The sequence below is a fragment of the Furipterus horrens genome, unplaced genomic scaffold (genome assembly GCF_987537825.1).
Source record: "Furipterus horrens unplaced genomic scaffold, mFurHor1.1.pri manual_scaffold_4, whole genome shotgun sequence".
Lineage (NCBI taxonomy): Eukaryota > Metazoa > Chordata > Mammalia > Chiroptera > Furipteridae > Furipterus > Furipterus horrens.
Genome location: NW_028327174.1, coordinates 185,376,421 through 185,510,302, shown reverse-complemented (window position 1 = coordinate 185,510,302; position 133,882 = coordinate 185,376,421). Strand labels below are relative to the sequence as shown.

Below are 133,882 nucleotides of genomic sequence, written 5' to 3'. Positions count from 1 at the left end.
CCTTAAGTAACCTACTTGTTTACTGCATTAATTTGTACAAATATATTGGAGGAGAAATGGCTTAATAGACTTCAAGTATCATCTATATATTAGTGACACATTGACCCCACCCAGGCCGTTTAGTAAGAAGTTTCAGGACTCACCATGATAGGAAGGCAAACCTAACTAAAGCTCAATGTCACTTTTCCACCAGAGATATTTTCTCTCCTTAAGGACCAGAGCACAGGTCTCTAGAAAAAACAGAATGGTGTAATTCAGTGGCTTTCAACTCTATCAAAACCAGTGCCTACCTTTATTAACAATTTTTTGTTTAAAAATTATTCTGAAATGAGATTCTTAGATAATGCAACCTACCTAATTCATAATTTAAAAACATATAATTCTCTGACTGTAATACAATGGAAAACATGAAAAGAAACTAATTTAGAATAAAATCACATTTCCATATGTAAATGCTCAGGAAAAAGAACACTACAATAGAGGATATAATGAGTTAGTCAGATGTTTGTACTACGTATGTTGAATAAGATTAGATTTCAGAGAGACATTATTCAACTACATACAGTAAATCCCACCAGTAACAGTCAGTAAAGTCCAACAAATTTAATTACATTAAATACAGGGTCACATTATTTAAAGGTCAATGAAATGGCTAATCCAAATGGCAAGCAGGGAGCCTACTGAGATTTCCTGGGGTTGGCTGTGTGGGCCTGAGCTATCTCCTCCCTACTGTAGTTTGGAGCCTCCTGGTGGGCTGTTGCCCTGCGTAAGCTTAATATTGATGAAAAGAAACTTTATACTCTGGGTTTTTCATTCTCATTGAACTGGACTGTAATATCGTAATGGTTCCCTCATTAATTAATGAGCTAACTAAAATCTTTGCCATGCATCCATATAATTTTTGTACAAGAGTCATGATTTTGTCTTTAAAAATAGCCACTTAGCACTATCATCACCTCCTCCCAAAAACCAAACAAACAAACAAACTTGTTTTATTGCACAAATGCTGAGACCTTGTGGGTGGCAAGAGACTGAGGATCTGGAATGGGGAAGGTTAGAACGTTCATGAATTCATAGCCCAGGGAATGTCAGGGACCACAGAGCTTAACAGTGAACACCGCAAACACACCAAAGCAAGGCGGGACCTGCCAGAGCTGGGCAGAAGCCAGTGTCCAATCCACAGACACCAGCTGGGACAAACCTGGAATTCTTGTGAGTCTCAGAGATAGGCCACACTTCCTCTTGCCAACGCCTTGATATCCAGGAGCTTCCTCCCAGATCTAGACGCCTTACGCAAGAAAAAGAAAATGGAGGGAGGAGACAAGTTTCCCAGAGGAAACAATTAAGCGTCCATAACTTAAGTTTTAAAATAACTTTCGAAGTTACTCTGCGTGAGTGAGAGTGGTTTTTCTATTGAAATAGGAATTCGGAAGAGTGAATTTAGTTATAAAAATATAAAGTAACTTTTTCACCTCCAAGATGGAACTATAAATTTTAACTGCATCATGCATAATTTGGATCATGGCATTTATATTGCATTGTAATCTCCCCTCTGCCCCCTTTGGACAACTTTTATACTCTTGCATGCACATGTACCTTAACTTTTAAATTTCTGCATGATATTCCATTGTGAGCATGTATTGTAATTAAAATAATGCTTGGTGAACATTTACGTTTTTATAATTTTTTCCTCATAAAAACGCTGGGATAAGACTCTTTTTACCTTTGTGCATTTGTCTGATTACTTCCCTAAGATAAATTTCCAGATGTGAAATTGCTGATACAACAATTAAATATGTCTGTTCAATATTTACTGCTACTTACTGGATGTCCTTGAAGGTTCCCAATCATTAGAAAGCCCATTTCTGCATGTCTTCATCAGTACTGGTCTTGAGTAATTTTTTGATTCTTGGTCAAATTGGTATGAGTTTATCTATTTCTTGCTTTTATTTTAATTTTTGGTTTTTGTTAATTGGTGAGGTTGAGGGTTTTTTTTCCATAAATATATTATTTTTTTGCATATTCTTTTTCTATTTTTATGAGTTATTGCTCATTTTACTTAGGAATTTATTTGTTTTGTTAATCCCTTGTCTTTCTTACATAAGATAAATGCTTTTCCTAGCTCTGACATAATGTCTGTGGCTACATAAAAGTGTTTTCTTTTCCCTTGATCAATTCTATATTATTTTCACTTATGTGTTCTGAATTTTGTGATAAGATTAGAAATACATTGTCCTCCCTATTTTATAAATGTATTTGACTCTCTTTTATTTTATTTATTTTGTGCTTCTATTAGTTTTTAGTGGTTAGTGCTTTTTATTTAAGTGTATGGTAAGAAGTGGAGATATACCTTTATATTTCCCAAGAGGGACGTCAATTCTTCTAATGCTAATTATAGAACTATTCATGAATGTACATATATGTGTTATAAATGTATGTACCTATGGGGAAAGAGAAAGGATAAGAAAAAGAAAAGGCAGTCTGTTGATTTCAACTCTTTTGGTTTATCCATTTATATAAGTTAATATTTATTTCAACATTTTAATATTTATTTTAATTATTATAGTGTTGAATGTTTTATTATATGACATGGAAACTTACCCATAATATTCCTTTGTGTCAGTATTTTTGTAGGTATTCTTACACATATGCTCTGTTTATGATTTAGAATTAATGTGTGTGTCAAATCTTGCCTCCCCCAAACTTGAGAGGTATGAGGGTTCTTTGCCAGATATATTAATCTGTTTTCTTTCTAATAAAGTTTGTGATTGGCATATTTAATTGGATAGAGAGTAAGTTATTTTCTTCTGCTTTAACTATCAAATTAAGATAGTTTTGCCATCGTCTCCTACTGTGGATTTGGCCAAATTCGATGCTTATGGCTTAGATGGACATGGCTGAGCATAGTGTTTTATTCACTTGATAAAACAGAATTTTTTGTTTAAATTTAGACTTCTACAAATGCTAGTATTTCCAAGCCTACTGTTTTCTTTTCAAATTCATTTTCCAACTCTACATTATTTTGTTTGGGGCAGGTAGCTTATAAACAGTAAAAAGCTTGATTTTTGCTTTACTGCTCATTTCATGAGGCTTTGTATGAAAGGATTACTTGGTTGTGTCTCTTTAATTCTCCTTATTATGCTTTTATATATGCTTCTCTTTTTTCTAAGTTGCCATCTTGAAATTGTTTTCCTAGTTTCTCTGAAGTTATACATTTATAAGTGTTTTCCAAAAAACATGTTAACCTCCATCAATAAAAAGAATCTCTATCTCTTGTTCTAGTTTTACTTCCTTCTTTTTCTCCAAAATTCCTCATATATTAAAAAAATATTTGCACATTTATTTTTAGATCCTTTTTATCATAACGCCATTTCACTTGGAAGGCTCTTTGCTAACTTACGCCAACAAGCCCTTGGACAACTCTACTCTGCTGGTTATCTAGCTTGTTAGGTTTCTTCACACCACGCCTTCCTCTTTCTTGACCTCTATATGCTGAATCATCTTTCTTTTGGCTTTCATGAATCCTTTTTTCTTCCAGAAAGGGTACTTTGTGATTGCTTGTATGTGTAAAAACATATTTCATTTTCCTCTCATGTTAACATTTTTTGGCTGAGTTTATAGTTCTTGCATAATAATCTTTTTCTTAAGAAATTTTTGAACATTGCTCAATTGTCACTAGCATTGAGTGTTGCAGGAATGATAAATGATATCAGTGTGATGCATTTCATAGTGCAGGATTTAATCTTTGTTTTGGAATATAGCAATCTATCTTAGCATCTATCTTTCTTCTAAATGTCTCTTGTAGATTTGAGAAGAACTAATACTCTTTAATGGTTAGATGTAAAATTCTGTATGATTTTACAGATAGAGCATATTCATTATGCTATAAAAATCTTTGCTATATTGCTCTTTTCTGCTTTTCCTGTCAACAATTGAGAAAGACAAATTGGGATCTACTTTAATGGCACATTTTCCCTAGGGGGTGGGGGGGTCTATGAATTCTACTTTATGTATTCTGAGGCTATTTTATTAGGAATATTCATATTTAAAATGATATTCCTGGTGAATTAAATCTTCTATCAGTGGCCCTGTTATATCAATAATGCTTTTTAACTTAAATGTTTTAAAATTTGGTATTAGTACAAAACAATTGAATGTTTCTTTACCATTCCTCCTCAGGGCTCACTTGAGTCTTTTTGATGTAAACCTCAATCAGCTCAGAGAAATTTTATTTTGTTATTTTTTTCACGTGCTCTCTAGTCCTTCTGGAAGACCTAATTACATAAATGTTGGATCACCCTGATCTATCATTCATATCACTGACCATTTCTCTTATTTACATTAGTGTCTGTTTTTCCTCTAGATTCTGTCATAAGTTTCACTAGAACAAAAGCAGGGATGTATTTACTTCATGTGTCCTCAGTGTCTGGATGTGAGCCAAAAGGGACAACAGAGGAGCCACTTAAATAATATTTATTTAAGAGATGAGTGAATTATTAGGGTGCTTGCTCTAATTGATTTTCAGCAGTCCAGTGTTCATTTTATTATTTCTGGCCTCTGTTATTTATTTTTAATTATATAAATCATCCCCCCCATAGGAACTCACTTTTATTCTCTGATAATTTCTTTCCCCATAGCACCCTACATTAGTTTTATGTGTCCCTGTCGTCTACTAAGTTACACAGGAAATGCACAATGTGCCTTTTAAAAAGTTTCTTCCAGTTTCTGTTGTTGACTCTATTTCTCTGAGAGAGGGAGCTTTAGCAATAAGCTAGAATATATATATTAATTAACGAAGGATAAACTCGGTCAGTGTTGGAGCTGATCTGAGCCCTTTCAGCACTTAAATATGTCACCTTTTGGTGTCCCCAGAATGGCTGAACCTGACCAGCTACTGAGAACGAGCTTTTCTCTGGGTACCGTTAACAGCTGGAGACGACAGAATTCTTAACAGTATTAAATTTCACTGCTACTGTAAAGGCCCTTGAAGGCTTGCTATGGGGTGAAGAACAGAGTTAAGGACAAAAAGATGTCAACCTTTAAAGCGCTGGGTCACAAGATTTTTTAAATGAAATTGAGAACCTAATGCCAGGATAAGGTGTGCAGACACACTTGCACTCTTCAAAGACAGAGCACGTGAAAGAGAGATACTTGTGGGTGTCTCCCAGGCATCCAAGCTCTGACTCTGATTTGCCCCCAAGGTGGGGTGGAGACTCATTCTTTTGCTTAGGTTGAGGGGAAGAGGGACATCTAGTGGTAGCCTGCAACCAGGAGGATTGTTACAAGACAAAACTCCAGTGCCAAACACCTGGTACAGAGTTTTTGTCGTGCTATCTGATTAAATACTGAGTTGAGTTGTGTTTGTTTCTCAAGAATTTGCCCATTCCAGGCATCAAGGACTGAGGGGACTGACTGTCCACCCGGAAGACCTCCAGAAGCACATTACAAGGATGGTTTCAGATGTCCCCAGTGGAAGAGAGGGGAAGGCTAGACTGGAGATAAAAAGAGCTTTTGAGATCCCAACTTAATATAAGAATTTTCTTGTGTGTGTTTGTGGTGGGGCACTTTTGCCCAGAGGGGCAAGGAGACACAGTTCGCTTGTGTCCAAGATTCTTAATGGTGACAGTTTCCATTCTTGCTACCATATCCCCCCACTGCTGCTTACTCTTAACCAGTGTTCAGAATTCTGGCTCTTTCCTAAAGTGGCTCTTAAAGCCTCAAGTCATGAACATCTGACTGACCTCTCTGCTTCCATCATAGGAAGAACCTGACCCTTGACTCCCCATTTTATCTGCTTGGCTCATCTCCCAACTCTTCCTGACAAATCCAGTCCCTGATCCTCTCTTCCAACAGACATTCCACTCCCAGTGCTGCAGGGCAAGAGATACGGTTCCTGTTCTGTTGTTTTGTAAAGCTCTCTATTCCCTTTCATTTTTAGTTCTCAACCAGAATCTTTTCTAAATAGCGCTCCTGCCATTTGATTCCTCCTATCGGAATCCCATACTAATTCCTTTGGTGTTATAAACCGGTGGTTTGGCTCAGTGGATTGAGCGTCGGCCTGCGAGCTAAGTGTCGCTGGTTCGATCTTCCAGTCAGGGCACATCAGAGAAGGAAAACTCTGACTCCAAAAAACCTCCGCTGCCTTGCGGCATACCTCTTCAGGGGAAAGGCTAAGGGAGTAAACCCCGACAGAAAATCCGGAGCCGGAGTCCCTAAGGCGGTTTGACGTTGTAGTCAACACCGGCAACTCCTGCGGCGCACCTGAAGCCAAGCTGTACTGACTCCGTCTTTCCCTTGGACCCTTCAGCTGCGAAGAGAGGGGGGGTCTGCTGCATGGGCAACAGCAGACCCTCCATATCACCCTGCCCAGGCTCTGTAGCTTCAGCTTCACTGGAGAGGACACTCCAGCGTCATCGCAAGATGTCGATTCAACACGGGAGGAGACAGATACCGTGTCACTCCCGAGTCGGAATGCACAGCCATTCTCGGCGGTGCAGATAGACTCTTAAGAAGCTACACCATCGTCTCTCGAGACGGACGGCTGCCGACGACGACGATATAAACTGGTGGTTCCATAAACAGATCATTTCTAGTCTGTTCTTTAGAACAGATTTCTATTAGCATGCAGACTGTATTTATAGCATACCATCACGCATAGTTGTGATATCCTGTGAAAGAAAGTGATTTAGGCTTTTTCGCTTTTCTTGCTTCCTCTCCTCACCCTACCCTACAGTTCAGGAAATGCTGGGGATATTTGCTTTAATATAGAGTTTTCCTTTTAGATAGCTTCAATTTAATATCAATGGGAGATATGCACAGGTATGCAGGAAAAAAAATGCACTTTGTCCTGAAAAGCAGAGCCTCAGATGTAAAGCCAAACAGAGCAGATGAGTTCATTTGACTTACTAAAGCCCATGGGCAGTTTTAACATCAAGCATGTGAAGAGTTGCTCTGAACAGGATTGGGACCAGCTGCTTTTATTCACATTTGTTAAAAGCCGAACAGGCTGTAGGTAGAGCATGGGGCTACCAAGTCAAGGAAGCCTTGGCTTTGCAGATGAGGCCTGCGGAAGCATCCTCTGAAAATGAAATGAAAACGAGCCTTCTAAGCATATAAACACCTAACAGAAAAGCAGACCGCCTCGCCGATGAAATATTTCAAGGCCTCCTGTAAAAGACCAAGGTATGTTCATGCTTACTCAAGAAAACCTGTCATGAATATATGTGAATATATAATTGAAGTCAACGGTAATCATCTCAATTGCAATGTGTTGGAAGGGCGGTAGCCTGTGTGGAGGCCAGAACTGTAGAGCCAAAGAGCGAGTTGTTGGTCTCTAGCCCGGTTTGGTGAAGGGGTCGCGCAGCCTGGAATCAGCAGTGGAGCCCTTGATAAAAGTATCTCTATGAGGAGACGCCAGGGACGTCTTCACACTGCTTTGTTCCGGTTCAACGCTCACTGAGAAACCTGTGTTTTGTTTTGTTTTCCTTTTCTCCGGTTTTTATTTGTAGATGCTGTTTTATGGAAGGCATTTATTATCTTCATCATAAAGTTATATTTTTACATTGCATATTTTGAAAAACAGAAGCATGTAAAAATTCACTCTTAATTTCACTTAACTACAAATCTTTTATGGCTTGTATTTTCTGCCAGTCTCTTTTCTAGAAATACATCTTATAATAATAGTGTGTAAGCAATTTTGTTTTCTGATTTTCATTGAATATTCTGTCAGAAGCATGTCTCATACAGCTAACTCATATGCATAATTATCATTTTTAATAGAGCTGCACAAGGATCACAAGGCTTGTCTGTATATATAACACGAAAGAATGAAATATAAAATTTCTGTGCCACCACGTAAGAAGTGTTACAGTAGAGCGTGTGCATGCCAGCATGGCTGTCTTCTGAGCCTGAGACTGCACCGTTCCCTAAATACGTGTAGTGCTACCATTTCATGATCTGGGTAGCCAAGTTGCATGTCTCCAGATTCAAGTTGGGATTCTCTGCCTGCCTATTGTCTGGGTTTTGTGATAACTTTGAATGGTGGGCCAGTCTTCTTGATTTAGCATCTTCCCAAGACAGTGCCTTTCAGAACTCTGCTCTCTTTGACAAAACCCTTTGACCTACTGCCACCCTTGCAGAACAGGCCTTGGGGCTATGTCCTGAGCCCTCCGTGAGCCCATTCATTGCTCAACACCTTACCTGGTGGCAAGAAAATTTCAAACAAAAGTACTGAGAAAATTTAAGTATTTTTATTTGCAAAGTCTTTCAAGTTACTCCAGACTTTAAGAGAGCTGGGCTCCCCATATAACCGATGTTAAAGTTAGCTCTTTTGTGGCAGAAAAACACGTTTATCGAAATGACTGTCATCTCTAAATAAAGGTCCACACATATGGGGAGGTGTTGGTGTTGTGAAAGTCAAGGGTAAAATTGTTTTGATTAGAGAAGTAAGAACTTAAGGGAAAGGACTCAAAGCTTCATTTATTCGGGGGGAAATAGTTCTAGGCAGGGTGTTCTTGCCTTTCTTTTTTTTTTTAAAAAACCTTATCAGAACACAAACAGGTTTCTTCCAATCTGGCTGAAGTTTGTCATGTGCTTGGTAGTAACAGCAGCTGGGCAACGGGCCAGTGTGCTTTCTCAGCTGTCCTGGAGATAAACCAGCCATGCAAGGACGCTATGGAAGACAGAGGAGGGACAAATAAACCCCCTTGGCTGTATCAGTTGATTTGTTGCTACAACATACCACCTATCAAGCAATTGCAAAATGTCAGTTGCATACAATAAGCATTTATCTCACATGTCTGTGGGTCCTCTTAGGGTCAGCTGATCGAAACTGAACTTGGTGGGGTCAGCTCACAGACAAATTCTGCTCCATGAGTTTCTCATGCTTCTACTGGGACAGGTCCAGACACATTCTTCTCATAGCGATGTCAGAAGTTTGTTTAAAGGGACTCTGAGCTGCCACTGTCATGTCTGCTTCTGTGCTATTAGCCAAAACCGACCTCGAAGTTGAAGTGTGGGGAAGTATCCTTGGCTTGTGTTAAGGCCATGGCAAAAATGTAAATGCAGAGAATGACAAAGAATTGTGGCCACTAATGCAAACTGTCACACTGGAGATGAGGGAAGAGTTCTTGTAACAGGGAGAAATGAACTGATCCTAGCAAGATGGAAAAAGAGTAAGCTTAGGGGTCTGGAATGACATCTCAATAGAAGGAAGGGAGCACAGGAAGGCAAGTGTGCATGGAACCCTGTGATGTGCTTGGAAGGCTAGAAGCCATTGATTGAGGTGCAAGGAATGTGGGAAGGTGATTGAAGATGAAGGTCTGGAGAAAGGACGAGGCCATACCCTGAGGGGCCTTATGTACAAAATAATTTCAGAGCCATTGAAAGCCACTTAAGAGTCTCAGGCTTGCTTTTGATAAAGGTCATTAAGGAAGAAATATGTAGGAGAAATCGGCATCATCCAGAAAGGTGGCAGGGAGGTCACAAGAGCTAGTAGGGTCAGAAGAGCTAGTAGAGAGGCTACTGAAGGAGATGTCATGAGATCTTGAATTATGGCAGTGCAGGTGGGCATGATGATGAGGGAAAGGATATAAACAATGTAGAATCCACAAATCTTGACCGTCTAGTTGTTGGGGTTATGAAAAGGAGCCTTGCTTCTCAAAGGGGTACCCACAGACTAGTAGCGTCAACATCGCACGAAGAGGTCATTTTCTGGTTTGAACAGTGTGGGAGGCTTAGGGGTAGATGTTTGTTAGTTCAGTTTGGGGCCACCTGTGTTTAAGTCTCCATGGGTTGTTCCAGGGAAAACATCCAGCTTATCGTTCTGGGTCTCAGGATAAAGGTTTGAACCTTGAATCTGTGGATTTGAATGTGGCTACCCATGGAAAGAGACCTAAACTCATCCAAAGTGCCAAATAACTTCAGTACGGAAGTCCAGTCCTAGACGTAAGGAGTGAGCTAAAGAATAAGAAGAATCATCTGAGAAAAACCAGAAAGGTGATGTTATAAAAGACCAGGGAGGAAGGGTAATCAGCAGGGTCCAAAGGCATAGAGAAGTTAAATGAGATTTTAATAAAAGGATCTACTGGACTTGGAGGCCAGCAGGTTAAAGGTGACTTTGAAGAGGCTAATTTTAGGCAAACAATGGGTAAGTGGCTCAGCCAAGATCACACATGATATTCAAATGGCTAATTTGGGATTCAGACCAGAGTTCTGACTCCCAGTCAGTTTTCATTTGGTACATCTCAGCTACTAATCTATTTATAAAGATAAATTAATATATTGACTTCTCAGCTACCAGAGGCTTTGTGGGAGGGAGGAGAGTAAAGATGCATAAATGAGTGGTTTATCGAGAAGTATCTAATAAGTTCGTTAGGTTACATTCTGGATCTACTAGTAGCCCCTAGTTGAGCACATACATTTGGGCCCCTGGATGTGCAAAGCTGAGGCTTCCCGCCAGCCTGGATCCCTGGTGACTCCAGTGGTCTCCAACGTGCTCCACGACATGGTCACTCTAATTTCCTCACAGCCACGTGGGCATAAAAGGACTCAGAGGTCCTTTCTTTTTATTCCATCCAACCGGACATTTTGACTAGTATGTCTGGGAAGAAGGGAATAAAAATATAGGTGCTTAGCTTTTCCACTCTCCTTTTGCAGAAGTTCTTTCTTTTTCCATATGGGCAATAAATCCTGTAAATAATAAAATGTCAAATCACGGAAACCTAAAGATCCAGGAAAAATGATGTCCTCTTCCAGTTACAATACTGACACAGAAAAATAAAGTATCCATCCAACACTGTGGTTTCCAGTATTCTTCCAGGAAAAATAGGCAGGGGAAAAGAATGTAAAGAATCTTCACTGGTATGCATTCTTGGGAGGTGAAGCAGGACTTAATGATTTCCAGTTCATGAGGACGGTGCCGTCTGAAAGACAGATTTGAACTCTAATCCCTGCTCCCTCAGCCATTCCCACGCACATTTATCTTGTTGTGTAATTTTTCACAGTCTTCCATTCAGTTTCTTAGATTACTGGAAGGTCATACTGCTGACAATGATTTTGAAGCTGATTTTCTAGTATTTTTCTATTCATATAATCTATTATATGGAAATAATTATTTTGCATTTTTTCAAGAGATCACGTATTTTTCCTTTTACTGACTTATTGCATTGGTTGAAAGTTCTAGAATAAATTGAAGTCGGGGTAATGACAATGAACATGTTTTATTCTTTATTACTTATGTATGGCTTTGTTTTGTCATTATTAGGCATTACAACTACATGAGATAGGTGTGTAAGCCTACTTCAACTCTTGTTAACATTTTTTTACAGCTGTTTTTTGTTTTACTTTCTTTTCCTAGAAACAGACATTAAATGTTAACAAATGCTTTTTGGCATATACTTTTTTATTGCATTTATTGATATGATACATCTAATTACTAGCTTTATTCAAATCAAACCATTCTCATATTCCTGAAATAATTTCTACTTGTTCATAAGTTTCAATTTTTGTAATACAATGTTGTGATATAATATTATATTTTGTAATATAATGTAATATAATAGTAGTTAGAAGAAGTGTTCTGAAGGCAGACTGCATAAATTTAAGTCACAAATCCACTGCTGGCTAGTGGTATAAACTTGGGCAATTTTCTTAACTTTCTGTGCCTCAATTTCCGTATCTGAATGGTAGGGGTGGGTGTTAGTTCCAACCATGTAGGGCTGTTGAAAGCATACAATAGATTATACTAGTCAAGCATTGGTATGACATCTAGGGTGATAGCTAAAGGGTGTGGGTTTTCTTTTGGGGGTAATAAAAATGTTCCAAAATTAATTGTAAAGGATGCACACTTCTGTGAATATACTAACAATCATTGAATTGTACACTTTAAATGGCTGACTTGTATTGTATGTTGATGCCCAGGAAATGTCAGCTAACAATATTAATAGTGATAACACTATTTAGTGTTGCAATTCAGAGCTTGGGTTCTATAATAGGATTGCCTAGCTCAGCTCAACCATTTCCTGGTTCTGTCATCTCAGACAAGTCACTTAACTTTTTATGTGTGTTAGGTTCCCTCAGTGTAAAGTGAAAATAATTATAGAATCCACCTCTTGGGTTGTTATAAACCATAAGTATGTTAATACATTTAAAGCACTAAGAATAGTTTTTGTCAAATAGTAAGTACCCAGTAAATGTTAACTATTTTGAAAAGTATAATTGTTAGCTAATATTTTAGTTAGGATTTAAAGACCTTTATTCTAAATTGTATTGGTTCATTATTCTTCTTTCTTTGTTTTTTTTTAAAAAGAACAACCTTCTCTTGTAGTAAAAGATATATATCCTTTTAAGAAATTATAAGCAAGAGAAAAAGAAATAAAATCAACCTACATACCTATTGTTCTGAGATAGTCATTGTTATCATTTTGATAACATGTAGCCTTCTCACACTCATTCACTCTCTCTGCAGATAAATATGTGTACATATGTGTTTTGTTATATATTATAAATTAAATATGTCTATTACTTGTAATATACCTAATATATATAATGCAAATAACACAATTTATAGGGATAACTCACAAAATGGACTTATACTCTATATGTTGTTTTATTACCTAATTATAAAATTCAATGATTCATTATAAACATCTTTTCATATTATTAAGTATCCTCTAATGCTATTAATGGATGCACGACAGGCCATGTAGTGTACCACAATTAACTTAAGCAATTTCATACTGATAATTTTAGGATGTTTCCAATTTCTATAATTGTATAACACACTGTTCAGAGAAGGAAAACTCTGACTCCAAAAAACCTCCGTTGCCTTGCGGCATACCTCTTCAGGGGAAAGGCTAAGGGAGTAAACCCCGACAGAAAATCCGGAGCCGGAGTCCCTAAGGCGGTTTGACGTTGTAGTCAACACCGGCAACTCCTGTGGCGCACCTGAAGCCAAGCTGTATTGACTCCGTCTTTCCCTTGGATCCTTCAGCTGCGAAGAGAGGGGGTGTCTGCTGCATGGGCAACAGCAGACCCTCCATATCACCCTGCCCAGGCTCTGTAGCTTCAGCTTCACTGGAGAGGACACTCCAGCGTCATCGCAAGATGTCGATTCAACACGGGAGGAGACAGATACCGTGTCACTCCTGAGTCGGACTGCACAGCCATTCTCGGCGGTGCAGATAGACTCTTAAGAAGCTACACCATCATCTCTCGAGACGGACGGCTGCCGACGACGACGATAACACACTGTAACATATAGCATATTACTACTTAGACTATTAAAAACTAGTTTAAATATTTAAACTAATATCTCTTTTTGTTCTACTCTAATTCGGTTCTTCATATGCAAATCATGTAAGGGTTATTTTGGTGTGTGAATTGGTCTAAAGCACCTCCTTGTGTTGCACACACTGGAAAGCTGAAGCCTGCAATTCTCACGCACCTGTGCAAGTAGTGTTTCTGAAGTGATTTAGGTTTTGTGAATCGAACATACTTATGTGAGACTTGACTTTTCAAGTGAGTTGAATGGGGAAAAGAGGGTGTATAGGACACCGATTTCAATGATACAGAAACTAGCATGGTTTCAGATCCCTCAGCTGTAGAAACAACTTCACAATCTGGCACGCAAGCTCTTAGCCCAGACCCGCCATGTGGCTTTGGGAGTCGTTACTGGTAGTATAATCTATAGTCTGTTTAGCCCCGCCCCCTTCTTTTTTTTTTTTTTTGCGTTCTTCTTCATGATTCTGTAAGCCATTTAGTACCATGTAATAAATCCCTTTCTGCTCAAACTAGTTAGAGAAGATACTGGGTTTTTGCAACTGAATGTGATAGATGTGTAATAATGGTTCTAACTCTATTTTTCTCAAAATAATTTATTAACTAATCCATTTTTTTTCTCCTGATTTGAAATGTAATCTTTATCATATGTCAAATACTTACAAGCGTTTTAGTCTGTCCCCCCTCCCAGTCACCCTTCTTTATTAATCTCTGGCCATCACTGGGGTCTGGGAGACCAAGGCCTGGGGCAAGTCATCTGTGTCTTTGCCTTCTGTTGTTCTGTTTATTAGGTGGGCCAAAAAGTTCGTGTGTTCTTTTTTCTGTAAAATAGAAGACACGTTTTTCATTTTTACCAATAGCTTTATTGATTTGGATCTTTTGAGTATGTCAGCTATCTCCTGCATGGTATAACATTGATTGTTCTCATTTAATGTCTTGATTTGATCTCTAGGAACTTCAACTGGTCTACCTGACAGTGGAGCATTGTCCAGCTAGAAATCCCTAGCACAAAACTTTGCAAACCACTTTTAGCTTGTTCGATCAGTCATGGCACCTTCTCCATACACTGCACAAATATATAGATATATATTTGGCATTTCAGAAGCATTTTTACCTTTCTTGAAATAATAAAGCATAATATGCCAGAAATGGTGCATATTTTCTTTCATATTCAACATTAAAATGGCTACACAAAAATTCACCAATTTTGATAAGTTCCTTTAAATACATGCTTATAGGACAGCTGTCACAATACAATCTGCCAAAATTGTTTTGAATGATGTTAAAGACAACTAAGCGTGACTAGAGACAGCTTATGGAAAAGAACCAAATGAACTTTTTGGCCAATCCAATATTTAATATAATTTTTTCTTGTTTATTCTACTGCCAATGCCATATTTTTTTGATTACTGCTTTACGGTAATCTTTAATATGTGTCTGGATAAGTGCCCCCTATTAGTTCAACATTTTATAATCCTCATGGGCTTTTCTTCCAGATGAATATTTTATCAAGTTTTAAATATATCTTCATTGAAATTTGATTCATGAAATGAGGAGAGACCTTACATATGATGATATTAAATAGTTTCATTTCAAAACACATCTCTCAATTTAAGCAGTCTGTAGTTCCACACACAGAACTTAGTTTCTTGTTGCTGCTGTTTAAGACCTTACAGATTCATTTTCATGTCACTTCCACGATATCTTAGGCTTTTTGTGATGGGGAGTGAAATAATCTGGCTTGTACATTTTAACCAGTTGCATTTGGACTATGTTGATTAATACATGTTTATTTTTAATTATTAGCCTCCTTGAACTTTTTTATAAATTCTTATAATTTTCAGTTACTCATAGCCTATCAAGAGTCATCCGTCTTATGGTGTAAAAAGCAGTGTTTTCTCCTTTCTAATGCTTACACATCCTCTTGTTTTATTGTATAAAGTTATGATCAATGGACTATGGTGAATTAGGTATCCTTCTGGTCAACTTTGGAATCAGTGGTATCCTGAGAAGAAGAAATCCTTATGGGTTGGGCAGTTCCCTCGGAGTTCAAGAGGTGTCTACTGTGTCCCATCCCTCCTAGGCTATGATGCGTCACACACTTACCCACCCTGTGTCCATTCATCCCAAGATCCCCTCACTCAGCATGATCTTACTATCCCATATTTAGCCCCAAATGATCTCACCCTTTTTCCAATGGAAGATAACACCAATTTCTATCAATAGGAGTACTTGTTCTCTGCAACCAGAATCTCTTCCTGATATCCATTCCTTCTGTGTTTCTGTGGCAAAGCCATAGTGTGCAAAAGCTATTTCTGATCACGCCAGCTATTAGAATATAAAAGAGAATTTGTAAAGATTTGAAAGAATGGAAATAGCCAGAGTTAATAAGAGTGGAAAAAAACAGAACCCTGTTGTTGGGTAAATGAATCCCTGTGAACTTTTGGGAGAACAACTTGGCGCTACGCTTCAAGATCCTTATAATGTGCACATGCTATGTTAATTGAAATTCTTTGGTTGCAAGTAACAGGAAGCAACTTGAATTGATTTAAAGGAAAGGGGTCAGGAGTTTATTATCAAAATACAGAAATATCACAGGCAATGCAAGGGCAGAGTTGCAATTGGACCTTAAAACAAGTGTTAAGACAAGGCTGTGAGAGGTGTTAACAACTCAGCTCTTGAGTCTCATGTCTCCATGATCTGTGCATCTGTTTCTTTTATCTGTGTGTTATTTATGTTTGTTCTTGCTTTGGCGTTTGGTTCTCAGAGGTACTGTGCATGGTTTCAGACATCCACTCCTCCAAGTTTTGTGCCCTTGACCTTTATGTGCCTTTTTTCCCATGGTATTTAGGCTTCCCATATGGCCATTTGGTGTTCTGAGCTCTTAATTTTTGACTTCAGTCTGTCCTCAGCTTTTTTGCTCAACATTTATATTTTGCCATTCTATCTTCTCCAGTTGTCTGACCTTGATTTCAAGTCTTGTTCCAACCAGCTTTACCATAAGCTATATCTGGCACTTTATCACTAAAGTAGCTAAAACTACTACTTTAACATGGAGACAAGTGATTTTTATAACTTTTTTTTTTTTTTTGTATTATACACTTATTCTCAAAATAAACTCCTGGCCCTCTCTCATTAGAGTAAGTGTCAGAACAGAGATTTTATACCGGTTTTGATGTGGGGTCTACTTGAAAGGGAAACAGGACCTGTTCAGGCATCATTCTGGTTTGGGGCTGCGAGTCTGAGCCCCAGGATAGTAAGGACACAAGCCAGCTAGGTCTCTCATTTCATCTTTCTTGGCTTATAAAAACAAAGTGACTCAGCTTGGGATTTTATAAAACAATGAGTCATCCCAAAATATGTAATAAAGTATAGCATTCTAGTTTAACAACCTTAGTCATTAGAGCCTACTTTCCCTCTATATGCATAGCTATGATGTGTCTCTGCCATTAGCTACTAATTCTAATTATTAGGTTATTGGCTAAACCCTGAGCCCAGAGTGATGCCTATTAGGCTGGTCTTCCCTGCGCACCATGTCACGTGGATATACCATGTTAGTTACTTCTTGATTTTAGAGAAAAAAAGAGATTTCACAGACTAAAGTTTGTAACAGACTAACAGATCAAAATTTAGTCTTTAAGGTAATTTCTGCTGTGACCATGTGATTTCTTCAATTTTTTGTTCAATTACTTTGTTTTGGGCTTCTTTTTACTATCTATAAAATGTAGGGATGCTAAAATTCTGTTAATGGTCTGGAGCAAAAAAAAAAAAAAAAAAAAGAAGCCATTTAAAAATTCCTGAAGCTGTGGTAGGGATGGGTTTAGAGACTTCTCTGGCTTTATTGGAGGCTTGCCCCTGTTAATCAGAAAGTCTTTATTCTATGGTTGATTTCTATTTACAAATATTTAACAGCCTGCTGGCAACAGGAAGAAGGGTTAAGAGCTGTGTACTTGCAGCCTTTCTGGGATAATGCTTCTGTTTTTCTAAAAATGGGTAATTCATTAATTAATGTTCAATCTATTTATGGTTTTACTCATTGTATTGCTGTATGGGTTGAAGTGTTAAATGTTAACATGTACGGCGAAATATATTTCTAAGGAACAAGACAGAATACTTAATACAGTGATAATAATGTATTTCATGCATCAAGGAGCAAGTAATGTAACAATTTGAAGTCATTAAAAATGTTTCTCATTTATTCTTGCTTGGTTTTCCAAAGGCCTGTTAGTAGTTACCCTTGGCTGTTCACTAAAAGGGCTTTTAGAGAAGTAAACCATCCCTTTCTTTAAAAATTGGCTCTAATTACCAGGCTATCTTTTTTTTTTTTTTAACCAAACAATTGAAGTTTTGTAATGTTGATTATTTTGGTTAGTAGTTAACTTGCAATTTGCAGTTACCAGATATTTTGTATCTGGAAAATTAATTGCTCTATTCTTTCAACCAGCTTTATACTTCATAGGCTGAAATTTATTTCTTATTTTTTGGTTTGGGTGAACTATTCAATACACATTCTGTCCCAACCTTCTCACATGTGTGTCAGCCGCTGGCTCCTGTCAAAACGTGGAATTCATTTAAGAAAGCACTGCCAGGGTCTTTTCTGTGGGATTCCCCCCCCCCCACCTCCCATTTCTGGAGACTTCTGTTCCTCCTGAATGCCCCTGTCTGGGAAAGATTATCTTGGCAAAGAAGAGGAACATTGGGGAATAAGAGAGGGCAGCTCTTTGTTGCCAAGCAGAAGTAGTGTTTCACTAACTTCAGAGAAATGTGAGTGGGAGAAGTGGGAAGCTCAGAGAGCCCCACAGTTTTTCAGAAGTGTAAGTGAGCTCATTCTTTTTCTTAAATGACTTCAATCCTATAAAGCAAGAAGGTGCCTGAGCGCTTCACATTCAAGCTCATCAGTCATTTTTTTTACATAGCCATGCAAACACTGATAAGGGATCCAATAGCAATATACAACTTGGAGGGTGCTTGGATGATACCACTGAGAACTTGAAAATGAGTCATTTGATGTCTTTGTCCAGGGTAGGGGGCTTTGTACTATCACACATCACGTAACCAGCAGACTGGTCTTCACCTGGTATGCACCAGCAGCCCGGTAGTTAAAATTTGGAAATACTTCAGTGATCCTCTGAATCTTCCCCAGGTCCTTTAAGAGAAGTCTTATTCATCTGTCAGGAGGGGCCTCCGGGCTTCCTAGGGATGGTGACTTTCTAATCTGTCCATGTCTAGGTCCTATCAGTTGGTGAATAGTTTGACACTCCTAATAACCAGTCTTCTTTTCTGTTATTCCTTCTGCCAACCCATTTGTTCATTTTTTCATTCATTTATTCAACAAATAGTTACTGATGACCTGCTAAATGCAAAGCGGTGGTGTAGATGCTAGAGAAAACCCTAGTGAGATGGGCAAGGTCCCTGATCCTGTGGCACTTTTATTCAAGCAGAGAGAACAAACAATACACATGAATACAAAGATATAAGAAGGTCCTTTCTATAGGGATGGGTGGTAGGAGGTGGTGTAAAGCTAATGAGGTAATTGCCAAGGAGGTGTTTGTTCCATGGAGGGGTCGTGGAGGAGCTCCCTGAGGGGCAGTGTTAGCTGAGACACAAATGGGCAGTACTTCTGATTTCTGCTGGCTCCACAGCTGCCTGCTGGTGTGCTACTCCATGTCTCTCATGCATGTCCAGAAGTCTCGCTTAGGCATTTGTAGGCCAAGGGCAGGAATGGGAGAGAGGAAGCACAGTTTTCCAGGTTGTGCTTTTGTCAACATTTGCTAGCATCATTGGCTAAAAAAAGTCACCTGGATGAACCCAGCAACAAATAGGAAAGATACCACAACATTAAAGGGTGAGGGGTGTGGATAAAGTGAGTGGTGAAGAAATAGATCATTCATGAAATCAAGTTGACTTTGCTCTTATTGTTTTTCTCTTCTCAATAGCAACTGTTCTTATAGCTTTGGATATAGTATCTCGGGATCTATAGTATCAAAGTTCTCAGAATACTAATAGTTTTTCTTAGATTCTTCTCAGTTCCATGAGAAATTGATTTTTCAGCAGGGGTCATTATTACTTTTTATAATTGGTTCATCTTGGTCCCTCCCATTGGTCCTCTGGTTTGGCTCAGATGTCTGTGGATGCTTGGGCCTGTGTTCCCTTTTGTGAAGGACTGGGTTGATTAACATAAGACACAGCAACATAAGTTGTGAGTGTTTCTATAGATCTTCCCTCCAAGTCTTTCCTGAATGGCAGGGCTAACTGTGAGAGTGATATACCTGGAAGGCTTTGATCTAAAGAGTAAAAATGCTGAGCAAGCAGGCAAATAACCACAATAAGGATCATTTTACTCTAAGGTGCCAGTATCTACATGGACAACCTTGATTCCATCTATTTTTAGATATGGATATTTTCGAGAATAACCTCTAGTTTTTTTTTTGGGGGGGGGTAGGTTCAATGCTGGACCTACCCATCACTTCGCAATGCCAGGGGCCTGAGACAAGAGTGAATGGCCGGGAGGAGCAGCTTCCTACTGGCAGACAGGGATTTCTAATTTTCCTTCCCTTTTCACTCTTTGTACCTGACTCTGCGCAGCCACAAGCTTCTCAAAGGGTTAGCAGAAAAGAATGGCTTCTACCTTCACTGAATTGTTCTCTTGTTTTCTGTGCTCTGCTATCCATCAGCATGACTTCATCTGCTTTCCAGCTTCCAGACATTTGTCAAATCTGTAGTCCCCTGAGGCCCCAGATGGTGAGACAAACCCACGTGTTTCCTCTTCCATCTTGAACTGGAAGCTCATCTGAACATTTAAAACCCCACAAAAATGTCTCCCAAGTTAAGAATGCCAAACATTAAATCCTCAAATCAAGGACTAAGTAAATTCATTTCTATTAACAGAGTTCATTTTATATCACTCACAGAACATTTTCATTCAACTTTTCCTTTGTAACAGAAAGGATATCAATTTTAAAGTTTTCCTGTCAAAGGGCACCCACCCATAAAATCCACTCTTGGTTGCCTTGTAGTGTTGCTTATTCCAGGAGCAAACTGCCCACAGCAATTACAGGTCTCACCTGACATGAACCAAACTGTCTTTCCCTTTAAAACTGTTGTAACAGTTCTTAGCAGCTTCTTTAATCTATCTGGAAGGACACATTGATACATGAATGAGGAGTGTTTTGAAATGTCTCTGCTGAAAAAAACCTCAAGTCGACTTCTCTGCCCAACTCCCCCACCCCCGCCCCCCAACCTGACCCCAGCAAAGACATTTCCTGGAGATAAACCAGTCTCACAAGTGCTTCAGGCAAATTGCCTACCCTGTCCTGCTGGTCAGCCGCCAGGGGTTGTCCAACAGCACAAAGCTCTGGCTTAGTTGCCCCCGGTCTTTGAGGTTTAACACTTGGGGAGGGTGAGTAATTCTTTCATCCCTTTGCCTTGAAGTTTTGGTGGGAGGCTTTTCCCTTTGGCCTGGCTTGGAGAAATGAAAAAGAAAATCTTGACTATATACATATACTATGTCATTGTAAGTGGTTCTAAACACATTCAAAATAGCATGGCCTTTTTTTTTTTTTCAGGACACTGGAGAACTTATCTCTGGTTGGAATTTTCTGTGACCACTGAATCATGAAAGGCATATAATTATAATCCCTAGATCTTAAACAGAAAAAATCTTGGTTTGTTTTGGAATAGGGAAGAAAAGAACTTATATTAAACCAATTAGACCTTTGTATGCACATTGTACTTGCGACATTGTTGGGGACTCTTTTGTATCTTAAGTATCTCCGCTGAGATGAGGCCAAATGATTTGGCACCTGCCCCCAGCTCTTGAGAGTGTCTTTTTTATTGGGGGTGGGGGAAGAGATTTCTCCTACTGGGCGGTGAGTTGCTCATAGGTAAAGCGCTTCATTCTCTACTGTTGCTTATTCTTCCACGGGCAGCTGGAAGAGACTATCCCGTTCTCATCTCATTTGCTTGCCTACCTTGGACCTGTCCTTTAATTGTTTCAGAAATCGCCTTCCTCAGGAAACCCTCCCTGACCCCAAGGCTTGGGTCAAGTTCCCCTGCAGAAAACTGCTTTATAGTACCTGCTACACCTTGTTGTTATCATTAAGCAAGTTATTATTGTCAATAAAATCATGATTTTTGAAAAATCCCACACAAGATTCTGATGCATGTCAGATTTATGCAAGCTGGACACTCCCAGAGGGATAAAAAACTGTGTTGGAATGGCGAAATGAGGAGGAGCACAGACTTTTGGAACCAGGCTGTATGGGATCAAATCTTGGGCCCACCACTTACTGTGTGACCTGTTACAGGTTATCGAATCTCCCTCTTCCCGTAAGCATTTATCCCATAGGTTGTTGTGAGCGTTAAGTGAAATATACAAACATATATCTCAAGACAGTGCCTGCCACATAGTACCTGTACTATTGTCTGAACGAAACACTATTATATTGTATACAGTCCCAGAGCCCTCAGCCGGACTGTAGTGGTATGTGAAGAGCTGGGCCCTAGATTTTCCTACTCTTGGGTCTGCCTGATACATGCAATACATGAAGGGCCTTATGCACACATCTGTGCTCATTCTTCTCATAACAACGGCCCTTGGCTACCGCCCGTCATGGAGCTGTGCACACCAGAACTATCCACTCTAGGGTGGAGGGACACAGGAAAGGGCCTGTGTTAACACTGAAATTCTGGGGTCCCTGGTACCGGGAACATGGCTTAAAAGGAGCAGGTACAGGCTCTAGGTAGGTGTGTCTCCTTGGCTCCTTGGACTCCATGAGGAGGGTCATGGCCAGAGAAGGACTGGAGTGAGGCCCCCTAATTGTATGACCCAAGTCAGCCCCCGCCCCCACCGCTCTTAGATCTAAGGCTGGTACTGAACTGTGCTGTGGATTATTCATTCCGAGTGAGACCCACTGGTGCCAGGGGATGGATTATCGTGTTGAGTGCCAAACTTGGAATTTTCCTTGCTGAGCATGTCCTTCTGTGGTAATTTGTGAACTATTGTCAAATCGGCGTTGAGAACTTTTCCAAGGGTGAGCAAGGATGCGAAATCCTTGACAACAACAAGAGTTATAGTTTATCAGACTTTAACTGGGACACTTCCCCTTTTGCATTTCCAGCACGTAGGGGCAGAGGCCTCCAGGAATATTCTTCGTCACAGCAACAGAAAACCCTCAATTTTTTCTCAGATGCTGAGAGACCAGATTGCATCCAGGACAGAAGTCGGGGGTGTGCTATAATTTGTAAATAATTAAGAGAGTAGGAGTTGTTTCTCTGCTGCTTTTCCTTCCTCTTTCTTTGTCTCTTCTTGGCATTTGTGGCACTTTGAGAACTCCAGAAGCCTGGGAGAATGCACATTTCCCATGACCAGACATCAGGAGTAGCCTTCATCTGGAGAAGAGGTCTTAACCAATGGCCTTAATGTGTGCTATTTGTACTGTTCAGAGAAATAGTGGAAGAAGCCATTTCCACCTTAATTCCTTTTGCAGCCAGCTAAGATTGAATTTGGGGAGCTTTTCCCCTGGAAGTTCAGCTGCTGCTTCAATGAGAACAGAAGGCAGGATCCAGGGCCAACCTAAGGAACTGATTCTGTTCCCATGATTTATGCCATATTTGTTAGCAGTATTAAGGGAGACGTTCAACATAAAAGCTTAGTGTGTCATGATTCTTTAACAGGATAATTGTATCCATAAAAATAAAACCAGCAATAAAGAGTAGTTCCAAACTGATAGCTCAGGAAGTCAAGAAAAACAGACAATGAATTTCAGATAGTGACTTCAGCATACCATTAAGCTTTTGAATGCCTTCCTCATTCCAAATTTCAACTGAGTCAAGAAATCCAAGAGACAGACCACAGTGTTAGCAATGGACACCAGGGAAGAGTGTCATCTGTAAGTCAGAAATTGTAAGAATGTTTTCTTTTTTGTAAGTAGGTAAATATGGATTGACAGTCCATGAAGGAAGACTGTCTAGGAAATACATGGAAAAGACTTTATCCAGCAGAATTTTCAGTGGTCTTTTAACCTAGAATGGCAGTGCTGAAAACATGGTGATATAGCAGCTGATTTAATGTCCCATCCATATCCCCTTTCCTAGGCTTGGAGACTCATCCCTGTTTGCTACACCAACATCCTTCTCTAGAGAATTGCCCTCCCATGACGGGAGCTGTTTCATGTGGCAATGCCTGAGTGGTTAGTTACTTGCCACCCCCTCTACATGCACACACATTGCCCAGGGACAGTTCCTAGCACAAGGCTGACCAAAGTACAGGCATAACAGTTCAGCCTCCTTGACTTCTGTGTAGGACAACCTCTGTGGTACAGTCCATGCTCCAGAGCTCCCTGTGAGGTCAAGATGAGCCACACTTCAGCTGAAATCAACCCTTCGCGTATTATTTTTGCTGCCCAATTTGACTTACCTCTCTCCCTCCCTCCCTAAGGATTTCTTCTGAGGACATTCCTTCAATAAGTCACTGGCATAGGAATCGTCACGTCAGGCTTGACTTCTAGCGAACCTGACCTAAAACAGTGACTTAGGTGTGGTCCCAGGAAGCATGCTCTAATCTAAGGACAGGATTCTGGAGTTGCATCACTCACTGAGGACAACAAGGACCCTATCACTTGGGGTGGGTGGAGTATTGACAGCCCTTGACATGCTGTAGCGGTGCAGTTGCTGATAAGTTTATTTGCGGTGAGCACATGGCAGGAAATACACTAGTGCCTGAAATGTCTCTGCCTTCATAGTGCTCACACTATGTAATTATCTTTAATTTTAAACTCTAAACAAATTTTCATTACACAAAGCTTCCATAATTGAATATTTCTTTACTGTACACAAATATTCTTACTCTCCAGAGAAAGACTGCTTAACTTCTCATTGGGTGATGGCAAACACTAAAATCCTGATTTTAAGAGAATAGTAGTGAAAATGCCTCAGTGATTTAAGTTGAAAGCCATACATTGGTACATGGCTCTTGCACTTAGTTGTCAGGAATGTAAAAATGTATTTTTATTCAAAAATACAAAGTAAATTATCTGTAGACATAGACAATGACAGCAGTAAACCATTGTCAACGGAAACCAGTAACTGATAATTATATTGATTTTCTTAAACATCAGCCAGGCTTTTCTTCTGCCATTTTCTTCAACTGACTTCTCTGAAGTTCTAGATGAGGAGAACTGCCTTGTGCTTCTTCTCACAGTTCTCATTAACGATGGTAGAGCGCTGTTCCAGGATGAGGACATGCCACCTCCCATTCCACCCATCCCGCCCACCCCAGGGTCTTTCTCTTCTTTAGGAATTTCTGTGACTACAACTTCTACTGTTGTTAACAGAGAGGCCACTCCGGCAGCGTCTGGTAGAGAAGTTCTTACAACCTTAGTTGGATCAATGATTTCTTTTCCCACCATATTTACAAAATCTCCAAGCATAGCATCATAACCAACTTCTGAGGAAGTCTGCATAATTTTCTCAACTAGCAACAATCGCTCAGCACCTGCATGCTCAGCAACGGTCATTGTAGGAATTCTGAGTACTTTTTAAATAATTTCTATACCAGTATTTTGGTCTTCATTTGCTGAAGTTAATGAGTCCAAGGCTGGAAGGCACCAAAACAGGTCACAACCCCTCCCAGAACAATGCCTTCCTCAACATCAGGTCATGTAGCATTGAGGGCATCTGTAACTCTGTCTTTTCATTCACTTCAGTGTCACTTGTCCCACTGACCTTCTGCACTACTACCCCATCTGAGAGTTTTGCTAGATGTTCATTTAGTTTTTCCTTTTCATATTCACTAGTTGTGTTATCTAACTGCTCCATGATTTCATGAATATGTTTTTCAATTTGAGCCTTGTCACCTTTTCCTTTCAAGAGCATGGCATCATCTTGGGTCACGATGACCTCTCCATCTGTTGCTAACTCAGGGGCTGAACATCTTCAAGATTTAGAGTCAATCCTTCTTCTATAAATACTGCACCCCAGTAGCAATAACCATGTCTTAAAGCTGGTTCTTTCTACTGTTACCCAAATCTGGAGCCTGGACTGCTACAACCTGAAGACCAACTTTTAGCCTATTCAAAACAAGTGTATTTAAAGCTTCTCCATCAACATCTTCAACAATTATGACCAGGGGCTGACGTTGAGAACTGGCAATTTCAAAAGCAAATAAAATGGACCGAACACTAGAATTTTCTTTTTACTCAACAGAACCTAGTCATCTTGGAGTTCACATTTCTGACCTTTTGCTCTAGTAATAAGGTATGGAGAAATATAACCTCGATCAAACTTCCTGCCTTCAGTGATTCCTAATTCATCATTCAGCAATTTTCCATCCCTTCATGTGATGATGCCCTTTCTTCCAACCTTTTTCATTGCATTGGAAATTATGGTGTTAAGTTCTTTGTCTCCAATTGCAGAAATTGCAGCAACCTGAGCTGTTTTGTCAGGGGTTGTCATAGGTTTAGACTGCTTCTTAAAGTCAGAGATGACAGCATCAACAGCTAACATCACACCGCTCCTGAGTTCCACTGGATTAGTGCGTTTGCCAATCTTCTCAGAGCCTTCTTTGGAGATAGTGTGTGCCAATACAGGAGCTGTGGTGGCACCATCACCAACCTCTTCATCTGTATTATTGGCAACATCTTGAACAAGTTTAATGCCATTATTTTCATATTCATCTTTTAAGTCAATGGATTTCACGGCAGCCACACCATCTTTGGTTACTTTGGGACTTCCTCAGCTCTGTTCAATAATCACTGTTCTTCCCTTTGGCCCCATAGTAACGACTACAGCATCCGCTAAAGGTTGTACACCTTGAAGCATGGACTCTTGGGCATCTGCACCAAATCTTACATTTTTGGCATAAGCCCGAGTGAGATGAGGAGCTAGGGCCCTGGATGGTGGCCTAATCTGTTGAAGGACTTTGTGTAAGTGAAGCATTTCTGCGGGGCAGTGGCAGGGCCTGGGAGCAGTGAGGCAGGCTGTTGGTGACAAGTGAGGGGCAGAGTGTAATTATCTTGTTCATATCTTTGTTTTCATGTTTATTGTTTGTTCTCCACTAGAATGGCAACCACCACATCTAAGCCCTTGTCCATCTTGTTCACTTATGTTGCCCCAGCACCTATAACAGGGCCTAGCGTTTAGTAGCTGTCCGATAACTATTGGTCAAATGAATGAATAAAAAATTAATGGATGGGTTGGAGGAAGGAATGACTGAAAAGTTTTGTTGTTAGGTGTGATAATCCAAATATTGACTACTAAGGCCCAGGCAGCAATAACAGAAAGGTTACCGTCCATGGGCCTAAGTTCCGCCTTTTAGCAGGTGATGACACTTTCATTTGTAAAACTCATCTCTTTAGCCTCTCAAGGGTTTAGCCAAGAAGAATGGTTTCTACCTCCACAGAATCATTCTTTTGTTTCCTGTGTTCTGTCTTTTGTCAGCATGACTCCATCTGCTTTATATCTTCCAGAAATGTATCCAAATCTATAGCCCACTGAGACCCCAGGTGACCAAACACATGTGCTTCCTTCCCCATCTGGAACCAGAAATCCATCCAAACATTACAATCTCACAATAGCTAACTAAATGTAATTATTAATTTGCTAGGGCTCAAGTCTGCCATTTTACTTGTTGCTTTCTGTTTGTTCTTTCTGTTTTTGGTTTCCCTATTTTCTGTCTCCTGGCTCTCTTTGAATTTCTTCAAAAATTTTTAGAGTTCCATTTTATCTATAGTGTTTCTAAGTATATCCCTTTGCACAATATAGTTTTGTTACAGTTACTGTAGGTGTTACTTTATGTATATGTAATTCATGGCATATTGGTGTCAACATTCTATGAGTTCAAATGAAGTGCAGAAGTTTTGAATATAATTGCCTTAAATTCTTCCTCTACACACATTTAGAAGCCAGTGACGGTGAAGTCTTAGCTCCTAACTCAACTTGAACTTTCCTGATACCACTCCTGAAGGAGTTTGAATGCCTGTTAGAAAGGGGTGAGGGTAGATATCTAGGCTCCCATTTGGCCTTTGCTGGCCTGGGTGGGGAGAAGGTCAGTCTTTTTTGTTTTTGTTTTTTTTCTGTTGTGTTGGCTGAAAAGAGCAATTATTGTCTAAAAGTTTTCTATCTTGCTAACCTACCCTTTTCCTAGTCCTTTGGCTAAAAGTAGGGCTTTTGGGGGTATATATCCATTGGTGTTTCTGAGTTGCCAACTCCTTCAGTGCCAAGTCTGATACATTTGAGGCAAAAGGAAAATCCAGGGAACTCACCACTATGTCATTCCTTGGATCTGACTTCTTTCTAGCTGAGCTACCTTCTTCTCTCCACCCTTCAGAATCTCCTTATGTTGGGTATATATGTGATGTCTAAGGGTTTTGATTGTATTGGGTTGGCCAAAAAGTTCATTTAGTTTTTTCCATTTGATAGCTCTGGTAGTGCTTAGTTGTCTTTAACTTCATTGGAAACAATTTTGTTAGACTGTATTTTGACAGCTGTCATAGAAGTGTGGGTTTAAAAAAAAAACATCAGAATGTGAGTAGTCATTTTAATAGTGAAGATGGAAGAAAATAAATAACTTTTCTGGTGTATTATGCTTTATTATTTCAAAAAGGGTAAAAACACAACTGAAACACACACATAAAAAAGATTTGTGCAGTGTCTGGAGAAGGTGCTGTGAATGAATATGTCAAAAGTGGTTTGTGAAGTTTCTTGGTACTACTGACATTGTGACCAAATAATTCTTTGCTGTGGGTCTGTCGTATGCATTGGAAGATATTTAGCAGCACCCCTGGCCTCTACCCGCTAGAAGCCAATAAAGGGAGATAGCCGACATACTCAAAATATACAAACCAATAAAATTATTGGTGAAAATGGAAAGTATGTGTTTTATTTTACAGGAAAAAAAAATAACAATGAACTTTCTGGCCAACCCAATATTTAGTGGGAGAAACAGGAAAAAGCACTTCTCTGTCTTTGTGGAAGCAGAAGTCTGCTGTACAGATTTATATATCCTTTGAATGTTAACCCAAGTGAATGTATTACTTATTAAAAATAAGTCAATGAAATAAAACAATGTGATAGAAACAGTAAAAAGCAGATCGGAGCCTTGAGATAAAAGATGTAATGAATTAGAAGTTCAGATTAAGACATTTACCTTGTCTCAGAACAAAATGATACAAGTTAATATAATGAAAGTAAAGATAATGGACATAAAAGGCAATCTAGCTCCAAAAATACTAGAACTGAACAGGTAAAGAACAATTAGTAGGAAAAAAGTAGAACAGACTTGAGAATTCACAAAAAGAACAAAAAGGAACATTGTTAAAAATATTTTTAAAAACCCACAATGTCTCCAGAAATAAAAATAAACCAAATTAAAGCAAGGAGATGAAGTTTCTCCCTTGCGTTCTAAGTTAAGCAGAGTACGAGAAACAGGTTCTTTCATAAATTGCTATTGGGTGTGTACAGCGTCGCAAGATTTCTGGAACGTACCAGTGCTCTAAATGTTTATTGAGTCTGGCCCAATTATTTCAGTTCTATTAGTATATACTTGCACATATCTTTTTACTATTTCCTAAGGATAGAGTAATGGAAGGGGCATCTTTCTAATAGCAAAAATTAGGCGCAATTATATTAGCAAGGCCCTTGGTAGTATTTACAACGTATCAGGCACTTTCCTCAACATTGCCCAGGTATTAACCCATTTAATCCTTCCAACAACCTGTGAATGAGAAAAGTTGAGGCTTAGAGGGATTAAGTAAATTGCTGGGATTTGAGTCAGCGCCTGAGTCTAGGCCTTTCACCACTCTATCCGCTCGTGTCTGGATAACACTTACGCAACCTATCATGGTTTAGTATATAATCATCAAAATATGTTGTAAATGTTCACATTTAAAATATAAAAATATCTTCCAAATTTATTGTTAATGGAACACTGGCAGATTATTTAATAATGGAAGTCAATCTTGGGGGGAAAAAAATCCATGTGTAGATTTTTAAAGTGTAGAATCTAGGTATAAAAGCACTATGGTGTCTTGGAATCATCTTATTGATTGTGCTGTAGATATAACCATTTACAGCCAGTGATAGTACGTCCTGGGTGAGTGCCAGATAAAGTCACATTTACTGCAATAAGGAAATATGTCCTTCATAGAAAAACTGAATGTTCTCCAACTTACCCTAAAATTGGATGAGTAGATGCATATTTCCTCCAAAAATCCTGGAGTGTTTAAAAATTAAAAACTGCTTTCATAAAAGCTTTGCAAAACTGATCTCATAATTGGAAACTGGGTTTGTCTGCCACAGAAACTGAGATAAATATGTTTTCCCGAAAAAAAGAATGAGGCTTGTTATTAAAAATTATGTTAAAAATTGTGACTGAGGCATTTCGGTCTTCTTTGCTGCCTTCTTAGAAATTAAATCAACTATTTCTTTTTTTCCTCTTTCTCTCTCTCAATGACACCACTCTGTAGGTCTTTCTCTCTTCTTTATTGTATCTCTCACTTTTTGCCTGTCATTTCTGAGAGTACTTCGGGGACTGGACTGAAATCAAAGGGTTCTTCATTCAGGTTGCCATAATTAAAGTGACGTGAGACAAAGTGATCTTGAGAGTCTCCTGAGAAGGTGACCTCTGAGTTGGAAGGTGACTTAAATGAACAAAGACACTCCTTGGACTTTCCTTAAATCCTTAAATATAATACATCCCAATAATTAAAAAAACAGACAAACAACAACAACAACAACAAAAAAACCAAGAGAGCAAAAGTGGAGTTGACAGTAAATCATAGGTTTAGCCCATGCTGAGTAAACCATCCATTGAAATAACAAGGACCATTATACTAACCACCATGGCGCTAACATCGCTAAAAAAGCGAGTCAGAAAGCAGTGTCAGGCCGACACGTCTAATTTTAATCACAGCTCTAAATAGTGAAGAGCACACCCAGAAAATGATAGTGTGTATCTAAGTCTGGTGTTTGTTTGTGGTTACCCCCTCTCTGACATAACTTTAGTGCAGGTGGTTTCTCCTTTTATGGACAAAATTCTAAAAATGGTGTATATTTCCCAGAGGCTGTGGTTTGAAAGGAGAGTCATGAAGGCTCCTTACGTAATTACGTGTGATGACAAAGCTTCTAAGAAGAAAAAAAAAATCTCTTTTGAGTGTCTTAAAAGTTGTGAATTAAGAGAGACCCAGTAAAAAAGATGTAAAAATTTACAAGTCGTATAATTATTTTCCTTCACCTTTATTTTGCTTTATACACAGATGACATGATCTTTGAGAATGCAAAGCAAACACCTCTGCACATGCGTAGCTTTGCTTGTAATTACAAAAACTGCACAGGCAAAGACTTTGTTTCTAATCAGACCCCCATGCCTGTGAGTCTTCCCTACTGGTGTGATTTCTGACCCTTCGGTAAACGTAATGACTCACAGCACGAAAGCCACTGAGTGAGAGGTGCCATTGTTTTTATGGCGGTCTGTACGTAAAGACTTCTAAGTGCATGCATCTTGAGAACTGCGCTACTTTAATAGATCTGGAACGAGTAAAAGAGTGGTGACCTGAAATGAGTTTGTTGTAAAGATGTGAATCCACAGGGACAGGGCAACAGCCTCCCCCAAATAAGGAATGAGCACAGCATCAACGTTTCCCCTCCCAGATGCTCACTGAGTGACACACAGACCACGTTACAAGGACACATGCATACCAGTGCTGCGAATCAGGGACGGATAACAGGTACAGGTGAAAAACTGCTGACTATCTGCCAGGTGCAGTGGGAATGGAAGAGGGTATTGAAAGCTGTTAAAATGGACACAATGTGCACACTTAAGAATCCACATCTAAGCCAACAGCACCAGGACACGAAGTGGGCACTCATTCTGGAGAGGCTCTGAGGCTCCTACCTGACGTGAAAGGCAACACCAGGCTGTGAGTCACTTTTCAGCTTTGCTGCGAGATCAAGCATAGAAATAGAGCAGAGAGTCTGGCTCTGCAGAGGAGTATTTGAAGCTCTGTCTCTAATAGGTAGTTAGAAATAAGAGTATGAAACTGGGAAGAGAGGTTTGAGCTAAAGATAAAAGTCCCAGCACATAGGTGGCAGTTATAGCTCTACAACTGGATGAGATGACTAAGGAAGTGTATACATAAAAGGGATGCTGCCCAAGGACTAAGCTGTATGTGGCACTTTCCAATAAGGAGGGGCTGGTGGGGGCGGGGGAAGAGGGAGGAAACAAATAACTAACAAAGAAGATTAAGGATGAATGAGCAGATAATTCCTAAGCTATTTCAACTATTCTTGATCAAAGTCGTGGACCGAACCCTTTCCTTCCCTCTATGATTTCACTAATGCATATGAATAAGAATAAATCTATGCACATGCTGGAACCAATCTAAGTGCCACGACTTGGCAGATATTTGGAAAGCAGAAGTATCTTAATGTTCTTATTTATGAATAATGCACAACACAGGAAATGTAAACTGCAACCTGTAGTAAACATGAGCCAACTGTCAGGGGAGGTGGGAAGTGACTTCACATTAATGAAGACTCCAGGCTCTGAGTCACCAGGAAGCAGGGATGGGCTGTGGGTTGTCCCTCAGGATGGCCAATAAGATGCTTGTATATAGAACACATGGACCAAAAGGCTTCACCACCAGCTGTGGTGCCAAATGCTCTCTGAATAGATTGGAAGATTTGCCTGGGAAGGGCCCTTAGTGTGAGTGGTGAACCTAAGTAGGGAGGCAGAGTAGAATATGGGGAAAATGTCAGACTCTCACAGGGGCTGGAAACAATGAAGGAATAATAGGTCTCTCCAGGAGTGAAATACATGGAAGTATTACATCCTTAAAGTCTTTCATCACTTTGGCAATTTGGGGAATTCTAAGTCAGTCTGCCCAAATCCTTGCCACAACCCACATAGGCAAATCTCCCAGGGAGCCATCCCATTGGCAAGAGAGGCCCAGCTGCATAAACATTGCAACAAAACTGTGTAGGAACCCCACTCCTGCTACTGATATGAATCAAAACAACTCTCATTTGTAATTATATGAGATCTGTCAGGAAAATGTCCAGCCATTGTTAATAAGAAAGGTTTGTGCAACATTGATGTAACCTGGCAGCCAAGGAGAGTGGACTAGAATGAGCATGTGTGAACAATGACGACTTCACTGTACTCGTCATGGGGGCAGTAGATGCCATTGAGTGAGCATGTGTACTGTGTGGCCATCACATTTAAAATGAGTGAGGAAAAAAATAAAATAGAAATAGCAAAAGAAAAAAAAAATGGAGCTATGAATCTGCATCAAATTTTGGGTTAAGCTTGAACATTCCTCCATGGAAACTATCCAGATGACTCAGAAGGTCACAGCTATGGGCGCCCAGTGATTGGCAGTTTCATTACGACAATGCGCCTGCTCATGCATCACATCTCCTGCAGAGTTTTTTGGTGAAACATTAAATCACCCAGGTGACTTAGCCTTCCTACAGCTCAGATTTGGTGTCCTGTGAGTTCTGGCTTCTCCCAAGATTAGAATCACCTTTGAAAGGAAAAAGATTTCAGACCATCAATGAGATTCAGGAAAATACAATGTGTCAGTTGATGGCTATTGGGAGAATTGTGTGAGGTCCCGTGGTGCCTGCTTTGAAGGAGACTGAGGAATCATTGTTCCATGTACAATGTCTCTTGTATCTTCTTTAATAAATGTCTCTATTTTTCATATTACATGGCTGGATACCTTCTGGACAGACCTCATATATGGTTAATTAACAATTGCCGGACATTTAAGGAAAACAAAAGCAAAAAAGAGGAGGCAGATAAATAGAAAGAAAACAAAGTAATGTAAAAGAAAAAAAAAACATAACAATTTTGTGATATTTCACCCATAAAATAGAGGAAATAAAAAAGTTAATGGAGATTCAAATAAATTATCCAATTAAAATGACTGAATATCATTATTTACTTGGTGATATATAACTATTTACATAATCACATGATTGTAGATTTTTGCCTCTTTTTTCAAAATTAGTCTTAATCAAATATTTATAGACATTGACAGCGTAGAAACAAAAGGGGGAAAGTGGTGGAAGGAAGTGTGGAAGCTCTAATTCTATTTTACCTAGTCCAGAATCAATGGGTAACCTTCATTTAAGTTTATTTTTTAAAGTTATAATGATAAACAATATAACTGATAATAAGTTTAATATATCTCAGGAAACAGAGAGTGGGTTTGAGTAAAAGTGTTTTAAATCGCCCATCTTTGGGAAGGAAGATATTACATACCTTTTTAAATTGATTAATTCAGAAAGAGATCAAATCAGATTTGTTAGGATTTCAGTGGTAATCAAATCAGATCTGAAATCAGAAATGGATAAAGTGCTTTGTACTTAGAGAAATTTTATTTTTTTATTTGTACCATTCTTAGTTTTCTTAAAAAAAAAAAAGATTTTATTCATTTATTTTTAGAGAGAGGGGAAGGGAAAGAGAAAGGAAGAGAAACATCAATGCATGGTTGCCTCTCACATGTCCCCATGTGGGGACCTGGCCTGCAACCCAGGCATGTGCACTGACTGAGAATCGAACTGGTGACCCTTTGGTTCACAGGCCAGTGCTCAATCCACTGAGCCACCCCATTTAGGGCAGAAGTCTTCTTTTCTTTTCTTTTTTTTTAAAGGTCTATGTATAGCTTTTATAAATAAATAACAATTTTTTAAGTAAACTAATCAAAATCAGAGAGAAACTCAAGTTTTAGAAGATATCATAAAGCTGACACCACACTCTAACAGAGAAAAAATGATAAACTTTTAATTTTAGAAGTTTATAAATATTGGTGCAAGTATATGTTAATAAATCAGATTTGGTATTAAAATATTGATGTGACACACCCAAAGAGAGATTATTTCCACATTAGGATATTTCAACATTAGGAAATCAATTCATACAATTCTACATATTAACAAATTAATTAAGGAAAAAGCCACAGTCATCTCAACAGACTAAAAATTCAGTATTCTTTCCTGATTAATAAAATCTTATAGTAAAAGACAAATAGAAGTAATACATTTGTAACATGATAAAAGTGGGTGAAATGACAAAATTTCACTCCTTAATATATAAAGTGTTTTTACAAGGCAACAAGAAAAAGAAAGGAGTATCCAATAGAAAAAGAACAGTAGAAGGCAAATCATAAAGTAAATAAATCATGAAGTAAATAAATTGTCCCCAGAACATTAAAAAAATGTTCAACCTTATTTTAAAGAAATGTAAGCATACACCACACAATAAAAATTTTAAACTATTATATTGGCCATGATTAAAATGCCAATGCTCAGTATTGGTGAGGTTGAAAGAATGGGCTCATTTGACTGAAAGATGTTATCATTGATAAAATAATGAAGATAATTTCTCAATATATTAAAAAGCACTAAAAGTGTATATACCTTTTGATCTGGAAATTCCATTTCTAGGAGTTACATCTAAAGAAAGCAACATTTAAGATAGATGCTCAGAAAATTTAGCAACAGGATTAATTATTAAAACATTGTATTTCATAATGAACAATAGAAATAAACCAAATGTCCAATAACAAAATAAGTTATATTAATTGATAAGTCCATATAATAGAATACTATTCATCTTTCAAATACTTGTTGATATGGAAGATATTTATGATATACTCAGTGAAAAAAGCAAAGCTTGAAACACTATAACAATATGGTTTTGTTTTTGTTTAAAATTATCTATCAATCATCTGTCTACTACCTATCTACTTATCTATCTGAAAAAGGCTGAACGAATATTTACCTTAATGTTAGTGACCACTGTTTGGTATTTTTTAATTTGTAATTATACATTGTATATTATTACTTTTAAAAAAATAAACCTGTATTTCTTTTGTAATAAAAATGTACGGTTGAGCCTTGAACAAGATGGGGTCAGGGACACTGACTCCCCCCCACACACACACACACAGTTGTAAATCCATGTATAACTTTTGACTTCCCCAAAACTTAAGAAGTTGTTTCTTGGTACCCATGGTGAGATTGGGTCTAGGACCCCCTGTGCATACCAAACTGAGAAGATGCCCAGACATCCTATAAGAAATGTTGTAGATAAATGCATACAGTTGGCCCTCTGCACCTGCAGACTCCCAACTGCTGATGGAAAATGGTATAGGTATTTATTGAAAAATATCCATGCATAAGTGGATCTATGCAGTTCAATCCTGTGTTGTTCAAGGGTAACATGTAAATGTACTTACAGTACAAATATGTATATATTTTCTCCCTGTGTAAGGTATAACAAGAGTTTATAAAATGAGTCTTATAAATCAATTAGAAAATGAACAACACAATAGAAAAATGGGCTGTAGATGATTCCCAAAATAAAACTCTAAATGACCTGGGGACAGGAAAAGTTTGACTTCACTAGTAAATTAAAAAATAAAATTAAAATGAGGTATTTTTCTATAACCAGAAAATGAGATACTTTTCTATAACCAGAAAGTAGAGAATTAATTTTCCATGATAGCTAATGATTAGGGCTATGAGATCTCTTGTACAATGCAGAGATGAGAACCCTATTTCTAGAGACTATGACAATACATAACAAAAACCTTAATGTTATGCATACCATTTGGCCCAGATATTCTTTTTCTCAAAATTTCCATAAAGAGATAACTATGAGCATGTTCAAATAAAGATGATCATTACAATATTGTTTATAATAGTGGAAATTAGAATAACTCAAATGTTAAAGAATAAAAGATGAATTAAATTATGTTATAGCCATAAAATGGATAATTATTCAGCAATTCAAATTGGGCTTTTCAGAGAATATGTCATGACATGGAATAGTTCATAATATACTCCTAAGTGAAAAGAAGTTTTCTTTTTTGCTCCATCAAAATACCAGAAAATGTTTTTTGATTTTTGTTTTTTATTTTGATGCCATGTGATATACACAGGTACTCTTGCCATGCTTGGTATCTGACCACCTAAGGAGACTTGGTGTCACACTGATACCTGTTCTGACACCTGTTAACAAAGGCCCTGAGTCTCTCTCCCATTTCTCCTTGTGAATTAAAAAAAGTGATTTTGAAATGGGAAAAACAAACAATGCTTATAAATAATGGGCCCATATTTCTCAAATATAGAACCTTGGGATGAGCACTAAAGAAATGAGTGATCTTAACATAACCTGAAACTCCATTTAGAGGTAACAAAAAGAAAAACATGCCATCTATTTGACTTTCTGATTAAATTGACAATGCTATAACTTTCTGCTATTCAATAAAAACAATTGGATACAAAATTAACAATATAAGGGGTATTGTGTGTGCTCTGAAACCTCATGCAAGTTACAAATCACCTCCATTTAGCCCTGGACGTTCGGTTGTTCTCTTTCTAATGAATGGAAGCACTACAGTATGGTGGTTGAGAGCTCAGTCTCTTTTGGTCATAAACTAGGCTCTGTTACTCTGTGTGCTTGGGCCAGTTACACAGCCTCTCTGTGCCTGTTTGCTCACCAATAACACAGGGATGCTGTGCAGTTTAAATTGGTACATGTAGAGTCCTTAGAATATACCTGGTAAACATTCAATAAATGCTATCTTACAGTATTATTTTTTAAATAATTATTACTCTAGTGGGAGTTGCACTTTTTATTTTAATGTCAATTGCTTTAAATATTTAAGGAAGTTGAATGGTTGCATAATATTTACTTGCTTGTTTCGCATTCACTCACTATATTTACCTATATTTCTATGATTTTTTTTTTTTTTGCTTTGGTTTCTTGAACATCAGAACCTAAAAAGAAAAACACACAGAGACCGAGAACCAGAGAGGCTATAAGAGCCATGAGAGGCAGCAAAGTCTGGGCTTTCATTGGGCAGTGGGCTGGGGAGCCTAAACCAGCTCCAAGAGGCAGATGATAGAACCAAGGCTATGGACACCTGGTTCTGAGGGCCACGGTGACAGCCACAGCAGAAACCACATGGTCGGTACTCTGCACAACTGTCCTGACCTGCTCTGCTGTGGGGCAGCTTTTCCGACTGGCCTGATTTCCACGTCTTGCCCTTGTACTAAAGCTCTCTCAGCTGAGAAAACCTGAAGACATCTGTGACACACATATGTGAACCATTTATAATATACCATGGATATCCACAGAAAAGTTCTAAATTTGCGGGTGGTCCTCTCTAATTTATCCATTTTGTTGGCCTCTTGGCTTTCTGTTTTGGATTCATGCTACGGCCTAATTCTTCACCTAGTCCTTTGGATGACTGTCTTGATTTGAACTTACAATCAGGGCTTTTATGGAAAACACCTCTCTAGTTAGGTCTCAATCCTAACTTCCAACTTCCCTATTTATAAATAAGAACTATGACTAAGCATGTCCTTTCATGCATTGTCATAGCCCATGGAATCAGCTCTGGCCTAAAAAGGGAGGGAGATGAAATAAGACAGGTAGGCTGTGATAGAGATTGTGTGCCAAGCAGTCAAATTGAAGGGGAATGTGAGCAGGAGGAGTTTAGAAAGTAATACTGATAGAATATTGGGGTGAAGTAGAGAACAAAGCCTCCGGTAAAATCTATGTTTTTGTCTTGGTTGCCTGGAGTGACTATGAATAGGAAATGGATGTTTTGCAGCAAAGATGACAAGCTATTGCACAAGGTGAATTTGCAGATTTCAGGTGGAACCTACTGGCAGACTGTTGAAAATCTGCTTTCAAGAATTCAGACCATTTTACCATTCCTTAACTACTAATTCGTTTGAATTAAAGTAAGTGAGTATAGTGTAGACTGCTATTTCCTCTTCCCCGCTTATTTGCTTTTCAGGAGAACCTGGGTTCTTACTTCTATCATTCATTTTGGCTTTGGATAAAGATACATCGTGTGGAACTCCACTGAGAAATCTAGTATACCAGGAATCTGAGTTCCGGAGTATTTTTTAAAAGAATCACAAAATGTAAAATGATAAGTTATCATGCAGAAAGTTGGCAAGTAACACTATATTAATTCTACTGCCTATTAAATCAATTTCTGAAAGGAAAAATAATGGCAGAGGGCACAAAAACATCAGGTTTGAAATAACTCAAAGCCATAAGAGCATCTTGTGAAATCCTATATCATAAACTATGGTTTATGAGACTTAATAGGCTGTGGCAATGAAGTTAATGAGTGACAAATTTAAAATATGTGGCTTCAAAAGTAAACACAGGAGAAACAGTAATGCTTTGCAAAAGATGTATAATATCAGTCCACAATGATATTTAGAAAGTTGTTTTGGCCAGAGTGCTTCTTTTTACATACGAAATAAAAGGAAAAAAAAATAGCTTTAAGTAACTGAAAAATGACAGAAAGTCTTGGAAAGAGGGAAACATAAAGATTAAAGCAAAAGAAAAGGTACCGATAAAAATTTCAAAGAAAAGGATGAATTCAAAAGACACAAAAACACTTTTTCAGAAAAACTTTAGGCACAAAATAAGCAGATTGAATTCATGACAAGTGCATACAAAGGACAAACTTGTAAAGGAGAAGAAGCACAAAGACAGAAAAGGGAACAAAAAATTACAATAAGAACAAAGCCTTCCTGACTTGTCATTTTATTCCTTAGTAAACCACAACTCTGCAGATTATAGACAAATTTACAAGTATGCTTTAAATGCAAGGAAGAAGTTCAATTAGAACAAAACAAAACACACCAACATCCATCTTTGGGTGGGGAGACAATGAATGGTTTTTTCCTTCTTTTTAGCTTTCTATGCTTTACTTAAATATTTTACATGAAGCTACAGTGTTTTCATAACGGACAGGAATTAACTCCAGTAAAATGAAGCTCTGGATCACATTTCATATTAAAATTTAATACAGCAGCGTCTGACTCTGCTGCCAGCTAATTCAGGAACCGAACAGATGACATTCTTGCCTGTACAATCTGTAATACAAATTTTCCCAATGAGGAAGAGTCCTTATCTGTGGTTATCTGACATGTTCCTAACCTGTGTTTCTAATCGTTAACTTTCGATAGGTTGGTCTATTATCTGAGTTCTGCACCGTGTTTGTTTTGCCGAAGAAACAAACAATATACTACTCACCTCTGCTATTATTCTTTCCTATCTAGGTCTTGTTAGGTCTCTGGCATTGCAGCCCTCCCCCGCTCAGAGGGTCTGAGAGGAAAGGGCAGCGTTTTCTTTGCACGTCTTTGACCTTAGACACTCACGGTTCCATCTGCCCTCTCACACATGCGTTCCAGGATTCGGTGGATGCTGGCGAAACTGGGTCTGTCCGCAGGCAACCTGCTCCAGCACAGACGCATTAGGTTGTACAGCTCCAGGGGGCAGTTCTCGGGGCAGGAGAGGATGTTGCCATCTCGCACGTAGTAAATGACCTCCTCGTGGGCCATCCCGTAGTAGGGCTGCAGGCCGTAGGAGAAGATCTCCCACAGGACCACGCCGTAGGCCCACACGTCGGACTCGGTGGTGTAGCGGTTGTAGAAAATGGACTCGGGCGGCATCCAGCGGATTGGGATAGCGTCGTTCTCGTTAGCTTTGTAGTAGTCCGCCGAGTAGATGTTCCGAGAGAGGCCGAAGTCGGCGATTTTCACCACCATGTTCTCGCCCACCAGGCAGTTCCTGGTGGCTAAATCCCGGTGGACGAACTTGCGCTCTGAGAGGTAAGCCATGCCCGCGGCTACCTGCCTGGCTATGCCGAGCTGCTCAGCACAGGACAGGGGCGGGGGCCCGGGGCTGGACACCTGAGCCCTCGAGGACAGGTCGCTGTGACTGAGCCTGCACGCGCTGTGAGGCGACATGCTGCGGAGGAACTCATTGAGGTCGCCATAGGCCATGTATTCGAAGAGCAGGCACATGGGCTTCCCCACCGCACACACGCCTGGAACCAAATAACATCCTTTGTCAGGACGGGTTTTTTTAAGTGACACATTGGAAGGACCACTCTAAAAGCAAGTGACCAGATCAGAAAACACGCAGCCCTGGCTTTTTTGTTGACAGCTTCACTGTCAAATACTGACCCTATCTCTCTGTGTAAACATCTATTTACCTTTTAAGATGCAGGGTATCCATCACTCTTCCTAGAGTGCCTTAGCTCCCCCCACCCACCCGCCAGTGTCAGATTTTCCTCCTATCATCCTTTTACACAGTACTTACTATCCTATGTCATAATTATGTATTTATTTGAAGCCCCACCCCTAATATTTTTGCACTTGAAAAGTAGAGACTGTGTGTCCTTTAAATTCTGCAAACTGACTACATGTCCGGTGGAGCAAGTACTCAGTGTTTGGTGAATGAATTTATTAATGGGTATTTGCTTTGAGTATGTAATGTAATTCCTCTGTGTTTCTGCTACTTCTCTGAAGCAGCACAATAAGGAAGATGTCGTATAAAATTTGGGTGAATAACAAAAGCAATCCAATATCTTAGATGAAGTGTTCAGGTTGAGGCAGTAAAACATTCTGAAATTTACATTTTGCAATATCCATTCTAGAAAGGTAAAATGTTAATATAAAGAGTCTTAGATTTAGCATCAGGCACACATTTGTCAATCTAAAAATCTCACTGGATTTGAGAGGGAAACCAGGCAACTTGGAATATTAGATCATTTGGACACAATTTTACCTCACCATAAAAATAGATTATTAGATCTTTTTTCAGGGGTGGGGGCAATAATTAGATGTCTCTGTTCAAAAAGGAAGAGAAATAAAGAATACTTTTATCTTGGCTTATTTATTTTAGGGTTAGTTTTTAAGTGCAGGAACTTTAGCAAACAGTATAATTATAAGTACTAGGACGGAAGTTGAAGAAATTTTAAAAATCCAATTTTTGAACTGAGGGGATTTAAATGAAACATTCCACTCCTTGATACAGAGTATATGAGGGGGGATTGCCACCAAATGGAATTTATTCATAAGAAATTGTCTACTTATTCTTACATGTTTAAACTTTAGTCACCTTCAAAGTACTCTCCATTTGATGCAAGACACCTATCGAGACATTTTTTCCACTGCTCAAGACAGTTTTCGAACTCATCCATTTTGATGCCTTTTAGGGCTTTTGCCGCTTTTGGTTTCACCTCATTCACATCAGCAAAACGTTTCCCTTTGAGGACTTTTTTAAATTGGGGAAACAAAAAGAAGTTGCTTGGGGAGAGATTGGGTGACTAGGGAGGGTGGGGCACAGGGGTCCTGCTGTTTTTTGGTCAAGAACTGCTGAACGCTCAGTGTGATGTGGGCAGGAGTGCTTGTAAATCACCCATCCTGAAATGGGCAAATGCCTTCAAAGAGTCTTCAAAAAAAAAAAAAAAATCCACTGAAGCCCAGTGCAGCCTCTCACAACAACGTCAGCTGGTACACTGATACGGATGGGTTCCTAGAACACTCACCTAACAGGGGAAGCCTGCTGTTAGGGGCTCACCCTCCAGAAGATAATTCTGGATTTTGGAGGGTCTTCCCCTCATATTATATGGAAAGAACAGAGACATTTCCCTGATCAAGTAGTGAAGGAAAAATAAAGCATAAGGGAAATATGAAGAAGGAAAACTTGGAAAGCCTCTGTCCTCTGATACAATAAATTTCTTCCCTTATATTTTCATACCTAAGAGTTTTACAATGTTAGGATTGTCAAACTCCGCCATGAGGGCAGCCTCCCTCTGAAAGTCAGCTTGCATGTCTGCTGAAGCTTCTTCTTTGAGCATCTTCACTGCCACCATAGTGAAAGGTTCATAGGGGAGTAAGCCTGGAGCCCTGAGAGAGACATTTATTTAGACAAAAATCAAAAAACATGAATGTCATACATAGTCACATTGTATCTATCCATATTCATATACACCCCCTAGTTAGGCAGCCTTTTCCAGAGCCACAGAATCAAAGAAATGTACCAAGAGTAGAATGTATGTAAAATTCCTTGACTTCAATTAATAAAAACACTGGGGCTATCTTCAACATAGGTTAAGTTTGAAAAGTGCATTATTTATCATACAGGAATTTGTAAGTGCACAGACCCAATGGGATTATCATTACCTTCCTAATTCCTTTATCTCTGGCCAGAACCTAAAATCCTGGAAAGCAGGGACCATTACTTATTCATCTTTATATCCCCAAAGCACCTAAAATGATACCTGCATGTTTTTGGACTTCAATAAGTGTTTGTGTGAGATTTTCATTAATCATCTAAACTTCATACCAGGGCTACCTTGAGCGGATGTAAAGCTATGTCCTGCCCAAGAACACCAGGACAAAGTGATAATTGGTGTCCACACCTTCTGACCCACGCAGAAAGGGTATTTTACTCTAGGTTCACACAAAGGGCTGGCATTGGGCCTAATACACACTGTTTCTTGAGCTCATTGTTTTCTGACATCCTCGCATTATTTTTCCTTTTCTGTTTTGCCATTTTATGGACATCTATTTATTATCCACACACATCAGGTCCTGCATTCTTAAACCGAAACACTAGTTGAAAGTAAACTTTAACCAAAGTGGAGAATATAACAATAGAAAACAGAAGAGAAGTAAATTTGAGAATAATTTACTAAGAACAATGCAAGAAATTATTATCTAAAATGTATGTCAAAATTCTTTTGTAAAAGGAAAGATGATTAAACTTTGTTGATTGCTTGTAATTTGAACACTATATAAATGAAGATTCTCCCCATATATACACCCCTACTTTCCAGAAGAGAGGGGAATTATTTATATTCAAAGTATAGTACTTACTACAAATAAGGTTAATGACATGAAGAATTAACTAATAAGTAGTATACACATTGTATTGGCATCAAGGTAATGGTTTGGTAACTTTTCAGACACAGTTTTTTTTTTTAGACGAGTAACTTTACCTTGCTTGAAAGACCCTTCCAAATGCTCCTTCTCCAATATCCCTCACATATTCGATATTATTCCTTGGATACTCCAGGCTGAGCAATTTGGGATTCAGAAGGAGTGGCATCCTCTGGTACATGGGGTTGGGATGAAGTCTGTCTAGCAGGAGCTCAGAAGGAAGAGTAGTGAGGGTTACTGCTGCTGATTCTCTGCAGGTTAAGACAGAAAAGAGCAGTAATGTACTCAAGATCAAGTGAGATCTTTGTCCTTAGTCTTGGATTCAAAAGAGATATGACATTTGGTAGGAAACAAAAGAAATTAAACTAAGCCAGCAAAAGGTCATTTAGTTTTAGAGTGATGAAGTATTTTATTTAATCTGGAGTCAAAAGTCACATTTTCTCAGGAATTTTGTCACTATCCGATCTAGCAGTGGCAATGGAGATGAGGGAGAAGACAGGGAGGAGGAATAATGATATTCTTCCAAATTATTGTTTAGCTTCTATCTACTGTGAAAAATAAACCTGAGGATATGTGATTCTATGCAAAAATTATTGATATTTTTAAAGATCATGGGGGGGGTTGCTTAATTTTAAAGCAGTACAACGGGTGTCATAAAGAGATTAGCAGTTACGTGTCTTCTGCCTCCCATCCCCATTCCAATATTAAATATATAGGTATTAAAACATTACTACATGCAGTTAGCTTAAACCAGAATCTCACCTTTTCTTATTTTTCCATTGTTTTCGTCTCCGGCAGCAATAAACAGTAGTGATGGTAAGCAGTGCAAATACTGCAAAGCTGGACATGATGGAGATTATGACAGTCATGGAGTATGTGGGTGAGGCAGAGAAGGAGGAAGAGGAAGGCAGATTTGGAATGTCCACACTTGGTTTTGAGGGCATCATTGGTGGGAATGCTGAAAGTAAACAATAATGCATCAACCTTAAACTGTTAAGGTGAGATGTTTGTATTCAAGCAATCAGTAAACTGAATTTAATTTTAAGAATGTGTTTTTATGTATCAGATTCTCCTTGGTTATATGTCTATAAAATCCAATTGCAGGAATCCAGTGAGGTCTAGTCCTGGCCAATATGGCTCAACTGGTTAGGCATTGTTCTGGAAAGTGAGGGGCCATCGATTCCTGGTTGGGGTGCATGCCTGGTTGCGGTTTCGGTTCCCAAGCAGGGAGCATATGAGAGGCAACCAATTTATATTTCTCTCTCGCATTGATGTTTCTCTCCCTCTATTTTTCTCTCCCTTCCTCTCCCTAAGAACGAATGAGTAAATAAATAGATATATAGATAAATAAATAAATAAAATCTTTAAAAAAATAAAAGAATCCAGCGAGGTCTAGTTGTAAGAAAATTCACCCTATAGAATTATAGAATTTTAAAGATGAGGCTCAGAGAAAAAAAAATTTTTTTTCATGACAAATGCAGGTCCAGGACTAGGGCTCTTTGTACTACATCATACTATTTTATGACCTGACAGCAATCATGGAAATTAAGTTATTAAATAAAATACTTTTAATGAAATTATACTTGAAGTCAGGATTGTCTAAAGCTGAGCTTTTATACTGTTGATTTACAAGCAATAAAATTAATGGAAGAATATGAAAATGAAAATATTGGGACACAAATAAGCACAAGTTAGTTAATCTAAAAATAGACTCCTATCATATTCCTATTTAAAAGGTCTATGCAATATAAAAACAAGGTAAAATCTGCATTGCTGCTGGAAACCAAAAGATGCCATATTTATTTCACTCTGTAGAATGCGAAGTCCCTTGTATAGCTCTAAAACAACCGTATTAATTATGTTTTAAATTCTTTTAACTGAGTGAAGACAAAAACATGGATAGATTATTTTAATAATATAATCATCAAGAATATTTTAATAATTAAGAATTAACTTTGTACCCTAAATGACGAGAATAAACCTTGTTTTAAAATATTTGTGGATTAGTGACCAGACATGATCCTTTGTCAGGCCACTGAGGTAAATCTCAATAAAACTCAAAAAGCAGAAATTATTCATATCTATTATTTGACCAAAATGCAATTAAAATAAAGGAAATAAAATCCAATAGGACACATAAGAAAAAAAAAATTCAGAATCTTTTCAATCAAAGAGTAAAAAGTGGCCATAGTTACAAGATTAGAAAATAACTTCCTAATAGTGTGTATGGAATTTGGCAAAAACTGTGTTGAATAATAAACTCATAGCATTATCTCTTTCCATTAGATTAATAAAATGAAAGAACTAAATATTTAACTCAAGACTTTGGAAAGGAAAAAAATCTACAGAAAACAAAGGAAAATAAATGATAAAATAATAGCCATGTACTGGCAGAAATTAATGTTAGAATACACATACTACAAATGATAGAGTTAAAAATAGGTTAATATTTGGCCTTATAAATATCATTAAGTATCCTAATCGGTGGATTTTTAATGTTAAAAAGTAGAAAAGGTGTAAGCATACAAATTAAGAATGATAAAGTAATTATGACAATAGATTCAAAAGTCAATAAAAATAAAATAATATAATTATGCAATTACATTTTTTAAATCTTAAGAAAAATGATATTAATAATTAAGTTTGAAGAATTATAAAGTCTAACTATAGCTGTAACTGGGAAATTTAAAAGTTGTTATAGAATTATGAATACATTATTTCAGTCTTGGAAGAGATAACATTTTTATATTTTATAATATGTTCCAGGAAAAGAAAAATATTTCTAGTCATTTTAGAAAGTTATTATAATATTAATATCACAACCTAACAATGTTAGCTCAAAAGAAAAGCACATTCATAGATTATTAAATATAGATTTTTAAAAATCCTAAATGAAATATTAACATTTGACTGCAATATGGTAAGAGAATAATGATTTAATAATGTAAAGAACTGTATTAATATAAAACAATACAAAGTCAAAAACAATTTTATTTCAGTAGATACCTAAAGCCATTTAAAATAGGACATATAAAAGCAGAGATTACATGGGGCGCCCACATACAACTTCTTGGCCTAGGAGTGGACACAGTGATTATGTCCTGGGCACCCTGAGTTAAGCAAGTGGGTTTAAAGCTTGTGGAGACCAAGTTTGGTCACTACTGTGACTCCAGAGGGCACTTGGAACTGCAAAACATCAACACAGCAGTAAGACATCCATGCAGGACAAATGGCAGCATTTCTCATCAAGCGTCTCAGCAATGGTGCACTTAACAGACTTCCCAGGGTCCTCAATAATTGCTATGAAAGCTAATCTGATTTTCTTTGGACTGAGTCATTCAAAGGTTTTATTTTTAATCAATCCAAGATGGGTGACATGGGGGGCCTATTGGAGAGTGAAACCTGCTGCTAATAATAAAATAGGAGCAATCACGGAGAGACAGGGAGAAGTAACTCTTTTTGTATCTGGATTTTGCAGAGCAGTTCATACCATATTTAACATGTGAGGAAATGTAAATATAAGGGTAATTTTTACTCAAAGCATCAGAAAATAGAATTCAGTGGCATATTAAAAGAATAATCCATGATGATTTAGTAGGATTTATTTTGAAAATGCAAGAATTTGCATAGTTTGAACAATAATTTTGCTTTATGGATTTAATTACTCCCTCCTTTCAGGATACTTCTGTTGTGATTTTTCCCGTGATTATTGTTTCTGATGTATTTGTTCTGATCTTCTTTAGAGTGACATTAGTTCTATCTATATTCAAATGATCAGTTTGGATTTCCAGTTTCTTTCCTTTTCAGCTTGCTCTTCTCATCATGATTTTATTACCTCGTTATCCTTTGCCTCTGAACGTCGGGACGTTCTGTTCACTCATTCATCCATACATTCATGTATTCACTAAATTAATATTGATTGTTAGGTATCAGCAATACTATGGTGAACATGCCAAGTCTTTGTGTAAGGTATTTAACTGGGAAAAAGTAATAAACAGGTAATTACAATAAAATATAGAAAGTGTTACAAGAATGGTAAGAACAGGATGCTTATGAACACCCAGGGGCAGTCCAGCTCCAGGCCCAGGCCTGTTTTCTAGATAAGTAACTAAGTTGAATATAAAAGATGAGTAGGCAATACTAGTTGAAGGCGCATGTGTATGTATGGAAATGGGGAGACAGTGTTCTATTAAGAAGGAATAACATGTTTCAGGGCTTGAAGTAAGAGGCTGGGCTGCCTTTCTGGAGGTACATCTAAAAGTTGTATTGTTCAGTTGGGGAATCAGGTCTAGGTCATAAAAGGACTCGTGTACCAAGTTAAGTAATTCGAACTTTGCCCTGTAATGGAGAGAATCATCAGGAGGTTTTAAACAGTGAAGCAGCATGATCAGCTCTATGCTTTGAAAGACCTCAGCTGCAGCCTAACTTCATTGGTTTTAATATTCCCCTCATGGCTGATTTCAAACTACCAGTATGAAGTCCTGAATGTGGAATTGGAAAGAGATGTTTAGTAACACACGATTATATGGGGTTTCTACCATACAGATGACAAGGATAAAGAGGAAACTTATGTTTCTATCTAGACAAAAAGAGCAACTTACTTATAGGAAAAGGAAAAAGATGCAGACAACTCATTTCCAAAACTAGAAGCTAGAACAGAGTGAAATCACATTTTTAGACTACTGAGAGAAAAGAAATGTCACTCATTGTTTCTATCTCTAGCTTTCAACAATCCAGGTAAAAGAAAGCTATTCTGAAGATATGCAAGTATTCATAGACTGTCACCCAAACCTATCTGAGGAAATAGATAAAATATGTGCATTTCCAGAGAATTCAAGAATTCAAGAATAGTGAAATGCTTGCTAAGCAGAAAAGTAGTGAAAATAGTATAAAGGCGTTAAATGCTTAAAAAGATATTTCACTTCAGCAGAAGAAGTCATAAAATGAAAACTCCTGAATTCTAGCCTGTGTGTTGAAGCAAGTAGAAAATAATGCAAAAGATAAACTAATAATTTTTACAAAGATCTTCCAACACCCTTCAAAGTGAACTGGTAATATCCTTTAGAGTTTACTCAGGAATCACGAAATTCTTCAAGAAATATTTGAGGGCTTTACATACTCTCATGTAATATAAGACACTGCCTAATACAGATGGCTGCCTTCTTTGCTCAACTGTTGACCTACCTGATGAATATAAGCCAATTTCTTTACTAGTAATTTCATTTAACTGAGGGAGCACACTATAAGACCATTCCCATCACATGCTCAGATGAAATGATCACTTGGAGTTCATTTTCTTACATGCACAACGGATTTCATAAAACTGTGTTTTGGGGGAGACTAATATTAAATTTTACACTTAATATTGTATAGATATATATTTTTAATTTATTAAATTTATTGGGGTGACGTTGGTTAATAAAATTATATAGGTTTCAAGTGTAAAGTTCTATACTATATGACCTGTATATTTCATTGTGTTTTTACTGCCCAAAGTCAAATCTCCTTCCATCCCCATATATTTGACCCTGCTTTCTTCTGATAACCACCATACTGTTGCCTGAATGTATTAGTTTTTGTTTGTCTTGATTGTTCATTTATGAAACTGTGTTTTTTTAAGAATAGAAAATGAGTTGATTGTAACTAATTGCTACTTATATTTTTATAATCGGTGTAAAAGGCAGATGTACAGATGCTTCTTGTGCACGCTGCTCCTGTCTAACCTAGGGTGAAAGGTCAGCACCTTCCACACAGCAAACCCTCAGTGAGCTGCATGATCGGATGAATGAGTCAACAATTGAAGGATAACCAAGACCACAGACAACAACTAAAAGTCCAATCAAAGTAAACTTCAGCTGCTTATATGACAAAGAATAGAAACATTTTCAATCTGGGAATAACGATTTGACAAGCTTTCAGAACAATAGGTTTTTGTTGTTTTCCCTAACTGCTCTTGTTTACGAAGTCTGAGACATTCAGTTGCAATCAGTAGCACTCTTTCCTTTAATATTTAGTTTTAGTCCTTTAAGCCATAAAGTTAAGTCCTGGCACGGGCCAAGGGCAGAGGTGACAAGGTTGGAAGTATGTATCACAAGAGGTGAATATGATGGCTTACCTTAGAACACTCAGATCAGAGAAAGTTAACTGACACACACAAAAATTCTCCAGTATCACTCTGAAGATTTCTGCAGTCTTGTAGGTCAAAGCACTATCTGATACAAGTTAGTTTTTAAAGGATATCCCTGTTCAAGCAAACTTCTTGAATTCTTTCCCAAGAATTTTGAGACAATCATTTTCTTTTTTTTTAATTTTTAAAGTATATTTTATTGATTATGCTATCACAGTTGTCCCATTTTTTACCCTTTGCCCTCCTCTGTCTGGTACCTCTCTTCCCTCCAGCAATCCCCCCACCCTGCCCTGCTTAGTTCATGTCCATGGGTTGTGTATATAAATTCTTTAGCTTCTCTATTTCTGTTACTATTCTTAATTGAGGCAATCATTTTAAAATCATTTGATTTGTCCCTGTAAACTTTTTATTGGAAATTAGCTGTCTTAAAAAAAAAAAAATCTGTCTTCCAAAAGAAGGATCTGTTGTCACAAATAAAGACTGTGAATTGGCTCAATGAAGAAAAAGATATTTGTTTTCACTCTAAATATTTAGCTGATATGAAAATCATGAATGCAAAGTCAAAAGGTGACATTTTCAATTTGGCTTATTTTAGAGCCATACAAGGGATCAAGCAAGGTCATAACCTTGAGGTAGGAGATATTATTTGTATCATTTACTAAATATGGTGCTCTCCACAGCCTAGTTAGAAGCTATAAGCTGAGATCTCCAATGATTTTCCTTCATGTTTTACCCTGGGTGATGGAGTGGCAAGCCTTTAAGACGAGCTGTACATTCTGTCCTGGACACTATGAAGTATGAGTGTAAATACACATGCACGAATCCATTTACATACACGTAAGGTTTCAAGGGCACAAACAGAATTACTTACTTGTTAAGTTTTCTTTTACAAAATCTGAGGGGGAAAGGATAAAAATTTGTTTTAAGTGAGCATCCAGATATCTCATATATTCTGTAAGAGAGTGCTAAGAACAGGGAGTTCTCTTTCAGCTCTGTAATATGCAACTGGAAAACATTCTTTGCATTCAAATGTGAAAGGATGGCGTCTTTGAAATTAAACCAGCTGTTAGAGTTCCACACAAAGTTCATTAAAGCAACATGCAGGGATTTAGCTTTGTTTTGGGAGGTCAGCATTTTCAAACATGTGGCTTATTTTTGCATGCTTAAAAAATCTGCTTCATTGGCTAAGAAAGAGGACTGTGTTCCTTTATTCCATTCCTCTGGCAAAGTGTGAGAAACTGCTTAGCCATTTCTCTGCACATTCCAGAAAATATTACAAGCTCTCATTAAGATCCCCTTACGAAATAGGTAAGATCTCACGCAGCAGTTAAAAGTACTCTTTAATTTCTTTTAGAACAAATGAAGTAGATCCTTATGCCAACCCGTGCAATTAGGATAGCAGTAGGATTCTGTTATTAGGTATCCAAGGGAGGCAGAGCTAAAACAAACACACAAAACAAAAAATTGGAATGCTTAGAAGTATTAGGGGATTTTAGTGCACACCTTAGTTTCTTCAAAACCAGTACATTTCTCTTAACCTCCAAAGTCTTGAGAGGACTCTGTTACCTAAATACGGCAGTCTGGTACAGGCCAGTGGGCCCCAGTGCATGCTGGGGAGCTTGCGGCATTCCAGCACCGAGAGCAGATGCATGGCAGATCTGTAGGGCCCTCTGCGGGGCTTTTCTTCCAGTGCCAGCCACTCTTGTGCACAGAAGAGCTCCTTGACTGCCAGGCAGTATTCTCTAAAACATTTTGGGAAGAACAAAACTCGGTGAATCATGGCATGTTCAAGCCGGATTTGTGGTAGTGCCTGAAATCTTTATTTTCAAAACATCATCATAGTATATTGTTCTTGCAAAATGGTTTTTGAAAGGACAGTTTTATTGTAAGTCATGGGAGACTTCATGGACTATGTTATCCTGTGAGACGAAATGGTATCTTGTTTTGTTTTTAAAACATAATTCCTGCTACTTTTTGAAAATAGGATTACATGTCAAGTACGTTTTTCTTGGGAAAAATAAGAACTTTTAAATTCAAAAGGTATTAGATTAGGAATCTGGAATCTGTATACTCCCAACTTTATATTAATATAACTACATGTACAGAAACAAGGTACTTAGAGTTTTAAAAACACATATATTAAAAGCCATGGACCATTGTTCATCAATTTCTAACCCAGGAGAATTTCCTATAATCTCAGGGTTAACGGGCAGGGCCTGAGAAACACAGCCCTCACCTCTGCATGCTTGTCTTCCAAAACAACAGCACCACCTTCCCGGCAGGCTATAGGGGGGCACGCAGATCCTCACTCAGCCCTGGCTCTGGAGAATCTGAGTCCTATTCCATTGTTGCGTGTGCTTCCCTATTTCTTTCCCCCACCCCCCAATAGGAGACAAGAGTGCCAATACTTTAACTGGAATATTGGGTGGAATGTATTTTGAAATACATACATATAATATAGAATAGTATTCTGAAATGCTTATCATGATCTCAAGTTTATTGACAAATAATCCTGAAACACTTGAAATGTAGTTTTATTTTCCCTTCTTCTCTATCTTGGCTTACTAATGAGGTCCATGTTAGTTTAGGATTTTTTAATTTTATAGAAAGCAAGGTTATTTGTGAAAACGATAATGTGAACAATAGCAAGGGCAATAGAAATACCTTTTAGGATATTTTCCAGAAACTCAGAGCCTTTGTATTATATTATAAGGCATTATCAGTGCTTCACATGGTAGGAATTTTGTCCAGTTAATTGCCTCCTATTTTGGACAAAAGCCAGTTTTTGCCTTTACTAATGCACATGACAACATCATGAGTACATTTTCTCATTTACTTATTTTTAAATCTTACCTGCAAATGGGTATAGGAGTGGGTACCACCCCAGGGCTGCATTCCTGGAAGATGTGGTTGCATAGCAGCGCCTCAGCAGCCGGCCGGCAGAGTGGGCTCACGGCTTTCAGTTCATTCCACGCAGCGTGGACGAGCAGCTCTTGGGCCTCCTCAGGGTCCGCGTAGGAGTTGTTGAAGAAAACAAGAGCATCGTTTGCCAGGACAGCATCGCACACCTCCCCTCTGTACTGGGTGCAGTAGCCCTTGTTATCTTTCTGTGGTTTGCTGAAAGAAGCAATGAACAATGTTCCCAATGTGTGCTATTCCTTAGCATTCAGTCTGCTTTTTCTTTTCTCCTTTTCCACGTCTGCATCACAGAAATAGGAGAAAAATTGCACTAGCAAATTGGTTGAAATGCTCTATCTGCATATTATCTTCATTTCCACCTGCAATTACATCACATCTAGCTACTCCACAGAGCTATCATGAGAATCAAATGTGATAATGAATTTGAAAAGCATTGGAAACTCTGGGTATCTATATTATTTGCATTATGAAAAGAATTTGAATGCTCTTAGTTAAGCAGCCTGACATGCTTCTTACAAATAAGCTGACATAGGCAAACAAATACATTGAAAAGCATATTCATCATGATGATCAACATAAGATTGAGCTTAATAAATACTCTGATCCAAAACTTTACAAACAGTTTATGTGTTAACATAGTTAAATAACTGGATTTTGTAGTATACATACACGACACCTTCCGTTCTCAGGTTCTCTCACTCACACATCTTCCCAGCATTCCATTAAAGAATATAAAAAGACAGCCACGTAAGTGGGGAGAATGCATGGGATATGGTTCTCAGGGGAGTTGAGTAGCGTCTTTAGCTTTGCTACCTTACTTGCTCATCACGTGTCTGGGGGAAAAATCATGTGGTCACTCAAAGGCCCAATATCCTAACCTATAGAGTGATGTAAGTAATTATTCGGCACTCAGATTATTGTGTGTTAATGGGTAACACATGTGAAGAAAAACTGAATTCTATAGTGCTAGCACAGAGAGAACATTAAAAGTTTATTGGCTATTAACAATTGAAGAGAACAACAAGGAGGATAGAAAATGCTTCTGGTACTCATTTCACATATTCACTGCCTCCTAAATGGAGCGCTGGGAGTTATAATAATAATTTCTATGCCCACCTGACAAATATTTATTGACCCCTTAATATGAGTAGGCACTCGGATGATCTCAATATATTCTTATGCCTTTCATCAGATCTCCATCTTTAATAATGACCTAAAACTCTTGAGTTGTATTCTCGTTTAATTTGTATAACTGTCAGAAGTTAGCATTTTATGATCTTTATATAAAGGATTTTAAGATAAGAAAATTAAACAAATTGGAATTTGTGGCAAATTTTTAAGTTGTTAAAAAGACCCATTTGAATCTGAAAAATTGATACTTTAATTATCAACCACTACTGGCTAGTTTTGAAAGCAAATCTATTAAATGAGACACAACTCATTCAGGTAAAACAATGAACTTCCAAGAAACAATGTACTTTAAAATAATGTTTGGTAACATAGAATTTTCCTCAATTCATACTTGCCTTTTCTTAATTAACCATCATGCATTTCACTACATTACTTGGAGTTTTTTGGGGGGTTTTTAAAACAAAGGCCTTGAATAAGAAAACACAAAACTTCCATGAAAACTTGGGCCAGGTAGGTTGGGAAAACACCCAGAGAAATAGCTATGACCCCACTTCTCAGGGAAGAGATTCGATATAAGAAAACAATAAGAAAGTGTGAGAGAGGCACAAATGCTGTGCTTTAAGAAACTGAATAATACCTAGTAACCAGAAATAGCTCAAACTGTTCACAAAATGACCTTACATATTAATATAATATCTTGGTAAAGAAAGGAGGCTGGATAAGCACAGGTGTGACTATTCACTTAACTGAAAAAAAGCCATATCATGTAAAAGTTAAATATTTCCCCCAGTGTCTCTGAGCTGAGAATCGTCCATCCAGGTTTGCTGTCACACGTTAACTATTAAATGACTCTGTTCTTCACTTTTCTGTTTTCTAAAATTAAAAGCACTTGTAGTCTTTAATTACACAAACAAAAAACATTTTTAGAAAACACTGGAAACTAAGAAAGAGAAATAAAAGAGAAATAAATAAAAAATAGCCTCAGACGTAAGGATTATTGACAATCAATTATTAAATAACCTCTCACTCTGGATTTCTGCTGCTTCTATTCAAAAGCTCTAAAAATTTTTTTAAAAACTGCAGTTGACTTAATAGTATTGAGTCCTCATTTATTTTTGAGTATTAGCTACATAATGCAAAAAATAAATAAAAACAAAAGAAAAAAAAAAAGATAGGTTTTGAATAGAAATGAGATCTTGGTTACAGTTTTTTTTTCTATCAGCTGGAGGGTAACAAGCCCGTGAAAAGTCTTTGCATGCTGGGAAAAACCACAAAATACAAAGTATGTTGTTCTTGTCTACATCTCTGTGATATTTCTGGGAGCATTAAAGACTTAGCTTTCATAGTATATATATTCTAGGAGTATCTCCACAAGGTAAGAAATAATATACAGTACCCAATATATACATGTTTTATAAATATAATATATTATAAATGAACAGAGACAGAGAGATTGCCCAGTCATAGTTTCAGAGTTGAAACGACTTCCTTTTCCTTTTTCTCTTCTCTTTTGCAGACGTATAAACCTCAAATTTTATGCAGTTATTAAATTTTTGAGGCAGAACATGAAGGCAAATTGAGCCATTTTGTCCTTCAAACTCCAGCAAAAATTGAGAGGCAAGATGAATGCAAAAAATTCCCACTGGTGTCTCGTGTTGTCTTTTGCACGTGAGGAGACCCCTCCCTGTCCAACTGAACATGTTCCTCTGCAAGCAGTTCTTGGGACTGTGATGGGGCAACACCAGGAGCAGCTGGTCCTGTTGTTCATTTGAACAGTGGGGCAGAGGTCACAGGGATCTGTTCACAGAATGCTAGTTATTTTGAAATGATCTGCCAGACTATCTCCAAAAACACTAGTTAATATTGCACATGGAGCCAGTGCCTCTCTTGCCTCCTGAGAAACTAAACCTGGCTGGTCTTCCTTTCTGTAAAGTTTCTTTTTTTAGAGGCAACAATGGATATTTGATCCCAAGCCCCCCTTTTAACTTCTTTTATTTTTTAAATATATTATATTGATTATGCTATAACAGTTACTCCAATTTTCCCCCCTTTGTCCTCCAGCAATTCCCCCTCTTAGTTCATGTGCATGGGTCGTACATATAAGTTCTTTGGCTTCTCCATTTCCTGTACTATTCTTAACATTGCACTGTCTATTTTGTATCTTCCAATTTATGCTTCTTAATCCCTGCGCCATTCCCCTATTCCCCCATAACCCTCCGAATGATCTCCATTGTTCTGTTCATGTTATCCTGGAGGGCCATTAAAGCCCATTATGGAGGGAGGTGGCACTGGCCAAGGAAGCTCTGGGCCTTTACCCAGGCATCAGACCTTAACTTCTTTTATAATAGACAACTCTCCTTGGTCAAATGGAGTATTTAAAGGATTCTTACTACACATTTTGCTCTTATTTCTGTCTGCTTTAACATGTATGAGCCACATTTTTAAATGTTTCTATGAGGGAAACCTCCACTCCCTTTGAACATATAATGCTTTATCCATGCAGACAACCAGCTATGGTTTGTTTGAGATACGGCAACCCCACTACACCTTCTCCCACCCTCTCTCGGGGTGGCACACCTGTACCTCTCCGCTGATATGGACAAATCTTTCCTTATCTGCCAACCATCTAGTTTCCCATTGTACTTTCCCAACAAGTGTTAAGGCCAGGGTTCTATGCCACTTATAATCTCCAAAGCAAACTAAAATTTTTTTATTCTTTCATGCCTAGTATCTTTGGATATGATTCATTATCTAAGGCAGGGTCGACAAATATAATTCACAGGTCAAATTCAGCCTGCTGCCTGTTTTTACACTGCCTGTAAACTAAGAATAATGTTCACATTTTTCAGTGGTTGAAAAAATAAAAAGAAGTGAAAATTATATGAAATTCCAATGTCAGTGTCTGTAAGTTTTATTGAAGCAGAGCTATGTTCAATTATTTATGAATTATCTATGCCGTTTTTGCCCGTAAACAACAGAGTTGAGCAATGTGGCAACAGAGACTAGTGGTCTACAAAGCCAAATATATTTAATAGCTGGCCCTTTACAGAAAAAGTTTGGCCAGCCCCTGCTCTAAGACATAGAGCAAATATCATTTTTTCTGAAATGCCAAACCCAATGTCCTCAAGTAGAAGGACATGGCGTCCTCTGAAAAACACCTCCTGTGTTTCTTCTGACTAAAATTACTACCTATTTATTGTGTAAATTTTAAATTTAAAAAATTTGAAACATTTATTATATTAGCCAAATATATACCCTTTGTATATTTTACATATTTTTACATATATCACTTATAATCAGTATATATAAAAGTATAACATATACAGTATTATATATGCTATACATTGTATACATACATAGTATATAATTATAGTTAGAATTACTTTATAAATATATTTTTGCATCCTGCATTTTTACTTGGAATGATATAAACATTTGCCTATGCTATTATGTTTTTCAAAAACATGGTCCTAGAATCATATTAATTTATCTTATAGGTAGATATTGAAATTGTTCATATATTTCACTAATACATAAAAGGTTGTTTTGAATTATATTGCTCATACACTTACTATTTTCTTAATATAAATTAGTAAAAGTGGATTTATCCAATTAATAGATACAACCATTTTAAGTTTCTTCATAAAAATTGCCAAATGCTCTCTAGAAAGGTTATTGCAATTTCCTTTCTACAGGCAGAGTCTGAGAGTGCTTGTGTTATCACAAATAGAAAATAGTATAGATTTTTATTTAATTACCATTTATTTGACTACTAATGAGTTTTAAAATTTTCATTTGCATTTACATGCATGTGAATGATCTATTTCTGTATTTGTAATATATGTTTTTATTATTATGTTGGTGGCCTGCATTTTAATTTAACTTCTACCATGTTTATGTTGTATGTCCCTTCAGTAGCTATTCAGCTTCAGTATAGAATCCTTAAGGATCAGGACTTTGTTTCTTAAAACTGTGATAAATGAATACATTAAAGCCATGTGAATTGGGACAAGACAAGGAACTAACCAAATTTTCTTATGCAATGTATTCTTTCATTCTATGGAATTAGAAGCAGTAGTTTGGAGTTTAGGTCTTACTCAGTCACTGCGCTATCTGGGTTAAAATAGGAGTTACCAGCTTAAGTTCTTGTCTGTCTACCTGAGATCAGATTGAGGCTTTGTAGTTTGCTATGTGGTCCTGGCAATTCTTGGTGCATCAGGTTCCACACATAAACAATATATATTCTTATAATAATAGTTCTTGCCCCATAAAGTTCCTGAAATGTTGATATGAGAAAAATAGTGATCAAAATGTACCACAAAACTCAGCTATTATCATTATTACTTATTAATTAATCTTAATCTCAGTTTCATCATTTGTAAAATTAGATGAAAATAGCTATTACACTTCATAGACTCTTTATGAAAGTCAATTTTACTGCAAATAGAACACTGTAAATTGCCAAGTGTTATATTACAAGGTAATACTTTCCTATCTACAGGATAAAGCAATGACTCTTTTGGGAGTCAGTTCTGAGTTCCATTTCCAAGCCTATAATTTACCAGCTGCGTAAGTCACTGGAACTCTCCAGTTCAAAGAAACTCTCTTAGTTTCTTTTCTGTATAATAGGGATAATAATAGTACCTATTTCACAGGGATTAACTGAGGATAACTTTACATAATGCATATAAAGCCCTGAAAACAGTGCTTGATACATCATAAGTATTCAATAGATGTTACCTCTCTCCATTTTCATCATCATCTTGTAAGAGTATTAAAATGATTCAAAATTAGAAAGTGTCTGAAAGATTACAGCTCTCAGCAATAGACAATAGATGGCATGCCAAACAAAAATTAAAACACAGCAAAACAAAGCATTGATATAATAATAATATCTTACCTCCATTCTTTTAACAGGAGAGAATGTTCCCACAGGAAATCAGGTTAAAGGGAAAAAGAAGCAAAAGTTAGTATAGTTTCATCTTGTTGTTTGCAAGAGATAGCTTTGGTACCTCTAATCTCTAAATTTCTGAAAAGTTCTCTGCTTCTGCTAGGAGGCCGGATACCACATTAATAGGCAGAACTGGAGAAGGCGATTAGGAAAATACTGAGTGTCTCGAGGAACTGAATTCTTTTTAAGTTGAAGCAACCGCGGGTGCCATCAGCCTGGGCTGTGGCATAGCTCCGAACATTAATGTGCATCTAGAAAGCAAGGTTTGGAGGTTAAGTAGGAAGAGATGAAAGGGCAGGGGCGGAGGAGAGATGAGAGAGCTGTCACCTCCACAGACACACTAGCTTCATAGCCTTGTGACCTGTGTAGCCACACACGGTCCTGTGCTCAGAAGGAACACTTGCTAGCTTAATGCACTGCTGTCGCTCCATCTTGAAATACTTAATTTGTTAACAAGGAATCCCCACATTTTCATTTTGCACCAGATTCTGTAAATTACATCCACAGAGTGAAAGCTCAGGGCACTGAGCAAACTGCTTCTCTCCTCAGGTGAATCATGGGGCTCCCAGGAGAAATGGTCCCAACTTGGACTCTCCCAAGGCAGGAAGACCCCTGTGAGGGTGTAATTCACCAGCATTTCTGGGTGATTGAAGCTCTTTTTGTATAAGAAATCCAGAACTTCACACTCTTTACCAAGCACTTTGTGATCCACACCCTCCTGTTCCCCAACTCCCATTATAAAAGTAAGAAATAAAACATATGCTGTGGCTAAATGCAATTTGCCTTAATATTTAGAATTTCTCCTAATGTTGAGGTCTAACTCCTTTTTAAGGTTTCAGATCCATTTTGGTGTTCTTCTTTTGCTGTTTTTTTTTTTAAAAAAATGATTCTAAAATGAATTCCTCTGAGAAGTCTATCTTCTTGAAAAACCCTATAGACTCAGAGACACAGAGGTTTGTCTTTCTAATCATTCCTTTGGGCATTTGTGAGGATTGGTTACTATGAGATTTTTGTGAACTTGAGTGTTTGAGTCTTTTTTCTTTATGGGCTTTTTATTACGTGAGGCTGATGATGAGGCTCAGAAACCAATTTACATGAGGCACCACCCTGGCCCAAACCTCATGACAATTCTGCCACTCTACAGATTGAACAGGTGGAAGGAGACATCAGGAAATTCTTCCAGAGAACATGGTATGTAATTTGGAGAGGTAAAGGCAGATTCTAAGAGCAGCTGAGCAGGAAAACCTGTTGAAACATGAGGAGGCCAAGGATATGTATATGAAAGAGCCCTTAGTTTAAGAAGTAAAAGGAGGATTCAATACCATGGATTTGAGCCAATGACAAAGAAGAACCAGGCATAGTATTTGGGAGCGATAATAAACTTAGATATGCTTCTAATTCAAGGACAAGTGAGGAAAGAAAAATGAAATTCACTAAGGGTGCTTGCTTGTCTCAAGACTATTAAGAGAATCAGAGGATGCCCACATATACTGGGCTTCCCTGTGTTTTGTATAGAAATCTCTCCAGTCACATTTTCTTTTGGGGGAGGGTAAGGAGTGGGGAAGGGGTCCAAGAACCTTGCAATCATAAACAAGTGCTTTTACCTCCAAAGAAGATATTTTAAAATTCTAAAAATCTCTAACAGTCATCAATATTTGTAGTACTTTTTAAATTAGCTGGAAGAGTCCATAAAAGTTTGACTCTTCTAAAATATACAGTGACTCTAATATAAGAAAGCTGCCTGATTATAAAAAGAATGCTTAGTTCTTATGCCTAACTGCAGAACAGCTAGTAGCAATTTAGTGTGGCTACTGGCAGTTAATCATTTATTCTTTTCCCTTTTGTTAAAAGATGAAAACACAACAGATAGCCAGGTGAGTACCGGATGTATTGGCGGGAACATTTTGTAAAGGATGTGATTGCCTAACCTCTCTGCTGTATACCTGAAACTAATACATAACAATATTGAATGCAAACTGTAATTGAAAAAAAAAAAAAACACACACACATATGAAGCCACTACAAAATGCCAGGGAATATTGACTTTTTTGTTGATAAGAACACTCTCTACCTGTGGTGGCCAAGCAGTGTGTTCCTGCTAACACATGTCTCATAATTGAGGAGAAGATTAGGGACATGTTGGGAGAGTGATTCTCAGATTCTGGACATGAGAGAGCATGAAACATGGTGGAACATTCAATCAGCTCCATCAATTATGAGATATAATTCGAAGTTCTATTTATTTTCCGTAATAATGTGAAATAGCAACTCCTTTAAAATGTAGAAAATAAGACTCCAGTGGTCCGCCTTTATTCACATTTCACTTTCTGTAGTTTCAGTTACCTGTACTCAACCATGGTCTGATATATTAAATGAAAAATTGCAGAATTAACTAATAAGTTTTTAATTGTGTGTCATTCCAAGTAGTGATAAAATCTCGTGACATTTTGCTCCGGGCCAGGATGTGATTATCCCTTCATTCAGCTCCACGCTGTAGACCGCTAACCACTAACCACCCATTAAGTCATGTAGTAGCCCTCTTGCCTACCAGATTGACTGGCAATGTCACAGTGCTTGCATTCATGTCACCCTTATTTTACTTAACAATGGCCCCAAGGCACAAGAATAGCGATGGTGGCAATTTGGATATGCCAAAGAGAAGTAGTAAAGTGCTTCCTTTGTGTAAAAAAGTGAAAGTTTTTGACTTAAGCATTTTATTTTCTCACATAGCTACAAGAAAGGTGAATGCAGTACAGTTAAATTATTTTGAAATAGAGACCACATCCACATAACTTATCATAGTATATTGTTATAATTGTTCTAGTTTATTAGTAGTTGTTGGTAATCTCTTACTGCACCTAATTTATAAATTAAACTTTATCAAAGTTGTATGTATAAGAAAACACATAGTACATATAGGCTTCAGTACCGTCTGTGGTTTCAGGCATCCACTGGAGGTCTTGGAACATAGGCCCCATGGATAAGGGGGGACTACAGTATGTGGTCCATTTGGGGAACGGAAGACTCCAGTACTACCACATTATATTTCTCCCTACTGCCCATTTTTGGATACGTTACATGTATTCATCTGAGCTTTAAATTTAATGACCAGAAGCTCCAGACTCTGAGGTTGGTACAAAGAAGGGGCCTTGCAGGAGGTGGGAGTGTGGGTAGACTGGGGAATGGCTCATGACAGAGAAGGGATGTGGCCACAGGCTCATTCCTGTACCCTGAGACTGGATAAGCATAGACAGAACTTTGGACATCACTCTCTCACAGAGGACCTATTAATGAAATTGTGAATGGGAAATATTGTAAAAAGATGTATTTTCCTCTCTTGAATCTGGTGTCTCTTTTTATCTCAGCTTTATTGAGATATAGTTGACATAATTTATAAGATTAAGGTGGGCAATGTTTTAATTCGATACCCTTAAGTATTGCAAAATGATTACCACCATAGCATTAATACCTCCATCATATCACATATGATGCGTGTGCGTGAGAACATTTAAGATCTACTCCCTTAGCTACTCTCAAGTATCTAATACAGTACTGTTAACTATAATCACCATGTTGTACATTAGATTCCCAGAACTTATTTATCTTGTAACTGGAATCTTGTACCGTTTGATCAACTGCTCCCTATTTCCTCTACTCCATGGTCCCTGGTAAACCCTGCTGTACTCTATTTCTATGAGTTAGGCTTTTTTCAGATTCCACATATAAATGAGACCATACAGTATTTATCTTTCTTCATCAGATTTATTTCACTTAACATAATGACCTCAAGTTTCATCCATATGTTGTCACAAATGGCAAGATTTCATTATTTTTATGGTTAAATAATATCCCATTGTGCATAATATACCATATCTTCTTGTTCCATTTATTTGTTGACAGATACTTGGGTGGTTTCCATATCTTGGCTATTGTGAATAATGCTGCAATGAACAGGAGAGTCCAAATATCTCTTCAGTATCCTGTTTTCATTTTCTTTGGGTATAAACTCAGAGTGGGATTGCTGGATTCATCAGTAGTTTATTTTTAATTTCTTGAGGAATGTCTATACTATTTTCCGTAGTAGCTGAGCCAATTTGCATTCCCACCGATGGTGCTCAAGAAGTTCGTTTTTTTCCACATCCTCACCAACACTTGTTCATTCCTATCTTTTTGGTGACAGTTGCTTTAATGGGTATGAGGTGGTATCTCATTGTGGTTTTGATTTGCACTTCCCTGATGATTAGTGATGTGGACAACGTTTTTATATACCTTTTACCCATTTGTATGTCTTCTTTGGGGAAAAAAGTGTCTATTCCAATTCTCTGCCCATTTTTTTAAGTGTATTGTTTGTATTTTGCTTTTTTAAGTTTTAAGAGGTTTTTATTTTTTTTAATATATGTATTTTGGATATTACCAGATAAATGATTTGCAAATATTTTTTCCCATTCCATAGGTTGCCTTTTCATTTCGTCAATGGTTTCTTTTACTGTGCAAAAACTTTTTGGTTTGGAACAGTTGAATTTGTTTATTTTGTTCTGTTATAAATTAAGTGACCATGTATGAACATGTTTATTTGTGGGTTCTTGATTCAGTTCCATTTGGTCTACGTGTCCATTTTTATGCCAGTTCTCATATTGTTTTGATTACTATAGCTTTGTCATATAATTTGAAATCATGAAATGTGATGTCTCCAGAGTTATTTTTCTTTCTCAAGGTTGCTTTGGCTATTCAGGGTCTTTTGTGGTTCCACATAAGTTTTAGGATGGTTTGTCCTATTTCTCTAAAAAAATACGATTGAAATTTTGATGGAGACTGTCTTGAATCTGTAGATTGTTTTTAGTAGTATGGACATTTTAACAACCTTAATTCTTCTGACCAACAAATACAGAATATCTTTCCATTTATTTGTGTCTTCTTCAATTTCTTTAATCAAAGTCTTAGAATTTTCTATGAATATTCTCTCACATCCTTCATTAAATTTATGTCTCGATATTTTAATGTGTTTGATATTGTTGTAAATGTGATGCTTTTCTTTATTCTTTTTCAAATATCTTGGTGTTAATGTATAGAAACAACTGATTTCTCTAGGTTGGCATTGTATGCAGCAACTTAACTAAATTTATTTATTAGTTCTAGCAGTTATTTGGTGGAGTCTTTAGGATTGTCTATACATAAAATTACATCATTGGCAAACAAAAAATTTTCACTCTTCCTTTTCTATTTGGATGCCTTTCTTTTTATTGCCTCATCACTCCAACTAGAGCTTCCAGTACTATGCTGAATAGAAGTGCTGAGAGTGGGTACTAATGTTTTGTTGCTGATCTTAGATTAAAAGCTTTCAACCTTTCACTGTCTAGTATGATGTTGATTGTGAGTTTGTCATATATGGCCTATATTGTGCTGAGGTATGTTTCTTCTATATCCAATTTGTTGAGCCTTTTCATCATGAAAGTAGATTGTCTTTTGTTGAATGTGTTTTCTGCATTTATTGAGATGATCATATGATTTTTTATCTTTCATTCTATTAATGTGGTATATCACATTTATTAATTTGCATAATGTCAACCCATTCTTGCACCCTGGGATAAATTTCACTTGATCATAGTGTATGCTCCTTTTAATGTGCTACTGAATTTAATTTACTACTATTTTGTCCAGAATTTTTCCATCTATATTCATCAGGGACAGTGAAGTTTTCTTTTCCTGTAGTTTCCTTATCTGGCTTTGGTATCAGGATAATGCTGACCCAGTAAAATAAATTTTGGAATGTTTCCTCTTGTTCAGTTTTCTGGAAGAATTTGAGAAGGATTGGTGTTAATCCTTTTTTAAATGTTCAGTAGAATACCTGTGTCTATTTTGATGGCCTCTGGCTCTTCCAGGACTATGCTCATTAAAGGGATAATGGGCTGTCTCTGCTGTCTTTCTGGTCTCTGCCACAGGGCTGAGGATTCTGATGACAAAGAGAGGGCATCTTGCCAACTATCCTGTGTCCTGGTGAGTTTAAATTGCAATTTGAACCCTTGAGGGTTGTTACTGGAGGGGAAATACAACTTCCTGGTTTATAGAGAGAGGTTCCAAAAGTTTTTCTGACTCCTTTTGATGACTAACAGCAAATGTAAATGAGTCAGAAAGAAGTATATCACATTTCTCAAACAATGCATAAGGATTTGGGCAAACACATGGAAGAGTTTTGGGGAAACGAAGGCTGATCTTTATTTTTTCTTTCTTTCTTGTCCTTAAACACTAGAAGTATCATTAGACCTAATCCTAAGCACTAGACCAGATTTTTCCATTTCCAGATTTCCCCTGCTGGGATGAGTAAATAAACAGATGGAGTAAAAGCTTCAAAGTGAGACACAAAGAATGTGACAAAGAGGGCTGTTGAGTAGGGAACACTAGGGGAGGATGGGGTTGACTGAAATGAGAGAAAGAAGAATTTGGGATAAAAAAGCATTGCCAAAGTATCAAGGGGAGGCCCCGTGTCTGACTCGAAGCTCTGAATCTCTGGCCAGTCCCATCAGAGGCCAAAGGAGAGAGGGTCTAAAAGCAGAAATAGACAAAACAGATGCTGCACCCAAGCTCTGGAAGATCTGGGGAGCATAAGTCCATGCTTGTTTGAAATGATTTTGAGTAAGAGTGAAACAACAGATTCCTTTTCACCAGAGTGGCTGCACTTCTCTAGAACATTGGTCCAGGGAGCACCCCAGAGCTGGAAGGTCATTTCTTCAGTGATGGCAGAGGGACCTTCATGAGACATTTAACTGAAAAGAACAAGTCAAAGTGATGAAGAGAAAATGGCAGATGTCTCATGGGGTTCAGAGGTCTTATTTCTTGTATCATGGAGACACCCTCATTGGATCTTCCTGGGGAAATTTTAGGAAAATTAGGGGAGCTTCAAATCTCCTCATAGTCAGTGAGACCCAATAGGAAAACGATATTAGAGGCTGAACAAAGGGTCTTGTGTCTTTTTTATGAGTTAGCAACTTGAAGCAGTTCCTCTTTACTCATCTTGGTAATATTTTTTCCATGTGCAGAAGTATTGATTTATTGGTTCAAGTACAGTACTTAACTCCTGCTCAGCATGCATTTTCAGGCTTGTTGACTTAAGTCAAATCATTGATGGCTCCATTGTCCCTACGGAGGTCACCGTTCCTCATCTGCATTTGGCTTGGCTGCTGTAGGAGGTTTCAAACACTCCCTGATGCTCCATGCCTAACCATGCATTGCTCCCATGATCCTTTTCCCTACATGTATTCTATTGCTATTTTTCCCAGACTGCTATTGCTGATTGCCCTCATCCTCACTCTGGTCTGTTCTCAACTTTGACTACTCTGCCCTGCACGCAGGGACATTTCTTTTCTATGTTGTGTGTTCACAGCTTAGGGTCCTTTCTACCAATAGAAAATACCACTATTTGGGAGAAGATCACATCTTCCTCTGTTAATACATTCCATTGGTTAATGGAGTTTGATCAATTTCTCATTTTGGCTAGGACAGGGATGAAGGGGCAATATTACTATAGACAATATGGTGACAATCATGCTCTGTAGTCCTTTCAGCATCAGGAAATGATGTCCATGTGATGAATCTGCCTTTGTGGGGCAAATATACCCATTTTATTAGGTTCTCCTCCCTATTGGTTATACTGCTGCCTTCTCTGTACTTATGATAGGTAGGCTCTGAACGTTGCTGCACTAGAGGGGAGTCTGACAAGTCCCTACAGTTTGATATGTTGTAAAAAGGAGAAAAATAGAGAAACTGAAAATTCAGATACATATTTTATAGAATCTTTTCTCTGGCCCAAAATCCTAGAAGAGACGTATATTGATAAATTAAGGAAAAAGCCAAAAACATAAGGAATTTTTCCTGTTTTTTATTCGGGATACTAGAAGCAAAAAAATGTTATAGGGGTCACCTACCCTGACACAGGATGGCCTCATTCATGTAAAAATGGTAGCATGACATAGTGGGGTAGATAGCAGGACTGGGTTATTAGGTCTGAATCACTCTTGGATTTTGTGTTACTTGAAAGTGATTCAGAAGTTGCTTCAAGCTCCATGAGGGATAAGAAGGACAGAGATGGAATTCTGCAGGCCTTCCGCAGTAGGTGGAGACAGGGCGGCCTAGCTGCAGAGCCTCCATAGAGGGACTTTATGAAGGATTTGACAGAGATGCAGAGGGCTGACAGCCATGGGAGGAACCTCAAAGGGGCTGAGCCAGCCAAGGAGGTCCTTTGGGTTCTAATCAAACCCAGAAAGGAGATCGTAAGTATTCCAGCTATAGACTTCACTACAGACTGGGGTGGGGGTGGGGAGTGTCCCGAGGATACCACTACGTGAATTCAAATTCTCTGCCATTTAGGGAAGGGATGGAAGAAAGAGCCCAGGCAGGGAATTGATCTTTGAATGACTTGCTAATGACCTGAAATGAGACTCTCTTAAGACTAACAATATTATTTCTTCTCTTCTGCCCAGAGGAGGTATAAATTAAACTAAATTAGATCAGTTTATTTTCTCTCGTTCTCTCCACACATACACAAAGATATAAATATATATTTAGTTTTTAATATTGGATTTTGATCAAACATCAAACAAAACATAAAATAATGAGACTAGAATAATATCAAATAGTTAAAAGGCAGCAAAATTTTAATTATTTTATGTCCCAAACCTTCTCATGTTCTTATGTTTTGTTTTTATCTATTATTGTTTTTTCTAGACACCTGCCTCAAAACCTCAAACACATCTTAACTCGTTTGTCTTCCATATTGCCACATTCAAACATTTCCGAACTTATCATTTCTATTCAGATAGGTCTCATGGTTCTTTCCTCTTCTTTCTGTACCATTGCTGCTGCTGTTGTTGTTCAGACCTTAAGACTTTTCTAGACTCCTAGAATAGCCTCCTAACTTCTTGCTATGCCTCCCAAACTTTTGACACCCAACATCTATTAGTTTGATAAAAGATATATCTGACTATAACATTTGTCTCTTCTAAAATAATGAAACAACTTTCCATTGATTGAAGAATACATTCAACCTACTTAGATTCTTCAAAACCTGACTGGAGCTCACATTTCAACCCTTTTCCCCCACGGTTCCCATCATTCCTAGTTCCCATAATGCTCTAGACTTGCTGTTTTCTGAATATACTTCCACATTTTCATCTCATACTCATGTCTCCTGATCCATTCCTTTAAGCACAGCATTTTTTGTTCTGCTATTGTTCTTTGTTTATGCTTCTAACATAGAACATAGTCTGTGCCACAATATATGTGGCTGATTGACTTCCTTTCTGGATTGACAGTCCCTGGAAGGCAGGGACTCTGTGAATTATCCCATTTGTTAATTAAGTCTGCACCCCTTACCTCACACAATGGCCTGAATCCAGTGTATGTAATAGATGTGTGTAAAAGTACTTTATAAACAACAAAGTGCTATGTAACTAGTAATCATTTTATTATATGTTAAATTGAGTTGGATTTGCTTTTAGAATTCCTACCCATTTTCTCTGGGAGAAATGGTTTCCCCTCAGTGGAAATTTTAGAATAACTGAAATGATGTCTCAATACAATCTAGGCAGATAGATCCCTGGAGAAAGCAGAAGAACCCTTAGTTTTGGAATGTTCTCTTTCTTTCATGGGCACGCTCAGAGATCCAGCCTTGCCCAATGCTCCCCTTATATATTTTTTGTGGTCTTTATTCACCTCATATTAAAAATCAAAAACATGACTAGAAATTTCCCCATCATGATAGATCAAAGAAGTGACACTGTAGTAAGAAATGTCAAGCTCTGGAAAGCTGGCACGGGGCACAGGTTCTACCGACGCTTGGCTTACATGTGAGAACAAGCATCTCCCCACTGACCCTTGGGCAGTACACATGCTATGAATATAACATGCTGGGCATTTCCTGATAACAGGGATTAGTTTCATCTCTAGGAATTCCACAAATGTTCTCAGAAGGCTTTGGGATATTTAAATTTTAAAAATAAACCTTTAAAACCCAACACAAATATCCTAGAACTGCATGTGTCAGCGCTTTTCCTTGAAACACCTGTAAATCCTGCTATCACTTGCATGAAACAGGAAAGGGAAAGACCACCAGGCAGATCATGTGCTGTTAAGTAAAAATGCCCTCAAGAAATTGGCATGAATAAATCGGCACAACCATAATAAATACCTGCCAACTTGTTCTCTGAGAGCCTTGGAAAGTTTAATTAACCCAGAGAAAGAAAGAAACAGGAGTGGTGGGGGTAGAAAAGAGAGTAAGGGGAAGAAAGAAAAAGGATGAAAGGAAAAATAAAAAGGAGGGAGAAAGAAAGGAACAAAGGAAGGAAGGAAGGTATAGAAGTGATCTTCTGAAAGCTGTTTTTCATCACTTGGGTAAGTATTTGAGGATTTAGTTTTTGAGGCAATAAATCAACCAATCAACAGTTATCTAGGTCAACCTCTGAAGTGTCCACATGGAAGAAGAAATAGGCCAAAGGGGACTGGAGTAAGATATAAAACAAAATTTTTCCCAATATGAGATATTTGTGGAATAGGCCCAACTCTTCTTTTCTGGAACAATGCAGTTGTGAAAATCCATCCTACCTGCTATACTGACAGTGGCTGCAGCCTTTGCAGTACTGAATTTCTCTCCATGCTTATTAGTAGCAATGCAAGTGTAGAGTCCTGGCTTGGTGATAAACAGCTGCAATCTTGAGTCAATCACTCGGTCTTTCACACTTTCTTGAATGGACCCAGAAGAAACCTGGTGGAGTAGGGAGACATTAAAAAGATAGAACTGGTTCAAGGATTTCCTAATTTTGCTAAATCTGTAGCTTTTAAAGAAAAAGGATTAAGAGGATGATCAAAAGGCATGTGGTACATTGCAAAACTAGTCAAACAAATTTTTGTTTCTATGCCCATGACCTTGCAGTGTGACTTTGTAGCTCTTCCCTCAAAACGTAGCATCTTTCTCCATGCTTTGAACCTAGATTGGCCTTGTGACATGACTTAAAAAGACACAGAGGCTTATAAGGTTCTTATACATTGTGGCTTGCCACCTTGTTGCTCTTGGAAACTGTGCCCTTTTGTGAACAAGCCAGAGCTAGGCTGCTAGAGGCTGAAGCACACAATGCCCAGTTTTTCCCACTGTTCCAGCTTGGCGCAAACAATAATCGCCTGATATATGATAAAGCCATTCTAGACCAACCAGCACCCAGTTGCCCTGCCAATCACAGGAGCGAGATCAACCAAGACCAGACAATCCTAGTTCAAGTCAACAAAACTACCCAGTTGATCCACAGATTCATGAGCATTAAATAAATGGTTATTGTTTTAAGCCACTCAGCTTTGGGATGATGGTGATACAGCAATAGATAACTAATGCTATGTATGAAAGATATACTGTGTGGATCCCCCAAGAGGTGTTCTCTATCTTTTGAAGATAACGACAGCTAAGAATAAGAGTCTGTATACTTTTGGACTTATTTTCACAACTCCAGTCCCCTACAAATGCACATCAGATAGGCGGATGGTTACCAAGAAAAATGGTTGTGAGGCTGATTCTGTTTCTGAGATGTGACATATGTCATGCCCTGCTACTTAAACCAGAAAATCAGATGTCCTGGAAGAGGCAGGATATCACTGCAATATTGGCACATAATTGATGGGTTAATATATGTAAGTGCTTATTTATTAGCCTCATCATGCCAACTCTGTGGTAAAGACAGCTGCCCAGCATATTCTAGTATGTTACAGAATTAGAATTTGTAATCCAGTTTGTTTGACCCCAAATCCTGTGCTTTTAATCACTGTTATAGTGCCTTCCCCAGTCCTACAAGTGAGAAAAAATGAAGCCATTAGAAAACGAGAACAGTAACAACAATAATCTCAACAAATCAACCAACCATGAACAAAACAAATGCTTGACTTAAATGTCATTATTAAGATGGTAGCATTTTTAAAAATCGTGATTTAATTTTTTCTTCAGCACTCTGCCATCTTTTAAATAATTACTCTCTAATTATCACCGCTTGTAAGAGGGGAAAACTGCCAATTTGAGGGAGGGAATCGTGCTTTGGTTTGCTTTGACAATACCTCGGAGGGGGAGAGGTGGGTTCCATGGGCCTCGACAGAGATCTCTCTGTACCCTAGATGGGAATGTGGCTGGGAATGAGAAGCCTGGAGCCATTTATTTTACTGTTTTGCCTGAGGGAGGATTTTCACAGTTAAGACAGATGAGCAAAGGGGAGTGAGGCCCTGGGGTGAGAAGAGCTTTCTTCCTTCTGCAGCCACAGGCTGGCTGGCCCTCGAACCAGGCACTTTCTGTAGCCATCAGACAGTGCGTGTTTGCCCGGTTAGATTCTTTGTCTTCTTATTCTCTATTTGCATTACTATGTCCACTCCTATGAAAAAAACTATTTCTGTGAACATCAATGTACCTTAACTAGGGAAACTTCCCAGGTCAGATCAACTATGTGGCATTTTCCCCTGATAAATAGCTTGGACGCTACGAGAAATTGACGAAGCAGAGAGAAAATTATCTTCAAGGGACGTATACTTAGTTGAATGTTCAACTCAAATTCATCATTGCATTACACCAAAGTGCAACTTCTTATAAATTGGACTGTCCAAGTTTGAGCAAAAAGATTGAACAATTTGAAATACAATTTTGGACTCTCTCTGAATTTTAATACAAAGCAATAATGAGAAAAATACTACAGACCTCAAGGTTCAATCAGCATGCTGTGTGCTATAAGGATGTTTTGTCTGTAAATATAATCCCTTTCTAATTTGTAGGAGTAAAATCAGTGGAACAGTTACCTTCCTCTGCAAAGTTAGTCCCCTCTTTCAAGAAGTATAATGCTTTGGAAACAACACAGAAATGAGTAATCCCCCAGTGCTGACTAAATTCCAACTATTTTCATGTTCACACCTAAGAAAGTAATTCCTAAACACCTCCTCAAGGTCACTGAAAACATTCTTGGTAGGAGAAATAAGTGATTTTTAAACTGCTCAGCCTCCTCTCTCCTGGACTTTGTCCAGGTGTTGAAATGGTTCAGTGAATAAACCAATGAGTTACGAGACTCATTGCTGGATTATGATGTGGCTCCTAAATGCTGTTCCTCCTGTTTCCAGAGGGCTGGCTTCATTCAGCTTGTGACTCATGCACAGCAGGCCTTGTTAGTCATAGTTTGAATCTGTTTTTCTTTCTTCATGGATCTTCCTGATGAACAGTTTAGTATTTTGGATGACCTAAAAGTAAAAACAACCCTTGGCCCTCCGTTTCAATCTTTTGCCCTTCAGGTTTAGAAGATGAAAGGGATGAGTTCAGATTATTACTGTGAGTTTTGACCAAGGTATGCTGGGTAAAACCAAGACCTTAATTGAGGTGGCTATATCTGGTGTTTACAGTAAATAACATTATTTTCTCCAAGTCACCGAGGCATGCTGATCTGGAGGAGCTGGATAAACAGCCCTCTGCCCTGTGTGTGGTGTTCCCTTTCTGAGACAGTGACCTCAAAAGAAGGCAAACTGGAAGCTCTGCTAAATAGGAATAATAGTTCACACCTGTGAAAATGTGTGTGAAACCTCTTTGAAGGTGGCAAAGTGATATAGACTTACGGATATTTTTAATATATCATTATCATATTAATAATGCTGTTTTGAGAGAATCTACCCACAAGGCTGGATATCCTCATACCTTCTTCATGATTTGACCCTAGCACAGGTAGACCTTTGAGAGGTATTCTGGCCTCAATGGCCTTGTTCTGTATATAGTTCCAGCTAGCTGGGCATACCTCATGAAACTGTTAGGGTGTGTATGGCCCCAGTGGGTTCATGTTCCAGGTCTTGTAATAATGATTGTCTATGCATCATAAAAAAAAGGAATAATGGACTGAGAAAATTTTCCATAATGTTTCAATCTGGATGCTAAAATATTACACACAAAAACTGATATATGTAGCCATTTTGATTTATACAGCTAGTAGGATAAGATGACTTCAAAGCTCATGTACTTAAACCTAAAATAATGCCTCTTAAAAATATATGTAAAGCGTAGATAAGCCTTCCTTTAAGAAAATTTCAAAAAACAATTCAATACAGGTGATTGGGCTATTTATTTGATAAAATTCTTATAATAAATTAAAATGATTCAACTTTTAAAATATTTTAGGAACTATATTTATTGAACAAAGCAAAACAACATGCAATTTTACTACATTTTTAAATTACATGCCAAAATAATAGAGATATACAGGTACAACTTTAAATAAATCTTGTTATCACAATGCAAGGATGTTTTATTTTAGAAAAGTAAGCTCTAATCCTCCATATCAAACTACTATTTCTAATGTAAAACAAGAGGACCACTACCACTTACTCTGAAGTTCATATAAGATTACAAATTTTAATGAAAAATAAATGACATATCCACAGGAAAAAAAAAGCAAAATGATTCTCGGCCACTTTGGGGCACATTGCTTGCCTTTCTCTTGTTCTTTGGTTCTAACTGCTCAGGGTGTTAGTATATTGGTGTGTTCACAGAGCGGGATAAAAGAGGCGTCCACATCTGTTAGATTACCCATTGTACTTAGCAGTGTGTCGGTAAAGTTAGTGCACTGACTTGCAGTTAGTAAAGAGTCACCGTTCAAACTCTGTTTTATTTATTCTGTGCCAACTAGCTCCCAGGTCTGCATTCATCTTTGTTCAGTCCACCCGAAATGATATCAAGGCTATGAACTCTTCCCTGTTCTCCTTATTAGACTTTCTGGTTTGCTATTTGTACCACATTTAATGCCTGGAATTGTCTCCATTTTCTGTGATCTGCATCAGCACAGGCAAAGTCATCTTGATTTCCATTTGGACTTGGAGAGTATCACCAAGAGCAAAACTTGGCTGTAAGGGCAACACATTCACTCTGACCATAAGAACTGCAGATGTAGGACTTCCAGTCAAGATGGAGGCATAGGTAGACATGCTTCGCCTCCTCATGCAACAACAGAGAGAATTACAACCAGATCTCAAAACAAATAACACCCAGAACCATCAGAAATTAAGCTGTATGGAAGTTCAACAACCAAGGATTTAAAGAAGATGTTTATCAAGACGAATAGGTGGGGTGGAGACGCACAGACGGGTCGACAGGTGGCATGGTGCAGAAAGGTGGTGGCAACAGAAATGGTGACAGTGCTGGTGGAATGGATGGAAGGGATACCTTGGGAATGAGTGATCCCAGCCCCAGACCAGACCACACAGCCCAGGGTTCCAGCACCAGGAAGATAGACCCCCATTACCTCTGGCCATAAAAACCATTAGAGGTTAGGGCGGCAGAAGAAACTGCCAGATTTTCACATCTTAAAGGACTCACATGGTCTTAGAATGTACACAAACCCACCCACTTTAGGATTCACAACTGGGACATCAACTGGAAGGGTGCCAGTCGCACACGGGAAGGGGGTGAAGTGACTGGAAATGGGGTGAGTACTGGAGAAATTGCCACAAGCCAAGTGGCAGCATTGTCCCCTCTCTGAGCCCTCCTCAATTTGGCAATTACATAAAGATCCACATATTTTACAGGTGTCTTTGATACATAGGCCACACTACTAAGACAGGGAGTAAAAGCAGCTCCACCTAATACACAGAAACAAACACAGGGAGGCTGCCAAACTGAGGAGACAGAGAAATATGACCCAAATGAAAGAACAGAACAAAACCCCCCAGGAAAAAGAACTAAACAAAATGGATATACCCAACCTATCGGATGCATGTTCCAAACACTGGTTATCAGGATGCTCACAGAACTCCTTAAGTATGGCAAAAAAATAAAGGAAGAAATGAAGGTTACACTAAATGAAAGAAAGAATAATCCATAGGAAACCAACAGAGAAGGGAAGAAATTTGGAATGCAAATCAATGATTTGGAACATAAAGAAGAAACAAACATTCAACCAGAACAAAAAGAAAAAACAAGAATTTTTTTAAAATGAGGATAGGTTTAGGAACCTCTGGGACATCTCCAAACATACCAATGTCTGAATCATAGAGGTACCAGAAGGAGAAGAGAAAGAGCAAGAAATTGAAAGCTTATTTGAAAAAACAATGAAAGAAAACTTCCCTAATTGGGCAAAGGAGATAGACATACAAGTCCAGGAAGCAGAGAGGGTCCCAAACAAGTTAGACCCAGAGAGGAACATACCAAGAGACATCATAACTAAAATGCCAAAGTTAAGGATAAAGAGAGAATCTTAAAAGCAGCAAGAGAGAAGAAAAGAATTATGTACAAAGGGGTCCCAATTAGACTATCAGCTGACTTCTCAAGGGAGACCCTGCAGGCAAGAAGGGACTGGCAAGAAATATTCAAAGTAATGAAAATCCAAAACCTACAACCACGAATACTCTATCCAGCGAAATTGTCATTCAGAATAGAAGGACAGAGAAAGTGTTTCCAGGACAAAATAAAACTGAAAGAGTTCATTAGATCCAAACCACTGTTATATGAGATGTTAAAGGGACTGGTTTAGAAAAAGGAGGATCAAGACAATGAAATCTAAAATGAAAACTGCATCACAAGAAACAACAGAAGCTAGGGAATTGAAACAAAGGCAAACTAAACAGGCAACGAGAGTGGAAAAAGAACTATAGGTACGGGGAACATATTGGGGGGAGGTCAGCAGGGAGGGGGAACGGGGAGAGGGAGCGAGATGATATAGGAATTAAGGATCATGGTAGGAGGGAATGGAATAGACAGAGAGAGGTTGAGAAGAACTGTATGCACAACTAATGGACATGATCTAAAAGGGGGGGACAACTGGAGGGAGGGGGGCCACCGGGTGGAGGGGAGCAGAGGGAAGGGAAATTGGCACAAATGTAATATTATAATCAATAAAACACATTAAAAATATATTTAAAAAGAAAAAAACTGCAGATGTACTTTACTTTCTTCCTGGAAGAAAGTCACTATAAGCTTGTTGTATTCCTGTTTTAGTATCTAAAGCAATGGATCTGCTTTGTCTTCTGTTTTTTTGTGAATCACATCTTGAATGATTAAGTTGGGGTCACAATAAGACTAAAACTAACTCAAACCATCCCACTTTTTAAATTACTCTCAACTCCAACAAATACAATCATACATTGCCCAGTTCTAAACTAACAGAGTGTTTCTGAAAACACTGATTATTTTTTAAAGCATACATCTTCTTATTACTGTTTTCATGGAGTAAGACAAACTAGTAAAGCCATGACATCAGCCCCCACTCCCTCCCCAGCAACGCCCCCAATTTTCTTACAGCATGTCCTTACCGTACTTGAGAGGCTTAAGACAACTACAACAATTTCCAGGGAAAAGCCACAAAATGTATTGCCAAATAAGATTCAAATTTTAAATGACACCCGAGATTTCATTAGAGAGCTAAAGACCAGGACTATAAATTACTTTATTATAACTTAATAAAGTTAGAGAACTTCAGCTCTGATGTCATATTGGAGATCGTCTTTTCCAGCCACTTGTCTGTCATTAGAGACATAGAAAAAACCAACTTCCGAGAGGTAAATGGACTCCTCTAAAATTACATTAGCTGGAGAGAAGCATTTACGACTTAGGTCTCCTGACTCTTCACCTAATTCTCATTCTAGCATACTTCAAGTTACATGCTTATAAAATGACATTAATTTATATATTTCATTTTGAAAAGATGGGTGGCAGGCAATTAGATAAAATGAATCAATTTTAGTAACAAATTAGGAGAAAGATGTTTTTTTCAACTATCAGAAAAGGGGGAAAAAACATTTAACAAAAGCAGTAGTTAAAGCAAAAAGTAAGAGTTGTAAGCTTAGAGGGTGCTATAGCAAGATGATATTCATTAGATGGGGCAGCCTTGGAATATGGCGTCTTTTTCCTGGTTTACAGCATCCACCCAAATTTCACGCACTGACACATGTTGTTTTCCTCACACTTCCCTCCCCTGCCCTTCTCTCTTTTTATTTTTTTTTTGCTCCATGTCCAATGTCCTAGTTTATCGCTTTCCTTTCCTCCCCTGTTTCTCTTTTGCTTTTTTCTCCGCATCTGGAATGCTCGTTGGACTTTATAATGCTATCATTAATACATTATAATATGATAGTATATGGACATTGCAGCCAAGATACCAAAACGTTGGACAGAGACTATGCCTGAAAACATAAAAAATGAGAACAGCTGAGGACCCCTTAGATGACAGAGCAAGGTCTGAGCTGTTCAGCTCTACTGAGCACTGTCCTCACCCCACCCAAAGGACTGGATTGAACATGCAACCGCATCTCTTTAAGGCATGGAAGAGGGTCCTAAATAGGATCACCTAGAGAGTTGATTATGTCCCCTGCTGAGTCGTAAAGGTTAATCAGTGGGTTTGAGATGCTCAGACCCTGGACCTTAAAAAGAACTGGCAGTTAGCTGATTCTGAGAGATAACCTTATCCCCTGATAAGCATGTCTTTGTACACCTGAGATCTTGGGCCATGCCAGAGAGTCCATGTTAACAATGTAAATTGTGATGAATGTCTCTTTCTGTTCACCAGGGACCTTAGACCATGCTGTATCTAATTGACTTTGGAGGGGCTGGAGATTAGCTAAAATCAGTCATGTGAGCCCTCCAGGCCTACGCAACTAAGCCTCGGTAAAAACTCTGGACAGCTAAGCTTGAGTGAGCTTTCCTGGTACAATAATCTGTGCATGCTGTCGCACGTCATTGCTGGGAGAATTGAAGCACCCTCTATGCAACGCCACTGGGAGGGGACAACTGATCACCCTTCATGGGTTTTAGCCTGTATCCTTTCATTTAATAAAGGAGAACCACAAGTGTAATCATTCATCTGAGTTCTGTCTTTCTGGTGAATCATCAGACTCGAGGGGGATTTGGGGGACCCTGCCACACCTGCAATTATTTGCCACCTCAGACAAGTGTCTAATTCCCACCTGTAAAAATCTAAGAGGCTTGTTTTCATTTGAAAGTTAAACTATGTCTGTGGTATCATCAAAGATGTTTAATTTACAGGCAAGAAGAATGTCAAATGCCTTGCAACTGGATGTCTTTCCGATAAGACAGTCCTACAGATCTATAAACTTGTGTGTGGGTTATGTTACATAAATTAACATGTGTTTTCTGTTTTCAAAGGGCATAAGCCTACGATCTCATTACCTGAGTGATTGTCTGTACGTATAGGCCTCACTTAATCCTGTCTGCATTGCTGCCTCCTGAGACTCAATGGTTTGGCTGAACTAAGTGGCTGGGTTGGTGAAGAACGAGGTGGTCTGTGGGCTTCGCTTTAAAACTGGTTTCTCTTTTCTATCCTAATGGCTTGGACAGAAAGAGCCCAGAGGCCTGAGAGGGGGGAAACCTAAAATATTTCCCTCAGTCCAAACTAAGTATAATGGGCAAAAGGGTTTTGGACAGGTGAGATGTACCTGGCATACCTTCCTCCGAAGAAGCCCTTCTTTTCCCTAATGTGGGACATTGAAAAATTAATCCCTGTCTTTTGTCATCTAGTGGTTACGGATTGAACAATGTCCTTTAACCCTGTTGCCCCCAGAATACAACAAGGATGCCAGCCTGTTAAACCAAGCATGCCGTTGTCCAGAGACAGCCAACTGACCTGGAGTCTGCACGATCCTTCCCCATGTGGGAAGGCCACCCTCCCCTCCACATCCCCACTCTTATTAGGGATTTCTTGACCCAAGTGTAGGTAGGACGACGACCATGTCCAACTTGAAGCAGCTAGAGGAGCTCGAGACCTTAGTCCATTGTCCTTTATAAGATTGTAAAGGGTCTTAAGTCTGAGAGGGAGGGATTGTTATTTTTTATTGTTAAAATATTTAACTAATTAATTAATTATTTTTTAAAAAAAGAAGAAGAATATATGAAAGTGTGAGCCATGGGCATGGACTTGGGGAGGGGATTGTCGGGGAAGGGGGTGCTGGGCGGAGGGGAGCAAAGGGGAAAAAATTGGAACTATTGTAACAATATAATCAATAAAATATACTTAAAAAAAAGGATATGTTAAAAAAAAAAAAAAAAATCTAAGAGGCAGAGTCAGGCTACCTAGCAGCTTCAGTGGAAGGAACAAAGAGGAAGTAGCTCTGTTCAATGGTCTGGGCCCAGAAGTTTGTAGATACAAAGGTTTTATAGGAGATGAGAGTTGGAGTCATTTTCAATTCTTCTGAAAGGACCTTCAGAGAGACTTTGAATCAACTAACAAGTGGCAGGATAAGAGAGAGATAGCTATGCTGAGGAAAATGCATCCCTGGTGGCATCTTGATTATTCCCTGGTTTCCAAAGAGTCAGTTTTAAATACTCGTCAGGCATAGAGTTATAAAGCAAACTTAAGAGTCAGTTAAATTAGAACTTTTCCACTCTAATGACTACTCCTCCCATTTTTCCAACCCAAACATGCACATAAAGAGCAGTTAGGACGTGAGAGAAGAATGAATGAGTTTGAGCTAAGAAGCCAACCACAAAACTTTATGGAAGGCAAGTAGCACACCTGAAGGCCACTGAGGGAGAGAGGAAGGGAAAGGTCTCATCTGTAAATGCAGTTGGAGGCTCTGGTTACTACCTAGGGATAGACACTTAAAATGACTAAACCGGGTTAGGGTTAATGGATTTAAATGACCTAAAAGTGACAAGAAAAATCACTGAGACTGTTTGAAGCATGCCTCAGTGATGGGGGGAAAAAAAACAAAAACAAACTTGCCCTGCTGAATAAACTTAAAATGGCAAACAAAGTATTCATTAAGATTGTATTATGTACAAATCATGCTTATTTAACAACCAAGTTACAATTATAATCTTAGCCTACATGTTAAACTCTCCTTTTTCCACCTGAACTCTCAAAAGAGATATAAAATCTAAAATTATGAAAAATAAATCCATAGACAGATGGAAGAGTATATATATAATCAAAGGGCCAGAAATTTTCAGCCATTTCTGAAAGATACAAAGAGACGGGATTGTATTGATAGAAAAAACTAATATCAACCAAGTAGCTGAAACCTGACTTTTTTTTTTACAAAATAATAAACACTAGGTAGTCAAAAAGAACTAGGCACACAAGGAAACAAAACACAATGACCAAAAGTCGGCAGGAAAACCAACAACAGAAACAGAACTCCAACTCCAATAAAAGCCAAAGTTGTTACAGTGAACTACAGAAGCCTCTGTAATCTGCAACCCCTAAACACACCCTTTATTTATTTCCTTTTTGCTCACTGACCTCTTGCCACACTCTGATGCACCTGCTGTTCTTCTCACATACCAAGAGCACCCTTTTCTCAGAGATTTTTCAGTTATCTTCCTCACTTATCTCTATAGCCTCTTCCTTTAGCTGTGTTAGATCTTAGCTCAAATGACTTCATGCTAATGAGACTTCCCTGACCACTCTATTGAAAATGCAATCTTTCTCCTAAGGTTGCAATTTCTGTCTCATTTTCCTGCTTTATTTTTCTCCACGGCATCTGGCACTATCCACTTAGAATATATATTCTCCTATTTGCTTTCTTTTATAGTTTGTCATTCTGCATCAGAATGTAAGCTTTCTGAGGGCAGGGGATTATACCTGTTTTGTTTATGCCTGTATCCACAATGCCTAGAATAGTGCCAGGTGCCCAGAAGGTGTTCGATACATATTTGTAGAATAAGTAAATGAAGACTTAAATGAGTGCTTAGAAAAGGGCCTGGCTTATCATAATCACTTAATATATTTTATTTATTATAACCGGTATAAAAAATGAAGAAAACAACGTTGACCTTACAGATATGGGTTCTAATTCTGAATGACTTTCTTCCAACTAGATTCTATCAGTGAACTAATTCTTAAATGATGAGTTTTGTGAAAATTGTTTTACTTGCATGAAAAGGAATTGCTAACATTTCCCGTTTACACAAAGGCATAAAGAAAGAATTTGATTTTCTACTGTTCCGCATGATACAAGGAAAGAAGTAAATCCTTGGTGTTCAATTTCTATGGCAGTGTCTTCTAGGATGAAACTATGGAAGGCTTTGAAAAATGGAGGTACAGGTGGGGCCAATGACAGGGATCAGGGCACCGCTATAAATATGTGGTCTGTTCTGAAATTTACCACCCGTGAGTCCTCCCCAGACAAGTCCCCACACAGATGGCACTCACAGCATTTCCGTTTTCAATCCAGGTGATGGTGGGGACAGGGATGCCTGTGGCTGTACAACGCAGGGTCACAAAGGAGCCAAATGTGACATTGTGGGATTGAGGAGCCCGCAAGATTCTGGCAAAAACTGTTGGGAAAACAGAAGTAGTGAGTGAAGCTCCAGTATGGAATGGTCAAGCCGGACTGATCTTCAAACAATGCAAATCGGGTCATGTCCTCCTGTGTAAAACATTCCCGTGTTCCCTGTGTCATAAAAATTATACCAAATGAAATGCCTTGGCTTCTAAGTCATTTATGCTGTGACCCTACATTTCTCAGCACTCCAGGAGATGCCAACCTTGCCCCCAATTTTGGCGCTGGCCAAGGTTGGCCTCTGGCCTGGAGCACTCATCCCACGGGTCTTCATGTGGCAGGTTCCTTGTACCACCCAAATCTCGAAGTGCCATTTTCTCAGGAAGACCCTCTTTGACTGCCCAGAATAAAGTGTAGCCTTCCTCCCATTCACTTTTTCATCATCTTATTTTATTGTCTTTACAGATTTTACCACTATCTGAAATTATTTATTTTCGTCTATTGTCTCTCTCCCCCTAGTAGATGGTGAGCTCTCAGTAACAAAAAACCTTGCCTGTTTCATTCAATACCTAGAAGAGTGTCTGACCAAAGTAATAACATTTAATTGAATTAATGAATAATTAATTAATATTTTACACCTTCAAATGTATCATACTGGGAGAATAGACAAAATCTGTCAAACTTTTCAGAGTATGAAATGAGCATACTGGACCAAAAAAAGAAAAAGGAAATATTTTAGGCAAAGTGTGAACAGGAAACTGAGTAATTTATATTCCTTTCTGAGGCTGAATCCCCACTGATTGGATAAAAGGAAGTTCTTTTGATGTGAGAAGAAATTTTACCTGTAACTGAAGAATGGAGAAGAGGCTCAAAATGAACAATAAATTGAAGGATACTTAGAATCATAGAATTACTAAACTTGGAAGAGCTTCAGAGATCATCTGGATTCCTGTTCTTATTAAATGGATGTAGAAACTAAGTCCCAGTTAAATTAAGTTGCTTTCCCAAGGTAACAAAACTGATGGCTGAGAAAGCTGAACTCAAGTCTTTTGACTTCAAATCTAGTGTTCTTTAAACCATATGGAATCTTTTAAATTGCCTATTACACTGTAAATATACTTATGCCCCTCCCTTTTGTTTTCCAGGACTTAAGTATAGAACATAATATTAAACTATGAAATTCCAATGAACACACAATACTTGAAAGCCTAGTTTTTCTTTTTGATTGAAATTTGAGGAGTTTGGTTTCTAAGGGACAGTGTAGGAGAGACAGTATATACTAGACAGGAGATGTATGGGACCAGGATAGATCAAGTTAAAGGCTGCATTAGACGTTAGCCTTATTTTTGAATACCTCTTAAAAAGAATTACATAATTCAAGAGATAAAGGAAGATATGATTTGTCTGACAACTGGAAGCTTCTTGCAGATTCTTATTTCAGATTTGCAGTTTCAGATTAATTCAACTTCATATCTTTTGATAGAGGACTCTAAGAGATGAAATCTAGAATAGCATGCTAGAAATGCAAATGTTGGGCCCAAAAATCAGAAAGGAAAATCAAGAAAGGTGCCCATCTCAAGGCAATAAGTGGTTTTAAAAAATGGGGTGATCAAATGTTTAAAATGCAGCTGAATCTCCACCTCCCCTTTCAAAATAACCCCAAAGTGAGCCTAATTTTAATTAAGTCCTGGGGACTAATTATCAACCTATACAAAACAGAGGTTGACAAACGTGTTAAATAATTCTATGGGGATACAATTCAGTCAAATGCAGAAAACAGACAATTCAACAGAATGAATTATTTAGCCTCCTCAACAAATGAATGCCGTCCGGGAAAAAAATAGAAAGAGGAAAGATTGAAAAAGACTTAAGAGACATAACCCCAAATATAATATAGGTCTTGTTTAGATTATTTTCAATAATTCAGATGTAAAAAGATTTTTTTGAGGCAATAAGTTAAAAATTGCACTGTCTTGGTAATAAGTGCCATTAAGAAGTTAGTACTAACTGGGAATGTGTGGGGTATTGAAAATGGTAATATGATTATGTTTTTTTAAAAGTTCTTACATTATAGTCAGATGGATTGATTGAATTAATGTCTGAGATTTATTTTAGAATGAATCAGCAGCAATAAAATAGTAGTGTGAGAGAGGAAATGAGAAGGGTAGACTATTGACCACTGTTGTGTAATAGGAACTTGGGGATTTACTATATTACCGTACCCACCTTTCCTGTAAGTTTGGAAATTTTATAACAACATGAAATTTTAAAAAATGGTAATGGAGCCTACCCCGCTGCTCAAAAAAAAATAAATAAATAAAGTGATGGAACACAAACTTTCTCTGCCACTGAAATAGCATAAGTTTTAGAAAACCTAAAACCCGAAGAAAGATATATTTCTGAGGAGAAACACTGACAGAGGTATCAATTCAAAGAGCTTCAGAAATATCCACAAACAATTTCAGATCAAAGCTTGATGGGGATGATTCTAAGTGGAGCTAAAATGTGGAACTTGGTGAACACTTTTCCTTGCAGGCAGTATTTGCAGCCTGAAAAATTCCATAGTGAAAGGAGTGGCCACCACTATTGTGGGTCAGAGGGTCAGCTGCAAGAGGGGGCAGCCTGTGACATCCCCCAGGGCACCGTGCTTCGAGGGTCCATGCTTTGTTTAGTCTTCTGCAGTCCATGTCCTGAAATCATTAGTAATTTTTGAACTAGAGGTCCCTGAATTGTCATTTGCACTCTGATTCACAAAGTATGGAGCTAGTCCTGATAGGGCTAAAAATGCTTTCTTAAAAGAGGGAGTGAAGGCTGCACCTCCATTGACGTCCCAGAACAAGAAGGCTCAAAGGGGAAATGGTAACTAAAAAGTTACAAATATGCTGGTTGGATCTGAAGAAGTGTCGGTCAAGATTAGATGACAGAGGCTGTCCCCACTGGAAATTCTTAATTTCTCATGAAGACAAGCCAGCCAGGAGGCAGTGCACGTTTTCACCAGAGTGACAAACATGGTGACCCATCTGAACACCTGGTAGGAGATTTCTCCCAATTTAGCTCAAGGTCACAGGTTGCAAACCCGTGGCAACTAACACAGATTAATGGGCATCCTAGCGAGGGTAAAGCCAGGTAATCTGTCTTTTCTAATGTTTTCTGGCAACAATAATGGAGACCTAAATTGCACAACACTCTTGATACTCTGTTCATCATTTGGGTGAAAGAACTCTGGCAGGAGTTGGGGCTATCCGTGTGTGTCCTAAGTTTTTTGAGTGTGCAACTACTATAAAAATTATTTAATGTGTCCCATTGCCTCTAAGAATCTGAAAAAAGAGCAGGATTCTTGAGTGACCAGGATCGGGATTATTTCAATCCCATAGGTGCTGTAAAAGTGTAGATAGCAGCTGCTGAAGATAATGTTGACTGTACCCTTGAACTTGAACGAGAACCTTCTGGCTGAAGATGAGAAGAATAAGAAATTATGGAAAAATGAAATCTAGATTGCATTCTGTTTAATTTATAAAGGCAAGGGACTTTAAATTCTTCCTGGAAACTTGGTAATAAGGGAGGATTTCTTTTGTTGTAATTTACAGCTCCTTTGTTTCCCCATTTGGCTGGTATTATATTATTTGGAATATCACTTAGGTTCATTACAAAACCTCTGATGATCCATATTGCACAACACAGCTAAGAATAATGTCAGATGGTAAATAAAACAGAGTCAATTATCCTGGAGTTCAATGTGGCCTCAATTTAATTAATGTACTGCTCTGTTCCATATCAGAACCTCCTGGGAGGTCCAGTGGGCCACAGGAGGGTTCGTAGAGGAGCATGCACGTGGCTTAATGAATGTGCTGACAGACTGCTGGTCTCCTCCTCCAAGTTTCATTGTTAAGTTGAGCAAGCTAAGAGAAGAAAAAGATCAGGAATTAAAAGGAACCTGGTCACTTCTGTGCTCCCACATTCTTGCTCAAAGGTGAAATAGAAACTTCTCCCTCTTTTCAGAACTGAAAGATAGCTTCCACCCTTCCTGCCTGCTTCCCTCCCTCAGAGAAGGTTGCAAATGTCTACTGGGTTTCAACTTAAATGTCTCCTAATAATGCTTTCTGGACCCATTGCCTTACCTTGTAAATGTTTTGTCATAGCATTTAGCATCATGTCTTAACTATTGATTTGTTTGTTTTTTGGCTGTCTTTCCCCACAGAATGTAAACATCACAAGGGCAGAGCTTGCTTTGTTCATTTACACAGGCTGATTGATAGATGGACAGATGATAGATAGATGATAGATAGATAGATAGATAGATAGATAGATAGATAGATAGATAGATATAGATGATCCAGAATCCCCCATGGTACATGGTTGGCACTCATAAATATTTGTTGAATGAATGACTGAATGAATAAATTAGTGACTTCTCTGATTGGTGAGATTAAGGAGAGGGACTTGTACATGTTATGAATATCTCAGCCCTCTCTGGACCATCAGTTTCCCAGCTGCCCTGCAATCGATAAGGGCTTGGGGTTAATGTGGAGTAGACAGGTTCCCCAGGCCAGGGCTTTTCCATCCTACAACTCAGGGTGAAAGGTAGAAGAGCTGGGGGTGGGGAGAGACTGAGGAGGGTGAGGAAACAGAAGTTATGTTAGTCTAATTCTTGGATGGAGGAAGAGAAAGCTTTATTTCTCAGTCCAGTTTATCAGCAACAATGCTGATATTTTTATACCCATCTATATTTGTTACCAGTTCTAAGCATAAAAGGTGAAGGGGTGGTGAAAGGAATTCCACCACATTTATCAAACATTGAAAACAATGAAGCCAGCTGCAATTAAAAATAAATGCCAGACTAAGCTGTATGGATAATAATACACTTGTAATAATAAACATAGTTATAGTTCAATAATGAACTCCCATTATTTTAGTGGTAGTCACAGCTGAAATTACATTCTAGGTCATTAATTTTAAAAGTAATGTAATATGTTTCATATCAAGTAAAATGTCCATTCAATATTCCTACTTGTATTTCATTTGCATGAAAGACAGTATAGAAATGTTTTCGCCACATAAGTAAGCTGTTTAATAGAAAGGGCATGATATAACTTAGAGCTGTTCTGCTATGGATTTTTAAAGATAAAAATTATTCAGTCTTCTTTCAATAAGTATTATCCATCATTCTCTAATTCACTGTGAGCTCTCTTCCTCTTACTTTTCTGTTGTTCATCTGCAACACAGAATAGACACAGGTAATCTATTTATTCCTGGGCTTTCTCTCATGGTATCTAGTCATGAGTTTGGGCCTTAAATTTCTCTTGAGTCAGTTTACAGTGCTAACCTCTGGTTGAGAACCTTATATTCAAAATTGGGTTCAAGCTGCCAGTGATTCCAAAGTACCTTATAATATAACCACATCATATTCTCCTGTCTCTCTCTCTGTCCATTTTTCAAAACACTTTCAAATACATAAGTTTTATTATTGATGATAACTGTAAGGGGTAATCTGAATTTGTGATAAGGAGATACAGACATTTCTCACTCTGAAACTGCACTGGTGGTGGAATAGAGCCCAATGAGCAGGCGATACAAACTAAATCATGAAATTAATGAGCAATTTGGCTCGAGATGAATTACCGTATTTTTTGCAGTATAAGACGCACCTGACCATAAGGTGCACCTAGGTTTGGAGGAGGAAAACAAGAAAAAAAATATTCTGAATCAAATGGTGTACTAAAATGTTTAATAAAATATAACAGAATAATATTTCAACCATGTAAAGTGAACAACAGTCAACAGCGGTATTAAGAACCATCATCACTACCATTAACAAATGAGGAGGGAACCCCAAGAACTCATCATCACTAGTGTCAGGATTTATGAAGCTCAGTAGCTCACAGTCACTGGTATTGCTTTCTTCGCTCTCTTCATATATGATACTGTTTTCAGTTCCATCTAAGGCATTGCTAATGCCACGTTTTTTGAATGACCGTACAACGGTTTCATCCTTCACTGACAGTTCAGGTAATACACATCACGGGCTGTGACACAATATTTGCTTCATGAGATGCACAGATACTTCCCCCTTTGGGGGGGTGCATCTTATGGAGCGAAAAATACGGTACCTCTCTTTTCTTGGTAAGGGAGTAAGGCCACGGGAATATTTAAGTCTCTTATTAATTCAGTTTGAGCAATTATTTCAGAGGACACAATAAACTCTCATGGATTTTATTGTATTTTCTCTTTTTCTTTTCTTTCTTTATAATTTTCTAGTTTTCCTTATATAGGTTTTTAGTTTTTAAGATTACTTGACTTAAATAAAAAATGACTGGTAGGAGTAAAGTGAAAACAAACACAAACAAAACTAAACTAAAAAAAGAAAATACACAGGAGCAGGTGAAATGATTTTATCTAAATTTCATTGTAAGCAGCCTGATTTTTAGAAATTGGGACACATCTCAAATACTTTATTTGCATTACTAAGATAAGGAGGTGCTGTTTCAGTAATACCAGCTAAAGTTGATTCCTGGAGCAAACTGCATTATATGAGAACTTGTACATTTCACCCCAAAATATAAGAGGTTAGAACAGCACAAAATTTGAGTCTTAATCAGGATCAAAGGTGCTTTCTTGGAAAGACAGTTCTTGTTCTACAATAGGGTTTCTTTTTTTCCCCAAACAAACTCAATTTTAAGCCATTTTCTGCTGGACATTTCCCCCTTAATATATCTGTGTACAACTAATAATTAATTTAAATGTGATTGATTTGGTTTGGTTTGGAGCAATTGCATAATATTTGTCCTCTTGATGTAATAACAATAAAAACCTGGCACCTTGACACTCCTACATTTCCTCAGAGGTTGTAACACCTTCCCTGTTCCCAAAACGCTTTTAGTCAAAGGGTTACTCTGCATTTCAATTAGGGTGATATTTAAGTCTCATGCTGATTTATCTCATTTCACTTTGTCTGCATCTTCAGAGTTTGGAATTCCAAGTTTAAACATTTCTGTTGATTCAATCTTTTCTTTAAAAAAATAGTCAATAAGGATATTATATTGCACAATATAATAAAGCAGCCCACCTAACAATGCTCTTTTAAATGCTGACTTAATACCCCCCCTACATTGTTATATCCTTACTACGTAAGGCACTTAGGGTTGTTTATAAGGGCAGCAGAAATAAACAATTGAATAGAACTATACATTTAAAAAGCAGTGCAGAAAGAAAAAGAATACCTTTGTTATCTTGCTCAGGTTCACTTTCTTCTGTTAATAGAAACAAGACAAACAAACAAACAAAAAAGACACACAAACAAAAACAACACATCATGAAAAGGGAAATCTTTGACCACAGAAATATCAGTTGTGCAACAAGATTAATTAGAATCTGCTTGTTTCTTATTTCAATAAGAAACAAATGCAATCAAGGGAAACTGCTGACATTTTAAAAGCAAACTATGAAATGATGTAAAATTTCAAATTGTTCCTTTTAGTCAGGTAGTACTACACAGAAAATAAACTACAGCATACCCAACACCATGGCTCATTCATGCATTTTTATTTTAACGTTGACAACCACCCTTTCAAGTGAACGAACTGCCTACTCTACAAATTGTGCTTCTTCTTGTAAGCTCGGCTTCTCCTCTTACAAGGCCCTGCTGTAAAGTCAGTGATGTTGAATCTGGGATCTCAGCTATCATTTCTATGGCAATAGACTCATGTTGTGGTAAACAGAGGATTAGGGGGTTTCTGCAGAACAGAGTCTATCAACTCTCAGAGCTTGCTCAGAGAACAAAGAGAATCAGCTCATTATCTTCTAGAAAACTATGGGTGAAGCAAGCTACAAAGAAAATGTAAAAATGTCTAAACTATGCAGAACTGAGAATTTATAAATTTTAAAAAATTCTAGAAAAGAGACAATTAATTGTCCCAAAATGTTTAATATAACCATATCAGATATAGATTCTACATGGAAGTCTATTTTTCTTTCTGATGTTATTTGTTCATGTCAATTTAGACTTTTCTTCAAATTACTGATAAGCTAACTGCAACATATAAGAATAAAATAGCAATGCTATTTTTAACTACTTTTAATGCTATGAATACATGGCATAATTCTTCATAGATTATGGATATTTTCACACATTATACATTGTCTCATTTAACCCTGACCATGTCCCTCTGATTGTACATAACTGATATTATCCAGCCCATTTTCCAGACGAGGAATCTGAGAATCACAGATTTGCTGCAGGTGCAAAGCCAAAATCTTTCAGCATCAAAACCTAGCATCACAGTGAGAAGACCTCATTTTTAAACTTAACTCCCAATCCTCTTAAATGTGAATGAACTTCTAATTTCCCATGTAGACTTTTCTGTGTCTGAAACTTTCCGATGTCTACCAAGCAATCTGTGACACATTCTTATTTTATTTTTTTAATTATTAAGGTCAACATCTACTAAAACTTGTGTGAACAAAAAATGGGCTACATAAGAAAAATGACATGCTCAGGGGTCTACGTGGCAGCCGTGACAAGCTCAGTGACCAAGAGTAACCACCCAAGATGGTCTTGTCATAAATTCCTAACTGAACAGGCCATTCGGGGAGTTTCATCCCCAGCCTATAGCTTCCTTAGCAAAGGTCAGTCTTTACCCAAAGTGAGCCCAGTCCACAGTTCTTATGCATCTAGGTAACATACCTTTGAAACAAGTCAGAGTAATTTTCTTTTCTAAACCCCTTGAAGGCACCACCACAGGCATCAGAGCATGAGACCAGAGAAGCCCTCATTGTTATCTTGTTCCTCATATAACCATCTCCATGGGCTGTAAATGTTAATTATTAACTCTTCTGTACCCACCCACCAGTGTAAATGAAGTGTGTGCTTCTCCATTTTGCTTTTGATCCATTCCTAGAGATTTCCCTGAGCTGCTTTCTCCAATCTCATCGACTACCAATGGCTTCGTGAACCTTCTCGTATTTTCTCCTTTGGTTCTAAATGCATAAAGGGAACTGGAAAACTCCCATTCTCCAGATTTTTTCAGTCCATTAAGAGCTTCTTGCCTCTGAGCATGTCCTCAAAAATTGGGCTCAAAAACACTCTTATAAAACTTTTCTATAGGCTTGGATATTCTTTCATCAACACTTCTAAACTGAATACACTTCATGAGAAAAAGAAGATGTAGAGGTTGTCTGCCAAATGTAGCTCTAAACAAAATAATTGTTTTTTGTGTTTTTTGTTTTTTGTTTTAACAACACTCCTAACAGGTAAAGCGTGGGTATTGGATACATATGAGTTTTTCTCATTCTTAAAACTGCTCATCTGGACACTTAAAAACTGCAGAGACTTCTCGTTTATAACAGACCTTAATCAGAAGTAAATGAAGGTCCACTGGTGGACCAGGTCAGGCCTCAAATTTTTCATTTGGATGCCTTTGGGCTAGACATATCTTTCTAGTTCCTCAGCACAATTGTGCTTATTTCCAAGCTTGGGAAAAATTATCTTTTTCTTTTTTTTCCCACCAGCCACGTATTGATGAGTGGCTGGGGGCAGCATGGACTCCTACAGGAACTGTCTTTTTTGCCTTAGCTGCTATGTATGCCTCCTAAGTTTCATTCCCCTGAATTTGAAGGTCCTCAGTTTTGAGCATCTTGTTCAGGCATTATTTTCTGCTCTTACACTGCTCTTTTTAGGGTTTTTGATCATATACAGGTAAATTCTGAGACTTCACTTTTGTTCCAGTGATCTTTCACTGGATTGTACTCAAAATGTACTCTGAGAACAATGCTGATTTTCCTTTGCTATTTTTCACTTTGTTGTTATTGTTGTGACTATCGTTCATTTTGCTTGATTTGTTTGAAATCAGAAGCACTGTGAAGTTTTGAAAGAATGCACTCATCTGCTCCACTGCAGCTATAAAGAACCAACTCAAGAGATGAAAGAATACATGTCTAAGAGTTGCCATTTTCCTAGAATGAGGCTTGAAAATTTTACAAGAAGTCACATTTTCATATACAGACTCGCAAAAACTTTTTCATGCATAAATGCAAATACACTTCTTTACACATACATATTTATATTTGCTTACGTATTAATATACACACATATATATAAGCATTCACACACAATCAAGGTTACTTTCAATTAGAGACACTTACGCAAGCATAATCTCCAAAATCTATTTGAGCCTGAGTACACTCATTCAGTGCATGAGATTGTTTGTCATTTCAAGGTCAAACTGTAGTCCTGGTTTTTCCATGTATCCTACTTGCCTATACCTGTGTGATCCCTCCTGACTTCTAAACTTATCATTTTTACCACTATCAATTTAAAAATTTCCTGCCTCAGGGTCTTTATTCCCATTTGATTTCTAAGGTTGCGTTTAATTGCTTTACATATAATGCATCTGTGGGCTTTTCTTCCAAATTGATTTGTAATCTCTTTTGGGGGTGGGGGAGGGAGCCACATAGCATACTTTACTTTGGTTTGTGTTTTTTCCCTCGCTAAAGTCCAGCATAATCTCTTACAGAAAAAAGAATATACTTAGGGAAGAAAAGAGTTGAATTAGTGATGCATTTTTTTTCCCTCGGCTTTCTGGGATTGTTCAGTAGCACATTTAAAATAGAGACTCAGAGACTTCTCTTATTGGAATAATCTTAGGTGTAATCAGCATCCAAGTTAAATAATATATTCATTTTCTTGAATACGTTGATTTATGGGCAACTCAGTACTATCATACCAACCTATTTTAAACAATACTGTTAAAATAAATTCTCTAAATCAAATGAAAACCAGTTTCCTTATCATTAATTATCACCCACAAGACCTAGTTCCTACATCTATCCATTGGACCAAAAAGATATCCATCAAATATTTTCATTTGTCCAAGCATGTTAGCCTCAGTTCACCATTCTTTTACCATCTTAACTTACCTGGAACTGAAACTAACATACACGCAGTGTCTTACAAACTCAAAGAATGCAAGACTCTTTCTAAATACTCTAATTCTATGAATATAACTTTGGGTATGTTTGTATTTGCAGTCATATAATAATACAGTTTGGTCACTGCAAATCAGGAATATTCAATATTTATTTTATATGTGCTCTTATTAATGCCTTGCTTCCCAATTTTGAATATGAATCTGTATGTGTGTGTGTGAATATGATTTGATTCTGAGAAACATAAAATAAGTTTTCCTGATTCAATTCACTGTAGTATTTTATTGGAGAAGGAATTTAGTGGGGAAATGCATTGTTGTACAGGAGGAGGGAAAGCCATCAAGGTTCTCTGGTAGAAATAAAAGAAATGCAGTTGGGAAAATTACACTGGTCATGTAGACCTTGTAGAGAGACAGAAACAAAACTAGAAGAGAAAACAGGCAGAAGTGTGGGATCATTTGTGTTCTTTTGCCTGCCAGAGTGAGGAGCACCAAGAAGATAATAGGAGTTTAGTTACCTAGAGTGGAAGTCTCACCAAGGTGGTGATAGCACATTCTTTGCTCTGTAGGATGGCATTGTTTGTAACTTTCCTCATAGTCAGTATCTTCAAGAGATTCCTGACTATCTGGTACGCTAAGAACACTGGTCTAAGGCTTTTTTTCAAGACATACCCAGAAATTAGGAAATCAAATTTGGATTAATAGGATCATTTCCTTCCAGTTAGTCATGCACAATACCCTTAAAACAATCCAGGCAAGTGGATCTGGGTTTGAATCCTTGGTCTACTGCTTATTAGCTGTTTAATTTGGGCTACTGTACTGATCAACTTCCCTGAACGTAGTTTTTTTTTTTTGTTTTGTTTTGTTTTTAATGTAGAAAATTTATATAACAAATCCCAACTCATAGAATTATGGAGAAGATCAGATAAAATGATTTGTATAAAGCAATTCATACAGCAACTAACACAACTACAACATACTGAAGTCTGATCTTCTGACTCCCTTCCTTCCTCCTTCCCTCCCTTCCTCTCTCACTCCCTTCCTGCCTCCCTCCCTCTCTCCCTTCCTTTCTGGAGCTATTTCTATCTCTAGAGTATCTTCCGGGCTCATGAAAGCTTTTCCTCCACCTGACTTTAAAGGAAAGAGTTTTTAGATTTTTATTTTATTTTTAGATTTCAATCTGCTTTAGCGGGTAACATTCCAGATATTAATCATGTTGCATACCCTTTTTATACATGTTAAAAGCATGTGCTTAAATCCGTTTCCAATTATCTGAGAAGAGAGGAATCACGCTGTAGAAAGAGAAATCTGTTCTTCAGACCCTGTTATTAAAACATAGGTGCTAATCAATACCGGATTTTTTGAATCTGTTCATAAAATGCTACATTTGTTTTATGCAGCATCCTATTTTAGAAATTATTGAGTTGGAGATGCCTGTTAGAAGACAAGCATCACAAAAAATAAAAAGGGTCATTTCAATTGTTTTTATTTTTTTTACTTAAAAAAAAAATTAGCCCGGGGTGGTTGAAAAGTGATCACGTTGAGGCTCTGTGGTACATGGTTTCTGAATGGATTCCTGTTTGTTTCCCAATCATTAAAAGAAAACCTGATACACATAATGATCAACCTAAGTCAATACCTGGTTTTTCTTTCCTGACTTCTTGGTAGCTAAAGCAAACAAACCCGATCCTGGTGTGCTGCCACTGTTTACATTTCTGTCCGCTTTGAAGCAGAGCTATGCTTGAGGAGGTTTATCCACCGGGGCTCCATCTCTGAAGGAGTCAGAACGCAAGTCCCTTCGAAAACATACACAGCACCTCACAGACAGCAACCCTCTACTCAAAGTAAGGCTCTCCCATCTCTGAGACATCACGATCCTCTAAAGTGGCCTGGATTGGAAACAGTTCTGTGGCCTTTGAGATAATAACATTTTCCTAGTTTGTAAATATGGATGATGAGTAATGACTACAAGCACGACGTGTTTACCAGCTGATTCAGAGACGAGTCATAGATGAGCCGCAAGGTTCATTCTTTATTTCAGTCTCAGTTGTCGATAGACCGACTATTGAAAATTTTTTGTTAAAATAATTCTGAAAATATAATAGAGGTTTAACGGTAAGCCAATAAAAAGGTTGGACTTCAGTTCTGATTCACTTTTTATACTCTTTTATAAAATCATTTTTTCTGGTTTTAATGGGAGGAGATGCTAACTTGCTTAATTACCAGGATAGAAATCTTTCATATTTAATCCTTTTAAAGGGTTTTTATTTAGAAATAATTTTAGATTTACAGGAGAGTAGCAAAGATAGTATAGCAAGTTCCCAGGTCTCCTTCATTCAACTTCCTCCAATAGTACCATCTTATATTATCATGGTACATTTATCAAAATCATAATTTATTTTCAAAGAATATTGTTTTCTTTTCTTTTTCTATTTTTTATTTAATTTTTATTTAATTTTTTCCCCATTATCCTTTAGTCCCCTTATGCCCTCCTCCCCCCACCAATCGCCACACGTTTTTTACTTATTCTCATGAAAAAGAAGATGCCTGAGCTGTGGCAGCAGTCAAAGAAACTAAAGTTTATAAAAAACAGAATTTATTTTTTGTTTGTATTTACATATTTCTATTTTATTTTATTTAGCTAACCAGGATTTTTAGCTGGGAAAAGAACCAGGAGTCATAACCTTAATCTTAAGTGACACCATAGTATTATCCTGGTTGTCTAAAGTGGCTTGGATTGGGAACATTTCTGTGACCTTTGAGATGGAATTCTTCATGCCCAAATAGGGCCCTAGGCTTCCAGACTGTAGGTTCCCATGTTAATGAGACAGTAGACATATATCCATTGAAAAATTATATCCAAGAAAGAGTGCCATAGAGTATAATCTCAGTGTTAGCCTGAGTCAAATCGTAGCTCACTCTGGTTTCTATAATACCACTAATAGACTCTGTTCCCACCTCTCTAGTCCTTCCTTTACTCTCTGGTCATGAGTTCGTGTCAGGCCATGCTTGCATGATAAACCTTCATCTTACCCTCCCTCACTGTGATATGATCTGTACTATGCTGGTTGCTATTCTTCAGTCATAGCCCCCTATTGGACCTCGCCTCTCTGAAGCATCCCCTGACCTCTCCCTTGTCCTGTGTATATATCCTGTACAAACTTCTATCATGGCAAATACATTGAAGCTTAATTGTGATCACTTGCTAGCATGTCTATCTTTCTCACTAAATAAACCACATCTTATTTATCTCTGTATTCTTAGGAGTTACCTTATTACACAGAATATAGTAGGCACTCGACAAATGAATACCTTACTAATTACGGATAAGCTAATTTTCTCCTTGAATTTTTAAGCTCCAACTAGAATAAAGACATTCCAAGTAGAAATCCTTAATAAGATAGGATAATAAGAAGCTAGGAAAATTCCTTGGCATAGGAATAGGGAAACTGAGACAGATAGCTGAACTCAATGGCTGAGCAATTAATAGCCAGTTGCAGAAGGCCCCAAGTGCCTGGCAAGGGGCAAAACTGGGAATACAAGGACCTCTCCCCAGGGTAACCTGTCCTTCCCTGGCCTTTACTCCCTGGATAAAACATCTGGGAGATAACATCTAGGCCTCAGTTGTATTTCTACTCCAGGCCCAGAAAAGCAGCAAAACCAGGTGGGTGATGCCAGAACCAACTCCAGTGACTGAAGAACCGCTGTCCTGTCACCGACCAATCAGTGGAGACTATGACCCCGAAAGGGCACACATGGAGAACTGATGAATATTCTACTGAAACCCTCCCCTGAGACCTCCCCTGAGACCTCCCCTAAGATTCCTGCCTTCAAGAAAGAGAAAAGCCTCCAGACAAAGGACCCAGGCTAGCACACCCTCTGGGGAGCAGCCTGTGCCCTGCCCTTTCCTGTCTTCTTCTCCCCACTTCTTTCTTCATAGGCACGTGTCTCCTAAACTCTAAGGCAATGGGCAGTGAGCAGCATTTCCCAGGCTAACCCTCTGGACCTGTCCCCAAGGCTCCCTCTTCTCTGACTTCCCAGTGGGCTCAGGCAGCCCAGCCTAGGCTCTCCTGTTGCTCCCTCTGTGCTAAGCCCTTCTTTGTTTTACTGTCCTCAGCTTTAATAAACACACCCTCATAGTCACCTGCACTCATGTTGTGAAATCTTTCTTACATTAAGTCAAGAACCCACACGCTGCAGCTGGCCCTAGGCAGACCCACTCAGGGCCAGGCCCCTGTCCAGTAACATTTAAATCAATGTTTCTCAAAATGTGGTTCATAGACTACTTGCCTAATGATCATTTAGGAAATTGTTAAAAGGACTTACCACACACCTAGCTATGCCTTTTAATAAGATCTGCACTGATTCAGAACTGCTACCGTGAAGGAACCATTAATCCATCAACTTTGCTATTTCTGTCTCTTTTCGTAGATGTTTTGAAGTGAATATAATCAATGATGTGACGATAACTTAAATAAAATAATACATTAGTATCAGGGAAAAGAAGGCTTCTAGTTGGTTTAGTGTAATTCCCTATAACTAAGCTTCAAATTGGATTCTGAGATACATGCCAGCTAGGGCACACACATACACACACACACACACACAAAAGAGGTAAAAGAAATAAATAGTTTTCATTACAGGAAGTAAAACAAAATGCCAGTTTCTCAAAAGAGACCATTTGTTTTCCCCAGGCACTAAATTTTTAAAGCAATTTCTCACTTGAGATTGATTTCAGAGCCAGTGAGTGATGGAAGGATCAATATTTTCAACAAAATTTTTGCCAAATAGCTATTTATGGAGTGAGTAAAATATGAGGTAAGTCCAGGATGAGCACTAAGGTTGCCTTCTCTTTCACGTTGTTATTCTTTTCTTGGCCAGGCTGACTCGAACCAGCCTTTTTCCAGTTTTCCAATAAAGTCACATCTTCACACAGTTTCTTAGCTAAGCTACCTGACCTCACTTGCCACAGTGGGGCCAAAGCGGAGTTATAATCTCTAACAAGTACCAAGAATGCAGGTACAAAGCATTGCTGCTTGAGGGGAGATTTATGTTCTTTGGAAACAAGAGGAGCAGTTGGGAATGCTGACATTCTATTTATGAAATCTGAGAAGCCTAACCAGCAACATTCCCTGGGGAGAAGTCATCCAGCTCTAAAACAAGGTAAACAACTGACAACAATACCAACAACAGTCTGTATTTATCAGAGAGCTACCAGGTAGGCACTGGATGTTTGCTGTCTTAGTCCACCTTAAGAACTCTGTCCTCTGAGTGATACTGCCCCCGTTTCACACATGAGGAAATGGACTTGCAGAGGTTAGATAAATTATCCACCCTCAGGTAAATAGTCAGTGGCGGAAACAGGATTAACACCCAGGTTTATCTGATGCTAAAGCATGTGAGTGCTCCAGGGTACTGATCTACACAGCACAAACATAGGGAAAGGGAAGACAAGAATGGGGTCATGCAAAATGTCCTGGCCTTGGAATCAAGGCATCCAAGCTCCTTGCTAACTGGAGCAAAGTAATGATATTTCTGGTCTTAAGTTTCTTTATCTGCCAAGTAAGGGATTGAGTTATAAGACTTCTAGGGTCCACTCCTGATTTAAAGTCTATAGCTACTCTTCTGAAAGAACCAAAGTTAATAGAAACCAACTGTACTTTAAATAAAAATTTTGTTTTTGCCATTTAACTTTATAATGCTTCTACCCCAAACATAAAAATGACACATGGAATAAAAAACTGTAATTGTCTTCACAAGTGTTTTATTGCACAGGAGTTATATTAGCTTTACAACTAACATGGAGAACTATTGTTTCTGTGATTATTCTCTGCCAAGAATTCTTGTAATTCTCGTAAGAGCTTTAAGCATATTAGCTTAGTTTAATGTTTCGCAACTTATGAGGCCAAGTATTACTAACCTCATTTTTGCATATGGGGAAACTGAGATTCAGAGACTGAGTAACCTACCTGAAGTTATATAGGTGGCAAATGGTGGAGCCAGGATTTGAACTTGGGAAGTTTACTCTAGACTCTGGAGCTCAAGCAGTTTTCTCAAGAATCTGGAGCCCATGTTATTAGCTAGTACATTAAGCTCCCTTCAAAAGTTATGTCTTGTGTATTCATGAAAACTTGTATTAATTCATAGAAATGAATATACTAATTAAAATTTGACAGTTATTTCACAGGGAAATAACTGAATGAACTATTACTCAAATTCCATATTGCCATAGCATTCTCATAGCTTTCTGTGATATCTTTGCATGATTCAAAACAGTTACGTTTTGGAATTAAGCCAACTAAAGGCCTGGCCTTCTGTGTCTTGCACAGTGCCTGAAAAATCACTCCATGAGTCTGTCGGATGAATTAATGCATTAAAGACAAAGAACATTTCCTTCCTAGTGTATGTATGTATGTATGGTTGCACTTGTGCATCTCATTTTTCTACCTAAAAAGTGGGGGAAAAAAAGCTTACTCTAATTAGAGTATGCCTATTTCAGGTCAGAATAACTTCTCATTTCAAATAATATAATAAAACGTGATAGTAAACACTTCAATTATCTTAAACAATTTCAGACAAATTTTTGAAGCACATCTTTCTTCAAACTTGCAATTAAAGAGGACCTAACTCTTCCTTAATTTAAACTATTATGTCTTCAGTGCTATAATAATTATATAACATTTTTCCCCCCTTAATGGCCTTTACTGACATCTCCTCAACCAAAGGAGCACTTTACCATTTTCTTGAGAGCACTAGTGAACTTTTTAGATGAGAATGCAACCTAATATCCACTAACATTAGAATCCATGGGTCATACCCCTGGCTGCTGTGGCTCAGTGGATTGAGAGTCGGCCTGGGAGCCAAGTGTCGCTGGTTCGATTCCCAGTCAGGGCACATTACTAGGTTGCACATCAGGTCCCCAGTTGAGGGCGTGAGTGAGAGGCAACCACACAGTGATAATAAAAAATTAAAAAATAAATAAAAAAAAAGAAAGAATCCATGGGTCAAACTCTTCTTTTAGAGCATGCACCCTATTAAACATGCAGATTTAATTTTTCTCTTGATTACCCACAGGGATATCAAAGGTTTATGCTTTTTTTTTTTTTTTTTTTGGTTTGGCTTTTCAATACACAATGTACTCATGACAGCAAAGCAAACCTGTTAGTGGCATCAGAAAGTAGAATCGATGCCGGGAACAGGACCACTGCAAATTTTATTAAAATTGCAATCACTGAGAGCACAGCACACACTGGGGATTTAAATACCTCTCTCTGTGGCATTTGTCATATTAAGAGCTGCAGCATAAACAAAGGAAAAAGCAAATCATATGTGTAAACATTTACATGATCACTTCCACTTTTCTAAATGCAATTAAAAAATCTGGTCTCTGGGAAAGAAGGCCGCCAGAAGTCTAATAATTTTTGAAATCAGTCCTGTTCTCTCATAGTTCTATTTGTTGACATTTGCATATATATGTACAGGGTGTCCCCCAAAAAATGTATACACACTTTAAATAATTATAAAGTCGGTGTTTATTAAAATACATTTCATTTTCAAAATGTAATAGAATCTACAGACATTATTTAATTGTTTTGTCAATGCCTGTTTTCAAACTGACATCCGTTCTGGTCCAGGCACTGCTGACAACGCAAAGCAATGGAATCGCAAACATCACAAAACACTTCGTTTGGTATTTATGTGCATTCTCGTTCAATGGCTGCCCTCAATTCAGCGACTGTTGCTGGTTTCATAGTGTAGACTTTGTCTTTTAAGTATCCCCATACAAAAAAGCCTAGTGGTGTGAGGCCTGGTGAAAGCACAGGGTATTCTACGAAACCCCTTCATCCAATTCACCTGTTTGGCAAGATCTCATCAAAATAAGATCTAACATCATGACAGTAGTGGGGGGGGGGGCCCATCTTGCTGTTTTGTGATGTTTGCGATTCCATTGCTTCGCGTTGTCAGCAGTGCCTGGACCAGAATGGACGTCAGTTTGAAAACAGGCGTTGACAAAACAATTAAATAATGTCTGTAGATTCTATTACATTTTGAAAATGAAATGTACTTTAATAAACACCGACTTTATAATTATTTAAAGTGTGTATACAGTTTTTTGGGACACCCTGTATATATACGCATACATACATATACATATATATATATAATTTCAGTCTTTTGGAATTCTACTTATTATCTTACATACTGCATATGTCTGCAAAAATTCTTTAAAAAGTGCCTTTGATAGAGCTGGTCTGCCCTAAGAGTACATGGTGAAACCCTTTAGCTGGCTGAGCAATAGACTAACAGAACTCAAAAGCCTTGACAAGTGATGGGCACTCACTCCTTGAAGTCACTTAAATTTGCCAAATGGCTGGCCTTCCATCCTCCCTCCCATGCCTCTCCCAGGTGTTGACCCAGGGTTCTGCTTTGGGAATCCCCTGCAAATGAGGAAGTGTTTAAACCTTAGGGAAGCCTACAATACCCGTCTGCCTAGAAGCGCTCTGTTGTCCTTCTTGGTCTGCTGCTGGGGCTCTCAGCTTTTAACTGGTGTTAAGCCACCTCTTCCCACTGGTATTCCTGACTGAGAAACCTCCTTTCGTTCCAGCTTCACCTTTGCCCGATCTTTTCCTTAATGGCTTAAAGCTCCAAGGGTAAACAAGGTAATAATAGAAAATGCAATCAACAGGAGCCCAATACATTGCAACAACCATCTGTTTTAATTCAGATCTCAAGTGTTCTACACTCAACCAGTTTCTGTACCCAAAACAGGATTTGTCTGAATGTAGTAAGATCCACACTTAGCTCCAATAAATAAATAAATAATTCATAATAGGTGAGTCAAAGAATATGAAGGAAATATAATGAAATTAGATATTTGTAAACCTTTAAATGAATCTTTTCCATTGATTAAAACACGCACAACAAGGACCTCTCCAGGTATTAAACAGGAAAAGAATTACAGTGTCATAGCAAAAGCATTTAATTTCTGTGACATAGTGTTTATTAAATACATTTTTTTTTAGAGGGAGAATACCCATCTGGTCAAAAACAGAAAAGTAAAATCAGAATCCTGCAATTCTGGGGGCATCTGAAGCCTCCACAATAGAAGCCTCTCCTTGGAAACTCCAGCCCCAACACCGAGATCATCACAGTCCATTGTCATACTGTTCTGCCACGGAGCGTCTGTCTTCCTGGTCTTTAGAGAACTCAGGAGAAAACTGATTCAGTAAAGATACATTAGAGGATTTGGCATAGATCAATCATTCTTAGGATACACACCATACCTAACAGAGGACATGAGGCAGATTAGAGAGACGGATGAGACTGTCTCTTGATTTAGAAGAGAATTCCTTCTACAGGGCATTGAAAAGTCACTTGATCTCTGTTTTCAATCTAACAAAACTAATATGCAGCAAATATAAATGCCGGGGTGGGGAGGTGACATGGAATTATGCTACTGAACATGATGCTTTTATCTCTGTGAGGACTAGTTAAGAGAAATTATCTCAAGCTGAAGTATTTCTAGCAAAATATAAGGAGATCTTTATAAGCCTATATAGTTGATTTATCTTTGTTTCATCATTGTATATTCATCCTCATATTTGTAGAAGGCTAAAGAATGGCCTTAGCTAGAGTAAGAAGCCACAAACCCGGTGTGATTTCTTTTAAGATCAGTAAGACAAATCTCAGTTTTAGAGATATTAAAATGCACAACCAAGAAGCAAATAATTAGTCAATGGTGGTTGTCAGAAATGAATGACTCTGAGATGCTTCCGAGATGTGATAAAATATTTTAAAAATAAGCATTTTAGAATCTATGAAATATAGAGATTTCTCTGGCCCTCATCATATCCTGCTATGAAACCATTCCTAAAGTTCATTGTCATAAAGACACCTGAGACCAAGGAAGAGCCTCCACAGTGGTGAGACTGACGACTCTTTTCTGCATTCCCGGTGACTATGGAATTTGGGAAACCACACAGTGCTTCACGTTCCTGTGGGAACTTACCTTTATTTTGCTTCCCAAATCAATAACACCCAACCAAGTATAGAAAATGTTCATTGAGAAATCAGAAACCAAGTTGAATTTGTGTTGTATCCTCCAAGCCACTGCAGAATCATAAATTCCATGTGTCTGCCCATAAGTAAGGAAAGAAAGTCAAATGGGGGAGGGGGAGAAAATCCCCCAGCAGCTATGGATCTCTGGGCCCTTTCACTTCCAACCCCACCGTGCAGCTCCCTGACTTCCACGTGCAGGCACCAGCTCACTCTGTCTTCATGGATAAACTCCTTCCCTAAAAAAATGGCATGTCTCATGTTCTGTTCACCAGGACTCCACACTCAACCTTGGTTCTTCAACTAACAGTCAAGTATTGTGAATCCCTAATCAACAAAGGGACCCATTGCTTTTGACAAAGCTTTACCCATCCCTGAGTTTGTTCTAGAACAAAGTGGAGCAGCAGACTGCAAAAACAATACATCAAACCAATAAACAGAAAGGTTAATGTTGCTTTATCAAAATAGTATAATGTTTAAATTCAAAGATAATTTTTGCAAAGCATAAATACAGGTATTAATTCTTCCTAATGATAAAGACCTCTTTAAAAAATTTTTTAAAGTATAGAGCTACATAAAATATGCATATGTAGATAAAAGTTAACCCCCATGTAATTCTATAGGCAGAGATGATAACTATTAATCATTTGGTATATATTTCCTAATGTATAATATATAACATATTGTTCTTTAACTACTTTTTCACTGATAAATACATTAATATTTCCAGTGACTTAATATTTCTAAAGAAATAGAACAGATTCTTGCAGAAGCAGTTCATAAGCATACTGCTCTGTTATTTAAATTCCTGTTCATTCTTGATCTCTGGAGATTTACATTTTATTCTTGTGAGATATACAACCAACCCAACATTTCTGGGTGATTATAGTCAGAAGATTTTCATATTAGCTTCTCAGTCAAATTGTTGGGGCTATAAGTGTTTAATCTGAGGTTTGTGTTACTTGGTACCTAAAGATACCATGGTTTATTGCTTTGACTATTCTCTTGCATAATTCTTAAATCCTTTGCCCTTTTTTCTTTCCTTCCTGGCAAAACTACAATGCTTGCATCTGCCTTTGGATTTGGTTTTCTACTTTTTTTGGACTTATACCTGTGTTAATGAGTAAAGCTGGGGGGAAAAAACCTGCAACTAGGCAGAAAAAAAAAAATACAGTACCACTCCACACTCACGTCCCATTCTCTACTTCATGTGGCCCAGGAATCCTGGTTTCCCCTGTGAGTCATCTCTCCCGTTCCCTACAGCTATTTTAAAACCTTCTACTCCCCTCATCCCTCTGCCCCCCTTTACAGAAGTATTTTCAGGAGATAACCTTACTTTCTACTTCCTAGAGGACATAGAGACCATCAGAACAGAGCGTTCTCAAATTCTATCCACCAAACGCATTAACTCACTTATACTAGAATACACGCCTTTCTCCTTTCTCCCTATTACAAGAAAGGAAGTTTCCTCTTCCTAAGTACGGTGATCACATAATTTGTCATTCATTGAAGCCTGGATACTTTTGAAAGTAAAAGAGGGCCTCTATTAATAATTATTCCAGAACAACAGGTGTAAGCCAGAACGTCCTGGGAAAACTGGGACATGTAGTCACCCTTTGGATAAAGTTCATGGCATCACTTGTCGCCAGAATACACCCCTTTTGCCTTCACAAGCACCATCAATATTCCCTTGATTATTCCTTTTCTCCCTCTTGTATGTTCAAATTTTCCTTCTATCCGGGCTCCTTCTCTTTAATATTTTAACATTTTTAATCTTTTAACAAGAGTTGTCTTGCAAAACACCATGCCTATATGCCATATACACTGGCAGCTACTTCTCTCTTTTTTGACCCCCACCCTTTTCTCTGCCAAATTTGTCTACACCCGACGATCACTTTTTCTTTCATTTCCTATTCTCCATTATTTACAGAATTCTAACTTCTTCCCTAATCCCCATTCTGACACTACTCTTGACAATGCCACACATGAGTATCCTTTTCTTTAATGAAACAGACAATATTTGACAATATTTAATTTCTTAGACACCTCTATCTGTGCAGCCTTGAGTTAGTTATTCTCTCTGTTCCTCAGTTTCCTAAAATAGCACTATGCTAAACCTTTCTCAGACTGTTGGTGTTGTTTAAATAAAATACCCATGTAAGGCACATAGCATTTTAAAGTATTAGACATCCCATTGCTTATCCTTTTAGAAAAACATCCGTGCTTGACCATAATTGAGTTAGATGGTGCCATCAGTAATTTTGCATGACACTGTCTGAACCTGGTAAGATAGGACAGAAGGGTAGACTGTCTTTGCGTTGCTAGTTCAGAGACCCAGCAGCCCAAAGATGGCAGTCATAGAGAGTGTTCTACTTCTGTGCTGTAGGGTATTTCTTTGATATTTGTTATGGCACTTAAGATTTAGTGAGAACACTCTACCAAATTTATGGCCTGGCATGCTTATCCTCCTTAGAAACCAGCAATGGCAAACAAAGCCATTACGTGTTATCTCAGAATCAAATGGCACTTACGGAGTTCTCATTCTAATTTTCTCAAACTAATGTTCAGAGTTACTGACAACAATATTTAACAAGTGCTCGTCCTGCCCTGACTAACCACGGCCCAGATTCATCTTCAGCCCTCCCCATGCCCACCTATAGATATTTGTAGACACTTCTCAGTTGCTTCTCAGTTGCTTTTTCACCTGTTCTGAGCTGTTGGCTGAATTGGACCTTCCTTTAAATAGGACATGTTTCATTATATCTTGTGGAAATGCCTCAACTATTTCTCTAAGTGGAAGCCAATCTGTCAGAGCTTCAAGAACCAAAACAAACTTGCTGTAATTTTAATGTTCTAATAGCAATAATGACAGTTAATATCATTTTTAAATACTTATTATGCACCAGCAACTGTGCTAAGCATGTCACAAATTTTCATGTATCTTGGCTATTTGAATGAAGACTAGGATAGAGGAAAAATAGGCATGTGTGATAAAATCATCTTACCTACTGCTAGAGTAACTTTAAATAATATGATCAGTGCTTGCCTTGGCTGCTGTGGCTCAGCTGGTTGGAGCATTGTCTGATAAGTCAAAAGGTTATAGATTTGATTCCTGGTCAGGGCACGTGCCTAGGTTGCAGGTTCAGTCCTTGGTCCAGGGGAGTGTGAGAGGCAACTAATAAATGTTTCCCTCTCGCATTGATGTTTCTCTCCCTCTCTCTCCCACCTCCCTCTGCTCTCTCTAAAATCAATAAGTATGTCCTCGGGTGAGAATAAAAAGTAAATGATATGGTCAACTCTCAATACTAGCAAGTTTATTAAAACCTCTAGCTTATGTTAACTGGTAAAGCAATGAGCATGACCATTTAAATGTTAGGAAGAAAGAAGAGAGTATTCAGTCTTACTAATAGGCATGATACAAAATTAAATGGCAAAGCAATCCCAAACTGTGTAATTGGTCTTTAATAACTGAGATTTTTTGATAAGTTTTGGTAGGCCAAATCTAAAGAGAATCATTCACCTGGCTGTTGTAGCTCAGTGGATTGAGTGCCTGCCTGTGAACATAAAAAGGTCACCAGTTTGATTCCTGGTCAGGGCACATGCCTGGGTTGTGGGCCAGTCCCCAGTTGGTGTATGAGAGGCTACCGATTGATGTTTCTCTTGCACATTGATGTCTCTCCCACATATCAATGTTTCTCTCCCTCTTTTACTCCCTCCCTCCCCCTCCCTCTGAAAATTAATTTAAAAAATATTTTTTAAAAGAGAGAATCGTTTCAATATTTATGAAGACAGTGACCTAAAAAAATCAGTATCATATATTATAATATAAAAGCTTATGTAGTGAAGAGGAAAATCCTTGTAATATTATTTACAAATGGATAACATTAATTCTGTATCATTCTACATATAGTTAAGGAAACACTAAATCCAGGTAGATAGTCAATGTGTCTAAGTGTGCAACTGAATGTGTTAGTATATTTTTATTTTTACTGAATAATTAACACCACCTGGTTGTTGCATACTGGACTTTATATGGCACTGATAATTTAGAAGATGTTAAATTATAGCAACTAGGCTGAAAATACATCTTCTTTATATCTGACAGCCATTATTCTCACCAACTGTGTTCATTTTCATGAGGAGTTAATGGAAATTTTATGAGCAGTTGACACAATGACATAATAAAAATGTTATATCAAGTAGAAGTAAGTGCAGGAAATGAGATCATTAGAGCCATGCAAAGAAGATCTAGCTGGGACATAAAAAGAATCTTAAAGAATCTAATAAATAGCGAACTATATGCTTGAGAAAGATGAGATGTAGGAAAAGATAAATTCTGGCATAAAAGTAAACTAGCATCAAGGTAAGCTATGGGGACCTTAGAAGTCTTCCCCAACTGAACTAGAATATAATTAGGCCAAGTATATGATAATCCAACCATTCTATCAATCGGATAAGAGAAAAGCATAAAATAGGTGATGATTCTTACAGTCCACACTTACTTAGTGTTCACAAAGAACCAGACATGCTAAATGTTATCAACATCTCACTGAACACTCCCTACAAACACTGCCGTACAGATGAGAAAACGAGGAACCACCGAGGTTAATTCCACGGCTTGTAACAGGCAGAGCTGGGAAGAGCGCTCACCTAGCACAAATGTGCTGCTAGTTTCTATTTTTAAGCAAAACGTGATGTCATTTTAGGACCAGAAGGATCCAACAACCGAATGAAGAAAACAGCTAGCCCTACATGGATTCTGATTTCTCAGTGAAGAACTTTCACAAGCAGTTGTTCAATTCGTTGACTACAGAAGAACATTTTAAAAAATAAAAAAATATTTTGACAATGTAACTCATGGAAATAGGACTGTTTGGGGTTAGACATTCTGAGTCAGTATTTTTTTCTCAACCCTTTGTGACAGAATACAGTTTCAAAAAAAGCATTGTTTTCTTTCTTTTGATAGCATTTTAAAAGTCATGTCTACATACTGCAAAAGATTAAATGAGTGTCTTCAAATGTATGCACAAGGGAGACTCGTCCATGACAGTCAGATGTTCTAAAGTGGTGTCCTGTTGTTTTAGTATCACAGTGAATTTAATCTGTTTTGATCAAAATTACCAGTGATTGTAGGCAATGGATGAAATACAACCTATTACACCAGTGAAATTTTCTTTCTCTTTTCCGTTACTCCTTTCGTAGTCTTGACCTTAGAGTCTAATATGTGGAACAGTGAAGGGAACTGGACTACATGCATTGCTGCTTTAGCCAGCTACAGCACAGACTTCAGGGGGAGCTTGAGACCCTCTGATAACACTTAGGGGAAGGAATGCAGCTCCTTACCCTCAACTTCCAGCTTCACCAATTTGGAATAGGCCGTCCCGAGGCTGTTTTTTGCCACACATCGATAATGTCCTGCATCTTCCTTTTGCACATTATGAATTCTTAAACTCCCAGATTCAAGAACTGCAATGCGGGAATTTTCCTGCCAGGGATAGGGACATGAATTTTAAAAGATCTATGGCTCTCTCAAGGACATATTTGCCACATTTCATCAAGCTATCGTCATCACTGATGTCATAATAAATATCATTTGAGCATTTATTTGACACTTATCATGTATAACATATTATAAAAGATAACATAAGATTACCTAAATTAATTTTAATATTAATCCCATGAAATTAGTTTATTTTTATATTCTTTCATCACATGAGAACACCAAGGTTTATCTGATTTCCTAAATGTCACATCCAGGTCTGTTTGAGTAAAAGCATTGCTTTTCACTACCATATTTACTGCAGACGTTACGTAATATGCTTTGGGAAATATATGTCCTTCGAAAAAATGACAAGTTCTACAATTAATACAAAAATTGTTTTTGGTAGTTAAAATATTACATTTCTCTTCTGCAATTCTAAATTCAGTAACATACATAGAGTCACCGCTTGCTTTTATTGTTGGGAATGCATCAATACTTATAATAAAAAGAAAGCCAGAGAATTATATAGGTTACCATAAAATATTTGACATTATGTGCTTTAGTTTAAATAAAACAAAGCTAATTGGTTTTATAGCATATTTCGATTATTTGACATACATCATTACCTACTTATTCCCCATGGGATATTCTACTATGTAGGTATAAGATACAAAGGCAGTATGAAATAGCATGTGAATAATAATTTTGACTTATCTTTGTGATTGGGGTATTTGTCAAGACATTTTCTTATTCATCAGCCTCGAATCTTCATGTTCTAACTTCACTCCAGAGAGTCCTCATTCATTTTCTTCCAAACCTCATTTTTCTCTCTCCTCCCAGAAACTGTTTTTCAGGTCTAAAGCTTGAATTTTAGTTCCAACCTTTTTATTTCCTAAGTCTCTGAGATTCAGTGTTGAAAAATAAATGTTCAACCAACCAACCAACCAACCAACAAAAAAGCTTCTAGCTTTGCTTTTACTTTGCCTGCTTTTTCATCCCTAACACTATTGGTTCCCGTCTTGTTTTTTTCCCCTAGACAGCCCCAACTGAAATGCCTTAAAATTTGCATATAGGGTAACAGAAATATTTAAGTTTGGTTAAAATGTTGTGTATGGGGAAAAAAATCTAAGGTCATGTGTGTAACTGAGTTTGCAGTGGATTATTGTACTTGAAAATAAGTTGTATATACATTTTAACATAATAATCACTTACCCTGAGAGCGCTATCTCCCTTAATCCACGACACTGATGGTTTGGGATTGCCCATTGTAGTACATGGTAGAACTGCTTTTAATCCTTCTATTATCTTTACATTTATGGGAGGACGAGTTATTTTAGGTTCTAAAGGAAAATAAAGATTCAAAATTAAAAAGGCTTATTAAACTTAAGAGTTTTTAACTTTCTATTTAATTCTAAATATCCATTTTAAGAATTTTTAAGGCATATTAGGTTATAAAATTTACCAAGTGTTAGAGCAGGTTTTTTAGTGGATAACAAACAGAAGTCATTGCTAAAAGTTTAGGTTACCTCTGTTTTATTAATAACTTGAAAAACACAAACTTATGAAATGTATAAGGAGCCTGAGTTATAAATTCTTCGCTTTAAAAGATAGTTAATAAAAATCTTATTAAAACAAGCTGTCACCATAACAATTCAACATAATTTATAGAAACAGACATGAAAACATTTGAAAAAATGTGTTAAGCTTATGTTTTTATATAATTCTGAGTTATGACCTACTTTCCCTTTAATTTCCAACTTCATTTGACTATTAAATTTAATGACTAAAAAAGTTAGGTACATTTATTCTCTAGAAAGTAAACCAGGTGTTATTATATTAGTAGTTAGAGACATTCTGTCATACAATTTATGGTTAATATACTCTGCAAAACAACCTTGGGTAATTTATCATTTTATGAAACACACTTAAATTAATTCTTTCAGAAGAAATAGTTTATGTCAGTTAATTTTTATTCTCCAAGCTTTCAGGGGAAGAAGTTATTAATTCTAATATACAGAAGAATTGACAAGAAGGATGCCAGTTATTTTACTACTTGGAACATTCATTAAATAGTGAAAACTAGATTCATTTCCTTATAATCTTATGTTATAGATACAAAACAGATGACTGAGAAATAGATGCATTTTATTTCTTTAAGGTCATGTGCCATAACCAATTTGTTACTTTGACAGAGGATAGCATGAAATAATAATATTTTCCCTTCTATTTAAATTGTGTGTTTACATGTATGTGGTGGGGAGTGGTTTGGTGGTGGTTATAAATCTTTAAGAAGGTAGAATATCAAGATAAATATGCAGAAAATAAACAAGAAAATGGAATCATGAAAAATTTTAAAAGGAGATTTAATATTTATTCATTAAGAATGAGATAGAATAAAGAGGGAGAAAAATGAAAAAAGAAAATTACCTAATTTTGAAAGGAAAAATAAAACACCTTTGGTCTTTAGATCAAAAGGTCCCACTTAAAACTAAGTAAGAACAATAAAAGAAAATACCTAACATATATATTCTTGTGAATATGAGAAATTCTAGAAATAAACAGAAAAATTATTTTAATTAAAAAAATAAACATCACATTTACCCGTAAAGAAACAAGAAAAAGATTTCTCATCTGCAAGAATGTCATATGAAATGAAACACTGTCTACAAAAACTAATGAAAAAGACTTTTTAAACTCTAATTCTATACCTAAATTATTATCTAAGACAAGACTTTCAGCCATGCAAAGATTCAGTATATCTTACATGCTCACACTGAAAAGAAGGAGCTAATAATTTTCTCCAACAAAATAATAACAACAGAATAGAAAGATGAAAGATAAAAATAAATATTGATGAAAATCAACAATAATAACCTTAAAGGTCTCTGGTGGAACTGGGTTTCACTAAATTTTATGGTGCCCATATGCATTTTATGTGAGTTTTTTTGCCCAACAGTAGCATGGTGTCAGACAGGGGAAAATAAAGATTACAATAGTCCCTCTCTAGATCGCGATTCACTTATCATGGCCTCACTGTATCGCTGAATTTTTTTAAAAATTCTACTTAATTATTTATCGTGGATTTTTCGCTATATCACAGGATTTTGCGGTATTGTACATATATTATTACAAGGTTAAGAGTTTATAAGGAACAGTACAGGAGGTCATGAGATTTGAGGATTCTGGTAAGGGAGTGCTTGATGATACAACACTAGGTTGGAGAGAGAACTAAGTATGGGAGGAATGAAGTCCCATTTGGGGGTCAGTAGAAGGAGAAACAGAGAGGAATCAAGGGCAGGAGAACGGGACCATGTTGGTGATAGTGTGTAGTGGGGGTATGGGAGTGAGAGAGGTAGGCTCTCTCCTTAGCTGAGAAAGAGACAGATGGAATTTGTGCCTTCTATTTGAAGGCATGTCATGAGTCTGGGAAACAGCTTCCTTCATCAAGCAGAGCTGGCAACAGAAGTGTTCATGTTCAGGGTATGACATACCAGAGTCTAAGATTTTAAATACAGTTCATTTTCGGGGGATGACAGGTCATTGATGGGGTAGTTGATAAAGAGTTAAGGCAAACATCACTGGAATTAATTGATGAAGTGGCTAGAGGTTCTGCTTCATGACTGTTAAAACCCCCTAGCATGACAGCAAGAGTAGGGGCGGACGGAAAGATACGAAGTCTGGAATCAAAGTCTTCAATAAACTCAGGGAGTGCCTGGAGGTGGGATGACTTGACGAGGAGAGTTGGTCAGATGACACAGATCCTCGTGAAAGGAAAGATTTTGCACAAGAATACACAATGTAATGGCTGAAACAAGGCCTAGGGAATTAGACATGAATACTCACTAGCCCTGTGGACATGGAGTGGGAGAAAGTAGCCTCCATTTAAGCAGAGAAGTCACTCAAGAACATCAAGCTTGAAGTAAGGCAAAGGGATAGAAAAATGTTTGCTAAGTGACTAGAGATTAAAGAAAAAGGAAAGGGGGGGCTGTATTTGGTTGTAATGGGACTGTTTTAAAAGCACAGAGTAAGAAATTCAGAGAGGGGTTCCTCAGTGAAAGAAATCTGGGTGGAGCAAATAAAGAGCTGTGTTAAGGCAAGCAAATGGAGAGGAAAGGAACTAGGAGACTTGTCTTTAAGGGGGTGGTTGATGGCAGGAATAAGAAGTGTGGAATTAGCCACCTCAAGGTCGTGTTTTGAACTTGACCTTATCTAGCTTTTGAACCTCCAGGTCTGTGGAAGGTCCCATTTACTGCCTGCTCCCAAATGTACCAAGGCCTCTTTAAGATCAATAGGTAATTGTCTTTCTCACTCACTCATCTTCACTTGTAGAGCCCCACAGCTCTCGGCAGCGCCTCCCACGCCATTGTTGGCTGTGCAGCAGTAGATGCCATCATCGCTGTCTTCCACGCTCAAGATGGTGAGGAGCTGCCCATTCTCGCGAATGCTGTACCGGGTGTCAAAGAGCCTGCAGGTCACAGTGGAAAATGCCAGGTTAGGGCCTCACCTGTGATGTTTTGGCTGTGGTGAACTGATCAAACGGATGATGTGTCAGTGAGGAAGTAGATTAGAGGGAAGAGGAAACAAATGAATATGAACGGCAGAATAAACTTATTTAGTCATATAAAGCTAATATTACATTCTAATCTTGCTAGGCTCCAATAATCAAAGCACCACTGAGTCCTTTAAAAATACTTTCAAAAGGGAATGTCCACTGATAAGGCCAAATGTGAAGTTTACTTTTCTCAGGAAAGTAACGAAGTCATCTTTCCACAATTACTGGAAACATCATCTGGATAATGGACACACACACATCAATGTAACTAGCAGAAAGGGTTAATTATTTATAGAAGTAATCAACATTTAACTTCATATTTATTCATTCATTAAACAAATATTTAGTGAAACCCTAACAAGTACCAGGCATAGTTCTAATTCTTTGGGATACTTAAGGAAGCAAATAGCTTTGATTCCCCATGTCAATTAAATCACTGTTTTTGCTTTGAGCAATTCCCTTAACCTCAGTGAAGTTCAGATCTTACATTTATAAAATGAGGACATTTGTGTTTTATATGTTATAGAAGGTGAACTTTAATGCTGCCAAGAGCTGTGGTTGCTTTTATGTCAAGATAAATCACAAGGTAGCATTGGCATTCTTACCAGAAAAAAAGCAGAATACTTACTTGATGAGAATTTTATTTCTAGTCCAGGAAATTTCAGGCTGGGGGTAGGATTCCACCGCACACATGAAAGTAGCCACTTCTTCAACTAAGGCATCCACTGTCTCCAGAGGAGTTGTGATGACAGGAGCTAGCAGGAGAGGGGAATGAAAATGAGAGCTGTTTGCTGACCCTCTGTAAGCAGTGAGGGGCCACTGTGAAGCTGAATGAGAATTATATTTCCACGTGGCACACGTTTGTCAAAAGGAAGAAAAATTTTATGTAGGGAATTTTGTTTCTACTTCCAAATGAGGCATTTGAGAATCAGAAAAGAAAGCTCCTAGGATAGCAAGCCTTGGAATTTATTATATGTGAGTAGGGACAGTCCAGGTTTTGGAAAATGCAAATACATATAATTTGGGTGCCTTCTTGAAGGGTGGGTATATAAAATTATGAATATAAAATGTCTCTGGCCTCCCCAACACCAGTTAACTTGAAGGGAAGTATGAATGAAGGGAAGTGAGAGGGGAAAGAGATGGTATTCTTAACGATTGTTTAAAAACAATTTTCCCACATTTTATTAAGATGTATGTTATATGAACACATTTCTAGGGTCTTAGAAGGGGATCCTACAAATAAGAGACTTTGAAGTTTAAGCTTTATCAGATTTATAGGGAATTCACATCTGCATATGAGTAGATTAGAAAAAGATTTCATGGTAAAAAGACAAATGACCCAAGTAAAAATGGGTAAAGAATCTTAACAGACTTTTTTTTTTAAAAATGTGTACAAATGGACAACAACATGGAAAGATGCTCAACATCATTAGCCATTCAGAAAATGCAAGTCAAGCCCCAATAAGATACCACTTCACACGCACCAGAATGGGATAATCAAAAAGGAAAGAAACAACAAATATCGAATAGGACATGGAAAAAGCAGAACATCGGTGTATTGCTGGTGGGAATGTAAAATGATGCAACCACTGTGAAAAAAATATGGTGGCTTCTCCAAACATTCATCGTCGGCAGCCGTCCGTCTCGAGAGACAATGGTGTAGCTTCTTAAGAGTCTATCTGCACCGCCGAGAATGGCTGTGCAGTCCGACTCGGGAGTGACATGGTATCTGTCTCCTCCCGTGTTGAATCGACATCTTGCGATGACGCTGGAGTGTCCTCTCCAGTGGAGCTGAAGCTACAGAGCCTGGGCAGGGTAATATGGAGGGTCTGCTGTTGCCCATGCAGCAGACCCCCCCTCTCTTCGCAGCTGAAGGGTCCAAGGGAAAGACGGAGTCGATACAGCTTGGGTTCAGGTGCGCCGCAGGAGTTGCCGGTGTTGACTACAACGTCAAACCGCCTTAGGGACTCCGGCTCCGGATTTTCTGTCGGGGTTTACTCCCTTAGCCTTTCCCCTGAAGAGGTATGCCGCAAGGCAGCGGAGGTTTTTTGGAGTCAGAGTTTTCCTTCTCTGATGTGCCCTCACTGGAAGATCGAACCAGCGACACTTAGCTCGCAGGCTGACGCTCAATCCACTGAGCTAAACCAGCCAACATTAAACCAGCCAAACATTAAACACATAATTATTCTATGATACAGTAATTTCACTTCTGGATATATGCCTAAAATAATGGAAAGATTTTTGTATACCCATTTTAATAAGAGCGTTACACATAATAATCAAAAGGTGGAAGTAACCCAGGTGTCTGCCAACAAATTAACAGATAAACAAAAGGTAGTTTATCTGTACAGTGAAATTTTATTTGACAATAAAAAATAAATGAGGTATGATACACGTGATAATATAGACAAACCTTGGAAACAATAAGCTAAGGGCAAAAACCCAGTCATAAGGACAACATACACGTACAGTTCCATTTCTATGAAATGTCCAGAGTAGACAAATCTGTAGAGACAGAAAATATTTTAGTGATTGGCTAGGACTGAGGAGGAAGATGGAGGGATTAAGGGGTAATGACTAGAAGCAAAAAGATGTATAAAGCACACCTTTGTCTTGTAAGGACCCACAATCTAGGTGACAAGGTAGGAGAAATGCATAAAATGATCAGCTATAATAATCAATTATGCCTGCCATCCTGCTATAATTATTAATACTGCCCCTTCTGATCCAAAAATACCTGGGTTTGGACAATTAACTATATCGCCACTTTAGTTAAAACACAAGGTACATATGAAAGCCAAGTAGGTACCACAGTTTTTTGATCCACTCATCTACAGATGGGCTCTTAGGCTGTTTCCAGCACTTGGCTATTGTAAACAGGGCTGCTATGAACATAGGGGTGCATGAGTTCTTTTGAATTAGGGATTTAGGATTTTTCGGGTATAATCCTAGCAGTGGAATCGCTGGTTCAAAAGGCAGTTCCATTTTTAGTTTTTTGAGGAAATTCCATACTGTTTTCCATAGTGGCTGCACCAGTCTGCATTCCCACCAACAGTGCAGTAGGATTCCCGTTTCTCCACATCCTTGCCAGCACTTGTTGTTTGTTGATTTGTTGATGATGGCCATTCTGACAGGTGTAAAGTGGTATCTCATTGTGGTTTTTCACAATGGAATACTATGTAGCAGAAAGAAAGAAGGAACTCCTGCCATTTGCGACAACATGGATGGAACTAGAGAGAATTATGCTTAGTGAAATAAGCCAGGCAAAGAAAGAAAAATACCATATGATATCACCTAATACAGGAAACTAAAGAACAACACAAACAAACGAACTAAATAGGACAAGGAGCAGAATAGCAGTCAATAGGGGGAAGAGGGGAGGGAGAAAAGGGGGATAAGTAAGGGAAGGGTCTAGTCAAAGAACGTGTATAAAAGACTCATGGACATGGACAACGGGGAGGGATATGATTGTGGGAGAAGGGATGGGCTGGGTGGGGGGAGCAATGGGGGAAAAATGGGACAACTGTAATTGAAAAACCAAAAAATAAAAGAAATTATAATAAATAAATAAAAAGAAAGCCAAGTAGGTAGTGTGGACAGTATTTTAGATGCGGGGTAGTTGGTGACAGCCTTGTGAAACACCAAGATCTGGCACATTGGCCATAAAAGATACACCTGCTATCTAAATTAACCTTATTTTTTCCTTTATATGCCACTCTTATAGTACTTGTCACACAGACACTATTAGAATGATCTGTTTATGTTTTGTTCCATACTCAATTACAAAAACCTTGAGCTTTGGATCAGGGATTTGTCTAGACCTCTTTCTATCCCCAGGGTTAGCGCATTTACTGATGTATTATTTAAATGAACCAGACTATATTTCTGAGGCCTTTATAAAAGCCATATATTTTTTAAAAGGTTGAAAGAAAGTAGCTGAAATGAGGGAGCAGAATTTTTAGTTGAAATGACATATACAGGTACCAAAGCCACCCCTTTTCCAATTTTCCACTGAAATAGTCATTAAAATATACAGAATGCAGTACCAAGAAATAAAGAAATGAAAGGTATTAAAGAAAAGTATCTAGATTGACAGGCACTTCTAATGGAAGTTTCAGGGAAATAAAACAGGGGAAATATCCTAGAAGAGATTCATAGCTGATAATTTTTCAAAATTAAAAAAGAAAGCATGAATATTCAGGTTGAAAGCTACACCAAGGACTAAGTCAGACAAAGAGATATAGGTTTATGCCTAGATAGTTGGATTAAATCTAAAAATTAAAAATAGAAGATCTTAACCCTTACCAGAAAGAAAAGATCAATTGCTTTAATAGAAATGCTGATTAGGCTGACATGAAATTATTTAGCAACAATTAATGCCAAAGTGCAATGGACTAATACCTTTAAAGGGATGAGATAAAATAACTATTAGCCTGGAATTCTACAGCCAGCTTAGATAATAATTTTAAAATGAAGACAAAATAAAGACACAGACAAATACTGAGATTGTTTACCACTCACAGACTTTCCGTGAAACAGTTGGTGAAGTCTGTAAACTCAGTAAGAAATAATTTGTACCCAAAGGAAAGGGATAAAAGATGACAACAGTAACGTAAATGGTGGTAAAATGACTGCAATTTTAACTCACTGTGGAATATTTTAAAAACAAACCACTAATTTTTGTGTTTATAAAAGAATGAAACTAAAATTATGGCTAAACAATTATAAAGTCAAAGTTCAGGGAAGAAGTTCAGCGGGTAGTTAAAACTAAGCTCTACCATAAACAGGAAGATGACAGAAGTACTTTCATAACTATAAACATGGGGAGAAAAATGTATGGCTAAATGCATGTGTTAAAATTTTATTAATGTTTGTTTATTTTCTTTTTTTAGACTTCACATGTAAGTGAAATAATATGGTATCTATATCTAAAGAACAAAATAAAAGAAGAAACAGATGTTTAGATACAGAGAAGGTACTGATGAAAGCCAGATAAGAGCGGCTGGAGGGGGGATGGGAAAAATGGTAAAAAGAATAAAGATGTACAGATTGCCAGTTATTAAAATAGTCATAGGAACAAAAAGTACAGCATAGGAAATAGAGTACAAAAAAACTATTAATGGTTACACTAAAAAATAGATTAAAAACTCAACTTTCAAAGCAGCAGGAGAAAAAAAAGGATTTTAACTATCAATCAAAAGAAGAAGGAAGAGGAAGAAGAGGAAGAGGAACAGGAAGAGGAGGAAGAAAGGAAGAGAAGGGAAAGAAAGAAAGAAAGAAAGAAAGAGAGGAAGGAAGGAAGGAAGGAAGAAAGAAAGAAAGAAAGAAAGGAAGGAAGGAAGGAAGGAAGGAAGGAAGGAAGGAAGGAAGGAAGGAAGGAAGGAAGAAAGAGAAAAGAAAGAAAGAAAGGAAGAAAGAAAGAAAGAAAGAAAGAAAGAAAGAAAGAAAGAAAGAAAGAAAGAAAGAAAGAAAGAAAGAAAGAAAGGAAGGAAGGAAGGAAGGAAGGAAGGAAGGAAGGAAGGAAGGAAGAAAGAAAGAAAGGAAGGAAGGAAGGAAGGAAGAAAGAAAGAAAGAAAGAAAGAAAGAAAGAAAGGAAGAAAGAAAGGAAGAAAGAAAGGAAGAAAGAGAAAGAGAAAATAAGGAAGGAAGGAAGGCAGGAAGGAAGGAAGGAAAGAAACCAGGATAAGTAAGCCAAGAAAAGACATGGTTAACAGAAGACACATTTAGTGTGGAAGAAACATGCCTAAATATATCAGAAATCACAGTAGACGCCAATGGTATAAACTGACCTATAAAAAGATAGATACTATCATACAAGAGTAAAAACCACAAAAGAAACACCTAAATAAATTAAAATAGAAATGTTGGAAACCAAGAGAGAAAAAATGTGTAAAGTAAGTACTACTTAAAGTGATAAAGCCATAAATAGTACTAATATAAGAGAAAAAAATAAGGTGATAAGCATTTATAGAATGAAGAGAAATACCACTCACTAATAAAAGGAACAGTTCATCAGGAAGTCACAACAATCATAGAACTTCATTACTTAAAAATAAAGACTTAAAGCCAAAGCCAAACATTACAATGAAGTTATAGGCTCCTAAATTTTTAAAGAAAATTATATACATACACATTATGAAAGAAAGAATGGAAGAATGAATACCAAAATGTTAGAAACCATTTTCTCCTAGGTGTGAAACTATGTATAATTTTATATTTTTGTTTTGCTGTATCTTACAGTGTTAAACATAAATACATATTATCTTTGTAGTAAAAAGTTACAACAAATCAGAGTGCCACAGAAATGTTCATTTTTCCAATGCAATGGAAGCAAACTTGTAATTGGTAAATTTTGAGAACGTTAATCTCTTAAATACAAAGTATATATTTTCTAAACAATAATGAATGAAAGAAGCAATCAATTGTATACTCACACGGATGTTAAGAGATAAAAATGAAACATATAATATTAAGTTTGTGGGATGCAAGTCATGATGGGCCCAAAGGTTAATTGACAAGATTAAATGCTTTCATTGTTTAAAAAGAAAGACTATTGAGCAACTAGGCACTGATAGGCACTGGAGCACAGGGCTTGAATTCATATCCCCACTCCATCCGTTTCCTGCCCCACTGAGTCACTTAACTAGTGCCTGGGTGTCTTCAGCTGTAGGTGGAGATGATAGTAAAGCCACCACATGGGGTTGTACTAGCTTGCAAGAGCCCAGCATCAATTTTTAGAATTTCATGAGACAACTGTTAAGTACAGCCATTATTAAAAACTAAAATGTACACATTAGTAAACTGAATTATGTAAAAACAAAGTAATAACACTCAAAATTTATCACTTCCTAATTATTTTACAACAGTTTACTATTATCTTTGTCCTTGAGGTTATTTACATCTAATGTATCTAGAAATAGTTTATAAAGGCATACTTTTGCACCTCTCTTCCCAATTCAGTATTGGTAGCTTGACATTGGCTGTGGTTGGAGAATTTTATACTACAGAAATCAACAAATTAGGGCCTTTATTTTCCATAGGGAAACAGATAGTCAACATATAGCAGCAACTCCTATCTAACTAGTATGTTACTTACAGTGACTGCAAATGGTACTTTGAAGATCATTGAGAATATTGAGTGGGCTCATTCTCTAGTGTTTCGTTAAAGTGGCAGGTGGCAGAATTGTATAAACAATTTGATTATGATACAACTTTTTTAGGATATGTAGAAAAATGGAAGAAAATATATCAACATTTTAACAGTCCTGTATGGGTGACTTCTTCTCTTTTCAACTTTTATGTATTTTGTGTTTTCAAAATCATTCTTAATGACCATATATAATTTTTATTTAAAAAACTTTATTGATTAGTTTCTTCTCACTCAGTACATTGTTGCAGAATTGATGGTGGTAATAGGCATATTATTAATATTATCTTTCCAAGGAGGTAACACAAACTCTGTGGATATCAGTTAAGAGCAAAAAAGTGTAAGTTAGAATGTCTTGACACACAGACATGGACAAATATGTGAGGTGCTATTATGAACTTTGTTAAGTTAACACCTTTCCATAATGTTCTGTGGTATGACAGTTTTATGTAAAGTCTGACTTTGTTTTAAATAATTTTAGTATCTAAAATTGATAAGAACCTGCTATGGGCCGTGCATTATATTTTTGCTTTCATTATCTCATCTATGTATCACAACAAGCATAAATCACATACTATTATTATTCTCATTTGTGGAGGAGAAATGGAAGCTAAGGATGGTTAAATAAACTGCCTAAACAACAAAAGTACAAAGTGAGAGAGCTGAATTTTAAGGGGTAAAATTGGTTTAAAGTTCCTGTCTTTTAACTCTTTAAGCTATACCATGTCTTCAGCATAGTACCAGTTAATCACAGATGTGGGGGATGGGGGCAGGGATAAGATTTACATTCAATGTCAATTTCCGTGAGCAGAATATAGTTGGTTAAGTCCATTTGCCCATATTCCAAAATTCTCCAAACAAATCCGCTTTCAGACTTTTACTGACACAATCACATAGTTGTATTAATGATAACTGTGGACTCAGCAGACTGTCTCTTGTTTACTTTCATTCTCTTATCCAGCTTTCATCTCAGCCAGAGCCTGTTTAAACTAGGGCACTATTTCTTTCCTCAGTCCAAGGACCACATGAATAACAAGTACATGAAAATGATACAACACTTTTCTGGACCCGAAGAGTAACTTAACTTGAATACTAGTTGCTTGATGAGAAGGACATAATATTACCCTTTTACGAGATCTAGCACGTTGGTCACTGACATGCCAACTTCAGATATAATAGTTGCTGATTAACATGACCAAGTGATTAAGTAAACAAAAAAGTCAGGTGTATTCACTTCTTTTTGTTTTAGTAAAATTCAGGCTCAGACTTGGAACACATTCATGTTTTTCTAACATCAAAAATACAGTACTGTTTTCTCAGTATAAGAAAACATTTTGGTATTGGAGATTTTCCAAAGCCCCCAAAGAAAGGATATTCAGTATCGCTCATCATTTGGCATACCTTAGAAACTGACACATTTATTCTACTGGTGATATATTTAATAAGATAAGTGTTTTTTTTTTATTATGATGTCTTTGAAACTTGTAAGGTTCACTGATAATCTCAGTTATCACTTATCAATGCTGTATCATCAATTCTTTTTCTCAGAGCACATGCGTGTCCTTCAGGAATGACACTGAATACAGGCAGGTAAGAGTTCTGGCTTTGCTTGTTAGAATTTTTGAAATTGATTCTCCTGGGGACATTCCTTTGGGTTAAGACATGATTTCAAAAGGATCCATCTAAAATGTACACGTACCCGGGAGTGGTCATTTCATCAGTCACTGACAGTCCTTAGCATAGTATAGAACATTATATGTTGAACTCTGGTAAACACTGCTCCAGGCCTTAAGTGTTCTTATTTCACTTTCTTCATTATTCAACCTATACTGCATGATTATGTTGCCATAGAACCTCAACTTTCTTTCTCTATAGTCCTTGAGCTTCACTGACACTGGAAAGCACCAGTCTTGAACTAATCCGGACAGCTGCCCTTGCAGTAACTATGTTCATATATTATTGTTGGTTCAAGTGAAACTATGGCACAGATCAGAGTTGCTACCAAGGAGCAGTCCCCCAGCCCCAGCAGGATTCTCAGCATGGCCCAGGAGTTCTTCTGCATTTTCTAGTCCACTGCTCTCATCTTCCTGAGTGGGACCACTTCCTTTGGGTCCTCTGCTCATGCCTCACTTGTCACTTTTCCCCAATGACTGCCAAGTTCTATTTCACTGCAACGTTACCTACTTCCCATGGTAGAAATCTTGATGTTTCTGCTCTTCCTTTCTGTTTTTTGAGGTCAATAATATTTAAAGCAATTTATGTCCCCCCAAACATGCAATGGGTTATTCTTTCAATGCACGTCAATATTAAGCATTCATCCAGGACTTGGTGTCCTGGATTTCAATGACAGCTGTGCCCGCTCTGAATTAGTCATATGTCGAGTCTGTGAATCCTATCCCTGTGTACATACGACTTAGAAGAGGAGGTTACTCAAATATCTCTAAAGTAAATCACTCAGACTCAAACATTTTTAGGTATGCTAGTAAATGGGGTAATTTAAAAAATGGAGTTTAGACAGGAGTTTTTTGTGCATGTTAAATGAATTCAGTGCTCCTTACATGAATTCCTATACTTTCACAATTTAAATTCTGCTGTACACTTACTACTTCATGATAAAGCATTAAATGTTTTTTAAAATATATGGTTGGCTACTTTCATACACAATGGTTTGAAAATTCTCCTATTTGTGGGTTATGATATTGAGCTCATCGTTGAAAGTATCACTAGTCAAATGATTTGGAAAAGTAGTAACTTTTTCCTTGTCTTTGAATGTTAGGAATCTTGATTAAACTGAAACTAAAACAGTAAAGTATTAATTCTTCAAAGTTGGTTATTGGTATTATTGAGAAAATAGCATGCTGACAGAAAGGAATCCACTGAATACCTTGCACTATTTTAAACCTGTCAGTCTACTTTGTAAACTATTATTGGGTAGATTCCCTAATTTATTCATGATAAAGGACTTAGGAGAAATATACCAACTGAAAACTTTTTTAAAAATTGCCTTCTGCCATGAAATTAAAAAAACAACTATAAAATAGTTTGTGTAGAACATTTTTATTACTTTAAATAATATTAAAATAATGGCACACGCCTGTGTTTTGTTTGTACCAATATAGTCCATGCATTTCAACATTTTTAATATTAAAGACTGTATTTTCATGGATATTGTTTATTCTCAGAACTGGATTGTGTAGTTAATCAATCTTTGTTTTGCTAGATTTGGTGTCTTTGGCTAAGGTTGATGTTAAATGCATATTAACTTAGATTTTATAATAAACACAGTAGACTGAGCAAAATATAGTTTTAATTTTTTACTTCATACTCTAATGATAGTGGCACATAAATTGTAAATGAATAAACAAAGTTGGATTAACAATCTGATTATTTTATTTAAAAGCCATAAATACCTTTGTTACCTTTATGGCACCATATTTTGAAGTTTTCAAAATAGAAATAGTGTGCATTTGAAATAAGAGCTTTATCTGTAAAATTTGGAAAAGGAAAATCATTACTTTCCAGAATACAAATTAGGAGTTGCTCATGTAAAAATGTTTATTTTTTTCCTTTTTTGTGCACCAAATTCTAATTTGCACCATCAAAATCAATTTTCCTGCTCCTTACTGAATTTTAGCATTTAACCACATCATCCTATATAACTTTGGTTTAGAACAGCACAAATAAGATATAACAATCCATGAGCAGCAACATTCAGGTGCTGTCTTATTGGACATCTGTTGTATGATCAGGAAGTATGAAAATAATCTGAAGGCAATGTTAAGTCTTTCTGGCTATTATTAGCTGTTTGGAAAGATCTAGACTCTCTTTTATCTGCAGATAGCTCAAAGCATTGCATTTGAAGATATCATACTGCTTATGTAAAATAGAAAAGACAACAAATTAAGTTTATGAAATCAGACAATGAAGAAAGCTGTATCTTACTAGCATGTGAATCTTGACGTTGTGGCTCAAAAAATGTTAGCAAACCACAAAACTTAAAGCTATATTTCCCATCTATGTAAAGATACCACCTTTGCTCATCTACACAATGCAAGCATTGTGTTCTCTGATAAAGTAATATATAAAGGGAAAATAAAATAGTGTGTCATAAAACACAGAAGTCTTTTTATGCTACTGTAATACATTTAATTTGAAAACTGTTAGCTTTAATGGATACCATTCAATCCATTGTCTTTTAAAAAAAGATTTCAACACAGCCCTCAGTCACTTTGCAAATCACGGATATTCCAGTCTTTCTTCCTGATTTGTAATACATTAGTCTCAGTTTCTTAATACACTGGCCAGAAACCATATCACTGGACATTCTTGCTACTGCAACAGGTGTTTGTCAGTTTCTTAAGTTGCTTTCCTTTCCCCTGAGGTGGTGTTATTTCCGGTACATTCCAAAGGCTCTGAAAAAAACTTTCACAGTCTCTTGCCAAGCCAAATCATGACTCGGCCTCAAAGTTATTGTGAACCCATTGTCTTCAGGCTTTTATCAAATAGGCAAATTGTGTGCATCTTTCTCTAATTCTGATTTTGGAGGAACTAAAATATTTATGAAGCGTTTTGTAAAACCAAAAAGGAAAATGGGAATAACTTTGGGTTCCGAAGCGAACACTCTGAATGCCTGGGAGTAAGGGTTGCTGATATCCCTGAGTTAAAAGGTTTTCATCATCCATTTAGACCACCCTGAAATTGGACGTCCACATAAATAAAACAGATCTTGATAACTTGCAGTCTAAGGTTCCTACCTGCTAATGTTTCCTCTGCCAGTGAGGGCTCTGCATGCACTGTCTGGTTCAATTTTTTACTGCACAACTTAATGCAGGGAGGGATACTGCTAGAAAGGAGCCCATCAATCAATCACTTATTTGTATCGCTCTCTCCCTCTCCACACATTGCACCCCGGCTTCACCAAGTAAAGCCCAACCCCACCATAATATGAGTCGATCATAATGAGAACACACACATACACACACACACACACACACTCTTTAGAACTGTGACAGGGCAACAAGAAGACAAGATTGCTCAGACCAACCTTTTGGAAGTTTCTCAGTCCCGCTGAAGGCAACCAAGGTAAGAATATGTACCAGTGGAATGTTGATGAGCTCTCTCATGGTTAATCCAGGCTCAGGCAGGAGAAAGTTCCTTCTGGACAATGCAAGGCCAGTGCCCCACAGTTTACATTTTAAAGCATAGTTTGTTACAAAAGGGTCGTCTGCTAATGACTGTTTGTGTCAGCAGCTCCACAGGCTCTAAGTCTAATCAGGAATTCTCAGACTTGGCTGTAATGATGGACACCGCCAGCTGGTGAGGATCCACTTCGACCAGTAATGAAAGTGTAGGGCTGGGGGAACAAGGGAAAGAAAATCCCTCTAGGATCCCTTTTAAGACAGTGACAGAAGGACAATACCAGATGCCTTTGGCAACCATCACTGTGTTCCCCGAGGTATAGGTTTCCTGATCCTATTCATCTCCCCACCTCTCCCCTACCGGCACCAGAGCCCTGGGTGTATCTCACGGTGACCCCGCCCCCTCTCTCACTCCACTCCCACCTCCAACCCATTGCCAACACCGGCAGGTTGTACCAACTCAGTATGTCTTGAGTTCTTCCCCTGCTTTGATTCCAACTAGTATCACACTATCGCAACCTCTTTTTCAGACATTCATCTTCTCTGAACAACAGAGATAGCTTCTGTCTGTGCTCTCCGCCTTGTGTCTTACCACCCTCTAACACCTTCTCAGAGAGCCTCTCCCGCTCAAAAGCCTTTAGTGGCTCCTCATCACATTAAACAATAGACAAAACTCCTTTATATGATAGAGGAGGCTTTGCTGGACTCTGCCTACCTTGTTAGCTTCATCTTCTGTAATCCATCCCTTTCTCTTATTTTAATACTTAGCAAAATGCTGATGGTTCCCTGTATATATAGCTTTCTTGCTTCCATAAACCATAAATTGCTCATACAGTTCCAGCCTCTTGGAATTGTTTTCCCTTTCTCATTATTTCTATTGACAACATTGTCTTCTAAATGATCAATGTGTGATGGTATATTTAACTACTGCCCAGCAGCTGAGGAGAGAACCCATTTCCCCACACATTCATCAATACTTACCTTCGAATTTTTACATTTAGGTAAAATACAATGGCTCTTTCATTGTTTAATTTCATTGGTAATGAAAGTTTTCATATGTTTATTGTCATTCATTGTCCTCTTTTGTGGCGTTTGTCTATTTTCCTCTTAGGTAATTTTTCTTTTTATTACTAATTTATAGGAGTTTCTTTAATACTTTGGATGTAAATAATTTATATCATTTCAACTGTTATGTATATTGCAAATATTTTCTACATAAAACACTTGGTAAATTACTGGACCTAATGCAAAATAAATTCTTCTTTCTTACATCACCACCTACAAGAGCCAGGTAATCAAGGGCTGTTGGAAGCTTCAGTGCTCCATTAACAAGAATCAATGTGCAAAGCCAAATCTACCTACTGAACTTCCTTGTTATTTAAATTAATAAATCCCCTCCTTTTTTTGGCTTGGCTAATATTAATTTTATTTCTAAAATTACAATAAAAATAACCCTAATGTGATTTTAATAGAAGAGATATAGATTTAATCAGGTTTCTTTTCTGGGAATATCCTGCAAAGTGCCACTTATTTCATGTGAAATTTAGGCATTAGCGGGATAAGCATATTTCTTTATGTGAAGTTCAGGAATCAGCTGATGAACAGAGTAGCTATCTCTCATTCCCATAAGCAGCACTAGGTAAATCACAGGGCTCTGGAAATTGGGGCGGCCAAGATTTATGTGCCAACATTCAGGTCAAGATCAGGAGCCTCCATCAATGAAGGGAAGTCCAAGGTGAGCCACTCAAGAGGCCTCTTCATTCAAATGCGCAGGAGGAGGGTTTTTGAGTGAGCACTCCCCACCTTCTCTCCCTTCCCCCCTAAAGCAGCAAACAAGCATGGAAGGCGCCCATTCTGAATCCAGCAGGAACTGCACCCTGTGACCCAGTGATGCCAGGAAATTATTCACTACAGATTCCACCATGGCCTGAGTCTGAAGGTGACAATTGTCCTCTGCAAAGCTAAGAGGGGACAAAGCTCTGTTGAAGAAGAATGGAGCCAGAATTGGAGAGAGAGTGCTGGTTCAAAAAAAAAAAAAATCCATCATTGGCCAAGAGAAACCCACAGAGAGTGTGGCTTAGGCAGGGTCCCAAAGTGCGGCAGCTGGAGGCTATCAGCCGATCATGTTCTTTGCTGTAGTTTCTTGGAACTTGGCTACAAAATTGCCTTCTCTTCTACAATAAAAGCAAATCTATTACTTACAATAATAGGCTCATTCAGCCACAGAGAGTGGAGCCTGGGTGCCAGCCAGTCTTCCCTTTAATAAAATACAGCCAGCCATCAATTAAGCTTGCCTTGCCACCCCTAGTATCTCTGCTTCATGTCAGAAACTGGGAAGTAGGCTCAGAACAAGTAGCACCATTCTGAGCCACATCTTGAACTAGATACTGGAATTCAGCTGCACAGCAGCTGATGAGACCAGCCCATTCCTGCTGGAGTCAGTGTGTCACCAAGTAAGCTGTCCTGCTCTGCACCATGCTCTCATACGTCTGGTGAAGTTTGGCAAAGAGCCCCTTCTAATGATCACAAAGGGCAGTGACCTAATTCTCTGCCCCACTGGTCAGCAGACAGTGGGTCAGAAAGGCCATGTGGATTGCCCTTTCCAGAAAACTGGGGAGTCAGAAAGATACTGTGGGATTGTAATTTTAACAAGGGATAGAATCTCCCATTAAATATTAGGATAGTGATCATAAATGTATCAATATTTTGGAGGCCTACAAATTATAAAATTAGGAGGGACTCCTAAAAGGAAGTGTTTGTCTAATAAATGAATAAATTGTATTGAGTATCTACAATCAACAGTGGAGCTTACCGTCTGGTTATAGGGTGAATATTATACAATTACGTAAGTAACTAAATTATAGCCTGGAGAGGTGTACTGTGCTGTGAAATTATATAAAATTGAACCTCATCTTGTCTGAGGGCTCGAAAAATGCTTCTTTGAGAAAATATCACTGAGGCTATGTCCTGCAGGGTAAATAAAAGCCAGACAGCCACACTAGGGGGGTCTGGGAGTGGACTGGAACATGTAGTGGGAGAAGAATGTAAAAATGCCTGGGATGGGAGGGAGCACAGTGATGTGTTGGAAATGAAGGAAGGCCAGTGTATTTGGAGCACATGAAGTGAGGGTAAACCTACAGAGGCAGGATCTTGTATGTTCGGGAAGAATTTCATTCTAATAGCCGTGAAAGCCCATGGGAATGTAGGTTGCAATTAAAGCTATGAAAGTGAATCAGAGAAGCTAAGGAGAGAGTTTAGAAGGAGAGGAAGCCCTAGAACTGAGCCATAAAATATTCCAAGCTTTAAATGTCCATAGTAGATAAAGAGCTGGAAAAAGAGATTGCCAAGAAGAAGCTAGTGAGATAGCAAAAAACTAAGAGTATCACAGAAATGAGGGAATGGGAAGAGAGCATTTCCAGAAGGAGGGTGTGCTTTCCAGGATATGTTCAATGCTACTGAGAGGTTAAGGGAGAAAGAACTGAAAGGCTGCCGTTGCATTTAGCCAATTAGATGTGATTTATGACCTTGTTAAAGTACAGTCTCAGGGAACAGAAGGGCGTGAGGTGAGAAAACAGAGTCATATATACATCAATTGAGGAGTGAATGGGAAATGAGAAAATGGAGACAGTACCTGAATATGATTCTCTCAGGAAAAGTAGTTATAAGGGGAGGAGATCTAAGAAAGTTAAGTAGCAGCTGAAGAGAGAGGTTGGATGGAGACAGAAATTATTATATTTATTTTTAAATTTATTTTGAAGGTGTGGTGCAAAGAATCCTGTGGGGAAAAAAAGAGGTTAAAGATACAGGAGAGAAAAGAGACAATTGATATTTAAAGGTCTCAAGGAGGGTGGGAGGAGCCAGAGTCCTGAGCATAGGATCTGATATAGAAGAGGATGAGGAAGATGAGTAGGAAAATTTGTAGGTGGAATGGCAAAGAGTTTCCTGAGCCCTCATCTGTTGACCTCTTTACAAAGTAGAAGGGGAGGTTGAAGAGGATTTAACACAGTTATTCCGAAGAATAAGAGAGCACACAGAAGAGGTTGTTCACGATGAAGTTAATACCGATACCTATACACACTAGTGTGATTTTTTCTCTCTCTCTAGCACTTCTCAACTTCCCACATGACAAATGTTGAATGGTTAGAGTTATTTGGGGGGGGGGCGGGGAGGAAAGGATGTGTGTAGTAATATAGTAGTCCAAGGAAGCAGCGTTCCAGAAGAGAAGATGAAATGTGATGCTAAGAAACCAAGCGGTTATATCAAAAACAGAGATAGTCAGTAAACAGATGAGGTTACTGGTAGGACAAAGGAGGCTGGAAAATGGCCAGTGGAAGCAAGGACCATAAAGGGAGGGATTCGGTGATGGAGGTAGGTTTAAGCCAGTTCAGGAGTTCATCTTGGAAGCATTGCCCATGACCTGGGGCCATTTGGCTTTTGTGTAGTTTAAGCTCATTTCAAAGAGTAGAGACCAGCTCTAAGGTCATTGTTATTGTGCATGAGGAATGACAAGGCTGTAATAGTGCGGGTGAAGAGAGGATATATAGACTTGAGACCAGTGAGGAAAGGATTTGGTCATGAAGTCAAGATGAATACCATCTTTCCAACATGAGCAGAGTGGGGCTGCTGGAGTGTGGCATCACGGCAGAGACCGGGAGAGCCCAGGAGTGGAGACCCCAGAGAGGGTTGGGGTGGAGGGAAGAAAAATTGCGTGAATGCAGAAAGCAGAGGTTTTAATCAAATGCTAGCGGGAACTTCCAAAAGGATAAGTTGTCTACAAAGGTCAATGTGTATTCCACATGTCTTGAGCTGCTGGCTGGGTTTCAAGGTTAAATAGCTGGCTCACTCAAATAGGTTGAAGGGAGATTATACAAAGAGTTAAGGTGTGGGGAGACTACCAGAGTTAGGGCAGAGAACTGTGAAGCACAGACAGTCGCTCTTTGCATCTCTAGGCCTGAGGGCCAAAGGGGCAGAGAAGCAATTACTGGAACCTCCAGACAGAGGTGACTGTGTGGAGAGAAAGCTTAGACCTTTAGGTGAGAGACTCCACCAGCTCATGAATATACCTTTGATTTCTGGCAGATTCTCATCATTGGCCAAACCCAACAGGAAACGAAAGGGTAGGAAAGCCCATCAAAAGAGTTCATAGAAGTCCATTTCCACAGGCACAAAGCAGGGGAGAAGTGGACAAATGGAAGAACAGCCCTGCCGGTTTTTCCCAGGGCACAAAGCAGGTATCAGACAAGAGAGGCATGCAAATACTTCTGTTCATTGGAACAATTACTTTTTGAGTCGTTCAATCAGTACGTTACACTTTCACGCACCTTGCTTCTGTATCATACCACCGCCTGGCCTCTTTGAAGTACGTCTTCAATAAGCCTGCACACAGATGTTTATAGCAGCTTTATTCACAGTTGCCAAATCTTAGAAGCAACCAAGATGTCCTTCAGTAGGTGAATAGATAAATAAGCTGTGGTTCATCAGGACGATGAAATATTATTCAGTGCTGGAAAGAAATGAGCTATCAAGATGTGGAAAGACATTAAGAAACCTTAAATGCATATTACGAAGTGAAAGAAGGCAATCTGAAAAGGCTACATACTGTATGATCCCAATTATATGATATTCTGGAAAAGGAAAAAACTATGGATACAGTGAAAGGATTGGTGTTTGCCAGGGGTTAGGGGAGTCGGGGAGAAGAAACGAATAGGCAGAGCCAATAAGATTTTCAGAGCAATGAAAATACTTTTATGATATAGTAATGATGGGTACAGGTCTTTATACATTTGTCTAAACCCATAGAATGTACAACACCAAGAGTGAACCCAAAGGCAAACTACAAACTTTGGTTGAATATGAAACGTGAATGTAGGTTCATCCTTGCTAACAGTTCTGGTGAATGATGCTGATAATGGCACAGGTATGCATGTGTGTGTACAGGAAGTAGAAGGGAAATCTCTGTATCACCTTCTCAACTGTAAAACTAAAACCGCTCTAAAAAATAAATTTAAACACATATGTAAAAAAGTCAAGTACAATGATGTTATTCAATTCCTGTTTTGGTTAAGGTTTTTATAAATATTTTAAAAATTGTGACAACTAAAGATATCATTTTATGACCAAATATTAATCATAAAAACATCTTTGCAAATAAGACATTATCCTTTATAGTGACATCTTAAAAAAACCCTCAGTATCTGAACCTCTTTCTATGTTTGTGTGAGTTTGGTAGGAGGCAGGTCCCTGGTCTCCCGACAAAAGCCAAGAAAAGTGAACATGTACTCTTGTGACCCCTGGTTGCTAGCCATGGATAAGGGACCTAAGCTCAGACAAGCAGACGCCCTTGCTGGGACTCTGAATCTGGAGCAAGTGCCACAAAGAAGGAGTCAGTTAGGATTCAGTCCAGTAGTAGTGGCATCAAGTGTTCAGGGCAGTGGTGCCAAGCGCGGTGCGTAACCATGGCAGTGCCTCAGCAGTATCCAGTATCCCATGGTGGCAGTGCCAGTGGCTGGGCCCCATGCCCGGCAGCAAAGCTGTGTCACCCTGACCAGGCTGTTCCTCTGCTGAGATCTTGGGCATAGCGCTTGTTACCTGACCGCCTTTGGTTCCGGCCTGGCTCTCCAATATTCCCCAGGATTCCATAAGCTACCTAATATTTTTCCAATAAATTCCTTTTCTCCTAACTTACGCAGGCTCATTTTCTGTTGGTTGAAACAATAAGTGTCTATTTTGTAGACAAGAAAATTAAAGCTATACAAGGTTAAGTAATGTGTCCAAAGTCTTATAACTAGTAAATGATGGATACAAAATTCTAATGCAGGTCTCTCTGACTTCTGAGTATGGACAACCGTATGGTGATTGCAGTGGGAGGCAAGTATAGATAAATAAGTTTTTTTTTAAAAAGAAAATAGAAAAAAGAAAACCAATGAATATGTTTGACTATGTAAAGTTTTTCAATCTGCCTGGGAAAACATAATGATAACAATCAAATATCAAAATGAAAATAAAATTGCTAAGCTAATAGCTCTCTCAGTATGTACCTCACTTGAGTTTTCCTCAACATAGGACAATATTGGCCAGTTTTATTTACTTGATACCTTTTTCACTTTTTGGATAGAACCCTTTTCTGTTTTTCCTGTTATTTTTATTGTCTCCTTCATAAAATTCTTTTTTTTTCTATGTAGAATTTAAATCTTGATTTTTCCCAAATTTAAGTTCTTGGCACTCGTTTTTGACTGCGCAAACACTCTGAGTGATTTTAACCCTTTTACAGACTGAGACATCCTTATGTAAATATGACTCCTACCACTGTGTTTCTGATTTAAATCACCTTTGAAAATACCTGTATATCTGGTCACCTATATGGCTTTCCCGCAAGCAACTGAAACCCAACAGTTGTGATATAACCTTAAACAATGTTTAATATTCACCTAGAATTACCAATGAGATCCAAAAGGACAGAAAACAGTCAAACTTTGCTTCCTCACCCCATTACTGCAATGGGCTCTTTAAGACAAAATGCCCTTCGCAGGGAGTATCTCCATAATGGCTTTCCACTGCCCTCATTGAGATAAAATATTTCCGAAAGTCATAATGCCTTCCAGAAACTATTCTAGTTCCAAATTCCTATAAATGAAGGTGTTGGTGGGAAAGTTTGGAGAATATGTCTTTCCTCTTACTGGTGAGCTCTAAGAAAACAACTACTTCAGAATAATGACTGGCATATGGAATGTGTTCAATAAATAAGAGTTGAATATAAATTCAGGATTTCTTTCAAGCAGACATGGCTCTAAGTTGATCTGTAGATGATTTTCAGTGTTAAAGTGCCCTTAGGGATAAGACAGCGTCAAATAAAGAGCTAATCCTGTGCAGCTAGATACATCTTTAAATAAGGCATCCTCTGTTGCCTGTTCCCCTCTCTGCCCCAATACCTATATGGTGGTGGGAAGTTACTATGGGGAGCTTTGGGAGACAGCCTGGGAAGGTATTATGATTTCAGAATTAGTCAAATCTGATTCAAAATTTTCTCCAAGGCTCTCAAGACCTAGAATCTACATTTCTACTACCAAAGAGTCTGTCTTCATTTAAATGACTCCAAAATTCAGGGAAAATTGGTCTTAAGTCTTTTAAACACTAATGTGTGCAATACTAAGCTTATCATCTACCCTGAAACCTGGGGTTTCCTTTATCTCTTATTTCCATGACTATCCCCATCTTCTACTCAGTTTCCCCAGCCAGTCAGCTGTGAATCATCCAGGACACCTTCTTTTCCCATAACCCTCTATTATTCTGAGTCTTATCGGGTCTACATTTTGAAGGCCTTTCTAATTTGTCCCTTTCTCCTTCCCTGCACTGCCTTCTGTTAAGCCCTCTCTAATTTATTGTCTATTTACTACAGCAGCTCTCTAATGGGCCTCCGTCCTAATCATTTCTCTACCCTGATGTCAGAGAGCTCCTTCTAGTATATAAATTTGGCCACATCGTTCTTCTGCTTGGAATATTTTATAGCTTTCCGTTGTTTTTTTGGGTAAACTCCATACTCCCTAGCATGGCAACCTCTGTTCACTTCTCCTCCCTCTTCTCCCATCTTCCCTCCCTCACATTCTCTGTTCAAGGCATAACTGTAGTGCCTTGAAGTCACCATGCTCTTTCTGGTCTCCATGCCTTTTATTAGGGTTTCCTTTCTGCTGAAATGCTACTCCCCTGTTCCTTTTTAGCCAACTGTGGCTTGTCCTTTTAGATTTATCCTGGTTCTTACTTCCCCAAGAAGTCTCATTTGGTGTCCTAGCCCAAGTAGGATGTCTTCTCCACTCTCATTGGGAGCTCCCACTCTGTGCTCACCTCTCTCTTAATTCACAACACACTGTACAATAGAATTCTTACCTGCTCACAAGTCCCTCTCTCTCTCTCTCTCTCTTTCTCTCTCCACAGCCAGCTTATTTAGGGCTGATTTTTATGTCATTTTTCTCTGGGATTCCTGTGCCTGGCAGAGTTCCTGATGTAGCACATGGTACTTATTTTATGATGAAAGCGTGAATAAATGAAGCCATATCCTCCTTCTCCCTAGGAATTTTACGCTGTGGTGGTGGATTCTTTCTTTTAATATATTTTTTCAATTATAGTTGACATATAACATTATATTAGTTTCATGTGTATAACCAGTGATTGGACTTACTTAGTGATCACCCTGCTGAATCTAGTACCCATCTGACACCATACGTAGTTATTACAATATTATTGACTATATCCCCTCTGCTGTACCTCACACCCCCGTGACTATTCTGTGACTACCAATTTGTGCTTCTTAATCCCTTCACCCTTTTCACCCATCCCCCAGTCCCTGTTCTATCTGTCACCCAGTTCCCCAATTCCCCTTCCCCCTGGCAATTACCAGTTCCCTCTCTGTGTCTATGAGTCTGTTTCAACTTTGTATGTTCATTTATTTTGTTTATTAGATTCCACATATAAGTTTAATCATATTTGTCTTTCTCTGACTGACTTATTTCACTTAGCATAATGCCTTCTAGGTCCATCCTTGTTGTCACGTATGATAAGACTCCATTCTTTTTTATGGCCAAGTAACATTCCATTGTGTATATGTTAGTGGTGGATTTTTTTGATACAGAAGTGAAGAATTAAAAGGGCTTTCCTTGGTTTTCCTTTTTATGTCTTTTTTCCCTTTCCTCTTAAAGTAGCATGTGCGGTTAAGTCATGCAGAATTGTGTTTTGTAGCTTAGGAAAATTATTGGAGACACAGTCAATGTTGAAGAGAAAGCAGGACTGGACTCGCTTGCATAGTGCTGGATACTTAAAGTCTATGCTTTTGGCAGGGAAGGAAGATTATGTTATTTACCCAGCTCACTAGGGGAAAATGACAGGCAGGGATTCTGGGCATATTCGGTGCACAGGGAAAGAGCAAATTTGATTTGGGCATTCTGCAGCCTTCGTTGTTTAGGACCTGAGGGTAGTGGTAAGCATGTTTCACCTTGATTTCTCAAGGTACCTGAGTGCCTTACAAACCTCCTTCCTATCACCTCATCTCCTCTGCTTCCATCAATTATAAACCTCATCCAATTTTGCCGAGGTATGAACAGACACAGAGAAGACTACAAATCATCATCCAATTCCCTTCTAGGATGACAGATTCATCCCTATTTCTCACTGCCTGTCTCCTTCCTCCTTCTTCATTATAATGACTGAA

The 133,882-nt window shown here is 37.9% G+C and overlaps 1 protein-coding gene and 1 pseudogene across 1 annotated transcript; both read right to left on the bottom strand.

Annotated features, from left to right (window-relative positions):
• Positions 1 to 22,171: 22,171 nt before the first annotated feature.
• Positions 22,172 to 26,214, bottom strand: LOC150013541 (60 kDa heat shock protein, mitochondrial pseudogene; annotated as a pseudogene).
• A 12,656-nt stretch (positions 26,215 to 38,870) lies between these two features.
• On the bottom strand, positions 38,871 to 123,877 carry MUSK (muscle associated receptor tyrosine kinase). The gene is made up of 15 exons (XM_090275955.1): positions 123,591 to 123,877; positions 112,028 to 112,154; positions 111,161 to 111,312; positions 108,060 to 108,187; positions 106,709 to 106,850; positions 87,608 to 87,637; positions 80,321 to 80,445; positions 68,772 to 68,931; positions 58,128 to 58,134; positions 52,031 to 52,294; positions 50,744 to 50,919; positions 43,813 to 44,008; positions 43,110 to 43,301; positions 41,867 to 42,015; positions 38,871 to 40,148 (listed from the first exon to the last, which is right to left on the bottom strand). The coding sequence occupies exons 1-15, from the start codon at positions 123,667 to 123,669 to the stop codon at positions 39,466 to 39,468; spliced, it is 2,610 nt and encodes an 869-aa protein (XP_090132081.1). The 5' UTR covers positions 123,670 to 123,877; the 3' UTR covers positions 38,871 to 39,465.
• Between the last annotated feature and the right edge of the window lie 10,005 nt (positions 123,878 to 133,882).

Coding starts and splice junctions, on each gene's coding strand:
- MUSK (XM_090275955.1), bottom strand. CDS start 123,669: ATGAGAGAGCTCATCAACATTCCACTGGTACATATTCTTACCTTGGTT. Junction 80,446..87,607: donor ACCTGAGCAAGATAACAAAG/GTATTCTTTTTC, acceptor TTTTCCCAACAG/TTTTTGCCAGAATCTTGCGG. Junction 50,920..52,030: donor ACTCCTATACCCATTTGCAG/GTAAGATTTAAA, acceptor AAAATGTTTTAG/AGAATACTGCCTGGCAGTCA.